Source organism: Chiloscyllium plagiosum, unplaced genomic scaffold, assembly GCF_037043375.1.
Source record: "Chiloscyllium plagiosum isolate Xiang-an unplaced genomic scaffold, Cpla_swu_hap1 HiC_scaffold_25, whole genome shotgun sequence".
Classification (NCBI taxonomy): domain Eukaryota; kingdom Metazoa; phylum Chordata; class Chondrichthyes; order Orectolobiformes; family Hemiscylliidae; genus Chiloscyllium; species Chiloscyllium plagiosum.
The window spans coordinates 31,149,931-31,294,109 of NW_028270163.1; the positions used below are offsets into that span (position 1 = coordinate 31,149,931).

General features: G+C 39.2%; 1 long non-coding RNA gene across 1 annotated transcript; it reads left to right on the forward strand.

Annotated features, from left to right (window-relative positions):
• The first annotated feature begins 24,549 nt into the window (after positions 1-24,549).
• Positions 24,550-117,220, forward strand: LOC148145312 (uncharacterized). Its single transcript, XR_015761457.1, has 3 exons — positions 24,550-24,582; positions 43,806-43,954; positions 117,159-117,220. It is a non-coding gene; the product is annotated as an uncharacterized LOC148145312 (long non-coding RNA).
• Positions 117,221-144,179: the final 26,959 nt, after the last annotated feature.

Below are 144,179 nucleotides of genomic sequence, written 5' to 3' on the forward strand. Positions count from 1 at the left end.
AATATAAAAAAGGCACAAAGAATAATACATATTCTTAATATCCTTGGCATCTCACAAATTGGCTTCGGTAGAAGCAATCAACTTACTCTTTGAGGTTGGTGTCAGTGTGAGAAGTACTTTGGAGTGAGAGAAAATATGATGTGTTTCGTGGAGATTTATTTGCTGAACATTGACGGAAAATCATGGGTGTGATTAAATTTTGAGTAAAACATTCAATTCATGTATGGCACAGGGACCACAGATACTGTGTCAATTAAAATGAGTAATTTAATTTTTGCCTTTGTTTGTAAAATGGGTACATGTCCCACAGTTATAATTTACAGGGAATAGAGAAGGCCAGTCTTTTAGAATCTTTAACTGCTCTACCAAAGACATATTTCTATTAGCTGGGGCATGAAGCCAATTGTGTTTGGCAAAATCACTCAATTTACACTTCAAGGCTGGTGACAAGTGAAGAGGTTTCAGTTTCGCAAATATGCCAGTCATGTGATGTGTAAGTGTGTGCACTCTAAATACCAGAAGCAACTCTACTGTTTGAGCATGGTATTCAGTTGGTTTATCAAGTTGGAACCAGTCCAAAAAAATAAATGAACTCTTTTTGCAAATTGTTAGGCAGAGCAGACAGTCACTACTTCCTCTGGGGAATATTATACAATTTGGTTCTTTTGCCTGAGGAAGCTTTGGTGAGAGATGCAGACTAGGTAAACTATAACAGCAGCATCTCTGTTGAGCCAAATCACTGCGCTGAAACTCTGCAATTGTCTTTTGTTCATGGTTTAAATAAAACAATGACCAGTTTGTGAAATCCAGGTCTGGGAACAACAATCTGATTCGAACTGTAGTGTCACAGGTTAATAAACTTTCCACCTCCTGTGACAATACATGATACTGGCTAGGAATATTCTAGAATTGAGTTAATGGAATAATACAGTTGAATATATGGGAATATTCTAGAATTGAGTTAATGGAATAATACAGCTGAATATATGGGGAACATAAGATCCCAGATTGCTATTGTGCATTGATAGTACAAGGGCAAAGAAGCAGGTTGAAAGAACAATTTCTCTGTTTTTCACTTGACCAGCAATGTACGATTAGTCAGAAAACTAACATTTTATGATTCATTCATAAGCCTCATGATCAATATATTCATTATTATTTTGATATTATGGTATTTTGCTTCAGTATAGCCAACATAGATCTTGACATTCTAACATCATGAAACCTTACTTAGCTTCATTTGACAAAGAAATGTACCATGGGATAGTGAACAAGGTGAAGTTAATAATCTAATGTTTTATACTTAAAGCTGCAAGGCTGAGAAATATCTGTTTAGTTTCAAATCCAGACTTTCAATGTTAAATAAAATATTCCCATGCTTGTTAGCTCTGAGCATGGAATCATGATCACAGCTATGCCCTTGCATTGTTGTGTTGAGGTATAGTAATTGACTAAATGTAACTTTTGTGTTACAGATAACTTTGTAACAATGTATTTAATTTGTAATTGTATAGTCCTAAGATTTTAACACAACCTTTATAACAACTTGTTAGAATTAGTGTGTTTTCTGATCTTCTATATTAACATAACAAATGAAAGCTGATTCCAAGTATTTCACACAGCAGAATCAAACCAGTGAAAAACAGTCGATGATAAGTAAGTGCCTGATTTAATGCGAACTTCATCAATGAAGGGAAGATTGAGACATGAACTCAAGACATCTATTACTTAGTCCAAATTACATAGGCTTCCCTGTTTCTTTAACAAAGAAGCAAAGAATATTTTAGCAAATCCCATTAACAAACTTAATGAAGATGATGGGCCTGTAGATAATTAACAACCTAAGAAACCAGTCAGGAGGTGACATTGGTCAAAATCTATCACTCTCAAGCCAATTAGAGGGAGAACATGATTATAATTTAAGTTTCCGAAGTTACTACATTGACTCTTATTGCCTTAATAGTTAAGATCTGAAATTAATAAATTAATATTGGGATTTGAGCATTAGATATTTAAAAATGTATAATATTTTCCAACCAGCTTTTCAGGAAGATCAAATGCTTGTGATCATAAGACCATAGATCATACAACCTCGAAGCAGTAGAAGGCTACTTAGCTCATCAAACCTGCTCTGTTATTGAATGAGACATGGTAGATCTGAATGCAGAATATACTACTATGTCAAACTCAAACTTAAGCTTTGAAAATTATATTTAAATTAGTCTCCAAATAATTTTCAATAATTTATGATAAGGCTGTACTTAGTTTAGCAACACTGAGTGAACATAGAGTTACAAATCACACAACACTAGGTCATAGTCCAACAACTTTATTTGGAAGCACTAGCTTTCAGAGCACTGCTCCTTCATAAGGCGGTTGTCAGGTGGATGAAGGAGCTGCGTTCTGAAAACTAGTGCTTCCAAATAAACCTGTTGGACTATAACCTGGCGTTGTGTGATTTTTAACTTTGTCTACCCCAGTCCAGCACCTGCACCTATAAATCATGAACATAGAGTCATAGAGATGGACAGCATAGAAACAGACCCTTCGGTCCTACTCGTCAATGCCGATCAATTATCCTAACCTAATCTAGTCCCATTTGCCAGCACTTGGCCTGTATTCCTCTAAACTCTTCCTATTCATATACCCACCTAGATGTCTTTTAAATGCTGTAATTGTACCAGCCTCCACCACTCCCTCTGGCAGCTCATTCCATACATGCACCACCCTTTGCGTGACAACGTTGCCTTTTAAAATTTTTCCCCTCTCACCCTAAGTGTATGTTCTCTAGTTCTGGACTTCCTCACCCCAGGGAAGAGACCTTGTCTATTTACCCTATCCATGCCCCTTATGATTTTATAAACCTCTGTAAGTTCACACCTCGGCCTCTGACACTCTAAGGAAAAAGCCCCAGCCTATTCAGGCACTCCCTATAGCTCAATTCCTCCAATCCTGGCAACATCCTTGTAAATCTTTTCTGTACTCTTTCAATTTTCACAAAATCCAATAGAAAGGAGACCAGAATTGCCCACAATATTCCAAAGTGGCCTAACCAATGTCCTGTACATCTGCAGCATGACTTCCCAACTCCTATACTCAGTGCTCTGACCAATAACAGAAAACAGACCATGAAAGAAAGCTCCATGCTTAAAGGAAATTTTAAAGTGAGAGACCTATTTTTGTACTTTTTATAGTTTTTAAAAATGTTTTTCTTTATGTTAATTGGATGTATCAGAATGTTGTTTGCAAAATGTTTGGATACCCAACGAAGATTGAAGAATTTATTTTGAATACATCAGAATGGAATGATGGACATGGTTGGGATAAATAGACAAGGTCTTTTCCCTGGAGTGGAGGAGTCCAGAATTGAGAGCATAGGTTTCGGGTGAGAGGCGAAAGATTTACAAGGGGCCCAAGGGACGACTTTTTCACACAGAGGATGGTGTGTGTATGGAATGAAGTGCCAGAGGAAGTGGTAGAGGCTGTACAATTACAAAAATTAAAAGGCATCTGGATGGGTATATGAATAGGAAGGCCCCATTTTTCAGTATCATCTGCATTTTGCATTTGTACCCTGATGTCTGTGTTCCTGAAGCCAGATGAAAAATGTGCCATTTTACTTGATTGTAACTCCATCCATCATGTGTCTGCCCATTCCACCCCAATCAAAGTCTATTGATATCTTTGCACTGTTAGCTATAATTCCAGGTTTCATGTCATTTGCAAATTTTGTTGTTGTGTCCCATATGCCAAGTCCAAATCATAAATATTATCAGAAACATCAGTGGTCTAAATACGTAACTCTCGAGTACACCATCGTATATCTCCCACCAGTCCAGCAAGCAACTATTCACTTCAACTTTTTTATATCTCTCTCAGCTAAATTTTTATTTGTTCTGTTATATCGGCTTCAATTTTGCTAAGAATCTTACTTGAGACTTCATCAAAAATATTTGAAGTTCTTATTTGCAACACTTAGCATATTACTCTCATTAAAACCCATAGATTTTCTTTAAAAAACTACAGCAAATTAATCAAACATGATTTGCCCCTACCAAATTTATGCTTGCTGTCCTTTATTTGTCTATGTGACTTTCTCCCAGACCTTTGTTTCTAAAAGTTTCTCTATCACTGAATGACTGCTCTGTATTTGCTAGGTTTAAAGCTCTCAACGTTTTTTGGACAAGAATGTAGCATTTGAAATCTTGGATATGCTTCCAGTAGTAAATGTACCATAATATCAAACAAAATCTTGTTCTATATTTGCATTATTTGTGTTGACTTAGATTGCAGACAGAGCTTGTGAGATTGATCTGGAAAATGTTTCCTTTAAACAAAATGATTACTTTCAAACTCTTTTGGCCAGATATTGAATGTACTATTTTCTTGTACTATTTTCAATGCAAAAACTATTCTAACTGGGCTCCCTTAGGGAAAGATTGTGTCCCTTGAAAGGGATGTCATTATTTAATTGTATATTATCTATGGACTGAGTTTAACATGATATACAGAGTTGAAGCCCTGGAGCTAGTTGAGCTGAATGTTAACGTGATAGCCATTGCCTGTTCAGAATTCAAGTGGAGTTACTTTGAAATAAATTGTGCTCAAGGTGACAAAGTATGAAGTTCAGGATATATTTAACATTAGTGGAGATGGCTTGAAGTTTATCCTTGTTTCAAAAAATATAATAATACCCTCGGGTTCTCAAATCCCCATGGGCTCTTTTTCAACCAGTGTTCCATTGGCAGGAGGCTCACTATGATACAAATAACGCCCTTGCCCACTGAGTGCATGCCCCTGTCAAAATATTTCATAAATGAAAAAGAAAAATTATAATTAGCTGTAGTGGTCCAGGGTGTTAAAACAATCAGAGCTTATTTTCTGTCACTCGGTGGTAAATAATAGATGAGGTAATTGGCTTTTGTAATTGTAGCAATTGGGAGCAAAGCTGTCATTTCAATTTTACCCATTCTGTCTCTATCTTTTGATCTTGGATCTGATGTGAAAGAAGTGTGATTGGGGTGATCACAGGCCTGTCAATCTTCCTTAAAGTACTATCAGTAATTCTGCAATCTTTGGGAGCCAACGGCTCGAATTGTGTGACCCCCCCAGTGGTTTAGACCTAAATAGTCTCCGCCAGCTTGGAGAGAAAAGTTTGAATAGCAGTGTCCCTTGACAGGGAGAAAGTGGATAAATATGGCCATTAGATCTTGGACAAAAACTCTACTGCATGTCACTGACTCAAATAGTCAAAACAATTCACCATCTGTCGCTTGCTATTAGGCTGAAGAAACAAAAACATTTCTGCCAGATATGAAATCTAATATTTCTAATAGATTAAAAGCATTATAAAGCACCACAATATGCAATAAAGCATTCATTGTTTGAAATCTTTGTACTCTCGGTGCAGTCTTACTAATCACTTAAAAAATTAATCAAGCCTGTAGTTGTCAACTATAAACAGTACATCAGAAATCAATATTTCCTTTTTTTTGTTGGTATTTCTTCAAGTAACCTACTAGATTTTGCTTAAAATCTCTGTATTTTTGTTCATGCAAAGCAGATGATGAAATACTGTAAATTGATCGATGTCTGGAGACAATAGATCTCTCCATCCGTAAACTAGTTGGCTAATTTCTGCAAACAAATTATGTTATCATACTCCAGGAAAATTTGGCTGATCATTGATTCAAGTCTTCAGTGTTAGAAGGCCAATAATGTCAGTATTTCAAAATCTCAAAAGTTGTCACTAAGTACTTGCCCCTTTTCTGAACTAATGAGATTGACTGCGTATTCCTTTCATGAGTAAACTTCAATATTATCCTCCTATGAGGCAGGATGTATGTAAATTGACAATGATATTAGAAAGTAATTCCTGGGTATGTAAATGCTGGGAGAGGCAGATAGCACTAGAATAGAGAACAGTAAGTTTATAAGTGGAGTCAGATTTAAAGGAGAATCTAATGAAATCTCAATCAGGGTTACCCTGCTTGGACTGTTTGTATTCATTCATGGACTACCATCAATTGCCCAAGCCTAGTTGCCCTTGATGAGCTGCCTTCTTCAACCATTGTAGGCCATTTGGTGTAGCCACACCCACAATGTCATTAAGGAGGCGTTTCCAGAATTTTGACCCAATGGCTCTGAAGAAATGGTAACATTTTCCAAGGCAGGATGGTGAGCAGCTCTAGGAGAAATTGTAGATGATGGTGTTCCCATATATCTATTGCCCTGGTCCTTCTAGATGGTAATGGGTTTGGAAAAGAGTAGATGTTTGGTCTAGTAAGACAATAGTGACTTTACCTGCAGTGGTTTTGGGTTTGGAAGGTACTGTCTAAGGATGCTTGACGAATATAGGTGAACATTTGGAATATAGTAAATCAGATTGTGGTGTTACAAACATGCATTGATTGTGGGATTATGATGTGTGGCAATAACAGGTGTAGCTCAAGGAAAGGCAGTTCTGTGTGTTAAATATTCCTGGTTACTATGTATTCAGAGAAGATAGGAGAGCAAAAATAATGTTGAAGGCATAACAGTTGTGGTTAAGGGGAGCAGTACTGCATAAACGTGATGTTTCAATGACAGAATAGATTTGGCTGAAGATAAGAAATAAAAAGTGTGCAATTACATTGCTTGGAGTATTCTATAGACCATAAACTACTGGCAAGGATATAGAGGAAGAAACCTTCAAGGGAAATTACAGTGTAGTGTAAACATCATAAAATAAGTTATAATGGGGACTTTAATTACCAGTACATCGTTTGGGATAATGGTAGTGAATAGAGCAGCAAGGAGCAGACATGTTAGATTGTATTCAAAAGAATTTCTTACTGGATATTATGTTACGTTCAACAGGAAAGAGACATTTCTCGACCTGATTCTGGGGAATGATGCGGGGACAGTAGGTCAAGTGACAGTGAAGAAGCATTTGAGGGACAGTCCCACAGTATCTTAAGGTTTAGCACTATGGTGAAAAATGCCATTGGTCAACCCAGAGTAAGAATAATCAGCTACTGGAAGGCTGCCTTTAATGAGAAAGAATAGAACAGGGCCAGTTAGACTGGAACCAAAGATTAATGGGAAAAAGCTGTAGCTGAGTAATAAGCTACATTCATAGGGGAAATGGTTCAGAAACTGTCAAGGTACATTCCCTCAAAAGGGAAAGGTAGGATAAGTGATTTCAGAATTCCTTGGATGTAAAACGTGATAGAGTTCAAAGGAAGAAGGAAATGTATTCTTATAATAGGCATCAAGTAGTTAATACCATTGTGAACCAAGCTGAGTATAAATGATTCAGACAGAGGAAAGGAAAAGGAACAAGGGAAGCAAAGAGAGATGACATAGAAAGGCTGGCAGCCAACCTGAAGGGAAATCCCATTGTCTCTTATAAGTGTGCAGAGAGTGAAAGTGTGGTAAAAGAGGGAATACGACCTATTAGGGATCAAAAGGAGATTTTACACAGAGGTGGTAAATATACACTTTGCATTATCTTTATTGGAGGAAAATCCTGTCCAGGCCATGTGATAGAGGAGGGATTTCAGTCACTGGAGAGGTTTAACATTGTTAAGGAGGCAGTACTGCATTATTCATTGGTACTTAAACTTGATAAAGCATCAGGACTGGATGAGATGAATCCCATGACATTGAAGGAACTGAGAGTGGAAAATATAGAGGCACATGCAATTACCTTTCTATTTTCCCTAGATTCCGGGTGATGCTGGATAGCTGGAGAATCGCAAGCATAGTGCTGTTGTTCAAAAGAAGTTGTAAAGAGAAAATGAACAAATACAGATCAGTTAGTTTGACATCCGTGGTAAGAAAATTTGTAGAAATAATTATTCAGCATAGAATTAAGAGAAGGAAATATATGGGTTAAGTCTGAATACTCAATATGTATTTGTGAAGGGAAAATTGTGTCTGACTAACTTGTTGGGTTATTCTCAAGAGATAAGATGGATGAGAGGGCAAGGCTATTGATGTGATGCACATGGATGTCCAAAAAACCTTCAATATGGTGCTACATAACAGACTTGTGAAGAAAGTGGTAGGTCATGGAAAAACAGGGACTTTGTCAAAGTGTATACAAAATTGGCTGAGGGACAGAAAACAGAAAGTAATGATCAACGAGAATATTCCAGGCTGGAGGAAGGATTATAGTGGAGATCCTCCGAGGTTGAAATTGGCAAACTAAATTTCTCTGATATATATTAATAATCTAGTTCTCGGTGTGCAGGGGACAAATTCAAAGCTCATGTATGACACAGAACTTGGGAGGATTGTCAACTGTGAGGAGTACTGTTTTGCACATCAAAAAGACATTGACAAGTTGGTGCAGTGGATGGCTAGGTGTCAGATGAAGTTCAGTAAGGAGAAGTGTGAGGTGATTCACTTCAGTCCAAACAACATGGCAGGACAGTATAAAATAAAATGCACTATTCTAAAAGATATGACGGTGTCAAGATATTATTTTATATGTCCATAAATCATTAAAGGTGGCAAGGTAAGCAGCGAGAGCTGTTAACAAAGCATATGATATTCTGGGCTTAATTAATAGGGGTTTAGATCAGAGTGGTGCTGGAAAAACAGAGCAGGTCAGGCAGCACCTGAGGAGCAGGAAAATCAATGTTTCAGGCAAAAACCCTTCCTCAGGATCCTGATTAAATGGAGTACAGAGTGCAAATGCAGGGAGATTATGCTGAACTTGTGTAGGACACTGGCTGGTACTACATGGAGTATTGTGTGCAGTTCTTGAGATTACAGTTTAAGAAGGATGTGAACAAATTGAAGAAATTGGAAAAAAAAATTCCTCATGTTCCAGGTATGAGAAACCTCTGTAATGAGGATAGATTGGAGAACTTGGGAATATTTCCCTTGGAAAGCAAAAGATTGAGTGGAGTTTTGAAAGAAGATTTCAAACTCATGAGGGGTCTTCGTAGAGTAGATTGGGAGAAACAATTTCTGTTCTTAAAAGGATTGAGAAATAGACAGCATACTTTTCAAATGTTTTACAAAAGAAGCAATTGCATGATGAGCATTTTCTTTACACTCAGTGAGTGGTCTGGGTTTGGGCTGCTCTGCCTGAAGTGTGGTGGAGGCAGGTTCAACTCAGGCATTCAAGAAGATACTGAATAATTATTTAAATAGAAACATTGTGCAGGATTAGGGGGAACAAGGCAAGACTTTGGCACTAAATCAAAATGCTATCAGCACACAAAATAGACTCATAGAGTCATAGAGATGTACAGCACGGAAACAGACCCTTTGGTTCAACTAGTCCATGCTGACCAGATATCCTAACCTAATCTAGTCCCATTTGCCAACACTTGACCCATATCTTTCTAAACTCTTCCTTTTCATATTCCCATCCAGATGCTTTTTAAATGCTGTAATCATACCAGCCTCCACCACTTCCTCTGGCAGCTCATTCCAAATACATACTACCCTCTGCATGAAAAAGTTGCCCCTTTGGTCCCTTTTAAATTTTTCCCCTCTCATCCTAAATCTATGCCCTCTAGTTTTGGATTCTCCACCCCAGGGAAAAGATCTTATCTATTTACCCTATCAGTGCCCCTCATGATCTTATAAACCTCTATAAGGTCTTTGAAAGTGGAATCGCCAGTAGATAGGATAGTGAAGAAGATGTTTGGTATGCTTTCTTTTATTGGTCAGAGAGCATTGAATATAGGAGTTGGGAGAGCATGCTACGGTTATGCAGAATGTTGGTTAGGCCACTTTTGGAATATTGTGCGCAGTTGTGGTCTCCCTCCTATCGGAAGGATGTTGTGAAACTTGAAAAGATTTACAAGGGTGTTGCCAGTGTTGGTGGATTTCAGCTATAAGCAGAGGCTGAACAGGCTGGAGCCATCTTCCCTGGAGCGTTGGAGGCTGAGGGGTGATCTTCTTCTGAACAACAACAATTCTGTGCTTCAGTGACAGCATGGTTTGATAATAGTTACCGGTTTGAAATAGAATTTGTAGCCTGTTGGTCCATTGTGTATAATAGGAGGAGAAAGTGAGGTCTGCAGATGCTGGAGATCAAAGTTGAAACTTTATTGCTGGAACAGCACAGCAGGTCAGGCAGCATCCAGGGAACAGGAGATTCGACGTTTCGGGCACAGGCCCTTCTTCAGGAATAATAAGCAATTTGAAATGGTCATAAGATTGAAAACTGCTACAAGGAGTTATTTACTTTTTGGTTATATTGAGTGATCTATTAGCAGCCTGATAGCCGATCACTGTTTTCTACTGTAATTTCCATTTCCTGTTTTATTATTAGCTGAGTTTGATTTGCACAGGAAATATTCACAGAAAGGCAGAGAGAGGGTTGGCTGAGGAAGATGGTCAAAAATACAATTAATATATTAATATGGAATTGTGTCTTCTGTTAAATATTGTGGCCTGGTTTAGAATAGGAATCTAAATAGGCTGTTTTTAATTGAAATAAATAGAACCTCCTTTTTATTCTGAAAAGTGATTTTCCTGTGGAATTGTAGCCATTTGTTAAATTAAACAGCCTACTTTCTCAATTAAGATTGGGTTTTAAATCTGTATTTGTTGCTTATCCTAAAAATAGATTTGGCACACTGATAGCATTATTCAGGTAGAAAAGGAGATTTTGTTTTAATTGAATAGTAAGCGATCTTTTAATGTGGTACATTCAAGGCTCTTGCATTTAGTTGTCACTTTAAAATGGGATCACCAGACACTCTGTCATACTTTTCAATCTCTCAACACTATAAGGGCATTGAGACTGTCCTGATGCACTTTTATGATCTGTACTGTTCAGAAAGTTTCACAAAGTCATGAAATTCAGATCTCTGAGGACATGAATTCCATTAGCACCCATGAAGGCATGAATTAATGCTGACAAATGCAGTAAGAATGTTTTTTTTGAGATTGACTGACTTTACATTTTACATTAGGGCTGAGAATGATATGATGTCTGTGTAATTGTAAATGTAGTGGACACTTTTCCCAAACAAATAACGTTAATAAAGAAATCCATAGCTTTCAAGAAGGCTACATATAGCGGCGCCTTATTATTTGTAAATACCATCTCCAATGACGGAATTCTAATGAGTGAATGTTGTTTATCGGATTCTAGCAAAAACTTTGTATGACCTGCTTAATGAATTCTGATATTTATTTCTCACTTGGTGAGTTTAAGCTTCTGTGCTCACCTTATGGAATTATTAGATAGAGAAAACTATTGTTTGAATTTCAGTACATATCATTACAAGGGTTACACTCTTGTATCAAGCAACCACAACAATTTTAATTTATATGGAAATATTTCATTTCTTTGCTGATATATTTTGAACCAATAAACTAAAGGGTCTGCAATAACATAAAGCTGAAGGCAATTCCACTCCTCAATAAAGTTGACCAAATCTATGACATTTGCTCTAGTTTCGATCCAATTGGAAAATCTGTTATTTGGAAAATAATGATAAAACAGATTACATACACATTTCTGATATAGCTGAGGATTACAAATAATGTAACTTTTAAACAAATCAGAAGAAGAAGCAGCATTGCAAGGAGTTGAAAGGTTACATTCTGATACTTGTAGGGCAGATATTGTTTTCTTTCTCACCTGACTAAAACAGTGACATTATGTTCAGCACATTTTCATTTTTAAGGAGACATTTCTAATTTGTCCAGCCTAGATATTCACTAGAATTGTGCAATTTCGATTATGTTTTAAAATGTTGTCAAGCCTCAATTGAAAAAATTGTAATGCTTCCTTTCCTAGCTATAGTTGGAATGAAACATGGCCCACAGAGCCAGTATATGAATATTGTTCTAGACAGATGAGTAGAAATAAAGGAATCATGGTTCACTGCAATAAGCAGGGTTAAGTTCTGGAACTTATCAATTATAACAAAAAAGAAGCTAACTGTTTTATTGGTAAAATGTCACACTTCGAGCACGCAGTGTTTGCAATAGCTGGGTAAGACCCCACACTAGATATGGAGCAGTTACCAAAAAAGAACGACAAGCAGATAAGAATGCAATGGATTAGCCCAGAGTGTTGAAACCAGAATAACGGAAGTTGCATTTATCAAAGAAAGAAAGGCGAGTCTTGATATCGTGCTTTTCATGACCACAGAATCATAATTTCTTTGAGGTGTCAACACTGTTTTAATGTAAGAAGCACAGCTGCCAATCTGCCCACAGCTAGCTCTCACAAACAACATTGTGGTGATAATAGCAAAGTAATCTACTTTTGTAATGATGGTTTGGGAACAAATATTGACTAGGAAATTGGAAGAAGTCTCGTATTGATCTTTGAACGTACATCTGAGAGTGTACAAAGGGCCTCATCTCAGCTAAGAAGAGCACTGTTGACACTGCAGTTCTCTGTAGGTGCCTTATCAAGGACCAGAAGAAGATCATTCAGCCCGTCAAGGCCATGCAAACGTTTGTGAGAGCGCTTCAGGGAACATCTCCATGTTACCTGCACCAATCAACCCCACCGCCCTATGGCTGAACATTTCAACTCCTCCACTGCCACTCCCTCACCACCCGACAGCTGGAGGAAGAATGTCTCATCTTCCACCCCGGAACCCTTCAGCCCCAAGGCATCAATGTGGACTTCACCAGTTTCCTCATTTCCCCTCCCTCCACCTTACCCTAGTTCTAAACTTCCAACTCAGCACCATCCTCATGACCTGTCCCACCTGTCAATCTACCTTCCCACCTATCAGCTCCACCCTCCTCTCCGACCTATCACCTTTACCCCTTCTTCCATCCACCTATTGCACTCCCAGCTACCTTCTCCCCAGCCCCACCCCATCACATTTATCTCTCCACCCTCGAGGCCTCCAGCCTCATTCCTGATGAAGGGCTTCTGCCCGAAATGTCTATTTTCCTGCTCCTTGGATGCTGCCTGGCCTGCTGTGCTTTTCCAATACCACTCTAATCTTGACTCTAATCTCCAGCATCTGCAATCCTCATTTTTGCCAAGGAGAACTATCCCAGATTACAATCAAATTTCCTCACTCCTGGAACGATTCAAGAGATTTCATCTGCACTTTCCTGAGGACCCTCACATCCTTCCTTAAATATATGGTCATAAATGGCAATACTTCAATTGTGGCATAAATAGAGCTTTATAAGCTTTATTGAGCAATTGTAACCCTCCTTTTGCACTCAATACATTTATGACATTCAAGATGCTAACTATTCTGTGGATGTGATCTGTCATCTTTAAATTGAGGTCTCTACATGTCAAAGCCAAAATCCCTTTCCTCTTTCACATTCTTTAGTAATGTTCCATTAAGTATATATTGCCTCCTCCAGATCTTTAGTCAAAATGAATAACTTCACATTTCTCAGTAATAAATTCCATTTGCCACTAATATGTCTACTCTGCCAATCCATCTCTGTTGTATTAAGAACAATTCCAATTTTCCTTAAACTTCCAAATTTGGTATTATCAGCAAATTTTAAATCTTTGCTCTGAATTCTGTCATGACCAAGTTGGAGCATCAACTGAGGAGTCTAGCATCAGTAGTTGGACTCCCTAGTTGGCTTGTGCCCAGGCCAGACAGCTTCACAAGGCTCTGCATTGACTATAAAGAACTTAATGAAGTCACCAGAGCTGATTCCTACTAAAGTCGAGAGTGTGGTGCTGGAAAAGCACAGCAGGTCCTGCTCCTCGGATGCTGTCTGACCTGCTGTGCTATTCCCGCTCCACACTCTCGACTCTGATCCCCAGCATCTGCAGTCCTCATTTTCTCCTCGATTCCTACCAAAGCTCTGCTGGAAGATTGCATAGGAAGAGTAGGTAAAGCAACCTATCTTATCAAGGTAGAGTTACTCAAGAATGACTGGCAGGTTCCCTTAACTTCCTTTCTGACGGAAATCTCTATCTTTGTAAATCTGGATGGGATATTCCAGTGTCGAGTCATACCATTTGGACTCCAAAATGCCCCAGCTGTCTTTCAAAGATTGTTGGACCAAATAGTGACTGGCTTATTGAATTTCACAGTGCACTTGGAAGACCTCCTAGTATACAGTGACATGTGTGAAACACACTTTTGGCAACTAAGCGAGGCTGTGCTTAAAGCTTTACCCAAACATTTAAAATGGTTATTGGTGGGAATACCATCAGGGCAGAAGATGTTCTCCTTTAGGAAGATGAATCTGGAATTGAGATATCAATTATATATTTTCCCCCCAAATTATCAAGCATTAGAAATGGTTCTCCACAGTAAGAAGGAAACTATCTGTTTATTACTGGCTCTCAAACACTTTGAGGAATATGTGCAGAATGGATATAGAGCGATCACAGTCATCACTATCATAAACCTTTTAAATATTGTGAAAAAGTTTGAGACCCACAATGTGAGTTTGGGGTTTGTTTCTTTAACCACACCATTGAAAAGTCACCTGCATTTCTGGTTAGTCAAATGTGATTGTAGATGCCCTGTCAAGAACATAAGGAGACCTGGTTGGAACTAATTGATATAATTATTTGAAATAAAGAAATGCATGAGTTTGTCTATTGTTTTATGCCTGGAAGTAGAGACTTTAGAATGTTACACTTCACAAGGTTTCAGAGAAACTTCAAAGGTGAAAATGCACAATGAACTGAATTTGTAACCTCCCAAGAATATGTCAAACTGTGAACATGATGGTAAAAACAGGCAGTAGTCTCATGAGAGACATATTTGCATTTCCGCTTTTCACCTCTCGTGAATCTGTATGTGTTAGTGGTCTGGCATTCAAGGATGTGGTCGAATGTGTTGAAAGGGCCACAGCTCCAGAACAGCTATTTAAACACACCTGAACTACAGATAAAGAAACAGGAGAAGACTCTGTCTCATTCTGAGTGTTGTAAATCAGCCATTGCAGAAAGGAATCGGGACAAAAGAGTTTCAATCAACCTACAAAGCTACGAATTTCAATACCGATTGTTCAGCTATCAACGTCAATGCTATCGTTAACATCCACTGTAATGGCTGTAATGTTAAACAATTTGCTTTTCACAAACAATTCAGTGACTACTCTGTTATATTTTTAAAAGTTTATCATTTTGGGCTCGCAACTTATTTCTATTATGTGTTGCATTGCTAATTCTTCTCACATTTTGTCACAAATAAACTTGCTCTTCTTAATTCAAGAAAGCCTGATTAAATTGGCTCCTTTTAAAATGTAAATTTATTTGGGTAGCCACAACGGAAGGGATCTTTTTAAAACCTAGAGGTCGATTGAATAATAAAGATGAGTTGTTCACCCCTTAAAAGTTTGAGACATTCCATCTGGAACTATTACAATTATTGAGTCATCGAGTCATAGAGATGTAGAGCGTGGAAACAGACTCTTCAGTCCAACCCATACATGCCGACCAGATATCCAAAACTAATCTAGTCCCATTTGCCAACACTTGGACCATACCCCTCTAAGCCCTTCCTATTCATACACCCATCCAGATGTCTTTTAAATGTGGTAATTGCACCAGCCTTCACCACTTCCTCTAGCAGCTCATTCCATACATGCAACACCCTCTGTGTGAAAAAGTTGTCCCTAGTTCCCTTTTATATCTTTCCCCTCTCATCTTAAACCTATGCCCTCTAGCTCTCGACTCCCCCACCCCAGGGAAAAGACCTTGTCTATTTATCCTATCCATGCCCTTCATGATTTAGACCCCCTAATAATCAGCGAGAAATTGAGAAACAAATTTGTAAGGAGATTTCAGTTATCTGTAAGAATCATATGCTGTTTATGGTAGGGGATTTTAACATTCTAAACATAGACTGGGACTGCCATAGTGTTAAAGGTTTAGATGGAGAGGAATTTGTTAAGTGTGTACAAGAAAGTTTTTTGATTCAGTATGTGGATAAATCTATTAGAGAAGGTGCAAACCTGACCTACTATTGGGAAATAAGGCAACAGAGGTGGGGGAGCACTTTGGGGCAGCGATCATAATCCTTTTAGTTTTAAAATAGTGATGTAAAAGGATAGATCAGATCTAAAAGTTAAAGTTCTAAATTAGAGGAAGGCTTAATTTTGATGGTATTAGGCAAGAACTTTCAAAGCTGATTGGAAGCAGATGTTTGCAGGTAAAGGGCTGGCTGGAAAATGGGAAGCCTTCAGGAATGAGATAATGAGAGTTCAGAGACAGAGTTAAGGTGAAAGGAAAGGCTGTAGGTGTAAGGATGCTGGGTGAAGAGAGAAATTGGGGTTTTGGTTAAGAAAAAGAAGGAAGTATATGACAGATATGGAAAGGAGAGATTGAATGAATCTTTAGAAGAGTATAAAGGCAGAAGTAATATACTTAAAACAGAAATCAGGAGGGAAAAAAGTTAGCTTTGGCAAATAGGTTTAAGGAGAATCCAAGGAGTTTTATAAATGCATTAAGGACAAAAGGGTAACTTGGGAGAAAATGGGGCCTCTCAAAGATCAGCAAGGAAGTCTAAGTGTGGAGCTGCAGGAGATGGGGGAGATACTAAACAGGTATTTTACATCAGTGTTTAGGACATGGAAAATATAGAATGTGGGGAAATAAATGGTGATTTTGCAAAATGTCCATATTACAGAGGAGGAGGTGCTGGATGTCTTGAAATGCATAAAAGTGGATAACTCCCCAGGACTTGATCAGATATGATTGAACACAAATTGCATAAATTCCCTTTTCCAAATATAGTTTAATCAGAGTTAAAAATCACACAACACCAGGTTATAGTCCAATTGGAAGCACACTAGCTTTCGGAGCGACACTCCTTCATCAGGTGATTGTGGAGGGCTCGATCGTAACACAGAATTTATAGCAAAAATTTGCAGTGTGATGTAACTGAAATTATACATTGAAGAATTGAGTGTCTGTTAACCCTTTAATCTGTTAGAATACTGTGATAGTTTCACTTCTTTCATGTGTAAATCACAAAACCCTTTTTTTAAAAGTTGAATTCTCGGGTTAGCTGTTAACAATGGTGATAGCTAGACAATATGTTGAAGGTGTTAGCCCCCTGTATTCTCTGTCTATGACCTGATGTTTAGATTGATTCCAATCTAAAAAGTGAGATAACAGAGTTTTACATAAATTCATGCAGTTTTTGAGCTCAGAGTTCTACATGAATCTATGTGGTTTTTGAGCAAAGTGCAATGTAACTCTGAAAGTACCAAAAGAAATCACCACACAAAATATATGTGTGCATGTGGGTCTTTGTCTGTCTGTGTGTGTGTCTGTCTGGGGTGGGGGTTGTGAGTGAGAATGTGTGTGTGTGTGTGTGTGTGTGTAGTGAGTGCAGAGTGTCTTAAGTCTGTGAGGGGGTGCATGTGTGGGAGTTTGTGTGTCTATAAGGGTGTGTGTGGGTGTCTGTGTGCACGTCTGTGTGTATCTGTGTCCGTTTGTATGTGAGAGTGTGTGTGTGTAGGAATATCTGTGTGTGTGTGTGTAGTGCAATGGTGATCACCTGTAATGTGACATGAACCCAAGGTCCCGGTTGAGGCCCTCCCTATGGGTACCAAACTTAGCTATCAGCCTCTGCTCGGCCACTTTCTTCTGCTGCCTGTCCCAAAGTCCACCTTGGAGGATGGTCACCCGAAGGTCCGAGGCTGAATGTCCTGGACCACTGAAGTGCTCCCCAACTGGGAGGGAACCCTCCTGCCTGTTGATTGTTGTGCGGTGCCCATTCATCCGTTGTCGTAGCCTTTGCTCGGTTTCCCCAATTTACCATGGGGGTTTAATCAGGATATATAAAGCTGCAAATGTAGATATGTAGGGATCGGTTCCTGCAAAAATAGATTGAAACAAATTTCAAAATGTTCTCAATGTATGCTTCTTCTTCATTTATTGTTTTTTTTATAGTTTCTGTTCGGGCCCATTCAGAATCTGTGTTTTTTTAAGTACCTTCCCTTTTGGTTCACCTTAAATTTAATTCTGTCAATTTTAAGAGTTATCGAACACGCTGATAACTAATAATCCAGAACTATATCTGCCTGTAGAGGGAATCAATACAGGTAAATCCCCTCTTCACATTTGCTGATATTGGCATTTCACAGTTGTGTGCCAAAGAGAGCTATAAGAAAGCAAATACAGCTGTCAGCCATGGCTCAGTGGGCAACATTCTCGCCTCAGAGTCAGGAGACTAGTTCACAAGTGGAAAGCACAACGAACATTAGTTATTAAAATTTGAGGCTCATGGAATAGAAGAGTCTGTGTCAGTTTGGATTTGAAAAAAATGGTTTAAGGACAAAAGATTGTGTTTCATGGTAATTTATTCTTTTTCAGACTGGAAGATAGTAGACAATATTTCGGCCAAAGTTTTAGTCAGGGACTGGCCATTCTGACGCACAAATATATATATCAAAATAAACCTGTAGTCTGAGCACTGACCCTGAAGAAACATCATTGTCTACTATCTTGCAGCAAATTACCATGAAACACAATCGTTTTGTCCTTAAACCATTTTTTTCAAATCCAACTGACACAGACTCTTCTATTCCATGAGCCTCAAATTTTAATAACTAATGTTCGTTGTGCTTTCCACTTGTGAACTAGTCTCCTGACTCTGAGGCGAGAATGTTACCCACTGAGCCATGGTTGACAGCTGTATTTGCTTTCTTATAGCTCTCTTTGGCACTCAACTGTGAAATGCCAATATCAGCAAATGTGAAGAGGGGATTTACCTGTATTGATTCCTTCTACAGGCAGATATAGTTCTGGATTATTAGGTATCAGCGGGTTCAATAACTCTTTAAAATCGACAGAATTAAATCTAAGGTGAACCAAAAAGGAAGGTACTTAAAAAAAAAACACAGAATCAGGACGGGCTTGAATAGAGACTCAAAAAAAAAACCAAAAAACAAATGAAGAAGAAGCATACATTGAGAATAGTTTGAAGTTTATTTCAATCTATTTTTGCAGGAACCGATCCCTACATTTCTGTATTTGCAACTTTATAGATCCTGATTAAACTGTATTTGGAAAAGGCAATTTTTGTAATTCGTGTTCAATGATATCCTTTGAGTTACATTCGAACCCTCTTTCTTTCTGAACTCCCATGTTGTGCTAATTTACCTGATCACTCTGTCATTTGGATGAATTTAGTTTGAGAGATTTTGATAAGATAAAGAGCAAAATACTGACAGGTAAATTAGTAACTGGGGGACTGAAAAGGATAAGATTCATTTTTCCTCACAGAAGTACATTAAGACATTAGGTTCTCAACCAGAAATAGTGGTGGAAGCAGAATCCATAGTAGCTTTTAAAAGAGAAATGAATGAGCAGTCAAAAATGAAGTAATTACGTGTATGAGAAAGGAGCAGAAGAATAAGGCGAGGCAAATAGCTTTTTCCAGACAGCTGGCATAGGTGTAATAGACCAAATGACCTCCTTTTGTGTTGCAAAATTCTATGGTTCTATGTAGGGAATGTGAATTTCGCTTAATCTATCGTGCTGTGTAAGGTGAGAAATGCAGCACTACAGCAGCTGCTTTTCTGCTACTGCCTACACAATGGATCAGAAGTGTCTCAGTGAAAATGCCTTGCTCAAGTTTATCTCAATTAAAATAATTTTGTGGGAAAGAGCTATCAGCCTTGGGTTGCTTTGTCTTATCACTTCTAAATTTTTGTGTGTTATGATCAGTGAATGGACTAGCTTTGACCAACAGGCCAATTAGTGCTTGGGTACTGCTTATCTACCCCATTTCCAAATTGTATTCTTGCAGCAGATATTTATATTTATAAAAAAGAAAACTTAAGTGAAACCTCTCAATGGTTTTTAAAGAACACGAAGAATTTTCATTGAGAATTGGCCCATCCATTTTGGTTTTTCCATAGTGCATGTATGATTTCCTCAAAGATGAACACTTATCTCCCCACAGCTCTGGTCTCCACAACTTCTTTTTAACCCTATATGACTCAAAAGGTGAATAATGCTTCTCTCCCCTCAATTCATAATGGGAATTTCGAATGACTAGTGTAGTTCAAATTGTAGGACTTTTAAGGACCAAGCGATAAAATGGTGTAAGATCAGTGAGATGGTCAGCATTTTTTAAAAAGCCAAGAATTAGGAATCCACTACCTAAAGAACATGATTTTGATCATGCACTGTTCACATGCTGCTAATTTGATTTGAATTCAGGATGTTTCTAATTATGCACAGGAATCACAGTTAGCAAAGATGAATAAGCAATGATTCTTAATGGTTTTGTACACATAAGAAAAAACTGGACTCAGAAAGGCAACAGGAAGAAAAACTTTCCCATTGGCTCAGATGTAATGGTCAACAGCACACACTTGATCAATTTTTCATTGCATTTACACTTCTCCACTTTCAGTGAGTTTGTGTACTTCAACTAGCTGTGATTAAAACTCCATTTTGACAGTGTAATTTACAGGGAAGTTGTTTTCTGTGTAAACAGCGCCAGCAGACATGCATCTCCTTAACTGATCAGATTGAAGAATTTTTAATGATGCACACAGGGTCTGAACTAGAAATTGTAAGAGAATGGTGAACCATGCATGGAAAGATATGCAAAGCGAAGGTAAAATGGGGAATTTAAAAAAATGAATGACACGGAAAGTAAGATGTATAAAGGCTTTTAAAAAGATTTCTGCAAATAATTCAAACTTCAAGTGCTGGAACTCCATGCTTGTAAATGAATTTCTCATTTCAGTATGTTTAACTGGCAGGAATTAAGACTTGTCATGTTGTTTTAATGATTTACACTCCAGAAATTTGAGCACAAAATCTAGGCTGACAATCAAGCACATTACTGAAAGACTTAAACATTGCCTGAAGTGCCATCATTCAGATGAAATGTTAAACCACAGCCTTGTTTATCCTCTCAGGGATAAAATGTTCCACGGCAGTATTTTGAAGAAGAGTGGTGGACTGCTCCCCTGATCACCTCGCCAATATTTATCTCACAATTTCTGCATGAAGTTGGAAGATGTGGCAGCTTGCTGTGCCAATTGACTGCATTACAAAAAGAAATGTTGTTTGTAAAGCACTTTGATACACCTGTAGGTTATGAAAGGTGTTATATTAATGGAAGTATTTCTTTCGGAGCAAAATGCTTGCACGACAATGTAGAAAACCCCTAGTTTTTTCTGTCACATTTAATGTGTTTCGATCCTGTAAGTATTGCAACTTAACACTTAACAGATTTAAATAGCAGATTCTTTGAAGTGTTACTGTCTGTCAAATCTACTGAAGGAACAGGGAATTTTGAATAGCAGATTCCTGATTTCCACTTTAATTGTGCATGTGTGGTCATTGAAGGTGCCAGTTATTCTTTAAAGACAATAAGCAGTGATAACTTCAGTGTTATTTTTACCAATGTCTCAGTACTTTATTCTATGATAATAGCCTTTATGAAATAGGGAGATTAAAGACTGCAAACAATATTACCAGACTAACCTCACTGTTGATTGAAATAACTTCATTTTTCCTGACTTGTAATACAATGCCTTTTAGTTCAATTTCAAAATTTTTGAGTACATCATCCTTATTGAGATAGGGTAATTGGAAAAACCTGTCATTTTCAGAAATTAAAAGGTTTCCTCTTTATGAAAAAGAGATGTTTTAGATTCAAAGTATCATGCATTTCAAAAGCCTTTGCCTGTCTAAAACTTAAAATATATTTAAAGTATGCAAAAGATGCAGAAACATATGACTTAAATTTACTGACCAGTTCTAATACTTACACCAGCAGATGGGTATCCAGCTGGTGAAATACCTTAAATTGGAAGCCAAATTTAAATCTAAAAATATATTTTCCGATTTTCTTTGACGATTCTTTGAAAAACCACAGAGATGCAGCAGCATTCTGGAAACATCGGAGCAAATAGCAGCAATATTTTTTGAAAGTAATGAGATCAAATGTATGACCATTGACTTCTCTGAGAAGAGAACTTTCTCAACTCTCCAGAGACTAAATAAAGATAAATAAAAGTCGGTAAATCCGAATTTGTTTATGCAGGAGCTCAGTTGGATAAAATCAGTATGTAAATCATACTGGATTAGAAATGTGTTTTGAAAATCATTATCAAGATAAATAATCTCAACATCAGCACAAATTACTCATTCTTCATGGAAATGTAAGCAGAATGCAAAAATGTTAATTTCCTCTTTGAACGTTTGGATAAAAAATGCTCTCAGAAGAAGTTCACCTCTTCAAAGATTAATGACTTTCCACTATTAAATCAGTACAGGTAACAGCAATACCTGCTAACAGGAATATCTGAAGTGTAGATTGTATTGGAAGAAGTACCATTTTTCTTTCACCCATCCTTCCACCACTCTCTCCAGTTTCAGCAATAGTCTGTATCATCTTCAATGTCATTCCACAATTTCTTCTTAGTTCCATCCTATTTCTTTTTACAGTTTTGCATGTCCTTTAAACTCCTTCACACTTTGTGCTGTTTTCTCTCATGTGGTGTACAATTAATTGAGAATGTCTTCATTTGGTATAATTTGATTTTGGTGAAATGAATTTAATCATCAATGAGATTCTTAGATTAGATTCCCCACAGTGTGGCAACAGGCCCTTTGGTCCAACAAGTCCACACCGGCCCTCCGAAGAGCAACCCACCCTGACTAATGCACCTAACACTACGGACAATTTAGCATGGCCAATTCACCTGACCTGCATATCTTTGGACTGTGGGAGGAAACCGGAGCACCTGGAGAAAACCCATGCAGATGTGGGGAGAATGTGCAAACTCCACACAGACAGTTGCATGAGGCGGGAATTGAACGCAGGCTCCTGGTGCTGTGAGGCAGTAGTGCTAACCACTAAGCCACCGTGCCACCCTTGATATTTTAATTTCAGAAAGTAAAAATAGGTACTGTTATGACTGTGACGGGAAGGATGTGTTGATAATCAAGACCCACTACCTCACTTGTCACATCATTAGAATTAAGGCAATCACAAAAATGGTTGATTGATTCCTTTGTGCACTACTATTCAGAGTGGAAAACTTGTTTACCAATCTTCTTTAACAAACTTAAATTTAATCCATTTATTGTAGACAAAACTTACTCTGTAAATAATTGTCAAAACTGCTTCACAACTAAGCTATAATAAAGCTAATTGTAAACAGATGGGGAAACACCCTTATTGACCAGTGGTCTGTGAAAGAAAGAATAAGGTTTGGTTAATTCTGTCAGAAACTGTGATTCTTGGAGACAGATCCAAACCCTGACAGCCATAGATGATGGAAAATCTTTCATACTGTGCTTTACTTTGTATAGAAATCCATTTAAACTGAGACCTTTGAATAGAGGTCATAGCTCATTTTTTTAAGAGTTGGCAAACATACTCCAAACACTGAGGTGTGAAACTTGAAAAAAAAATTGTTCCAAAGTTCAACCAGGAGAGAGAGAGCTGAAGCTTTCTCACTTACTTACTGCTGCTGTTCCTTTTTCCATCTGATAGTCCTGGAGTGTAACCAATTCAGGTAGATTTTAAGTGGGATATGTATTGTATCTGTTGCAAATAATACTTTCATGTTTCCAGTTACATTTTACTCCCTTGCACTTCCTTTTTTTCTGAGTTGCCGGTGTTGGACTGGGGTGTACAAAGTTAAAAATCACACAACACCAGGTTATAGTCCAACAGGTTTAATTGGAAGCACACTAGCTTTCGGAGCGACGCTCCTTCATCAGGTGATTGTGGGCACAATCACCTGATGAAGGAGCGTCGCTCCGAAAGCTAGTGTGCTTCCAATTAAACCTGTTGGACTATAACCTGGTGTTGTGTGATTTTTAACTTTTTCTGAATAGTGTGACATTTCTGCATTTGTGTTTTTTCATCTGGCTGCAACCAATTTCCTTTGCCACTCTTGTTTTGTCCTTCATTTGAATCACATTAAATTGGTAATGGTGAGACTCCTTTAGGAATTCCTACATTCGTCTGTGAGAACAACACTTGGGTTGCCTGGCTTACGTTAAGAACCAACATTAACAGAGCCATCTGGTTTGTGACTATCAATTCCCTAGCACTCACATTTACAGGTACAGATGAGACATGTGCATGGACAATTCAGATAATCTTCCCTGCATTACCCCTTCTTCCGAAAGCAAACTACATGTTACACCTTCTGCTGTAGCGTTTATGCCATCAATGTATCGTTTTTAGCTACCCTCCTGAGCACTTTGGCTGAGCCTCTTCACTTTGGGCCAATGTTTTGAAGGACACAATTTCTATCTACCCCCCATATCCATCTTAATTCAAATCTATTTCCACGTGTTCTTTGTACTTTCGACACTTTAACCAGTTTATGCATTAAAACACTTTACCCATGCACTCTTATTGGTGAGGCAAAGGGGCACAGAATTTGGTTTATTAATAAAATATTGTTCAAAACATGCAGTGAGCATTTCCAAAATACTGACAGTATTTACTCTTTATCACTTCTATCTATGTGTGAAGGATATTACCAGCAACGATCCATGTGTTTGAGCTGAGTTGTTAAATCTCCTTCCTCTATGACATCCGGCTGGCTCTCTTCCACGAAGATGGATCTCTTAAGTCAGGGTGGATCTTTTCCTGGGTCTTTGGGTTGTCAAGTGTTCTTCTGCCATGAGTCTAGCTGCGACTCTTCACTGATGGCTTCCAGGTGTGTGTTTTATCTTGCCTCCTCCTAGTCCTTCCAGAATGTTCTGTAGCCTTTGGCCAATTGGATAATAATTGAGGTTCAAGGTTTCCAGTGGGGTCACACCAAGACCCTTCAATGTTGCCATGCCAAAGAGGTGAAAGTGTGTGTCTTCGGGCACAGACTGAAAGTCAAGGTGCCAGGAAGTCTGATTGATACTTCTCCAATACACAATCCTCAGGTTGGTTGGAACTGGTTCCCCTGAATCTTTGAGACCTCTTTGGTCTTGGTTAATACTATTCTCTCCAGCTCATAAATGCTGGCTGCTGTTCAACTTAGAATCATAGGATCCCTACAGTGTGGACGCTGGCCATTCAGCCCATCGAGTCCACACCTACCCTCAGAAGAGCATCCCACCCAGGTCTAACTCCTACCCTATCTGTGTAACCCTGCATGTCTTAGGGCTAATCCACCTAGCCTGAAAATCCCTGGATACCAGAGACAACTTAACATGGCCAATTCACCCAACCTGCGCAGAGTCTGGCTGATTTTCTGTCGGCTATGATTTCTCCAGCTGTGTCAATTTAAAATGTCTGGTTTTGGGCCCATTGCTTGACCACACCTGGGTCAGAATTAATCCTGTAACCAACTTTTGACACATTTCACATTGTCTAGTGATGTCACTGCAGCACTCTGAGAGCTCAGGAAGGGGATTAAAGATGTGGACATCATGCTAAAGATCACAACTGGAATGCCACTGAGGTTTCAGTCAAGAACTGGAATTGCCAGCGGGTAGATATTTGGTGCCAGAAGAAAGCTCTCCATAGTTCTTCTCTTGGACTCCCACATATCATTTTCCCATGGCAGCCTCCATCTTTCCTCTTGTTTCCCTGGAAATATGCAGTACTTGGTGCAAATGGTAACAATCACACAACACCAGGTTATAGTCCAACAGGTTTATTTGGAAGCACTAGCTTTCAGCGTGCTGTCCCTTCATCAGGTAGCTGGGGAGCAGGACTATAAGACACAGAATTTATAGCAAAATATTACAGTGGCATGCAACTGAAATGATATATTGAACAAACCTAGATTGTTGTTTAATTCTTTTATCTTTTAGAATGGGTTGCAGGTTTCAGTTCATTAATATGTAAATCCCAGAACTTCCTTTAAGTCACATTCTCGAGATAACTTAAGGTTTTATTAAAAAAAAGGTGATATCTCAGCTCAGACAATGCATTAAAGGTGTGAGGTTAGAGGTTAGAATCTGTCTGTATTCCAACTTTGAGTTAGACTGGTTCTATTTCCAAAGTGGAATTTATAACATATTTCATGGATTGCTGCCTGCATTGACTGCCTGCAGATTGTGTGTTTTTTGAGCAAAATAGAATGTATCTGCAAATATAATTATACAAATGCAAATTCACCCCATAGACTTATGAGTGTGTGTGCATGCATGAGAGAGAGAGTGAGTATCTGCATGTGAGTGTGAGTGTATATGTGAGTGTGTGTGTGCATGCTTGGTAAAGTGTGTGTGAGAGGGTGTGTGCATAGATGTGAGTGTGGCGGGTATTTGTGTGTGTGTGTGTGTGTGTGTGTGTGTGTGTGTGTGTGTGTGTGTGTGTGTGTGTGTGTGTGTGTGTGTGTGTGTGTGTGTGTGTGTGTGTGTGTGTGTGTGTGTGTGTGTGTGTGTGTGTGTGTGTGTGTGTATGGATGTCGGTGTAGTGGGGTCACCTATAATGTGACATGAAATCAAAGCTCTGGTTGAGGCCGGGATGAATGGACATCACGCAACAACCTCCAGACAGGGGTGTTCGCTCCCAGTCAGGGAACACTTCAGCGGTCAGGGACATTCGGCCACGGATCTTCATGTGACCATCCTCCAAGGCAGACTTTAGGATATGCAACAATACAATGTAGTCAAGTAGAAGCTGATAGCCAAGTTTGGTATCCATGAGGATGGCCGCAACCAGGACCTTGGGTTCATGTCACATTACAGGTGACCCCACTGCACGACACACTCTCTCTCACACACAAACTCTTACATACTCACACAAATGCAGACCCTCACTCATACACACGCGCTCTCTCACACACACACATACAACCCCACACTCACACCCACACCCCTTCACAGGCCTATACTTCATCACACTCATGCATTACTTTACCAAGCATGCATACATGCAAGCACACATGCAAACACACACTCTCGTACATGCACTCACACTCACATGCAGATGCTCGCACTGTCTCTCTCTCTCTCTCTCATGTACACATGAATTTGCATTAGCAGAATTATATTTGCAGATACATTCTATTTTGCTCAAAAAGCACACAATCTGAAGGCAGTCAATGCAGGCAGCAATCCATGTAATATGTTATAAGTTCCACTTTGGAAATAGAACCAGTCTGACTCAAGATTGGAATACAGACAGACTCTAACCTCACACCTTTAATGCATTGTCTGAGCTGAGATATCACCTTTTTTCAATAAAACCTTAAGTTATCTCGAGAATGTGACTTAAAAGAAGTTCGGGGATTTACCTATTAATGAATCGCAATCTGCAGCCTATTCAAAAAGATGAAAGACTTAACAGCAATCTACATTTGTTCAATATATCATTTCAGATGCATGCCACTGTAATTTCTTTGCTCTAAATTCTGTGTCTTATGGTCCTGCTCCACAGCTAACTGATGAAGGGGCAGCCCTCTGAAAGCTTGTGCTTCCAAATAAACCTGTTGGATTATAGCCTGGTGTTGTGTGACTTTAACTTTGTCCACCCCAGTCCAACACCAGCTCCTCCACATCATTGGTGCAAATGGGAAGAGGACCCTCCTAGATTAGGGATTAGTTTCCCTATTGCCGTTTGCATCCAGTAATGAAGGAAAGAAACTGCAATCCTGCTGGGGGCAGGGTGAAGTGAAACCCTGATTGAGACGTTGAGGTGAAAGTTAGTTTCATCATGGCACAAGTTTTGATACTTCTCTATGATGAAAGTTATGATGATTTCCAGACCAATTTATTTGTTTGTGAATTTATGAGAAATACTTGAGTTCAATATTCCTTTCCCAAGAGTGGCAATGGGTTGAGATTCATTCCAGGGTAGCTCAAAAGTTGAAAGCAGAGTTGCCTAATGACTCCAATCAGTCTCACAAAGAGCAGGAGTCAAATGAAACTGCAAGGCACATACAAAGAAATGAGTTGTGGTGACTTGTGACATGGAGTTGCAACAACGCTGCACCTACTTTTTAACTGTGAAATGTGATTCTGAAACATTGCCTGACAATGGAAATCACAGATGGTTGCAGTGAATGTGTATTGTATTGTGTTGTGTCAGATTGCACCATATCTCATCAAACTCATTCATATTCATGTTGTTCCATGAACCAAATAAGTAATTGCGATAAAAAGAAACACCATGTGGGGGAGGTGGAGGGTATGGGTGTGGGTTAGCATTAGAATTAATCATGTTTCTAGTTTTTGAACATGTATAAGAGCTGTTTATACATTGAAGGTTAGTCTGTGAACCAGGTAATAACATTCATTGAATATGATCATTCAGGACCTGGTGCTGCACCATAGCAACAACAGATATCTGATTCTATCATTAGGGGCTGTTGGTTACTGTTCTACCTTGACAAAAATGCATACTTGAAGAAAATTAAGGATACATTACTAAAAAGCTTCTATGTTTCCAAACTATATGGATCGCAGCCTTATTGTTGGGAATTTATTTTTCTTGGATCATCACAATATTTTCTGCTTTCTGTGATTATTGAATACTCAAGTTATGTACATATTCACAATGTTACTCACTCAAACTGATAATGTATGAATGTTGATTTTCAGTTTCTACATTTATTACAAATGTATCATCCATTTTCCAAACAGGGAAGAAGAAATATGGCTAGGCTGGAATTCTGAAATTGGAAGTTAATTAGTAGCCAGAAATTCAGTTTTTAATGTTTCACTTCATTCCTGAAGAAGGGCCTGTGCCCGAAACGTCGAATCTCCTGTTCCCTGGATGCTGCCTGACCTGCTGTGCTGTTCCAGCAATAAAGTTTCAACTTTGATCTCCAGCATCTGCAGACCTCACTTTCTCCTCAAAGAGTGCAACACTTCAGTATCTTTCCCTTACAGATACTAATTTCCTCCTTGTACGTTTGACCTTTTTTTGCTGATTTGTTTGAGAGAATATTTTGAGATTGATATGAAGTACAAGAGGTTCCTTGTTTTGGGGCAGGATTGCTTATCTTTGCTGATAATTGTACTCAGCCATTCCAACTGAATATTCTCTTTATGCTTTGTTCCGTTTATTTCAAGGAACTTGCCAATTAAAATTAGTGTGGAGTGGATTGCCACAGGCAGAGAGTGTGACGAAATAAAATGGGAGAGGGAAACAGCACAAAAGCTTACCCACTTGAATGTGAAACATATATTTCAAGGGAAGTAGATCTTGAGAAATACAAATTAATTCACTGTTCTGGAGGCTGAATTAGTGTCTTGGTGCTCACTGAGGTATTGATACTTATTGGCTATGGAGCCTGTTAAATTCCATATCTCCCTTTGGATTTCTCTAGGATTTTTGTCATTTTTCATCATGACAGCTTGCTTGTGGTTTTTATGCACCATTGTCTCTGATTTGTGGAATAGTTCAGTTGGAGAAAGCCATCCAAACTTGTTGAGATTGCAACTGAAATTTGCTCCCATTGCAATTCAATTTTCCTGTTAAACTCCTCTATGCTTGGCCGAGCAGGGCAGCAGGAATTTCATAGAACCTCTCCAGACTGGCAGGCAGAGATATTGAGCCATTTTTTAGACAATCAAGTAGCCATCACTTTTGTTTTTTGATAAACTGAACTGATTGCTGACATTGTCAGGCTTGTTTCCTGAGTAGTTATATAGTAATACATTCCGAAAACTTAGAGTATTCCATTCCATAAGATAGATCTGTATTTCAAACAGCCATATCAAATTCCATCCCGAGTCATTGCAGGGTTTGATTTTTATTTTCTCTATCTGTTGTTTGTAACATTGCAACAATATTTTTATATAACTTAATTGAGCATGATTATCATATGTAAATGTTCAGTATTAGTTTCAGCAGGACCACGGTAGAGAAATTATTATTGTTGTATATTAAAGCAGAGGTCATGTCAACTTATTCTTGAAAGATGCCACGCAGTTAGTTTGAATTGTTTTCTTTTCCTTAGCTTTGGGTGGATATGTATCATTTTCCTCTTTTAAAAATCACTTTTTCTCTTTTAAAAGTTTCAATAACTGGCAGTGTTGCAATTGTTTGGATGACACTGAATGTACTATGTGTTGGCCACAGAAATATCTGATCGTTTCTCTGGGACAAGAATATAAGAACCAGCATATTGTCTCTATTGTTACAGTCTATTTGACTTGTATAAGTAATGTTTGTCATACATTTAGACAAAATTTGAAATCCTAGATATTTTCTGAGAGAATAACATCATAAAATTCCAACAAAGTTTCAAACAAACATTTTTTTTTGCAATACAAGAGTCAACAAAGCAAACACTAAACCTTTTCCATAATAAAAACAAAGAACAGTACTTGCTGGAAATGTAAATCAAAAGCAAAAATTGCTGGAGAAACACAACAGGCCTGGCAATATCTTAGAGAGAAAATTAAGGTTAGTTTCAAGTCAGTGAACCTCAATCAGAACAAATGTTATCTGTTGTATATTTTTAACATCCAGAATTAACTTGAGATAAACATGAATTAACAGGAAAAGTATTGTCAAATACAAACCACAAATGACATGTCAATTGGCAGACACAAACAAGACAGATCCCACAAATTTTCTCATCAGCCTACACAACTGTCATATGAAATTGGAGGAAAAATAAATCAATCAGCCCTTTAAACCTGCTCTGTAATCTTGCGAGTCATAAAGTTCTTCATACTCTGCTTTCCTTACAAGGAATTTCAGCTGATCTCCTTCTAGGAAGTAGTCAGATTGATTGTACTTCCAGATAGCCCCACCTGTTCACTGACATTGGTGACATTGTTCATATCAAAGCAAAAGCCTGTACATCACTTTTGTAGACCTCACCAAGGCATTCAACACCGTGACCAAAGTTGGATTTTAAAAACTCCTAGAAAAACTTGGAAGCTCAACCAGTTTCTGACCATAGTGAAACAGTTTCACGAAAATCTGTAAGGTCAAGTCAAACAGTTCAGCCACCTCTTGCATCTCATCCAAATTTCGAATAGAGGAAAAGCAAAGATCTGTGCTGGCCCTGATCTTATTCACCATCTTCTTCAGCATGATGCTGCAGCAGGCAACAAGGCCTTCAGGAAGGTGTTTATGTCTCCTGCTGAAGCTCAGGCATCCTCAGGCTCATGCAAAGACACAGGAAAAATTCACCCAGGAACTTGTTTCTACTGATGACTACACTCTGTCAGTCACAGTCAGCCAAAACTGCAACATAAGATAACACATTTTCCAAGGCCGCACACCTTTTGGGACTCAAAAACATTTTAGAAGAGAATGAAGTCCTGCATCACCGTGCACCCCAAGAAATATGTAGACCACGAAGCATTAGCGCTGAGGGAAGCCAAACTGGAAGCTGTCAAGCAATTTACCCAATTAGTGAGTGTCTTCTCCTTTGATACAAAAAGTACAATATGCTTTCTGTAACAAAAAAACACATTTGACAGACTCTAGGATTGAATATGGAGCCACCACAGCCAATGAGAATAGACCGCACTCAAAGCTATAGATCTCAATACCCTTCAGTATGGTGCTGAATCATGATCCTGTGCCACCACCATTTATACCTTCCAGAGCACTTCTATTGCGCTCCCTTCTGCAGCATCATCAAGATCCACTGACTCGACAAAATCACAAACATTGAAATCTGGGGAACAGCCACCATCATCAGCGTTGGATGTGTCACATTTCCTGGATGAATGACATTGTATTTAAAGGAGAACTGTTCTATTTAACATTTCAAGGGTTCACTGAAGACATCCCTCTCTTTGTACTAAATCTGTCATCACCAGTGAGAAGCACAGGCCATTGATTGTGATGCATGGAGGTCCCATATCGGGATGTTTGAGACTGAGCAAAGAGGCAGTGTGATAGAAATGGAGGGACAGCAGCATCTTCACCTGTGCCTATGCTCACTGGGAAGAATCTGATGGTCACAATAATCATGATTAGGAGCAGGTATAGGCTACTCTGTCATTTAATGTGACCATGGTTTATCCTCTATGTCAATGCCATATTCCCACATTCCCTTTACATTCCTTTAATGTGTAAACATGTAGCGGTCATTTTTCTTGAATATGCTCAGTGACCTGGCCTCCCCAGCCTCCTTAGGTATTGAATTTCATAGGTTAACCACATCCAAATGAAAAAGAATTTCCTCATCCCAGTCCCTAATGGCCTATCCCACATCCTGAGATGTAACTATTGCTTCTAGACTCCTGAACCAGAGGAAATATCTTCCCTGCATTTAGGCTGTCCAGCCCTGTTAGAATTTTAAATGTTTCAATGAGACCCCTCTCTCATTTTTCTAAACTCAAGTGAATACAGGTCCAGTGAAACCAATCTCTCTATGTACAACAGTCCTGCCATCTCTGGTATCAGTGTAGTAAACCTTTGGTGCACTCCTTCTCTGGCAAGTATGTCCTCTCTTCGACAGGGAGACAAAAACTGCACACAATACTCCAAATGCAATCTCATTGAGGCGCTGTATAACTACAGTAAGACATTGCTGTTTCTGAACTCAACTCTTTTAGTAATGAAGGCCAGTATACCATTTGCCTTCCAATTGCTTGCTGCACCTGCCTGTTTACTTTCATTGATTTGTTACAAGGCCACTTAGATTCTCTGTATGTGCACATTTTCCAGCATATCACTACTTAAATAAAACTCTGTCTTTCTGTTTTTCATTCCAAAATGTATAAATTCACATTTATCCATGTTATGCAGCCACTGGATTTGAAGAACAAGAACACTTCTGTCAGACTCCTATTTATTAACTTTACTTCTGCCTTAAACACATTATTGGAACAAAACTCATCTCCAAACTGCGAGACGAAGGACTCTGCTCTCCCTTCTGCAACTGGATCCTTGACTTCCTGGCCCTCAGACCGCAATCGGTAAGGATAGACAACAACACCTCTTCCACGCTAATCTTAAACACAGGTGGCCAACAGGTTGTATACTCAGTCCCTTACTACATTTTATGTAGGTTCTTGATTGTACGGTCAAATCCAGCTCTAACTCCATTTACAAGTTGCTGATGACACCATCGTTGTGCTTTGGATCTTAAACAATGACAAGATGGAGTGCAGGATTGAGATAGAGAGCTCAGTGGCATGACTGTAAATCTCTCTCAATCACAGCAAAACGAAGGAGCTGAACAATTAGATTAGATTCCCTACAGTGTGGAACTATTTATTGATTTCAGGAAGCAGAGTGGAGGACACACCCCTCTCTGTATCAATGGTCCTGAGGTGGAGGTGGCTGAGAGCTTCAAGTTCCGAGGTGTAAGGATCACCAACAATCTGTCCTGGACTATCCATATCGATGCTATAGTCAAGAAAGGACACCAATGTATCTGTTTCTTCAGGAGGTTAAGAAAATTTGGCATGTCTACAATGACTCTCACTAATATTTATAGATGCACCACAGAAAGCATCCTATCCAGATGAATCACTGTTTGGTACGGCAACTGCTCTGCCCAAGACGCAAGAGTTGTGCACACGGTCCAATCCACCACACAAACCAACCTTCCATCCATTGACTCCATCCAGACTTTCAGCTGACTTGGGGGATAAAAGCCAACAAAATCAAAGACCCATCCACCCCAGTTATATTCTCTTCCATTGCTTCCATTGGGCAGAAGACACAAAAGTTTGAAAACACATATCAACAGATCCCAGAACAGCTCCTTCCCTGCTGTTATCATATTTTTGAATGAACCACTCATATATTAGAGGTTACCTTTCCATGCACCTTCTCTGTAGCTGAAACATTATATTCCATATTTTATTCTATTACCCTGATGTGCTTACATAACATATTATTTGTCTGGATAACAATAATTTTCACAGTATGTGACAATAATACATCAAATCAAATCAAATCTTATGGGTGAAACCCTTCTAAAATCTTTGTATTCAAATAAATGCCAAGGGACACAGGTAGGTAAAGGTAAATCCAAATACAAACATCCAGTGTGGAAAATAATTAACAAACCATTTTGAGATAACTTTTTTCATATTAAAGGCCATTGCACAAATGCTTTTAATCTTTTGATTGGACTGTTGTTAAGATCATTTGTGCAATGTACAAATTCTTGGATATTTTAAAATCCCATGATGTATGAGAGATGTGAATAATTCAAGGGTCAAAAAAGAGCAAAGAGAACAGGATACCTCTTTTCTAAAGTGAGGCCAAGTGCCTAAATCTTTTTAAAATTGTCAGCCAGAAGCAAAAGGCTTTGAATCATGTAATTTTGTTATTTAAAATCAGTAAGTAGCAACACATCTTTAATATTGAATTTTTAACACTTCCCAAATAATTGATTGTCTATTTAACCTACCCATCACTAGTGTAAAGTTGGGGCAGCATGGTGGCTCAGTGATTAGCACGTTTGTCTCACAGCACCAGGGACCTGGGTTCAATTTCAGCCTTGGAGTTTGCACATTTTCCCTGTGTCTGCGTGGGTTTGCTCCAATTTCCTCCCAGTGTCCAAAGATGTGCAGGTTAGGTAAATTGTTCATCCTATTTTGCCCATAGTGTTCAGGGAGGTATAGGTTAGGTGCTTTAGTCAGGGGCAAATGTATAGTAATTGGGGAATTGGCCTGGGTGAGTTACTCTTCAGAGGGTCAGTGTGTACTTGCTGGGCTGAAGGGCCTGCTTCCACACTGTAGGGATTCTAATTCTAAAAAAGTTCATTTGGCAGAGTGTGAAAGATATTGAGAGGAGTTCAAAGATTTTTTTCTGAAGTCTAATTTTTGGATCAAGCCACAGATTCTTTGTCAGTGCTCAAAAGGGAATTTTTAGTGATAGTTGATGGGACCAAACATGTGAAGGAGTTAGTGAATCCAGAAAGAAGACATCATCTTCATCATGGGTCATTGCTGTAGTGAAATGGATTTCTGTTCACCATGCTGGCAAAGACCAACCCAGGCTGGTTTTGTAATGAAAGAGATAACTTAAATAATTTGGGTGAGCATTCTGTGTATTGTCAGGGTGAAAGGGAAAAGTAGCAAGATTGGCTACAGCAGTCTTACTGGAACGGCTGCAAATATATGCGAAGTTTTCCTTTTTTAATCGATTCAATTTGCATTGATTTCTGTTTCTTGAATTATTAAATGCCCTTCAGCCATCCTGGGTAATGTTTTACATAAGGAATGCAGAGTATTGAATGTTTTTTGCATGCAAATAATGTAAATTAGTTTGAAGGCATCAGAAGGACTATATCTATTATATTTGAAATATAAACTGGAAAATCAGAAATTTGGATTGCCATGTTGCAGCAAATGAACTCTTCTTTTTACAATGCAAAGTAAAAATGGAACGATGTAATGTTCGAAATCAGAAGTCACATGGCACCAAATTATAGTCTAATTGGTTTATTTGAAACCACACAAACTTTCGGAGTGCAGCCTAATGTCGTGTGACCTCTGACTTTGCCCACCCTAGTCTAACACTAGAACCTCCACATCATATGTAGCGTTCATTCACTGGTTGCACAAGAGGCATAGAAGACTGGGAGAAGCTGTTTTTGATACATTTGTTTCATCAGCTGCCACCAAATGTCTTTGAATTAAAAAAGGAACTCACCAGCAACAGCTCTGGTTTTGGCTTTAAGGAATACTTTGGCATGGAACTGAAAACAGTGTGGTGGCTCTCAAACCTTCAAACTCCTGAAAGTCAAGTCACATCTCTCTCATTTTTCATCTGAGTGGAAGAACAAACAACACTAAGAAACTGAAGAAAGAACTTCCGCTTCAAGAAAAACACCTAGGACTAACTTACCGGCTACCGAATTGAGGATTGCAGAAGGAAACAATAACATGATAGCATCTTCATCACTTAACAAAAAAACTATGAAAAAGTCACCTCATTCCTTTGTGTTTAGTCTCTTGATCCACGGACTTTAGTCATTTTTGTCAATATTTTCTATCCATGATATTCCTGCAAAAGGTTTTGTCTTATCTGTCTTGACCAACCTATGTGTGACTGAACTTCAATGTTAGCTAAAGGAGTTTAAGTCTGCATATTAGTAACTAATCATTTATATTAACTGTACTAAATTACAGTTTTTTTTACAGTAAGTGGGTTTCTTGTTTATTGATGAAACCGAGTATGAGTCCTTTTTGACTTATATAGTGGTCACAGTCAGACGTTATTCATCCTTGTAATTAAATTGGTAATTTTCAAATTTGTGACAACTTGTGAAATACTATGGCTTGATTTCCATCAGTTTTGCCATCAGGGTTGTGACAGCAGTACATTTATTCATGAATCATAGAATTCCCACAGTGTGGAAGTAGACCATTCAGTCCATCAAGTCCACACCAACCCTCTGAAAAGTGTCCCACTCAAATCCTCTTCCCTACTCTGCCTCCAAACCCTGCATTTTCCATGGCTAATTCACCTAGTCTGTGCATCCATGGACACGATGGGCAATTTAGCGTGGCTAATCCACCTAACCTGCATATCTTTGGACAGCGGGAGGAAACCAAAGAACATGAAGGAAACCCACACAGACATGGGGAGAATGTGCAAACTCCACACAGACAGTCACTCAAGGCTGGAATCAAAACTAGGTCTCTGGTGCTATGAGGTAGCAGTACTAACCACTGAGCCACCATGTAATATTCATAAATTTGGGTAAACATACATTTGGCATCTTCCCTAGTTCACTTGCACTTTTGTTTGCATTTTCCTAAAAATGGCAAGATGATCTTTAGCAGATTGATGTGACCTCAACAGTAAATTAACATCGAGAAGCCTGATATTGTTGTTCCTTTTGGGTTTACAAAGGTATAATGTAGGATGTAAATTTGATCACTTTGACATGTTTAGGAGCTCATTAAGAACATTGTGCAAAAGTAACTGAGGAAAGATCATTGTGAAATGTTGACTCTCCTCTCCACTCCTGCTACCTGACACACTAAATATTGCCAACATTTTCTGGTTTTATTATTGAAGTGGAGAATGGTTTATCTAACATTTAATGAAGTGGTGTTTGTTTATTTTGCCAGACTATGACCTTCTTAACAATTTCCAAATGATATTTTCGGACTTGTGTGAATTTTGTTGATAAAGCGGATAGTGCACGTCTGGGTTAGGGATATGGATATGTTGATGTCAATGGGATAGGAAGGTTAAAGGGGTGAGGGAACCTTTACACCAATTTGAGAAAGTGGGTTAATGTCTCTGGGAACAGAGGTGAGCCCTTTTAACCTGGCTATTTTGCCAGTGAGCCTCCCCTGTTTTCACTGCAGGTCGCAGACCTGCCCACAAGGATTTAAAAATCCCAGGTGGTGGTTCTGTGAGAATGGGGGCACATTTACAACATCAGGAAAATTCCCAACTCCTAATTCTTGAAGAACATTTGATTCAAGGTGTCCACAATCCTGGAAATGGCAGGAGATCCAGAGCAATTTGAAGATGAGGTTGAAGCGAGGACAAGGCTATCATAGAACTGTTTATGGTCTTGAATTACAGTCAATACACTAGTATAGATTTTCCAGGAATCTTAACATGATTATTAATTAATTATTTGAAGTCAGTTAATGAGGCCAATCAGAAAATCTAGGCAATTATGTCTAATATCTGTTATGATTTGATTGACAAGATGCTTTATTTAGCATTCTTGTAATTTTGGAATATTTTAACTCTTAAATTGGTTGAAATTTTGATTAATTTTCTTCAAAACTAAAAATGCTTATTTATGTAGCATACTACATTGCAATGTGCCATCTATAACAATATCTGGATTGGCTATTACATTAAGTAAATACATAGTTTAAATTAACTATTGTACTGTTTAAAGTTGTCTTATCTCATATTTCACATGAAGGGCTCCAGTCCAAGAAAGAGGTGAAAATGATGAAGCTCTGATCAGTGAACATGAGCAAAGCATTGAATTTGATTTTTCCGACATGTATGAACACTAATGATGGGACACCTAGCTAATCAAACAAAATTATGCATTATAACAGCCAAGGAATAATAGTGTTGAATTTCACTCTTGGCATAGGCAATTAAATAGTGAATGTGTATCAGCTTCCCTAACTATGTATTGCTCCCTCATTACGGTACTGTAGTGTCAGCCTAAATGAACCCACAGCATCTTGGAAGAGGTTGAGAGTGCAGGTTAGGGGAATCATGATAACATTCAACATTTGTTGAGAGGTGAATAAATCTCTGACTTACTTTATTAACACCTCAAGTTTATTGCTTTTGTTCATCAACATTAATCTATTCCAGAGACAGGAATGTGACTAGTTAGTCTCAGTATCGAAGCCTATGATAATATTTATAAGCAGGCAGTCTTTCTGAGCCATAAATTTATTTCATTATCTCAATCAAATATATAAAAATTATCTCTAAACAATTTCAGTGGCTGAGATACAGCTTACTAGCTTTCTCAAATTCTTGTCTGTGGTCAATACCTTGGGGTATCCATTGGTGATTGTTATAATGTGTACAAAAATGTGTACAAAAATGACGCACTTACATGGAGGAACATTAGCAAGGGTTTAACAAATGAGATGGTGAAGGAGAAAAATAGCAGGATTATTCAAATTATTTTGTGCCACATTAGGAAAGAAGAGCCACTGAAATAATGCATTTCCAATGGCCAAGTCACCCTGTCTCCATCCTGATTCCTTTATGTTTACAGCCTAAAGTTATGTACAATCAGCAGTTACAAATAGAATAAATAGGCTCTTGACTGTAAAAGTATTACAAGCAAATTATTGTGTGGCATTCAGGGGATGTTTTCAAACCAGAAGTTCTGAGAAAACTGAAGGAGAATGCAAAATAGTACACTGTAATTGAGATATTCTCTTATTTACAAATTCATGCAATGTGTAAACATGCCAATGTACTGTGCAAAATAATGCATGCTGTAATAATGGATAAGTGCACCAGCCTTGGTCACAAAGTTGGGCTCAGTAGCGCTTGTAATTTTCTACCAAAATGACATCCATGCTGTCCACACACATTTTGATCTAAATGCCATCTTTGTGAGGGCATTGGCACCGGCATTAGAAGTATGTGCAGGAAGATTGAAAATTATATATATTGTGGTCCCAAACAATGCATAATGTTGATTGAATCTAATACGTCAATTTTTATACAATAGGTTGGACTCCAAAATACCACTGCATTATTTATAAAGTGTCTATTCTTTTAAAAAAACGAATTGCTAAGGAGACAATGTGACTGCAGGTGTAAATTCAGAGGTTGGCTTGCTCCAGGGTTGAACCAATGGAATGTAACACCTACAACTGTCAAACAAACTTCAAATGGAAAGAAAATGATGTTAAACAAGAAGGCTGACTATCATGTCCCTACCTACTCACTCAGTATAGAAAAATTACAGATATTTTGTTTCTCCCCTTCCAAGAATGTATAAAAGAGGCACTCAAAGAGAGCTTGAATACTTATTATTCACTTGCCTGAACAGAGTATGTCTGATATGCTGTGAAATTCACAGCTGACGAACCCTCACTCCTGAGTCAACCAGTTCACAATGGTCTGTCTGTTACAGAGGAGACTGTACTGCAAGCACTGAATATGGTAGCTGCATTGAAAGGAGGCAGAGGCCTTGGATGGTGAAGGAGGGGTTAAGTGTTACATGGGAAGGTATTGTGAGAAGGGCAGGGAAGATGTGGGTGACTGAAGAGTGGACCAGAATATCACAGAGGAAATAGACCCTTTGAAATGGTGGGAGGAGAGTGGTAGATGTGGTTGGTAGTGGCATCATGCTGAAGAAGACAGAGCATGAAACATCAACTCTTTGTCTTTCCATGCAGATGCGACCTAACCTGCTTTGATTTTTAATGTTTTTATTGCAAATTTCAATCTTATGCATTTATTTTAATTTATCTTTCCACAATTGAGTATCTCTTCATGCTATGCATTACTTCCATTGGAAGAGGACAAGCAGTCATTCCACTATCAAACTTCTATTTATTGGTGCCCTATACCAGGACATATGTATGAGTGGCCAACAAGAGCTGCACAGTATTTTGATAATTGTACTGCTGATGAGGCATTTAGAGTTTCTCAATGCCATTTTCAATGAGGCATGTGAAAGCAAGAACTCAGCTTGAATTGAGGCTGCAAACAGTATGGTGCAACATAGTTGTTGCTACACTGCCAGTGTGTTTAATATAACATTTAGTCTTCATCAGTAATCCGGAGATATCCATTGTTTATGGTTGGCAAGATTTCAGAGAGAATACAATTTGTGGGTGGTAGACTCTATCACATTTTGAGTTGAGACCCTAGGTATCCTGCTGTTTCTGAAGACGAGGATGTTACTTTGATGCCAGCTGCAGCATGAACCGCTTTGGGAAGAATGGATGACACCCTTTCTCTAACGTTATTTTTCTAATACATTTGGGACATGATACATGTATATTTTTAGACTAATTTCAAACACATTTTAAAATTCTGACTTCCTCAATTCACAGGAATTTAATTATATTGTAATTTTCAAGTACTTACCCCATAGCTATTTATAATCAATTACACATGATAATGACATTGAAAAAAACACTGGTGCAGTAACATCTCATTGTAGCAGTGTTGTGATAGGGAATATTATTGAAGCCTTTACAACATAGACATGCCACTATCAGGAATTAAATGATCATTTAAAGAGCTAAAATAGGTGAACTTCTGAATTATGAGGATAGGATGGAACGTTTCCAAACATACATCAAGGAATTAGAACAGATAAAGCTTGTGGTAGTGGAAGCTATTCATTGTTTGTGATATGGGATTGGTTCCAGAAAACTAGAAATAATAAATATTATTCCAGTCATTACAGAGGTCAGGTGTGCAGCTTTGGGAATGATCTATATGCTAACTTGACATTATATAAATGGAGAAAGATGGGATTCTTGTGAAGTGGAATCAATTCAAGAAAATCTAGCAAAAATAGATGTATGGGGTGGGTTGATTTTTAATTGTCGTGCTCCTGCTTTCAAACCTGAAAAATAGGCAGCTGGCAATTGAAAATCCGGATGGGGTAGACTGTGGATGATTGATAGCCATGGCCCACCAGATATAATTTTCAGGTCAGCCTGTAAATGATCTATCAGCTTGATTGCCTGAAACAGGCAATTGACATCCTTTAAATATGATCGGTTCAATGAATGAGTTGCCGAAAGTTTCACTTATTTCTTTTGAGCCTGCAACTTCTGCATGCTGCTTTTTGATGTGCCCATGGCTATGTATTGTCATAGTTGAAGCAGAGAAATCGGTAGGTGTGTACATCACTTTAACTGTCACCATTAAAGAATATCTTTAAGGCTTCCAGTTACCCAGTGGGAATCTGTTCTTCTGAAGTTTCCAAAGGTTCTGGATGTTCTTCACAGCTGCTTTCTGACTGAATGCAAATGCCACGAGAGACAACTTCGGTACTCACCAGTATTTTAATTTTGAACAAAAAAATTGTTGATCCATTTGTATTCTGCATCTCTTTCGTTTTCTCTCTCTTTCTCTTTGAAGTCATAAACTTGTTCTGTGCCTCCTGCTCAGACTTCATTACTCTGGACATTGAGGTTCTGTTTATTGTGACATACTTGTTCCTCAGCAACATGCTCATGTGGATTTCTCCTCCACCAGTTCTGTTCCAATTTACACGCTTAGCATATCAATATATAAAATGAAGAAGACTGGCTCAGGTAAATATTGGTTCTTTAGAGCATGAGAAGTAGGATTTAATCATGGGATATGAGGAAATGGCTGAGGCATTGAACAAGTGTCAGTTTTCACAGTGGAGGACACAAATGACATGCCAGTCATTGATAAGGAGTTGAAGGTAGGTAAGAACCTGGAAACAATCATTATCATGAAAGATGTAGTGTTGAACAAGCTAATGGAGCTGAAGGTAGACAAGTCTCCTGACCCTAACAGAATGCATCTGAGGGTTCTAAAGGAGATAGCGGAAGAAATAGCAAGTGTAATTATTGTAATTTTCTAAAATTCACTGGATTCTGGGGCAGTCCCAGCAGATTGGAAAAAGCAAATTTGACAACACTGTTTAAAAAAGGAGGTAGACAAAAGATGGGGAATTATAGACAAAGTTAGCTTAACTTCTGTAGGGGGGAAAATGCTTGAATCTATTATCAAGGAAGAAATAGCAAGGCATCTGAATAGAAACTGTCCTGTTGGCAGACGCAGCATGGGTTCATGAAAGTCAGATCATGCTTAACTAATAAACTGGAATTCTATGAAGACATTACAAGCATAGTGGACAACGGGGACCCAGTAGATGTGGTGTATCTGGATTTCCAAAAGGCATTCGGCAAGGTGCCACACAAACGGCTGCTGCATAAGATAAATATGCATGGCATTATGGGCCTCATTAACATGGATAGTGAATTAGTTAACCATCAGGAAACAAAAAGTGGGGATAAATTAGTGCTTTTCTGATTTGCAATCAGTGACTAGTGGTGCGCCTCAGGGATCAGTCTTGGGACTGCAATTATTCACAATTTACACAGATGGTTTGGAGTTGGGGACCACATGTGGTGTGTCAAGGTTTAGGCATGACACTAAGATGAGTGGTAGAGCAAAGTGTGCAGAGGATTGTGAAAGTTTGCAAAGGGACATAGATAGTTTAAATGAGTGGGCAAAGGTCTGGCAGATGAGGTACAATATTAATTAACATGGAGGCATCTATTTTGGTTGGAATAACAGTAATAAGGATTATTGTTTGAATGGTAAAAAAAAGCAGCATGCTGCTGTGCAGAAGGACATGGGGGTTCCTGTGCATGAATCACAGAGGGTTGGTATGCAGGTGCAACAGGTAATTAAAAAGGCAAATGGAATTTTCTCCTTCATTGTTAAAGGGATTGAGTTTAAAAGCAGAGAGGTATGTTAATTTGCAGCTGGACAGAGCTGAGACCACACCTGGAGTACTGTGTTTTGATCTCCTTATTTGAGAAAGGATATGCTGGCACTAGAGGTGGTGAAGAGGAGGTTGACCAGGTTGATTCAGGAGTTGAGGGGGTTGGCTTATGAGGAGAGACTGAGTAGACTGGATTATATTCATTGGAATTTAGAAGAATTAGGGGGTATCTTATACAAGCATATAAAATTAACAAGAGGAGAGATAAGATAGTAGTAGAGAGGATGTTTCCACTGGCGGGTGAAACTAGGACAAGAGGGCATAACCTCAAGATTAGAGGGAGCAGATTTAGGACTGAATTGAGAAGGAACTTCTTCACCCAGAATGTTCTGAATCTGTGGAATTCCCTGCCCGCTGAAGTAGTTGATGCTTCATCATTGAATGTTTTTAAAGCTAAGATAGATAATTTTTTGAACAGTCAAGAAAGGGTTATGGAGAGACAGTGGGTTAGTGGAGTTGAGGCCACGAAAAGATCAGCCATGATTAGGGGCGGCACAGTGGCTTAGTGGTTAGCACTGCTACCTCACAGCACCAGGGTCCCAGGTTTGATTCCAGCATCTGCAGTCCTCACTTTGTCCTCCTTGATTCCAGCCTCAGGTGACTGTCTTTGTGGAGTTTGCACATTCTCCCTATGTCTGCGTGGGATTCCTCCGGGTGCTCCGGTTTCCTCCAACAGTCCAAAGATATGCAGGTCACGTGAACTGGCCTTGCTAAATTGTCCCATTGTGTTACGTCAATTAGTCAGAAGGGAATAGGTCTGGGTGGGTTACTCTTTGGTGTGGACTGGTTGGGCCGAAGGGCTCGTGACCAGACTGTAGGGAATCTAATCTAATCGTATTAATTGGCAGAGCAGGCTCAAGGGGCCAGATGGCCTACTCCTGCTTCTAGTTCTTATGTTGTTATATGGAAAATGCACTCTTTAGCAGGGGCTCTTAATTTCTGAATACTTATATGCATATTAGTTGTTTCAAACTGATAACAGTTCATTATTATATTAAAGTTGGCTGTTATTTTTGTTCCTGTTCGTACAATTGTTTACAAGTATGAAGTTTATCAGATTATGTTTTGGGATTGTCTCTTTAATGTAGGGTAAAATGGAGGAATGAAGACCTACCTGAAATTTTGCCCAGAGTGCTTTAGTTGCTATCGGTACAAGAAAGAGTCAAGTCAAGAGACTTTCTGTGAAGATCAAAGATGTCCATTCCTGTGGACAATGGCAATAACTTCCATGCTGACTGTAAGTATCATCTGTAAAAAGTGATAGGAAATGCTTTATTTTATGAACAGTTATAACTTAAACTGTCTATTTAATTCTATGCTGGAATGGAGTCGGGAGTCTAGTAAATAGCTAATGGAGAAAGTGAGGTCTGCAGATGCTGGAGATCAAAGTTGAAACTTTATTGCTGGAACAGCACAGCAGGTCAGGCAGCATCCAGGGAACAGGAGATTCGACGTTTCGGGCACAGGCCCTTCTTCAGGAATCATTCCTGAAGAAGGGCCTGTGCCCGAAACGTCGAATCTCCTGTTCCCTGGATGCTGCCTGACCTGCTGTGCTGTTCCAGCAATAAAGTTTCAACCTAAATAGCTAATGGGCATTTTGTTTTGTATACGTAGCCCATGTGATCCATATTGCCTTAGAGTTGTGCTTTATGAGTAGCAAAACTTTAGTATGTAGGTACAGCAGGTAATAAGGAGGAAAAATGGAATGTTGGCATTTATTGAAAAAGGAATGGAATGTAAGAGTAGGGAAGTGTTGTTACAATTGTATAAGACATTAGTGAAACTGCACCTGGAGCAAAATGTATAGTTTTGGTCCTGTTATTTGAGAAAAGATGTAATTTCTTTGGAGGCAGTTCAGAGAGAAGATTCATTGGATTAATTGCAGAGATGAAAGACTTGTTTAAGAAGAGAGTTTGAGCACTTTCGACGTGTATTTTCTGTGGTTTTTAAGGATAAGACGAGATCTAGTTGATGTATATAACATGTTAAAGCGGATTGACAAAGTAGACAGAGAGTGGATGATACTCTTTGTGCGCAATCAAGAATAAGAGGTCTTTATTTTAATCTGCCACCCTTTATCCTGAAACTGAGGTGAGGAGAAATTACTGCTCTCAAAGTGTCATGAATCTGTGAAATTCATTACCCCAGAGTACTGTGGACTCAGGGACATTGATTAAATTTAAGGAGGAGATAAACAAACCTTTAGTTAGTAATGGATTAAAGAGTCACGGGTGTGGAAAGGAAAGTGGAGTTGGGGTCGAGTTGAGATCCATCAGGATTGTTATAAATGGCAGAGCAGGCTAGAAGGTCTTCCTTCTGTTGCAGAAAATCATTTTATTCACAATATTGACCACCTTGTTTAAATGTTATAGTTAAAATCATTTAGGTTTGTGGCTAACAGCAAATTTTGTGATGAATAAGAATAATCTTACAGGAAATAGATGTGTAAAAAATAAACTTTTAGTGGTGGTTGATAGTTCATAAGGGGAGGTTATACATGTTAACGCTAAAATAATGGATGTAATTGTAGATTGAAAGTATGTACTTTTATTTGGTTTGGATTTGCAAAATAGATTTAACGGTAGTAGTTGGATTATTATGGCCATGTTGTTCATTATCCATAGAAAACAGAGGTAAGACATTTTTAACCAATCTATTTACGCACATCTGTAGCAGGTAGGACTTAAACTCTAAGGTAGGGACCCGATGGTAAGGGCACCACCACTATGGCTAGAGCTCTACTAGAAAACAACTGTTTGATTTCCTTTTCTTATCAACTTATTGAGAGATCTTATAAGAACTGACTGTAAACATTTCCACAGGTTTGTAATGAGAAAAAAGATTGGTGAAAACTAATGTGGGTCCTTGACAGACACAAGGAATTTATAATGGGGAACAAAGAAATGGGCTGATGAACTAAACTAATCCCTTGCCTCTATCTTTGCAAAAGGGGACACAGATAATGCAGAAGAAATTATGCTGGGGGTGGGGGGGGGAGGGGGGGAGCACAGTTTAATAAGGGAAAGAAAGTGAAGCAAATCTGCATTAGTAGAGATAGGATATTAGAAAAATTGATGGGATCGAAGGCTGATAAATCCCCAGCGGCTGATAACCTATACCCCATAGTACTTAAAGAAGTGAGCCTTGAAATTGTGGATGTATGAATGGCCATCTTCCAAGATTTGTTAGCCTCTGGACAATTCCTATAAATTGGAGGGAGCTAATGTAACCCTGCTATTTAAAAAGGTTGAGGTAAAAGTGGGATCTAGAGTCCAGTGAGTTTGACAGCATCAGGGAGATGCTAGATGCCATTATCAAGGATGTTTTTAGCAGAGCACTCAGAAAACAGTAGTACAATCAGACACAGCCACCATGGATTTACAAAAGAGAAACTACACTTGACAAACCTATTGAGACTTTTCAAAGATGTAACTAGTAGAATTGATTGGAGGAGCCAGTGGATGTGGTTTCTTTGAACTTTCAGAATGCTTTCGACAAAGTCCCACATGAAAGATTAATGTTAAAATTAATGCGCATGGGTTGGGATTAGTGTATTGAGATGGATAGAAAATTTGTTTGCAGACTGGAAACAATACGTTGGAATGACTGGGTCTTTTTCTGAATGGCAGGCAGTGACTAATGGCGTACTACAGACTTTGGTAATAGGGCATCAGCTATTTGTAATATATGTTAAGGATTTAGATAGGGGAACTAACTGTAATATCTCAAACTTTTAGATGGCATAAAGTTGGGTGAAATGGTGCGCTGTGAGGAGCATGCAGAAATATTGCAGTGTGATTTGGACAGGCTGAGAGAATTAGAAGGGATCTCATAGAAGTGCACAAAATTCGAACTGGACTGGACAGAGATGCAGGGAGAATGTTCCTGATAGTACAGCTCAATACACTAATCCTGTCCTCGCCCCAGATCCATCAATCTCTTTCGCCATGAGACCCATATCTTTGTGAAAACACGTTTTGACTTCAAAACTCTTCTGTGGTAAAAAGTTCCACAGGCTCAACACTCTCTGGATGGTGATTCCAGAATTATAGATCATAGTTTAAGGATAAGGGAGTAAACGTTTTAGAACTGAGATAAGGAGAAATTTCTTCATCCTGAGACAATTGAGCTTGATAATCAGCCATGATCCTAGTGAATGGTGGAGTAGGCTTGAGGTATCAAATGGCCTACTCCTGCTCCTATCTTCCATGTGTTTGTATTTCTGTATCTTGCTATCATGTAGCTTGATTCAAACTACCTTTCTCCTGGGCACAAACAACCAAACATTTCCATCTTTAACAATGCCAGGGTGTTTAAAAGTGAAATTATGATGATAAAATATCTTTTACCTCCTATGATATAAAAAGCCACCGTATTTTAATTATAACCACAACTATGTAAAGTTGCTAAAAGGATCATAAATGGAAAGAAAGCATTAACGTTAAATATTGATATTACTTCATTCCACATAGTTGTTTGGTGACTATTATGTCGTAAGGACCACAGTAAGCCTTTCTCTCCTCCATTTGCACCATGGCAGTATGGATGCCCATGTATGATACTGCTAGTTCAATCTAGAATTAAATATATTAACACGTTGAACCATATCACAGTATCTGGCTGCAGTTAATTTCTTTAAATAGAAACTATGGTAATCTTGAAGCATCTAATGTTGATAAGAAGTGTCACACTGATTAATCATATTCATCAGCATTGATACTTATCAGCTTGCATACTTAGGAGCAATAGTACACTAAAAAACAATTATTGATCAATTAGGCTCAAGGATTCAAATGGCTGCCTCCTATCTTCGATGTTTCTGTGCTATCATACATCTGTGGAGCTGAGTGGGACTTGAACCCCAGCCTCCTTGTCTTGAGGTAGGGATGTTACCACCACACCACAAGAGCTCCAGAAATCCAAGGTTAAAAGAATGGTTTACATTTGAGCACTATTGAAAAACCTGAATCAATTTGCAAGAGGAGAACTGCGAAATTTAAATCCTGATCTAAATTGATCGCTTGGCTGTACATGAAATTTGTTTAGAGTCAGGGGAAAATCCTACAGAAAGCAATAGTAAACAATAGAATTAACAAACATCTATATTTAAAGAACAGCGGTTTCTCCCTTACCTTGATTGCCACCTAAAATGGAAATTAGCCAAAATGGAATGGAGCTTTTCTTTAAAGAATAGTTCGGAAAAGAAGAGTGCAGGCTTGCAGGAGATAAAATAATGACACCTTAAGATCTTAGGAAATTGCAATAACTTTGTGCATTATATAAAATTGTAGCAGTGAATGGTCAATTTGTGTGGGTACCATGGTTATTTCTCAGTTGTGTCTTCCCCTAATTACTCTGCAGTCTGAATCACCGATTCTGTTACAAAATGAGGCACCCAGAAGAATGGTTTCTTCAGTTAAGTTTGAGTTCCATTTTAACAGAATTTGTTAATTTTGTGAATTCAACATAAAACATTTCTTCAATTTCAGTTTGTATCAACTGTCAGGAAATGAAATATCTTAGTTTCATGTAAAACTCTTTTTTTTTGTAAAAGTCAGAATTCCAACAGAATTGAGTGTTTTTAATCTCTTGTCTCTATTTTCTACATGGTTAATTATATGCTCAGTTTTGACTTTTCCTATCAGTAAGTCTATGGCTTTAATCCTGCACTGTTTGAAGCTGTGTTCATTCAAATCCTAAACTCTCAGCAAGGAAGATGTGGTGGATTGTTAAGGAAGATTGACATCAGTGACGGGTGCTCTACAAAAAGACCCCCTCTGTTCTGTCACTTTTCTCTTAGCTCTGCAAATGTAGAAAGATATTTTACAAACTGAAAGGTGCTATTAATCAATCCAGCTCAGGGGAGATTAAGACTGTCAAGTTCAAAGCATCAAATGCCTATCACCTGGATTTGATATAGTTGTATCTCTTTCAGAAAACAAGTATCTTTCACAGATGAGATATCCATCATTGTCAGAAAGCCCCAAAGTCTACAAATTTCCAGAATGATGTCCTCAGAATTGTTCTAAGATTTAATAATTCAGTAATAAATTACATATCTTTTGACACTTGATGTATGTATTTCTTTCTTTTTAATGGAATACTCAAGCCACAATACTTGCTTGAAATCAGATTATTCTAAAGTTTCTCAGATGCCTATACTTCTGAGAAGGCGTAAAGTTGGTGCAGTGCTTTCAGATGGGGACCCTGATTTTGGTGTTACCTCAATCCCATTGATATCAACATATTCAGTAGCCATAGGTCAGTGCACTGAATATTCCAACCTCTGTCAAAACTGATAAGTGGCAGAGGAGAGATACATGGTCCATTCCTTTAAAGGCGGAGTGATTCACTTTGCAGTTTGTCTAACAAACAACAGGCAGATTCTACTGTTTACCTACGACTAAAGCAGATATTCACCTCAATAATTTAAATCAAAAATTGGAAAAAAAACAGAAAATTGGAACAAGCCATTCATGTTTCTTTTTCTGTGATGTGATATCACTACATCTTACCAAACTCACTTCATTAACTACCTACCATAATGCTGCCTTATAGTCTGATTCTAGTCCCATTCTACTACTCACCATACCCAAAAAAATCTCACCATTGCTGGGACATCTGGAATAGATCAGCTTCCATGGAGCCAGTGCTATCTTTTACAGGAACATCTTATACCTGGAAGAGCATTGTTAGTCTGGAACTGCCTTGCACTGTTGCTGACATTTGCTTTAAGTATGGCAGAGAAGGGAAAATTGCCAGCCTGCTTTGTGGGGAGGGGCCTGGACGTCCTGGTGAAAGGGGTAGTGCAGAGGTGGGACAGCCTCGTCCCTATGGCCAGCAGTGGAGACCTGGTCTCAGATTGCAACCTGGATCAGTTGTAACAACACGGGGTAAACCTCTCTGCTAATTTAAACCAGCGACACAGAAAATATTCATCTCATGCTGTAATGTGTTAAAATTCAAAAGGCAAAAAATTACCCTGAAAAGTCACCGTTTAAAGTAAAAATGAATAATGTTTTTTAAAGTCTAACACAGAATAATTAACTAAAAACTATTTATAGCTTCTTTCTCTAAACCTATCTTTTACCTTTCCCTCTATAATACTGGTCTGATAAAAATTCCTGATTACGAATTACAAAAAAAAAACATATTTCAAAACCAGTCAGCTTTGCCAAGTTTCCATAGTAGATTTTCCTCTGTCTTCTTTTCTTCATCTTCGGGATTCTACTTCCCAGGTCTTTGCTAGATAAAGGTCCCTTTAAGAGAGCAGATCTTTCTGTAAGCAGTCTCTGAAGTTGTTGGTGCTAGCTGCTCTTTGCCGCTCTGGGTAACTACAAAATGTCTGATATTCATATCTCAAAACATCAGATCGTTTAATTGGTTTTAATATTGTCAAAATACTAAATTCAAACTTAATTGGAGTTTGATATCTTGGGGCATAATTTGAACTGGTTGGCTGAATTTGAAGAGTTTACTAACCGATCCCACTCCTCAAGGACTTCTTCATTTTTTAATCTATTTTGATGCACATCAAAATCCACATCATCTGGATTTGAATCCTCACTCTGTGGGGGCAGTAACTAACACCTGTTCCTCCAGTTATTTCTCTCTTGTATAATATGGTTTCAACATCTTCATCTGACATACCCGATTCCTTTCTTTTTCTATCCGGCATCTTTACTCGATAGTTCACCTGACTCAACTTTTTCTAAATTTGATAGGGACCACTAAACTGGCTTTGAAGGGATCTCCTATCACTGGCAACAGTGCTGACACGTCATCCCCTCGGGAAAATTTCTGAATCTCAGAGCTTTTATCTGCCACCTGTTTCATTCTATACTGTGCCCTCTTTCAGTGCCTTCTAGCTAACTCACCTACTTGATTTAATCTCTGCCTCACCTTCGACACACAATCTAAGTGTGTGATTTCTGACTTTGGTCCTGTCAACTTTTTTTTAATTAATTTGCAAAGGCCTCTCACTTCATGCCTGAATATTAACTGGAAGGGAGTGAACTGAGTAGATTTATTTGGGGCATCTCTAATGGTAAACAATTTGAATGGAATACCTATATCCCAATCCTGACATAATGCTCTCAATGTGGTCTTCAAGGTCTGATGCCACCTTCCTAATGCTCACTGGCATTCAGGATGATATGTACTGGATTTAAAGTGCTATATACCTAAGCTTCCATAACCTCCTTAAACAGCCGAGCAGTAAAATTTGATCCTTGATCCGACTGAATCTCTCTGGGTAGCCCAACCGTGTGAAGAAAGCTACTAACTCCTCTTCTATATTTTTACCTTGATACTCCGTAATGGAATTGCCTCCGGAAATCTGGGAGACACATCCATTATGGTTAACAAGTACTGGTTCCCACTTTTAGTTCTCAGGACGGGACCTACACAATCAATTATAACCCGTGTGAAAGGTTCTTCAAAAGTGCTGGTTTTATTACCGCCTGTGGCTTACCTACCATTTGGCATGTATGACACGTACAGCTAAAGTTAACCACATCTTTATGCATTCCAGGCCAATATAAATGTTCTTGTACCTTAGCCTGAGTCTTTTGTACCATGAGGTGACCTCCTAAAGATAGTTAATGTGCTGCTCCTGTCTGTATGCTACCACAACTCAATCTGGTGCACTTCGGCCCATTTCTCCTCTGCACTAACCTGCCGTGGTCTAGATTTCCACCTTAGGATTCTATCTTTCAGATAAAGTAAAAAAATCACACAACACCAGGTTATTGTCCAACAGGTTTAATTGGAAGCACTAGCCTTTGGAGCACTGCTCCTTCATTAGGTAGTCTCCGAAAGCTAGTTCTTCCAAATAAACCTGTTGGACTATAACCTGGTGTTATGTGATTTTTAACTTTGTACCACCCCAGTCCAACACCGGCATCTCCAAATCATGATCTTTCAGATAATAACCATCAGGAATATTCTCTGCCTCCTTTCAGGAGTATGCATCCACATATATATTTTCTCTCGTCTTGTCTAGCTGTTGCAAGTCTCTTAGCCTTTTAGGACTAAACACTTCTTTCTGACATTCTGCCTGTTCAGGTTTTTCCTCACCATTATGTCAAACAAGGCATCTGCTAACTGAACCTCAACTCCTTCATCTTTCTCTTTACTTTTTGCTTTGTGCTGTGACTTATGATAGTGGGATCTGGTTAGCCCACGGTCTGGGAAACTACCAGAAAATTCCTGTTTTAACTCCTTGATTTCTTGACCTTCCTTGGACACTCCACAACTAGGAGTCCCAGCTTGGATCCTGCCAAATTATTCCCAAGAACAAACTGAATTTCTGGAACTGATACTCTGTCAATCTCTCCCATTGTAACTTCCCCAGGCTTGAAATGGCGCTCCAACCTGATCTTACATCGGGGAACGCTAAATTTCTGTCCATCTATCCCAAAGATTTCCACAATCTCGGGTAACAGAGCAGTAAGAGTGCATATTTACTGATCCCTTCCTATCAGTGACTGTTTAGATCCTGTACCTCTCAAAATTATAACTTCCTGTCCTTCTCCCCCTGTTCTTTCTGAGTAAACTTTACCCACAGAGGCGAATTCTTTGCAGAGATCAGATACTAACTCCATAGGCTGCCTAGGCTATGCACTCTCCTGCAGCTCCTTGACTCTTCTTGGGGTTTCCTTTACTACTACAAAGTTAAAAATCACACAACACCAGATTATAGTTCAACAGATTTATTTGGAAACATTAGCTTTCAGAGCACTGCTCCTTCATCAGGTGACTATGGAGTATAAGATCATAAGACACAGAATTTATAGCAAAAGTTCAAAGTGTGATGTAACTGAAATTATATATAGAAAAATATCTGGATTGATTGTCAAGTCTCTCATCTTTTAGAATGAACATGTTGGTTTCAGTTCTTTCATATGTAAATCGCAGAACTTTTTAAAAGTTACATTTTCAAGTGAACTTTAACAGTTGGTGTCATGTCGGCCCAGATAATGCATTGAAGGTGTGAGGTGCCCTGTGTGAGACTGTCTGTGCCACAATGTTCAGACTGATTCTAAACTAAAAAAAGGATTTACAGAAACTTACATGGATTCATGCAGTTTTGTGCAAAATAAAATGTAATTCTGCAAGTACAAATTCACCCAACAAACTTATACATGTGTGTGTGTGTGTGTGTGAGGGGGTTTTGAGTGTCTGAGAGAGAGTGTGTGTGTGTGTGAGGGAGGGGGTTATGAGTGTCTGAGAGAGAGTGTCTGTATGTGTATGAGTGTCAATGTAAAGGGGTATATGTGAGAAGGTGTGTGTGAGTGTGGGAGTGCATGTGTGAGTATATGAGAGAGGGTCAGCATGATTGTGTGTGTCTGTAGGAGTGTCTGTGTGTCTGTGTCTGGGTGAGTGTATTCATCTGTCAGTGTGTGTGTGTCTGTCTGTGTCTGTGTGTGTGTAGTGCAGTGGGGTCATCTGTAGTGTAACATGAACCCAAGGTCCTAGTTGAGGCCATCCCCATGGGTACTGAACTTGCTATCAGCCTCTGTCAGACACAAGCTGCAACTGACAGTGTCCTCTTCGTTGTCCAGTACTTCCCAGGAGCCAAAAAATTACGCCATGTTCTTTGAGCCTGCAACACATTATCAATGAGGATGAGCACCTCACCAAGACCTTCCCGACGCCTCCACTTCTTGCCTTTAAACAACCACCAACCTCAAACAGATCATTGTTCATAGCAAATGGCCCGCCTTCCAGGACAACACCATACAACCTTGTCACGGTAGACGCTGCAAGGTGTGTTGACACAGATACCACGATTACGCGTAGGGACATCTCCCAGCATGTACGAGGCAGGTACTCATGCAACTCAGCCAACATTGTCTATCTCATATGCTGCAGGCAAGGATGCCCTGAAGCATGGCACATTGGTGAGACTATGTAGAGGCTATGGCAACAGACGAATGGACACTGCACAACAATCAAAAGACAGGAGCATTCCCTCCTAATAGGAGAACACTTCAGCAGTCTGGGACATTCGACGTCAGACCTTTGGGTGATAGTCCTCCTAGGTGGACTTCAGGACAGGCAACAACGCAAAGTGGCCGAGCAGAGGCTGATAGCCAAGTTCAGCACACTCATTCAGACACACACTCATGCAGACCTTCTCGCACTCACAAGTTCTCTCTCATACGCTCACACATGCACTCCCACACTCACACATGCATACACACCCTCTCAGAGTCTTATACTCCTTTACACTCACACTCACACACATACACACACTCTCTCACAGACACTCATAACAACTCCCCCTCCCCACCCACCCCACCCATATGTGCACACGTATAAGTTTGTGGGGTGAATTTATACTTGCACAATTACATCTTATTTTGCTCAAAAACTGCATGAATCCATGTAAGATTCTGTAAATCTGTCTTTTAGATTAGAATCAGTCTGAACATCGTGGCACAGACAGTCTCACACAGGGCACCTCACTATTCAATGCATTACCTGGGCTGACATGACATCAATTAGAGTCATAGAGATGTACAATATAGAAAAAGACCCTTCGGTCTAAACCGTCCATGTCGACAAGATATCCCAACCTAATCTAGTCCCACCTGCTGGCACCCGGCCAATATCCCTCCAAACCCTTCCTATTCATATACCCATCCAGATGCCTTTTAAATGTTGCAATTGTACTAGCCTCCACCACATCCTCTGGCAGCTCATTCCACACGTACCACCCTCTGCATTAAAACGGTGCCCTTAGGTCCCTTTTATATTTTTCAACTCTCACCCTAAACTTATGCCCTCTAGTTCTGGACTCCCCCACCCCAGGGAAAAGACTTGGTCTATTTATCCTATCCATGCCCCTCATAATTTTGTAAACCTCTACAAGGTCACTCCTCAGCCTCCGATGCTCCAGGGAAAAAAGCCCCAGCCTGTTCAGCCTCTCCCTGTAGCTCAGATCCTCCAACCCTGGCAACATCCTTGTAAATCTTTTCTGAACCCTTTCAAGTTTCACAACATCTTTCCGATAGGAAGGAGACCAGAATTACATGCAATATTCCAACAGTGGCCTAACCAATGTCCTGTACAGCTGCAACATGACCTCCCAACTCCTATACTCAATACTCTGACCAATAAAGGAAAGCATACCAAACACCTTCTTCACTATCCTATCTACCTGCAACTCCACTTTCAAGGAGCTATGAACCTGCACTCCAAGGTCTCTTTGTTCAGCAATGCTCTCTAGGACCTTACCATTAAGTGTATAAGTCCTGCTAAGATTTGCTTTCCCAAAACAGCACCTCGCATGTACCTGAATTAAACTCCATCTGCCACTTCTCAGCCCATTGGCCCATCTGATCAGGATCCTGTTGTAATCTGAGGTAACCTTCTTTGCTGTCCACTACACCTCCAATTTTGGTGTCATCTGCAAACTTACTAACTGTCCCTCTAATGCTTGCATCCAAATCATTTATGTAAATGACAAAAATTAAGGACCCAGCACCGATCCTTGTGGCACTCCATTGGTCACAGGCCTCCAGTCTGAAAAACAAACCTCCACCACCACCCTCTGTCTTCTACCTTTGAGCCAGTTCTGTATCCAAATGGCTAGTTCTCCCTGTATTCCATGAGATCTAACCTTGCTAATCAGTCTCCCATGGGGAACCTTGTCGAACGCCATACTGAAGTTCATATAAATCACATCTACAGCTCTGCCCTCATCAATCCTCTTTGTTACTTCTTCAAAAACCTCAATCAAGTTTGTGAGACATGTTTTCCCATGCACAAACCCTGTTAAAGTTCACTTGAGAATGCAACTTTTAAAAAGTCCCATGATTTACATATGAAAGAACTGAAACCAATATGTTCATTCTAAAAGATGAGGGACTTAACAAACAATCCAGGTCTTTTACAAGATATAATTTCAGTTACATCACACTGTCAACTTTTGCTATAAATTCTGTGTCTTATGGTCTTATATTCCACAACCACCTGATGAAGGAGCAGCGTTCCGAAAGCTAGTGCTTCCAAATAAACCTGTTGAACTATAGCCTGGTGTTGTGTGATTTTTAACTTTGTTTCGTAATGTAGGATCTCCCCTTGTCCCAATTTCTGTCCCTCACATGATTCTGGCCAGAAGCTTGTCTTATGCGCCAACATGTATTCATCTGTTAATTCTGCTGCCCTTCTCACTTCCTGAACTTTCTGTTCCTCCATGTGAATTCTTACCATCTCTGCAAGTGAGTTTTTAAACTCTTCCAGAAAAATAACCTCTCTTAGAACCTCAAAAGTCTTATCTATCTTCAAAGCACAAACTCATCTATCAAAATGACAATGTTTAGCTATTTTGAACTCAACATAAGTCTGACCTGGTTCCTTCTTTATGTTTCTGAACTGCTGTCTATACACTTCTGGTGCCAATTCATAAGCACTTAAAATAGCCTTTTTAACCTCTTCATAATCTCTTGACCCCTGATCTGATAGCAGGGCAAATACCTCATTTGCTTTGCCTACCAATTTAGTCTGAACTAGCATTATCCATAAATCCTCAGATCACTCCATCTGCCTAGCCAATTTTTCAAATGAAATAAAGAATGCTTCAACATCTTTCTCAACAAAATGTGTCAGAGTTATGACATATTTGTATATATCACTACCTTCTCTTTTAATCTCCATCCTGTTCATGTGACTTTGCTGAGTAAGTCACAACTTCTCAAGTTTAAATCTCTCTTTTTGCTCAGCTAAGAATCTTCTCTTTCTTTTCCTCCCTCTCTTTCTTCTCTCTCCCTTTCTTCTCTTTCTTTCTCTCTTGCTTTTGTCTATCTTTGCTCAGCTAAGAACCTTCTCTCTCTATTTCCTCTCTCTCTCTCTTTGTTTATCTTCTAATTCCATTTTCTTCAATTGTAATTAAAGTTTTACTACCTCTCCTGCACTTGTCTGTTTCTCTGATGCACCTAAGTGTTTGAGTAACTCCCTTATAATTCTAACTTTACTCTTGTCTTTGGTTAAACCCAAATCTAACTTCTTTGCTAATTCTAAAAATATGGCCTTTTTTCTTTCCTTCTAAATCTTCCTGGCAAATTTGAGAATCATCTTCAAATCCCAGAACCTCTTTAGAAATTTTAAGAGCCATTTCTCTCACTTTTAATTTAACCAACTACAAGTCAATGAAATTAAACAAATTATTTCAACTACTTTTTATTTAAAAATCCAGGACACTAACCTGCCAGTGGAGGCTCCTCTCATGTATCTCTCCACCCTGCAGGCACTCTGCCTCTATTCCTGATGAAGGGCTTTTGCCTGAAACGTTGATTTTCCTGCTCCTCAGATACTGCCTGATCTGCTGTGCTTTTCCAGCACCACTCTAATCTAGAATCTTCCCCTCTATAATACTGGTCCGATAAGAACTCCCGATTATGATTTACAAAAAAAAATCACTTTTCAAAACCAGTCAGCTTTGCCGAGTGACCTCTGTAGCTTTTCCTCTGTCTTAGTTTCTTCTTCTTAAGGATTCTGCTTCCCAGGTCTTTGCTAGATAAAGGTCCCTTTAAGAGAGCAGATCTTTCTGTAAGCAGTCTCTGAAGTTATAGGTGCTAGCTGCTCTATGCCGCTCTGGGTAACTGTACAAAATGTCTGATATTTATACCCCAAAACATCAGATCGTTTCATTGGTTTTAATATTGTCAAAATACTAAATTCAAACTTGATTGGAGTTTGATATCTTGGGGCATAATTTGAACTGATTGCCGAATTTGAATTTTCTTTTTGTATCCAGGCAAAGCAGTTCTTAGCTAGTTGTTTCAATCAAAGGTTACATTGTTACCTTGTTCCGAACTCTCTGTGCTTCTCTAAGTCCTTGCTAGCTTTTCAACTCTCTGAATGGTAGTGTACTCCTACATCTTCATAACACAGTGCAGTCTCAGCCATCAAGAAGAAATCATAAAACTATAAGAAACAGGTCAATAACCTTCTCCACTCTGCCAGCCTGTCACCTTCTTCTCTCCTATAGTTTACATTCTCTAACAAGTTGCTCCTGATGTTGAGGTAGACATCATTGATCTTCTCATGTGGTTCTGCTAGATTTATCACAATATCCCATATCACTCGGGCCACTATAAAATGCAGCCATGTGTAAGTATTTTAAATTTACTCAGCTGAGTCAACTGAATGTGTTCTGTTCAGGCAAATTTGGATTGCCAGCAACTAAATCTGATGTAAATAACAATAAATGCAATATATTGCCCCTTCTGTATCTTTAGTAGAAACTTAGAAATATAACTATGTCATTGTATATCAAATAGATTATTCAGAAATGATCAGTCTGAAAATGTAGATTCAGTATACATGATCACCAATTTAAACTGGAGGAGGATACTGCAAGAAATGAGAAACCTACATAATGTTCGTGTAACCAAACACATGGTTTTGATATAAAGGTCTTTCTTATAATCAGGTTTTGGATATGTGTGCAGAAGGTTCTTGTGAGATGATGCTGGGAACCATAGTTGTGCGTTTTTAACAAACACACTTACTCTGTAGTGTTTATCAGAACTAAAGCAGCATCGTTGTAGGGAATAGCACTCCATGCACATTAAATTTGGCCTTACTGTAATGCTTCAACTACAACTACATAAGTACTGTCCACAGACCAGTGGAATTCTATTGATTCTTTCTATATTTGGATCCAGTATCAACCTAAATGACACAACAAGCAACTTGCAATTTTATAGCATCTTTAATTCCAGAAAACGCACCTTCACAAAGTAACTAAATGACAAACAAACACAATTAGGATCCCAGTTGATGGTAATACTGGACAAATCAAATCCCCAAATTAAGGCTGACTTGGTAGATCTTGAAAAATATTCATCATAGCTCAAGTCATTAGTTATATATATTACAGATTAGATCCAAGTTTAAAATCTTGAAACATTCACAGCACAAGTTAACATTGTGCTTTATTCAATAGCAATAAGCAATCTTCAGGAGAGACCATGATCTCTCAGTATAATTCAGTTGGCTGCTAAACCTAATCTGATTCACAGTCATTCTTTCTCCTACCAGTCATTTGTCCTTGACCTATAATTGTTAATACCACTTACAAGGCACAACTGAATTTTAAGGGTATTTAGAAGTTAACATGCTTAGATTTCCAAGATAAAAAAGAAAAACAGATTGAAAAGTATTGTTTAAGCAACTGTAGACTCAAAAACTGCTGTCAGAGATTTAATGCAAGCATCCTCAAATTAAAGATTTACAAAATTTATTTTAACCTGCCTAACCCTAACACCATTTACACAGTGTAAATAATTTAACAACTACTTTAATACATGAGTAATTTGACATGAGTTATGCTTACTCTTGCTTGGATGAAACTTAATTAATTAAGGCAAAGCAAGATGCTTTGTAAAGGAAATTTTAGGAATTTTATGAAAGGAAAGATATGCTTTACAAACGTGTGACTATTATATTTATAGCTCCAGCTAGTTGTATATTCTGTTGAATGATATTGTGCAGAATTCACCCTCTTAGACCCCTGGTCCCAGTCTCAAACCCACTTGTGGAGATCGTCACGTGTGGTATGTTGTCTCTGGATTTAGCGAGTTTTTGAGAGGATTTGTAGCTCAGGTTTGAGGTTCTGGATGTAGGTTTGCTTGCTGACCTGGAAGGTTCATTTTCAGATGTTTCATCACCATACTAGGTAACATCTTCAGTGAGCCACTGAAGCGATGGTGGCCTGGTCCACTTTTTATTTATGTGTTTAGGTTTTCTTGGGATGATGATGTCAGTTCCTCTGGTGATGTCATTGCTGGTTCTTTTTCTCAGCGGGTAGTAAATGGGATCCAAATCAATGTGTTTTTGATTGCGTTCTAGTTGGAATGCAGTGCTTTCTGGGAATTCTCAAACGTGTTTCTGTTTGGCTTGTCCTAGGATGGATGTGTTGACCCAGTCCAAGTGGTTTCCTTCTCATCTGTATGTAATAATACTAATGAGAGGATCATGTCGTTTTGTGGCTAATTAATGTTCATGCATCCTGGTGGCTAGTTTTCTGCCTGTTTGTCCAATGTAGTGTTTGTTACAGTTCTTGCAAGGTATTTTGTAAATGATATTAGTTTTGCTTGTTGTCTGGATAGGGTTTTTCAAGTTCATTAGCTACTATTTTCGTGTGCTAGTAGATTTGTGGGCTACCATAATGCCAAGAGGTCTGAATAGTCTGGCAGTCATTTCCAAGATGTCTTTGATATAAGGGAGAGTGGCTAGGGTTTCCAGATGTGTTTTGTCTGCTTGTATGAGCTTGTTACTGAGAAATCAGAGGACTGTTTTCATAGGATACCCATTCTTTTTTTAATACACTGTACAGGTGATTTTCCTCTACTCTTTGTAGTTCCTCTGTGCTGCAGTATGTGGTGGTTTCATTGAAATAATGTTCTAATGCAGCTTTGTTTGTATATTTTGGGATGATTGCTTCTGTAGTTCAGTATTTGGTGCGTATATGTTGTTTTCCTGTAAACGCTGGTTTGAAATTCCCCATTGGCTGTTCACTCTACTGTGACATCTAGGAATGGCAGTTTGTTGTTGTCTTCCTCCTCTTCAGTAAAGTTTATGCCAGAAAAGGTCTTCTTGATGGTCTTGAACATTTCCTCTAATTTGTTTCATTTAGTGATGACAAAAGTGTCATCCATGTAGTGGGCCCAAAGTTTGGGTTGGATGGTTGGCAGAGTTGTTTGTTCGGGTCTCTGTATTACTGCCTCTGCTAAGAACCCTGATATCGGCGATCCCATGGGTGTTCCGTTGGTTTGTCTGTAGGTTTTGTTGTTGAAGATGAAGTGGATGGTAAGGCATCGGTCCTCTAGCTTGACGATGTTGCTCCCCTACGACAAAGACATTTTGGAAATGACTGCCAGACTACTCAGACCTCTTGGCATCATGGTAGCCCACAAACCCATCAATACATTAAAACAGCAGTTAATGAACTTGAAAAACCCTACACAGACAACAAGCAAAACTAATGTCATTTACAAAATACCTTGCAAGAACTATAACAATCACTACATTGGACAAACAGGCAGAAAACTAGCCACCAGGATACATGAACATCAACTAGCCACACAAAGACATGACCCACTGTCAGTAGTATCCTCACATACGGATGAGGAAGGACACCACTTCAACCTGGACAACAAATTCATCCTAGGACAAACCAAACAGAGACACACATAAGAATTCCAAGAAGCATGGCATTCCAACTGGAATGCATTTAACAACAAACACATTGTTTTGGATCCCATTTACCACCTGCTGAGAAAAGGAACAGGAAATGACATCACCACAGGTACTGACCTCACGACATGAAATGATGTTAGCAACCCAAGGAAACCTAAACACATAAATAAAAAGTGGACCATACCACCAGTGCTTCATCCAGAGGTTCATTGATGATATTACCTAGTATGGTGATGAAATGTCTGAAAATGAACCTTCCAGCTCAGCGAGCAAACCTACATGCAGTGTCTGGATTTCTTCTGATTTGGTTGGTGGTGCAGCATGATATTCAACCCCAATATTACCATCAAATGTTTCCTGAATTCATGATTGACTCTAGCTTTTGATAAGTAAATTTGGTTGACTTTTATTTGCACCTTCTCTCTGGGGATCATTTCATCTTTGTATCTCAGGAATGAAAATTAGATTTAATTTTGATAAATCCAAGTTGTATTAATTTTTTTTGGAACCCAAGCTGCAGCATTAAAATGCATAAGTGAACTGTATGTGAATTGGAGCTGTGCCATAAGTTTTCTTCAACACATTGGCACATGTTGGATGTCTAGCTTGTTTGGACTGATTTATTAAGGTGGGAATCTAAATATTAATGAGGTGAATTTTGGCATTCATAAGGCATTTATCAATCAATGATGACTCTTAATTGGCATCTCCCTGCTGCCAAGTGAGAAACTTGGTGTATCACTTGGGTAAAGCAAAAAAAAATGGATCAAGGTGCTGTCTGTTGAGATGGCCGTCATTGCACTTGTCTCCTGATTCTGTCACGTGTCTCAGACCTGTTTCTGGTTCAGCCCACTGACAGGAAAACATTAACATTGTTTCACACTCTTTCATAGTCTGATGCAGAACAACTCTCTAATCATTAGGTCAGACTCTGCAAAGCTGTTGTATACAGTTACAAAAAACTTATCAAGGATTCCCTTAATTGAGCAATTTCAACGGCACTTCATTATTACAGAAAATAATTTTAACTTAGATATTTAATATTAAATGGAAACTCAATCCCTCTAATCTGATCATTGATTCCTTAATTAAAATTGGACTCCACCAAGATTCAAAACTGTTACATTTAGCTGTTTCAAGACTTGGCTTTACTGAGTACAGAGACATAGAATGACTGCTTCAGCCCCAATTTAATATTAAACTGATTTATTTGATCTTATTTGTTACTAGAATGAATAGTCTAGTTGACTAGCACATTAACAGGATCTTGTGATCAGTATGGGTAGACTTGAGATAGGGTCTTCTAAATACCATTCAATATCTTCAGGAGAAGCACTGTCTTCTGATGTCCTCGTCAACATTCCCACTACTACCAAGATTTTTTAAAATATATATTATTGGGAATACCAGCAATAAAGTTACTTTGCAACAATGAATTTGTGGTCATGATTCAAAATGTAATTCTAAAGAGGACATACCTCTTTCTCCCTGTTCTATATTAACATCAGTTTCCCATCATTCATTACTGAAATACTCCTTACACGTATAGTTTTTATGATCTGCCGCCAAAGTCTGCTGTCCTCGCAAATGAATGTCACCTCTGGTAACACTTACTTAGATTCTACAGCACAAGAAACATTGGACCCATTGCAAATATGTCTGCTTGCTGAAAGAGCTATCAATTAGTCTCACTTTCCTGCGCTTTACCCATTGCCCTGTATCTTTTCCTTTTTTAAGTATAAATCTAGTTTCAGTTTCAAAGCTATGACCATTGTACTTTGAGGCAATATATTTCCGCACAACGTTTTGGTTGCCAACTCTCTAACTAGTAAACACTGTTCTTACCAATCTGCTCAATCAACACCAGTCTTAAATTTGTATTGCTCCATTTGTATGTATATCTACATTTCATCTACTCTATTACTGTGATTGAAATACACATGGTGATGGACTGGACTAATGATGATCTTGCATTGTCCATCTGTCAGGTACGTTCAACCATACAGCAAGTTCATGGGCTTGTAGTGCTGTCACTCCTCACTCTCTGTATGATCACAGAGGAGCTATTATCCAGATAATTGCCAACTAGAAAAGAAAATAAGGGAAACACAATTCTCATTGATTTGCAGACAGCAGGAGGTTTTTCACTTTGGAACATTCTTTGTTCCATTCTTAATGGTAGACCTGTTATTCTTTAATTTGAGAGTAGGAGAAAGTGAGGACTGCAGCTGCTGGAGATCAGGGTTGAGGGTGTGGTGCTGGAAAGACACAGCAGGTCAGGCAGCATCTGAGAAGCAGGAATATTGATATTTCGGGCATTCCTGATGAAGGGGTAATGCCCAAAACATTGGTTCTCCTGCTCCTCGGATGCTGTCTGACCTGCTGTGTCTTTCCAGCACCACACACTCGGCTTTAATTTGAGAGTGACATAATCACTGTGAGCACTATGCCTTTAATTTGATGTTTCTTAATGTTTTCTGCAATTTTCCTGTACCCCAGCCTGTTACAGACAGTTTTATTCTTGCGTGATAGGAAATAATTTATACAGGCAGGAAGATTGAGAGAAGAACTTAGAAATTATGAGGAGAAATATCAATTTTCTTCAGTGGAACAATATTTTAGTGGGTTCGGAAGGAGGAGAATATTTAGTGAAGGAATGAGGCCAGTGACTCTTAAAGTTTTACAATCACTTTGAAAAGTAGTAGGAAAATAATTGTTTTTAATGTTTTGCAGATAAGCATTGAAATAATGTAATTTGTGACCATTCAGATCAACAGAATGTAATCAAATTCCTTGTAGATGATGTTATTATGACAAAGATGATACACTGCAATTTTGTTGTCATCATACGCACTGATCAAAGCAGCAATAAATCTTCTTTGTGCATTTTTTAACGAGATAGTGAATTAACCACAATCACAGTATAGCTATTGTATATTGTTGGTAAAGTATAATTCATACTTTGAATTATAGAAATGACACAGTGGTTTGTGTTTAATGTAAAGGACCTTGTCATTCTTTGAATTAAGTCAGGCAAGGCTTCTTGTGTCCTGGGCAACTTTCATCACCTCTTTGGTGAGACCTTGCTGTAAATTAGTTGACTGTTGTGTTTGCCTACAAAAGAAAGTCAAATAATATAACTTAATGACTGTGAACTATTTTGAGATATTATATACTATGGAAAAGATGCTGTATAAATATGAGTCTTTTCTTTCAATCCTGATAGCTTAACCTTTTTACAATTGAGATGAGTCTTGTAGATGATTCTGTACCCTATCTGTATATTATTTGTTAATTGGTGATCATATAAATTGAAATTTGGACAGAGCAATATCTGACAAAGCTGTAGAAAAAATGTCTTCAATATTTAATTTTATTGAGTTGATTGTATATTCCACATTCTATTAGTTGTTTTACACTGAGAAGGAAGTTCTATCTTGAAACAGACATTAGGCCACATATATCTGTCAGGTTAAACTCAGTATTCATATCTTTTTTTGTTCATAGTCCTGACAATCAGAAATAATATAGCACAGAATTTTGGTCAGGTTTGTTATTTGCTGAGAAGACCTACTTTGTTAAAAGGTGAGTGAGTGAAAGAAGAGAGTTCCACTCTCCTGCAGGAAATAAAGACACCAGCTTGTTTATCATGTACTTACTAGGCTGTAATTAGCCATAAACGATACCCTAATGGGTTTCATTAGAGATGACTGCTGTGGTCCCTTAGCTGTGTTACTACAATGAGATCCCAATGAAAAACATTTACCACTTGCTGTGACGCAGATAGTCACACAGAGTGCACATTCAAATAAATGTCTGCCCAGGAAATTTCTCTAACCTGCCACAATGAGAGCTGATATGCCTGTGCTTATTCTTTGAAAACAAATGCAGATGTTAGGTAATTTTATATAAGAGAAGCAGACACTGTCACGCGAGGTTAAGATACTGTGAGTACTAAAATGTGAAGTAAAACACAAAATGCTGTGAACTTTTGGCAGACAGATGACAACCATATCCATGCTCAGTGTTTTCAGAATTTTCTGTTTTTTGACAGAGACAATGTTACTTTGGATATCACATTATTGTGGAAGGAAAGTGCATTTTCATATTTTGATTTAAACATCAAAACTTGTACATGTGGAGATCTTATGATACAGTAGTAGAGTCCTTGCCTCTGAGCCAGAAGCTAATGTCTACAAGGGCTTGATGGTTAAATGATATGTTCATAATGTGTCCAACAAGATTGAGTGTCACCTTGTAATTCATTCTAACGTACTCCAATGGTAGCCAGTCCTGGTCAGCTATGGGATGGCAAGACAACTGGAACATCAACTGTCACTGATCATAACGCCAGGCTGCAACATATATATATAAAAGTGCTTATTGCCATCGCTACTCAGTCTCCTTAGTGTAGTTACTTTTCTTAGTTGCTAGGCATTTGGTGAAATTGATATCGATAACATTGATTCCACTCAGTTTGAATGGGATAGATTTGGGACCTATCTCCTTGTCCTACGCGTGGTGAAAGACATAGCATTGTAGATGAGACCTGCCTTTGGGAGAGAGCTGGAGGAGTTTATTCATCGATCAATGTTAACATATTTTTCATATTGACATTTCAATCAAATGCAGGATGTTGAAGTTTTGAACTTTAATTGATTAGTTGAAAATTCTGCACTGGCTCAGTGAGGAAATTTAGCAATAGGAAGTTTAGGAACGGGGCCGACTTCTTCACTGTTATGGTTCTGTTCGCCAAGCTGGGAATTTGTGTTGCAGACGTTTTGTCCCCTGTCTCAGTGCTTGGGAGCCTCCTGTGAAGCGCCTCTGTGATCTTTCCTCCAGCATTTGTAGTGCTTTGAATCTGCCGCTTCCCGTTGTCAGTTCCAGCTGTCTGTTGCAGTGGCTGGTATATTGGGTCCAGATCGATATGCTTATTGATTGAATCTGTGGATGAGTGCCATGCCTCTATGAATTCCCTGGCTGTTCTCTGTTTGGCTTGTCCTATAATAGTAGTGTTGTCCCAGTAGAATTCATGTTGCTTATCATCTGTGTGTGTGGCTACTAGGGATAGCTGGTCGTGTCGTTTCGTGGCTAGTTGGTGTTCATGGATGCGGATCGTTAGCTGTCTTTCTGTTTGTCCTATGTAGTGTTTTGTACAGTCCTTGCATGGGATTTTGTACATTACATTGGTTTTGCTCATGCTGAGTATCGGGTCCTTCGTTCTGGTGAGTTGTTGTCTGAGAGTGGCTATTGGTTTGTGTGCTGTTATGAGTCCTAGTGGTCGCAGTAGTCTGGCTGTCAGTTTGGAAATGCTCTTGATGTATGGTAGTGTGGCTAGTCCTTTGGGTTGCAGCATGTCCTTGTTCCATTGTCTTTCCCTTAGGCATCTGTTGATGAAATTGCGGGGGTATCTGTTTTTGGTGAATACATTATATAGATGTTCTTCTTCCTCAAAAAGAGGACTAAGGGAAAGACAACGGAACGAACTCATTCAGCCAGACTACTGCAACTCGATCCCCTGACCTGTCCGGACTTGTCCGACCTGCCCAGCTCCTTTTCCACCTATCCACTCCACCCTCTCCTCCCTGACCTATCACCTTCATCTCCTTCCCCACTGACCTATTGTACTCTATGCCACTCTCTCCCCACCCCCACCCTCCTCTAGCTTATCTCTCCACGCTTCAGGCTCTCTGCCTTTATTCCTGATGAAGGGCTTTTGCCCGAAACGTCGATTTTGCCTGTCTTCGGATGCTGCCTGAATTGCTGTGCTCTTCCAGCACCACTGATCCAGAATCTGGTTTCCAGCATCTGCAGTCATTGTTTTTACCAGCCAGACTACTGCGACCACTAGGACTCATAACAGCACACAAACCAACAGCCACTCTCAGACAACAACTCACCAGAATGAAGGACCCGACACCCAGCATGAGCAAAACCAATGTAATGTACAAAATCCCATGCAAGGACTGTACAAAACATTACATAGGACAAACAGGAAGACAGCTAACGGTCCGCATCCATGAACACCAACTAGCCACGAAACGACACGACCAGCTATCCTTAGTAGCCACACACGCAGATGACAAGCAACATGAATTTGACTGGGACAACACTACTATTATAGGACAAGCCAAACAGAGAACAGCCAGGGAATTCATAGAGGCATGGCACTCATCCACAGATTCAACCAATAAGCACATCGATCTGGACCCAATATACCGACCACTGCAATGGACAGCTGGAACTGACAACCGGTAGCGTCAGATTCAAAGCACTACAAATGCTGGAGGAAAGATCACAGAGGCGCTTCACAGGAGGCTCCCAAGCACTGAGGATATCACCTAGACAGGGGACGAAACGTCTGCAACACAAATTCCCAGCTTGGTGAACAGAACCACAACAATGAGCACCCGAGCTACAAATCTTCTCACAAACTTTGAACTAATTCTTCACTGAGCACCACTGATCCAATCACATTTCATGTAAATTAGGTTTGCTGAAGAATAAACAGTATTTGCAGTATTGCAATTATTCCATGTACAGTCCCAGAAACACACTGAAATTGACTATAATATCTAGACTTGCAGTTTTCTACACAGTATGAAACTTTGAAAGAATTTGTAAATTAACTTGTATGTATACAGAATGACACATTTGCGGCATGCAATTATCTCCGTACTAGAGAATTTCTCCATTGTATTATTACAATTCATACTTGCTGATCACAAACATTGGTAAGTATATAAATTGTTATATAATTACTGAGAACTTTATTTAAGAGACTGTCAATGAAAAAGCTGTCAGATTGTGAAGTCTAATTGGGCATAGATGGATTTGGTGGAATGAATCTCAACACACCAGAATCTTTTATTAATAACTGAGACTCAGCAATAAAAATTTAGAAAACATTGTATTTTACCAAATAATAAGATCTGGACTCCTTTAGGCAGATTTAATTTTATGTTATCCGTGAGCATGTAGTTTTGCCTGCATTATGCCCAGGTGGAAAATGAGTAAAGATCTATTACATTGGCTCTCGACACACATTGCATGTACTGCATTTTTCCGGCAGCAGACATTATGGGAACAATAAAATGTGCAAATGACTGATCATGCACACAATATCCAGACTGAATGATGCCTCCTGATGTTCCTGTCTCTGTACAATGGGCTTCCAGGGTTTCATAAAGCAGGTCATTTCAAGTTAAATTATTGATCCTTTATAGAGTTTTTCAGCTAATTTCTGTACCAAATTTCATGCTTTTTATCTTTCTGCCACTAATTACTTGGTTGGCAGAGTTTTTGTGGCAACTTCATTTCAGCTTTTTCTTTTGTGTCCACTTGAATTCATGCCACTAATGTATTTCCCAATGGGAAATTCCCCAATGTTATTCATCTGAAGGAAGAAGTGAAAGTTGCAAAATGGAGATGAGGTTGGACCTATGTCTACTAACCAGCATCCATCTCCAAAAAGAGATCTACATACTTCATTTGACAGAGTACTCAAAGAGGTGACTCCAATTCCCAGAATAAACTGCAACAGCCAACCATATTGAATAAGTCTGACTTGAATGGTTGACTGACTCTTATTAGGTAGTTTGTGGCAGTATCCCAATCACAAAATATCACTTGCATATTGGGCCACCTTAAAGGAAGAATGTGGACTCATTGGACCATGTACAGAAGTGGTTTACAAGAATGGTTCCAGGAATGAGGAACTTATGAACAGAGACTGAAGAACTTGGGATTGTTCTCCTTGGAGAGAAGAAAGCTCAGAGGAGATCTGATTGAGGTTTTCAAAATCTTGAGTATCTGGATAGAGTAGATGGAGTGAAACTGTTCCTGCTACGAAGGAAGCAAGGGTGAAGTGAAGAAAAATGTGTTATTGAATGAGTAATTAGGGTATGGAATATGGAGGTATGGAAACCTGGAGGTATGGTGAAGGCAGGGTTATTTGAGGTATTCAAGAAGGCATTGGTTGCGTATTTAGATAAAAACAATGTGCAGGGGTACAGTGAGAAAGCAAGAGATTGGCACCAGTTCCAGCTGGTGCAGACATGATAGGCCAAATGTCTTCCTTCTGCACTGTAACAGTTGTGTGATTCTATGATCTAGTCAATGAAAGAAGGTATATTAGGATAGTCAGCATCTAGTATGATAATAATCACATCCACAATTAATGGCATATCTACATGAGCACAAAAAGGGGTCTTTATAAAATCCTCATTTTCAACCCCACTAGCCTCCGCATCCAAGTATCATGACCCTCTATTTCCACCACGTCCAGTGGAATACTTCCATAAGACCCACATTCCCCTTCCTAGCCCTGTCAGCATACTGTAGGGACTGTTTACTCTTAGAAACCTTGTTTCATTCCTATGCCTCCCAACACCTTCTCGCACCCCCACGACACCTTCCCATGCAATTGTAGATGGTGTGACACTTGCCCATTTACCTCCTCCCTCCTCATTCTCCAAGGCTCCTGACATACATTTTACTTCGATTACTACAGTGTGGAAACAGGCCCTTCAGCCCAACAAGTCCACACCGACCCGCTGAAGCGCACCCATCCAGACCCATTCCCCTATATTTACTCCTGCACCTAACACTACGGGCAATTTAGCATGGCCAATTCACCTAACCTGCACATTTTTGGACTGTGGGAGGAAGCCGGAGCACCAGGAGGAAATCCACGCAGACACGGGGAGAATGTGCAAACTCCACACAGACAGTCGCCTGAGGTGGGAATTGAACCCGGGTCTCTGGCACTGTGAGGCAGCAGTGCTAACCACTGTGCCATCGTGCCACCCACATTCTAGGCAACTCAATGATGTACCTGCACTTTATTCAATCTAGTCCACTGTATTTACTGCTCACGTGGTCTCCATTTCATAAAGGAGACAAACCATAGACTGGGTGACCATTTTGCAGAACACTGCCGCTCCATTCATAAAAATGAACCCAAGCTTCTGGTTGCCTGCCATTTCAGCACGTTACTGTGTTTCCATGCCAACATTTCTGTCTCGGACCTGCCACAGTGCTTCAGCGAAGCTCAATGCAAGCTGGAGGAATAACACCTCACCTTCCGCCAGATCAAAAGGATTGATGATCAATGCTAAGAGCATTTCATAAATCTTCACATGAACATTATCATTCTTCAAAACACTGTTACCTGCAAATGTACTCTCAGTACATGGCTCTTCAAAGTAGATGTGTGGTAGACATTGTCTACATGGACTTTAGTGACACCTTTGACAAGGTATCACTTAGTAGGTAGTTGAGTAAACTTAAATCTCATGGGATCCAGGGAGAGCTAGCCAATTGGATATAAAATTGGCTTATGGTCGAGTACAAAGAGTGCTGGTGGGGGTATGTTTTTCAGTCTGGAGTGTACTACAGAGATCAGTGCTGTTATGGCTACTATACTGTTATTTATCATTATATAAACAATTTGGATGAGAATTTAGAAGGTATGATTAGTAAGTTTGTGGATGATACGTAGATTGGTCACATAGTGGATAGTGAAGAAGGTTATCTGGGAGTACAGCGAGATCTTGATCTACTGGGCCAGTGGGCTGAGGAATGGCAGAAGGAGTTTAATTTAGATAAATACAAGGTGTTGCATTTCGGTGGGTCAAACCAGGGCAGGCTTAGACAATCAATGGTATGGCCATAAGGAGTGTTATAGAACAAAGAGATTAGGAGCACAGGTTCATAGCTCCTTGAAAGTGGAGTCATAGGTAGACAGGGGTTGTGAAGAAGACTTTTGGCATGCTTGCATTCATCAATCAGAGCATTGAGTATAACAGTTAGGACATCTCGTTGCAGCTGGACAAGATGTTGGTGAGGCCACATTTGGAGTACTGCATGCAGTTCTGGTCACTCTGTTAGAGAATGGATGTTATTAAACTAGAAAGAGCATGAAAAAAATTTACTAGGATGCTACCTGAACTGGAAGGTTTGGGTTACAAGGAGAGGCTGGATAGACTGAGACTATTTTCTCTGGAGCATAGAAGACTGAGGGGTGGCCTTACAGAGGTTTTTTAAAATCATGAGAAGCATAGATAAAGTAGATAGCCAGCAGCTTTTCCCCAGGTTAGGGGAGCCTAAAACTAGAAGGCTTCTGTTTAAGGTGAGAGGGGAGAGAGACAAAAGTGTGCAGAGGGGTAGTTTCTTCACACAGAGGTTGGTAAGTGTCTGAATCGGGATGCCAGAAGTAGTGGTGGAAGTGAGTACAATTTCATCATTTAAAAAATTTTTCACCAGATACATTGAAGGGACAGGTGTGGAGTATATGGACCAAATGCAGGTAAATGGAACTAGTTTAATTGTGAAAACTGGGGATGGGGCAAAATTGAGATGAACGACCTGTTTCTACGCTGTAGACCTCTATGACTTTATGACTGTATGACACCACAAACAACATTCATAAGCATTGAATTCAATTCTGACATTGACATTTGTGATAAAGTTCGCAAGTTAAATGAGGCTAAATCTAATGAAACAAGTTGTAAGAAGAAAACAACCAGCTGGTTGTGGGTGCAATCTTGATTGGATGGTTTAGTTCTTGTGCAGTAAGACAGGGCAAGTAATCCATCAATCAATGTGATGGAAAACAGATTGTAAATGCATCTAGAGCAAATTAATTTGTAAACAGAGAGAGAGATGTGCTCTGATCAGTGGCTTCCTTCTGAAGAATGACACCTTTCACTTGATGATTTGCAATTGTAATGATGTGATTGTAGACAAAGTGATACTACTCTTGCTTTCATGACTTGCTCGCAGCTGTAGTTCTATGAATCTATTTTTTTCAAAGTATGCATAAATCTTTTGATTTTTCCATTAGTACTTGGCCAACGTGGTGTGATTTTTCAAGAAGGGAAACTTGAGTAGCTTGTAAATTTACTGAACTATTTGCCATTGAATGGGAAACAATGATCTATTTTGTCTATTTGAGGGACTCCAAATGCAGTGCAAATCTAGTGAAACTTTAAGACAACTGTTTGTTGAAGTAAATGTAACTACTTCCACAAGGAGGAATCTGCTACACACATAAATGACAACAAAACGGTGTTCACCATTATCCAAACCTGCCTAACTTCTATCCATGGACCTATAGCTAATTTGGGCATCTTGAGAGTCTGACAAAGATTTGACTTTACAGTTACCTTGATAGGACAAATCCTGATTAAGGGTGTGAAATAGACTATTAATGAGGCTTTGGTTGAGTTGTTGTCATTGTGCTGAAGTGTCAGTGCTTCAAAAGCGTCTTCCAATTCTTCACCTCCATAATGGAGAAGGAAGGCCTTTTCCCCTTATGTTCTGTGAATGTTAAACCTGTCATTGCACCTTCAAAACTTCACCGTCACTTTTGCCAACATGGGAATATAGCTGATAGGTTGTGCATATCAAGAATCTGGATCTGATTTTTTTTCTGTAGAATCATAGAATGCCTACAGTGTGGAAACAGACCAAAGAAAAATATTCAAGATTATTTCTTTTTGATTGCATGAGTATTACATGTCATTTCTCCACACTTTTTTGTCAAAACTTTGCCAAAGGTTGCAAATGCATTAAATTGTAAAAGATAAATTTTATTTTTTTCCCTGTGGCCATATCTATGTTTTCTTATTATGAAGCTTTCTTTTGAACTTTATTTACACAATGCATCAATTTGGCTGTAACTTGCACTCTACCCTAAATAATATCTACATATTAGAAAATCTACCATATTGCATTGGAGTGATTAGAACATATCTGCACCATTCTGTTTTACACAATATATACTTTAGATAGATCTGTTCCAAATCAATCTCTTTATTAATTTGATATCTTAGCCTTGACAGTCATTTTTATAAATTTAAAAAAATATATCTTTTTGCTTGAAATCTGAAAGATGAATGCCAACATCAGTTTGTCCCAACTGAGCCTCCACAACATTAATAATGAATAATATATGAAGTTGCAAAGCTTCGGAAAATGTGCATTTGAAGCTCCCACCACATTTTTAAAAATCAATCTGCTTAAAATATGTGGAAAAAGATAAATCTTAGCGATGGACAAAATTGTAGCAGGGAGTGAAACACTGAAATATTTATTCGCTTATATTCAAGCACAAGCCTATAAGAATGAAAAATTGTGAAATTGAAGCTATGAGGCTCAGAGAAAATGGGGAAAATGTTTGTAGGAATAAGAATAGTATAATCTGCATTTATACCAGTAAACACTGTGCCCGTCCTGTTTAAACTTTCTGTCTATCTCAGTCAATTTGACTGAGGTTCCACTGGAATTCTTATTTCCTTGCACGTGCAACTTTACTTATGTTTTCCCACCACTGTCTTTCTACTTGCCAGAATGAAACTATCTTGTACACAATCAGCTCATCAACAAGGAGACAAGTATATTAACGCAATCACTGTTGCTTTGTGAGATCACATCAACAGCTGCTACTCAAATTGCTACCATGCTGCTTTTATAAAGAAGTAAAATATTTCTGTTTATTTCAAATATGTCTTGAAATTGCTAAGAACGGTCAAAATAAACAGCGCACTTTTAAATTGCTAAAACGTGCATGGAAGGCAATTATTTTATTTGGTATAGAAGCAAGTCGCCACAATTATAGACTAGTTCCAGATGGAAGGTCTGGAACTGTTTCTGTGGCAAGTCAATCACTCAGTGAAAGAGACTGGAATACTGCACACTGGACACACAGCAAGTGTCAATGTTGGATTCTGTGTTTTCCTATATTTTTGACTGTATCCGTGTGGTATATATGGATATTGGTGTAAGTTATGCTGGTAAATAATTTTGGAAGAATAAGAAAAAATTTACATTTCAAGACTTCAAGATTTCAAAGGCCATTATAACCAATGAAGTACTTTTCAAATGTCTTGTCATGTCAACATATGGTAGTCAATCAGCTTGCATTAAGGTCCCACAGGTAGCAATTAAGTAAATAAACAGATATTCTGTCCTTGTGCTGTAAATTGATGAATAAATATTGTACAAAACACCAGGAAGATCCCCCTTCCCTTACTGGTGTTATGGAATAATTTACATTGACTGGAGAATCGAGAGTGTGTTGCTGGGAAAGCACAACAGGTGAGGCAGCATCCGAGGAGCAGGAAAATCAACATTTCGGGCATAAGCCCTTCATCAGGGTTCCTGATGAAGGGCTTATGCCCGAAATGTTGATTCTCTTGCTCCTCGAATGCTGCCTCACCAGCTGTGCTTTCCCAGCAACACACTCTCGACTCTGATCTCCAGCATCCAACATCCTCACTTTCTCTTAGTTGATTTATTGGAGAAAGGCAAATGGATTATCCAGAAGATAGCATTTTTGACAGTGCCACACTCCTGCAGTACCACACTGAATACTCAACTGAGATTTCTTCATTTATTTCTTACTTTCTTCTGCTTTTATCTTTCCTTTGAAGCAAAATACATTGTGACTTGCAAGAGAAAGCATTTGTTGAACGTTGCAAGTCAGGTTTCTGCAACCTTATTTTGAAAATACAACTTGTAATCCTCACTGATGTTCTTCATGTTCATGATTATTTTACAAATTTGCGTTGTTTCCTCGCCCTGTTTCATTTCAAAGAATCAGAGTTACGCAACACAAAAGCTACTGAAGTGTTTACCAATTTCTTTTTAATAGCTATAATCTCTCTTGATTCTCTTTTCAGGCCGTGAGTCCAGTTCTGAAAACTTCTACAAAATCTCCCTAAAACAATTATCTGCTCAAAGAAGAACAACACTAGGTTGTTTAAATTTTTCCTATTGCTGCACTCCTTCATGATTGGCATTATTCCAGGACACCTCATTTGCATTTTTCAGACCTCGCCATCTACCCAAACATGTGTTGCTCAGAATTGACCGAAGTTCTCCAGCTGAGGCTGACCAATGATTTAGAAAGTTTTAGCACAACTTTCTTGCTTTATCTTTCTGTGTATCTGTTAATAATGCAATGGATCTTGTATATCATTCAAACAATTTTCTCAACTTCACACAATCTTCATTAATAACAACTTATATAGCATTTCTAACACAATCTCAAGAGCTTCACAGGAGCATTATAAACACATTATGGCATCAATATTACAACTCTAATGGGAGAGTGCACTGGTAATTAAGCTCCACTACTCGATAAACTGTACCAAGAGTGTAAATGTTTTACTCAATCAGTAATTGGCAGTGAGTTTCTCTTTATTACTGTTTTCCAGATCAAAAGAAATGTCCACTACTCTTGTTTAAAAGCCTTGAAATAGCTTGTATATTCTGTGCACCATTTATTCCTACAATAAGAGGTAAAACTGGTTATGAACTCATGCTACAATGTGGAATTAAATAATATTGCCTTAATCCCAAATGCACATATTTGCATGCCAGACAAAAGAAATAAAATTGTGCAGAGATGATATGGGTTTAGAAAATTAGAAAATCCACCCAGTGCGCCAAAGGTACAAAATCAAAGGATTAAACATGGGAAGACTTCTCATGGTCCAATTGATTTCCTGACATTGAATCGTAATGCTGACAGTCATAGATTAATGGGAATCCTTAGATCAGACCTCAGTTTTGATGCGAAGCAATTAGCAGTAACTGTACAGCATTCTGAGTTTGAGAAGGTGCGATTTGAAAACCTGAATAAAAATGTTAAAACCAAGATGCTTCTTGATTTGAAATCAATAACCGGGTTAATGGGACTTGGTGAGAATGAAGACGGGTAGCAGAAGTTTGTATGATATCACGTTTATTGAGGGTAGAGCGTGGAAGATTGAGCAGGGGTGCATTTGAATAGTCAATGCTTAGAGATAGCAAAAGCATTGATGCAATTTTCAGCAACAAATGAGTTGAGACAGGGTAAAAACAGGTATGGTTTTAGAGGTGCAAATAGGCGTTCTTAGATATCAAAGAAATATGTGGTCTGAAATTCATACCAGCTCAATATGACACCAAAATTATGAACAGACTTATGTAAGACTCACTCTTTTGTCAGGGAAAGGGATATAGTCAGTCAATAACAACCAGAAACCTGACAACATCCAGGATAAAGTACCACATCCACCAGCATTCACTTGCTCACCACCCATGTCCGTACCACTTCCACGTACCATTTACAAGATGTGCTGCATAAATTCACCATTACTCCTTAAACACAGTCATTACCATCTTGAGAAACAAGGGCAATAGACAGATGGGAATTCCACCAGCACCAAGTTCCCCTCAAAGCATCAAACCAGCGACTTGGAAATGGTTAGTTGGCCGCTTGTGGCAGACAGGGAAGGGCTCCGTATCTCTATAAACTAAGGAGTGGATCACCATCAGCGTGGCAAGTTCAGTGTAATCAGTCTTAGGAGTTATGGTAAGTTTGTTGGGGAACTGCACAAAGATTATTCAGGAGCCAAGTTACTTCTCAGTTGGAACTGTCTCTTTAAGTTGGTTGGGGATGGGCCACAATCAGTTCTGAGGGCTCAGTTCAGTGAACGTCAAGGAAGGTGAATAGGGGTCACTTTTGTGGTAGGGAAGCTGTGGAACTCAATTACAGGGATTTGAAGCAGCATGCTGAGATGCTGAGGGGATAATAATTGTGAAGGGAGGCTACTAAACCCATAGGTGGGCATACAATACAGCATGGGAGAGGAAGGCATAATGCAGGAGGGAGAGGCTGTCACTAGCAGCAAGCACCATCCTGGCTTCAATGGGAACAGTGCACCACAACGTCTGGTATAACAACATGGTCTACCTGGGTTGACGGATTAAAGTGGGAGTAAGAAAGTTAATTAAACAGGCTCTGTGGCAGTATTGGGAAGAACAAAGCTGATGGAGTGGACAAGGAGGACAACAAAGAATGGAACATGAGGACTTGGGCTGGGGTGGGAGGGAGGAAGAGAGTTACTTAGAATAAAAGGCTGAGCCTATGCCTCACGCTGTGAGGTGCAAATGCTGTTTTCCTTCCATCCTCATCAAATATGTAATGGAAACAAAAATAGCAGCCACTGCAACTGGAGTGGGTGGAGTAAGTTTCTCATTCTGTGGGAATGGGCTCCATTCTTGTTTAATGTGAGGACCCAAATGGATGCCATACAGATGAAAAACATCTGTGATTACAAAATGTGGATGTGCGCTTTACATATTGACCTACTGTCTTACCAGCTAATCTTGGGCCAAGCATGCTCGATAACCTCATGCAGCATTACAAATCAGTCAATAAATGGTGTTTGTGGAGTTGGTAAATTCCCACCAAGTCAGCTTACTCAGTGCCTGTGACAAATGTGCCTGCTGCTGTGTCTGCTTGTGTATTTGGATGAAATTCTTATTGGCTGACAACCTGGGGTTCTCTCCTGTCTGGAATGCAGATAGTGCTTGGTCTCTGGCAGTCCTCCACATCTCAGCAACGTGGGTTGTTTCTTTCTTGAACATCTGTGGAGACGAGTCATCAGTGTGTTCACCAGGTTGTTCTCTGAAAGTCATTAGCATCCTTGTAGGGTTGCTGTGGACTAATCTGCTCACTGATGCTCAGTTTGAGTTCCAATAGGGCCACTCAGTTCCTGACCTCATTAGATCCTTGCCCAAACAAGGGAAAAAAGCTGAATGCAAGAAGTGAGGTGAGAGTCACTGCCCTTGACGTCCAAAAATGGGATTCAGCAGGTCCTGAGAAAATTGACGTCAATAGAAATTGAAGGGAAACTCCACTAGTCCATGTCAAATCCTGCAAAAAAAAAACAATCATGGTTGTTTTGAGCAATCATCTCAGTCCCAGGCTATTGCTGCAGAAGTTTCTCTATTAGTATCTTAGGCCTAACTATTTCAGCTGCTTCATCAAATTCCCTCAACAGTAGGTCAGAAATTCAGATCCATGTACAACTCCTCAGATTCTGAAGTAGACCATGACAATATACAATCAGACTTGGGCTGGCAAATCACCAGTAACATTTGTCCTGCACATATGTCAGATAATCTCCAACAAACAAATCTAATTATTATCTTTTGACATTCAAAGGCATTGCCATTGCTGATCTCCCCACTATCCCAACTCCCAAGTTGGCATTGGAGTAGGACACTTCAGCTGGACATGGTCTGCTTTGTTTGTCTGTTTTTTTCCTTTTTTCTCCTTTTATCTTTCTCCTTCTCTCTTTTTTCTTCTTGGTGATATCCTGAACTCCCAACCTCATCGCAGACTCAGACTCTTAGCCTCAGAGCAGACCTGGCGAGGCATCCTCTTGGCCTGGCGTGGCGATCTCCCTGCCCAGCAGGCGGTCTCTCAGTGGCACATGGCGCCTCTCCACCTGGTATGACTGTCTCTCAGCCTGGTGTGGCGGTCTTCTGGTTAGGAGTGGTGGTCCCCAAGCCCAGGATGGCAATCTCCCAGCCTGCTGCAGCAGTCTCTTGCTGATCCAGTGTGGCTGTCTCTAGGCAGTATGTGGTGGTCTCTTGGCCCGGCATAATGGTGTTTTGGTGGCCTGTGGTGGTGTTTCGGCATGGCATGGCCTTAGCATGGACTTCCAGCCTCAAGATGATTCCAGAGTGGTCTCCCAGTCTCAGGAGTTTTGAGATGAAGCTCAATAGTGTCTGGAGTCACAGTCTGGTCTGAATTGGAGGCGAGGTGCCAACGTGGACTGTAGGGAGGATTATTGTTCTAAACTTGTGATTTCTCTATTTTCTAACTTATTCCTAGGATCTGTAATGCTGGACTTCTTATTTTTTTACTTTCTTTTCCCCAAAGAACTTATACTGTAGAATCTATACATAGGTACCTTATGCCAAGGATGACACTGCAAGTTATGACTTATAATATCTCACTGCACTTATTTGAGTACATGTGACAATAAAGCTAATTCAATTCAAAACGAACATCCTGGGTATTGTCATTAACCAAAACGTGGCCTGGAACAGCCACATACTTTAGCTGCAAAGGAAGAGAAAAGGTTGGAAACTCCAAGGGGAATAACTAACCTTCCACCTTGCCAAAGCCTGCCCACCATCCAAAAGGCACAAGTCAGGAGCATGATCTTCCTGGATGAGCGAAGCTCCAATAACACTCAAGAAACTTATGCAGTTCAGAACAGAGCAGCCTGTTTGCTAGGTTCTCTGCCCACCAATTTAAAAATTCACACCCTCTGCCTTTGAGGTTCAATGGCCACAGAATGGATGCACTTCTGAAAGTCACCAACGGGTCCTTCGAGAGTAACTTTCAAGCCCAGTACACCTGGAAACACAAAGGCAGCTGGTGCATAGTGCCACCTTCTCATGAAATCACGTATTATTTTGACTTGGAATAATATTCCCACCCCCCCCAGTTACTTCACCAATATGGCATCAAAATCCAGGCACTCCCTTCCAATAGGATCATGGGGGCACCTGCACCTGACAGTTCTAGAAGGCGGCTCGCCGTCACCTTCTCAAGGGGCAGTAACATGTGGGCAACAAGTATTGTCTTTGCCAATAATGCAGTCATTCCATGAAAGAATAAAAATAAAATTGCTACCAGATATGAAAGGTGCATCATTATAATGCATGATAACGAAGTTGCAAAAGAAAGGGAAATTAAATCGCAAGTTATGACATGCATCTCAAAGTTATCAGTGCCAAGAATGCTAAGGTCTGATGGTGTTCTGATACTCTTTCTTTGAAATACTGGGAAGGAAGAAGGTGGGTATGGCAGAAACCAGACTTGAAATCCCGACTGTATTCAACTCATGGAGTAATGGCTGGATATGTGACATGAAGGAGACCTGTCAGAGTGAGTACCTGGACCCACGACTACCAAGGAAAGACAGTGAAACAATTCAGTAAAGTATGTAAGGCTGAATCTTGTATAGTTCGCTAAGTATCAGTTTTGGTGAGTTTTATGCAAGGCTTCTCACTGTCAGGTCTAGAGGGTTTTCTTGCTTTATCAATAAACTTGCCTCATTAATGATCAACACCACCCCTATGATTGCCCTGTTGTCTGAGTGGCCATACCACAAAAAGGTTGGGCAAGGCAGGTGTGCTGTGAGCATCCAGTTCCATTTAAATTGAGTGAGCACTAAGTGAACAAATGAGCAACCATGACATACAGCCTGGTCTAATCTTTGAGCTGGGAGCATGTCCCAGTGTACAAAGCATCTTTGAGACAGCATAGCAATAATAGTTTCTGGTGTGCCCCAAAGTTCAGCTTTTAAGTGCCAGAACATACTGTAAGTGGATCATAAATGTGCCATGATAATGTGGGGAGGCTGTCAGATGCCAATGATAATCAATGGAGGGAGCTAACAGCCACTGCCCGTGGAACGTGCCCTGAGATGATGGTGAAGAGTGTATAAAATGGAGGACTGGAGAAGCAAGCAGCAAGTTGAAGTCGCCAGGTACCTGCTCTGACTTTCGTTTAGAGATTTTCAACGTAAGGAGACTAGTTTCCTTACGGTGGGTGTTCAGTAGAAAGCTGCATTTTCCTGAGGTATAGTTTGCAGTTGATGAGGCTGCTAACAAGCAATAATCCCCTGTAATAGATTCCTCACCACTCAATAGTGAGAATCTTGCATCTGATATCCAGAACGCTGAAAATGCAGAGTTGTTCTCAACATCAAGAAAAGTCTTGCCCAACTTATCGCATAATTCTCCCCACTTTTTTGAGACAGGCCAGATTCAATTCAGCCCATAAGTTAACCTATTTGTTCCAACTAATAGTATATAAAATAAAGATCATAATATATAACAGAAAATTATATTCTGAAGTAACTGTCATGAATGTACTTGAGAAAGATATACGGTCATAAAGAATGCAGTAGTTTTTCTGATAGTCTGAGGTTGCATATCTACATAATTAGAACTTACATTTAATTACCGTGCTTGTTTGAAGATAATAGAACCTATAATGCATGGTGACTGTCTGACCAAACTCTCTAACCTGCATTTGATGAGCTTCTTGTATGCTGTTGACGAAATGCGATCGTTAATTGTTGTAATTACTGATACTTGTAAAATAAAAGAAAAATTCAGATTTTTTTCTAACTGCCATTTTCTTATTTTCAAAATGTTTAGAAAATGACCCAGAAATTATAAATGGAACTTAACAAGTAGACTGGATCCAGGGACACAAATGATTAAGTAGCAGTTCTGCTGTGCAATTACAGCAAAAAAAAACAATTCAAAATACTTGAAACATAATGATTTCCACCTTTTCTCACTGTTGGTTCTGAACAAAAATAAATGATCATCTCTTTATCAAGTATATGGAAGCTTTCGATCCTCACAGCAAAATTGAAGGCTACAGATTGGAAACATTGGGAGCAGAATACTTAGGGATCCAATATGGTTTGTAATGGATCTTTACACAAGTATACAAGTAGTTACAAAAGGTTACATTTTTTGTTTCTTTTTGTACAAATTATAATATAAAGAATTGGGCAATGTTAAGAAATGGTCATTTGAACTGTGGAACAAAATGTTGCTTCTAATTAAGTAAAAATGTTTCTGAGACATACAAAGCCAAAGCTCTGTTAATTCCTCAGATATAGGCTGCATTGTACTTTTTTATTGATGTGAATCATATTAAAAGGAGGTGCGGCAGGTCATTCCATAATTTACCAATAGTATGGATATAGAGAAGCTAATCAATTACTTGAGGTTTCTCTTTGTGTCTCTGTATTCATCCAGACTCAGCTTCCCATTTTTTTCTCTCATTACTCCTCTTTGACAGATGTAGAATGATTTCTGTACGAAAAATGTACTAAATAAACGCAAATCATTTTTGCTGGTTGAGCAGCTAAAATAGGAAACAAGAGGTACTTTGTGAAGATGTACAATGGAAAGATTTTGTGTTGGCATAATCCTGGGTAAAACCTTCCTAAAAAAAATTTACACCAATCTGAATAGATCTCCTTCATTACATTTAGTCTAAATCAGAATTAAATCTTTTAAATATTCCTAGAAATCTGTCCATCTTTAAATCCCATCCATATTGCTGATCCATGTAGAGCTGTGTCAAATGCCTCTGCCTCAAAAGTATTAAGGTGGCTTTATAGGGAAGGTCAGACAACACATGGTTCATTTTGTTTTAGAATCTAATTTTGTGGTTGTTCAGGAGATTAATATAATGAGAAGTAAATGAATCACTTTCCCTATGTTGTCACAAAGCTTTATGTATTCCAGTCAAAAGCAGACAATAAGCCGGGCACACAGTAAGGTTCTGTCTCCTCTGACTTAAATAGATGGTCAGTCTGAGCCTAAATATTTTTGGTGGCACAGTATTTAGCATTGTTGCTTCACAATGCAAGGGACCTGAGTTTGATTACTCTCTCAGGCATTTGACTGTGGAGTTTACATGTTCACCCCGTGTCTGTGTGGGGTTCCTCTGAGTGATTTGAATTCCTCCCATAGCCCAAAGATGTGCAGATTAGGTGGATTGGCCATGGGAAATTGCCCATAGTGTCCAGGGTTGTGCAGGCTAGGTGTACCGGCCATGGGAAATGAGGGGTTATGGGTATAGGGTGGGAGGGTGAGTCTTCTATGATTTATGTTTTAATGGTGCATATGTGTGATAAGTATTTACAATTTTTTGCTAAAAAATCACATGTTACACAGCTTACATTTAGAGATTTGATATGGATCAAATAGTTTTCTATAATGTAAAAAGAAAAGGTGTGCTCTATAATTATATGGATTTTTATTTCAAATTACAAGTTGAAGCAGCCTAATTGTTCAATTTGTATTTGTTAATTTTTACAGCAGTCATTGGGGCATCTTTGAAAGCAGTTTCCAGCCACGAGTAAATGCATTATTTACTTTTACCAGTCATACTCTGGATTAAATCTATTCAAAACCTTTTTTTAATTCTGCAGAAAAGAGAGATACACATTTCATGAATTTTGGCCTGTGTCAGACTTTGGTTGTAGAGCTTGGAGAAAACATTATCCACTTACCAGAAGATGGTTTTAAACTAGAAATTATATTTAAATAAAATGTCCAAAGAAGAACGTTCACAAAACCACTTTAAGCCACTGTACAGTCTTGACCTGGAACATTCCATTTCAAACAATAAATAAACAAGCAAACTTTGTGGCATATGCTTTACTTGCTGTTATAAAATGTTATTTATAATTGGAACACTTTAAGTTTGGTGCCTGGTTGAAAACAGATTCAACAACATAATAGATGCTTGACACCATCCAGGCAAAGGACTCTGCTTGTTTTGGCACCCCAACAATTCACTCCCTCCACCACCAAAAAACAGTGACAGCAGTTTGTACCTTCAGTAAGAGATACGACATCAACTCACCCAGACTCCTTAATGGCATTTTCCAAACTGGTAACCTCTGCTACCTGATAAGACCAGCAATGCATGGGGACCATCATCACTTGCAAGTTCTTCTGCAAGCCATACATCATCCAAATTGGAAATATATCTCCATTCCTTCACAGTTGATGGGTTAATACCCTGGAACTTCTCTCCTCACAATACCACGGGGATCCCTACATCATGGACTGCAGCAGTTCAAGAAATCAACTCCCTACCATATAGTTGAGGCAATCTGGGGATAGACAACAACAAGGATTCCCACAACCCATGAAAGAATAAATTTAAAAATTGGTTTTGTGTAATCAGATTGTTTTCTTAAGTAAAAGTGGGAAATAAGAATATCTATTTTAAACGTACGATTTAGTTTTTATAATGTGTTCCACTCAATTTTAAAGTTTGATATGGTGGTATAACTCTGGAGAGATTGCATGCTTCACCAATGACGGTGTTGCAGTAATGCTAAAATGAAGAGACAGAATAGGGTTTAACAGCCTCCATTAGTGACTTTTTTTTCGTATTCTGGAGCTCCCTTGTGACATACACATACAGCACAGCTTCTTTTTCACATGTTGCTAAAGAGCTTCTTCAAAAGTCTTTTCACAACCTTTAAGATAAAGCAAGATGCAACAAAATGATGACTGAACAAAATCACAATTTCTCAAAAAATTGTAGCAACCCATGCTACAATACTTAAAAATGCCATCTCTAAGATGTGCAAGCAATAAAGGTTTAATTATTGGAAATGGAACTTCTAATGTAATACTAAATTGTTGGATTGGTCAGGCAGATGGTATATGCCTGAAGTTATTTTACAGACAGTTACAAACCAACACCTGTAAACAATATTCAGTAAAGTCAGCTCGGGGTCACACTTTCGTTTGTAGCTCTGAGTAGTTGGATATGATACTTGTTGAAAATTATTTATTGTTAGACGAGAGGAAGCGATTTGGTTTTGGACAAAATCATGACCTGACCTCCCAGTTCTACTAATGTTTTGCATCAGTGACTGCATACTTAGCATTATTGCACAAAAGACTGAGTTCCAACCATATGTCTGAACCAGAGCCTCCTGTCCAAACTGGATATGTCTCTGGCTCCATCAGGTTGAGCAGCAGATAGTAGCTGAAATCTGTATTGGAAACTGGTAAGAACAAGAGTTTGTATATGAGTATGTGGTTGTGTGCGTCCAACTGTCCTCTCTGCTATCATCTCTCTGCTCTTACTGGGAGGTGGCATTGGCATGAATTGAAAGAATCTGGAGTACAGAATCTGATCACGTGAATAAGAATGTAGAAAAGCAGCAGCTGGAGAAGGAAATATTCCCCCAATCGCTTCTATTTCAAAGAGGACAACTTCCACCTCCAAACTATTTAACCAAACTGACTGCAGCTAAAAAATGAGCTAATCAAACTCATATTAAGGCATTCACTGTTTTGAGAGGGGTAGCACCCTCTAGGTAGTGAACAGAACCATTTTACCTTTAAATACTATCCTTGAGGAGAAAATGATTCAATGTACTTAAAGATGGTCAAGAAAAGAAGGACATGAAGCCATAGAAGGGCATATCCGAGTTGGATTAACACAAAATTAATCAATTAGGTGGGCTTTATAAAAAGTCCTAAAGGAATAGTTGGAGAGGCAGAGAAGTTTAGGCATTGAAGTCCAGAATGTGTGGGCTAGGCAACTTGTAATTCTCATGGAGGACAGCAAGGGGAGTGATGATGTGACAGTGGATCTTGGTGTAGGATAGGATATCAGCACAAAGTGTTTGGATGAAATAAAACTTCTGGAAACTGGAAGACTGGTCAAGAGAACCAAGATGTTGGTACAGTTGAGTCCGGTAGTAACAGAACGAGTATCAGAAAAATTAAGGTTGCCGTGGTCGTGAATGATACTCCAGAAATGGAAGCGGAGAGTCCTCGCTATAGAAAGGATATGAAGTCAGCAGCTTAGTTTGGTGTTTAGTTGGACCAAATTGTGAACAGATGGATTCAACCTGAGATAGTGTTTGCAAATGAAGATGGCATCCGTAGTGAAGATGTGGAGTTTATGAAGAACAATGGTTTTGACCTTTCCAAGTTTCCACTGCAGAAAGTTGTAACTCCTCCAGGATCGGATGTTGGATTCTTGGGAAAATCTTGAGATAACACGATGGAATGTGAAGAGGAAATATTGATAAGGATACTTTGCTGAGATTGCCTTGGTTAGGAGTGAACCAAAAGAGGCAGTCCCTATAAAGGTAGTGTGATGGAGGGGGATGATGTGTTCAATCTCATTATATACTGTACTAATGTTAGGAGACTAAGAAAAGATTGTCACCACTGTTAAAGCCACAAGACTATTCTCACTGAATTTCACCATGATCTATGAATGGTCCAGCTGATAACTGGCACAGTGCTTAGAAGAAATTATGACTTAAAACGTTCTGCTGGCCAACAATAAAATTATATTATTAGGAATGCTAGAGAAGATATCAGCTTCGAGGATGTGACCTGCTCAATTTGATAAAGGTCATCTGACAAATGTTGGCAGAGGGAATAAAAGCATTGTTTTCAAACTCAGTATTTAAAAGTGAGCTGAGAATCAGAAAGCAAATTGTTTTCTCACGGGAGCTGTATGTTCTTAAATACATCTGTTGTATATGATTTGTAAGCACATGGAAGTGCACAAGAAAGCTTCTCTTCTTCGGGTTAGTCCACATCGACTGATTATAATGAAGAGTTATACTGGGAAGCAATATTGTAGTAGCTTTGTCAATTAATGTTTGTTATAAAAAATATCCAGCTGTTCTGTGCCAAAACGACACTGATATTTTCAGACCACAACAATAGGCTATAAATATGCACCTCCAAATTAATATATAAAAATTTGGTAATCTCAGCAGGAAGGTACTTTGTTAATCCAATTTTATTTGACAGCATTTAGCATTAAAATGTTGTGGATTTTAAATATTATAAATGTTTTGTGATTACTATTTGATGATAATATATGAAAAGGAAATTCAGTAATTGAATAAATTGCAAACATGTCCATGATCTAATATTCATTATTGTCCCTCATTTGAATTCAGAAATTGAGAGTTCTCCTTAAAACAAGGTAGTTTGCTGAGTGAAATCATGCTGTTCTGTTTGAGACTGAAACAGAATTTGCTGCCCACGGGATTAATTTCACATTCGGTTTGTGTGTCAGCAAGTTCAAACAGTACCAGCCCAGAGAGAAGGAAATGTGTTTCACAGTTGGTAATTAGAGAGACATAATGAGAGCTGAATCCCTCAGATAACAGCATTGATACTGTTCAAATTCATCAAACACTGCAGCAATTCCCAGTAGGGACTCCCTTGGAAGGTTAGAAATAAACTGGAAGAAAACTGCACTTTTTTGAATGCTTAGCTAGGCGATGGTACCAACACCAGTTCAGTGCAAAGCCACTGAGTAAATTGAAGGTAATCTGATGGTTTATGAGCTAATAAATACAAGCTTCCAGTCTGTCAGTGAGCTTAGTTAAGATTTCTGTTTGTGATTGCAAGAAGGATGGAAAATTAACTGCAGCCATATTTGTGTCTAATGGCGGTATGCATTTTGAGTTGGTTCTATCATTGCTACATCAACTATGTCACTTGCATGATGATTGTGTATCTGACTGGCCAAACTCTGACCAGAAGTAGATAGAGTAGCCAAGGGCCACAAATAGTACTTAACCTTGATTTAAATGGAACTTATTCACTCTATTAAAATTTAATATCTGGTTGAGTGCTTAATTTTCTTTATGATTATTAGGACTTAATGCTACCAATTAAATATTTATCAAGTAACAATTTATTTGTTTTTAATTGTAGTAACACTGATCCTTAGAACATATTGACCCAACAGACTGCTTCTGCTTTGAAAGACTCAAGTCAGTCCCGATTTTCAACTTACCTATCCAGCGGTTAAAATTAACCAGGGAATTTAACCATTAATATCAGTCACCCTTAATTTTAACTTGTCTAAAGACATCTTTGAATACACAGATACAGTCCAATGAAACGCCATTAGGATGAAAATTTAACTTCAGTGAAAACAACTGAACTACTGTCCTTTTCTGCCAGGTACATTCAAGTATAAAGAAATTATTCAAAGTAAGCTCCTCTGCATTGTTTAACGTACCCCATTCCCCATGCCATCTCTCTCACTGCCTTTCTGCACCTCAAAGTTTCATGGAATGACAGTCATCAGAAATACCTAACAGCTGATGCCTGGCCAAGAGCATGCTAACTTTCAATTGAGTGAGGCACCATGGATGCACTGGACTTATTCCGATACAAGCAGTTTGAAATCCAATAGAAACCCTCTGGCAGTGAAAATCCACTTGCATTTCTCAGTCTGTCTTCTCCCAATTCAATAATCTGTCTGAAGCCAACAGAGACCTCGTAAGAAGCACAGAGAGAATCTGCACGGTCAGCAACTAATCATTACATCAGGAATAATATTAAGAAATCTTCAGTTTATGCTGCATTTTAAATATTGTTATTTTCTATCATTTGAAGATGATAATTAAGTTTGTAACTACTGTAAATCTAGGATGTCATTGACACTGTTCATTTATGAATTTGCTGTTTAATAAATCTTCTTTTGTGCCTTCCAGCCTATACTGTATTCATCATATTGTCTTCCAAAGCCGAGAAAGGTCATGTTAGTGCACACGATATAAGTAAGAACTGAGAAACGGTGACAATGGTTTCCTTTAAGGCATAGGCTGACCATAAATTACTTAGATATTTGTGTTCAAGTGTTCACCCAGCTAGTGAGTCAAAAATTTATTTGAGAAAAGTGTGCAAAGAGAAAAAAAGAACCCTCCTACTTGGGAGGATGTGATCTAGTGCCATTTGTAGCCTGTAAGAGAATTCCAAAATGAAAGTTATATAATTTTGAGGCACACAAATTTTGCAGAATGTATGAAAGTTTTCTTCTTCTCAAAGCAAAATATACTTTGCTGTAAAATTCAACCTTCAGTTGTACTAGTATTAAACATGATCCTTATATTCAGAGGACATGAAAATATACATGAAGATGGGCCATATATAATATTGTGCTACAGATGAGTTCACTGATCAAGGATTCCTTCAATCAAAGAACTTCCATGGCACAAAAAGAGGCCACTCAGATCATTGCTTCAATGCAGGCTCTTTGAATAAGCATTCATTCCAGTATCCTGTGAGTTTATCTTTCAGATAATTAGCCACTGACCTTTGAAAGGCAATTATGAATTCTGCTTTCAACAGTGTTTTTGCTGGACATTTCATGTTATAATAATCTGAATTCTCTACCTTTATTCTCTTATGTTCTCTAGTTATTGATTTATTATCTAGAAATAGATTATTTTGTATTTATCTTATCAGAATCCATCTTGTATCTTAATGTGTATCACCTACTGAAGTATAAGTGCAGAGTAGCAAAAGTTAAATGACGGTAAGTTCAGTTATCTTTTGTATAATGGTTCTTTCTTTCATTTTGCATCCAGTGTTCTCACTGGGTTTTCAGCTCCCAGGGGCAGTGTAAATTGTTGGCATGATGGAAAATGCACACTGTTCAATATCTCTTCATTTTCAGATCGATTGCTTCTCGTCATTACTCGCACTTAGATAATGGCTATAATGAATAGTAAAACAAGGGCTTCAATCAGAGGGGGTGGGTTATTGTGAATTGACTATTCAAAAATATTCAATTTCTTTAAATCACATTTCCCTTTGACTCTGCACTTCTCTTCTGCATGGTATGGTTAAATATCAAAATGTAGCTATTTGTAGTTGAACGACACACGAATTAGAAATATTGAGAAGCTTTAGGATTTTCTTTTGAAAGGATGTTGTGAAACTTGAAAGGATTCAGAAAAGATTTACAAGGATATTGCCAGGGTTGGAGAGTTTGAGTTATAGGGAGAAGATGGATAGGCTGGGACTATTTTCCCTGGAGCATCAAAGACTGAGGGGTGACCTTATCGGGATTTATAAAATCATGAGGGGCATGGATAGGGTGAATAGACAAGGTCTTTTCCCTGTGATGGGGGAATCCAAACTAGAGGCCAGAGGTTAAGGTGAGAGGGGAAAGCTTTAAAAGGTTCCAAAGAGCAACATCTTCATGCAGAGGGTGGTTCGAAACTGGAATGAGTTGCCAGAGGAGGTGGTTGGAGGCTGGTACAGTTATAACATTTATAAATAGGAAAGATTGAGAGGGATGTGGGTCAAATGCTGGCAGATGAGATTAGATTTATTGAGGATATCTGGTCAACATTGACAAGTTGGACTGAAGTGTCTGTTCCCATGCTGTAGAGCTTAAGATGAAGCTTTTTAAGTGGTGCTCCAGGTAAAATCATTTAGCAAACTGGCAATAGAATTTGGTGTGCTGCTGGTGTCTCTGCCTGTTTATTCCCAGGTTTATCATAGAAGGACTATTAAAACCAGTGACTATAGCTTGTGGAAATATGTTGTAGTGAAATATTTGTCACTGGTTTCAATAGTCCTTCTATGATAAACCTGGGAATAAACAGGCAAAGACACCAGCAGCACACCAAATTCACATAGGCCCCTAATTCTATTCCCAGTTTGCTGAGTGATCTTACCTGGAGCATCACTTAAAGTGTTTCATCTGATCATCTTGCCTCCGGGTTTAGGAAGAAGATAAAACTAGTTTTTCTACAGCTGATTACTATCGCTTGGTTTCCCCTGAAGTAATTGGATAAGCCAAGGTTGAGCAAGGGACCAACTGGGTCTAGTGTTTTACTCTGCAGGGTGAATCATGAGCTTCAATCCAGGAAACAAACTAATGTGAGGGCAGTGGGTAGCTCCTCTGTAAGGAATTCTGGATTAGTGGTGCTGGAAGAGCACAGCAATTCAGGCAGCATCCGAGGACAGGCAAAATCGACGTTTCGGGCAAAAGCCTTCATGCCAGACACATCTCACAAGGACCTAACAATCATCCAGAAACATCTTTCCTTGAGGACCAGTGTGTCCGAAGCGAAAGCCAACATCCCTCAGCAGCTGTGAATGGTTTATTTTCACTGATTTCTACTCGTGCAATCTGTAGATTACCCAATTTGTCGTCCTTAAACCAACTATCTTCACTAATTCATTTTTCCCAAAGGCATCTTTTTGATTGGAGGCAACTAAAATGTTTTTAATTCGTATGTTAGTGTTGCTTCGATTGCGTGATTCAGAGGTTTAAATGTTTGATTGTCACCATTTAAGCATTCCATTTTGTTGCCAACAAGTGCCAGAGAAACCCAATTATCAGCAGATTAACATGAAGTGTGTGTCAGATAGTGTGAATGGATTGTGAAGAGCAATCTTATTCTCTTTGGTTTTCAGCATAATCCCAGCAGATCAATATAGCACTATGCTCTAGCTTGCTGAAGGGTAAGACTGGGATAAAAAGGGTGCTGCATAATGCTGGCACATTCTCAGAACTCCAGTTTATTTTAATTCTTAGAAATTTCCAGGCAATTCAGAGTTTTGGTCAGGCAGTCAAGAATTATCATTGAGTTTATTAACATATGAACGCCTTTTCTCATACTTCAATACAATCTAACCATGATCTGATATGGGTGGGCCTCGGTTGTGATCTTCTGTCATTGGTCGCAGTACTTTTAGCACTGGTCTCATGTAATAATTACTGAAACTAACGTGTTTTAGATGTACCTCTTTTGCATGCATGAGAATAATTGATTTCTAGTTCTTTTGTAACATTCGTTTACATATCTAACTTTTGAAGAATATAATTCCATCACATGCAAAAATGAGTGAGTGTGACATGCACCAAATATTTTTGTCAGCATGAATTTTAAAGCTGCTCTATTCCATGCATGATTTAATTTTTTGAAGTTCCAATTTTTGAAACATTGTATATATTTAAGAATTTACAGTCAGTATTCAGGATCTTATGTTTGGAGACTGAGTTCATTGTTTGACAGAGTAGGAATCTGTATTCCTTTGTCTTATTTGTCTGTAATCAGTTAAATCTTGCATGAATAACTTAAAGCTTTTATGTCGTCTGTTGTCTAGCTTTCAACAAAGAGGGTAAGCAACTTAAATATTGAATACATTAACTAGTTTTTTGCTGTACATTTTATTTAAATGCATTTTTAGGAAGGTACTTGATAAGATTATAATATAAGCAGATCTTATTTCCTGCATAGTTCCTGAACAGATATTCATTCAAAAGATCACATCTGATTCAATCTGTCACAACCTTGTTTTCTGATTCCTAAATGTCCAGTTCTATAAGCAGGATCAGATATCACCAGTGTTACTGTCATCTGTTTTCTTGCTGAGAAGTAATTGTCCATGGACAGGTACAGATGAATGTTGGATCGATGACACCGTAACATAAATCCTCCCACTTCTACTTTGTATGCGGATTGGAAGAGAAAAGCTGGAATTTGTGAATGTTGACCTTCTGCTGCACAAGCCAAGGAGTTAACGTCAAATGTTGTGGCAAATATATTCGGTGTCATTTAAGATTTCACAATCCATTGCTTGTACCTACACAAATTCTATGATGATTCCTATAGAAAATAAATGGAAAATCTGTGATGTTCACATTATTCACTTACTGGATATCAAGCTTCTTACAGTACGTTCAATTCAGGATACCAAACATATCATGTCTTCATGTGTGTATTTATACTTATTCATAATGCATTATCTCCTTTTCACTCATGAGGTGCATTAAGGATCCTAGTCCATATCACAATAAATTAGGAGAAAGTGAGGACTGCAGATGCTGGAGGTCAGAGCTTAAAAATGTATTGCTGGAAAAGCGCAGCAGGTCAGGCAGCATAAAAGGAACAGCATAATCGACGTTTCGGGCATAAGCCCTTCTTCAGGAATGGGTAGGATGTGCCAAGCAGGCTAAGATAAAAGGTAGGGAGGAGGGACTTGGGGGAGGGGTGTTGGGAATACGATAGATGGAAGGAGGTTAAGGTGAGGGTGATAGGCCGGAGAGGGGTGGGGGTGGAGAGGTCGGGAAGAAGATTGCAGGTCAAGAAGGTGGTGCTGACTCTGAGGGTTGGGACTGAGAAAAGGTGGGGGGAGGGGAAATGAGAAATCTGGAGAAATCTGCATGTTACAATAAATGGCTCACTTACTTAATATGTGACCAAAACAGGGGCCATTCCATGCATTAGTATAGATTCCAACTTCAAATGCTCACGACTATTTTATGTTATAAAGTTGCACTTAAATTTACATAATTAAACTGTAGCATAAAGCAAAAGGTCTAAAGGTACATTCCTAATATGCAACTGCTGCAGTCTAGTGAAATAGTGGGGGTAGAGGGAATGAGGGGAAGGGAGAGCAGTGGAAAGGAGTGGGTGTGCCACATAGAGGGTTGGGAACAAAGAGATTAATAATCAGTGGCTGATTCTGTTAAGTCTCACCTCAAGTCATGTTTATACATTGGAAACTTCTGTTGGAACTGGGTGTAGGACATTCACTGAATGCTCCCTCTGTATATGGTGTGAGTTTAGGTGGAAGAGAATGTCTACTGGTTTGCATGCTGGAATGAGATCCAGGCAGGGGGTCCATGATGGTCTTAAATATTGATCCACTGTTCAATTACAAATACATTATATTTGTCAAAATGTACTTTGTCAGGAACAGCTGCCCACTTTGCATTTAAATGTATTCACAAGTTTCCTCTTCAAGATTCCTGAGGCCTTCTCAAGCAACCCTAATGCTGTCAAGAGTGTGCATGCTTTCCCAGACAAATGATTCTGAAGAAGTATTTGAAAGAGAATCAGGGCAAGTCTATTGGCAGTTGGAAATTTAGTTCCACTTCTCTTATTGGCAATGTGGAGTTTGTGGCTTGTGTGTTAAATGGACAAGGGAAGGAAATAATAAATTGCCCAAAGAGTGTTAATCCTACTTGACTCCAACAAAAAAAATCTATATTTTCTTCAAGAACATTATCAAAGCCTGGTACCTTCACAGTTCAAGAAGGAGAAGCACAGAAGGCGCATGGGAATAGCACCATTTGTATGTTTTCTCCATCAGCCATTCATTATTCTGATGTGGCCATATTTCTCCATTGCTACATCATTACAGGTTCAGAACTCTAGAAGTCCCTATATGTACAGCTGTCCCAAACAGACCCTGGTCAGATTCCCAAGTTATTACAGTTCCATAAGGATATTCCAAATTGTTATGCTCCCAGGTGAGGACAGATGAACTCGCTCCCTTTCTTTGCATACTTGTTTCCTCAGTTAGTTTACAAAGGATTCCTTCCTTTGTGGATACCTTTCTTCCAGGCCAAATGACTTTATGTTTTAAAAGGAGCCAATTTATCAGCTTTTCTTGATTTGTGAGTTTATTAGTTATTAAGCATGTTATAAAAAATAATCACACACACACACAAAAGAGATCAAAGTCAAAGGATCCATGAATCAGCCTTTTAGTGGTTTGTGAAGAGTCGGTAATGGAACATTGACAGTAGAGTTCTAGATTCTGGAGTGTGCAGGTTGGTCCTTTTTCCTTTTGACTGGCTCCTGACGCTCGGAGCAAGAATTTCTCTTGCCTGCAACATGAGGCTAACTAATGATCGGTTAATCACCAGTGACGTTTACTGTGCTCTAACACTTAAACCAAGGCCAGTACACATCAATACATCAGTTCAGTAACACACACAAATAAAGTTGAACTGACAAATGAACTGACTTTTAACCTTTGTTCTTGTGTATTCTTGAAAGAGGAAAACATATGTCTATTTTCCAAACTCATATCTTTTCTCCCATCATGTTCACAGTCTGAGATAACTCCCAGTAGATTACAGTTCAGTTTGAAATGTATTTCTCACCTTATAACTCAATTCCTTTGAAGCTTCCTTGAAACCTCATTAGGTCCAACATTCCAGGATCTCTGTCTCCAAGTAGTCATTGAAGTTATATCTGCAGTCATTTATTTAGCTGTACCAGTCCAAGTCTGTTTGAAATATTTTAAATGTCCATAGATGACCTGGGGCTATGATCCATGGTCATGACAGCATTGTGTTGATTGCCTTCATGTCAGGTGCTACATTGGTTCAAGATGAAAGCCCACTGTCGCCTTTTCAAAGACAACTATATTTGACTAATTAATGCTAGCTTTGTCAGCAATGCCATCATCCAAAAATGAATTTCAAGAAATTAGTTGATTAAATATTTGAATCACAGTTAAGCAGAAGATTTATTTTATTGACTGAAGGGATATGAGTGTTGCTGACTGGGCCAGAACTAATTGCCCATCTCTAGTTGCCTTTGAGAAAGTGATGGTGAGCTGTGTTCTTGATCCACTGCTGATGTTTAATAGGTCATCCTTATTGCAGGAAAGTTTGGCCCATACCTCAACACCAATTTACCTGTAATTACTGGAATACTTGAACTACAGATCTGACAATAACCAACTCCCTGTACTGTAATCAGATGAGTCCCTTGACTGACTATAATTGTACTCTCTGACTGATCCTTCAACTCATTAAGGACTCTTCCTCTTTAAATTTCACATCTCCATTTACTTAATACAAATGAAGTGTGTTTGCCATGTTGACAACTTTAATCTTAATGCAATACAACATCATAGAGTGACATGCCCAACCTGTCTGACTGATAGATTGACTGTTCAGTGATCCCCAATATCGCAAGATGCTGACCTCTCCCTTTACACTGAAAGAAAAGCTAAATTGTGAAAACTTGCAGCCTGTAGTGCAATTGTGTAGTGCATTACTCTCCTCAGTGCATCTGAGGAAAGTAGTAAAGCAGACAGACGCGAATTGTGCTGTCAAGTTAGTAAGTGCTAATAAAGCAAGCTAAGAGCCATGAGTCTGTGAAAGCAAATCCTGGGCAGATGCATGAAATGTGTACTATCTGTGCTCACAAAGTGGACTGGCAGAAGCTTGCAAGTTGTCGGTGTTTGTCAGCTCCAAAGTAGTGTTGAAGGCCTGAAATGGTGACAGAGTTGATCCATGTGCAGGCACAATGATGTGGTTAGGCTGGTGGTTTGCTGATGTAGAGTTGAGTGGATGGTCAAGGAGGATGATGTCCATGGAGAATGCAGTGTCATTGTGTAAAAGAAATAGTTGCATGATGACCAGGATAGGCATTCAATCAGGGATATTTGCTTAGGTACTGCTCTGTTTGGAGCTCGCACCATTAATTTCTTGGTGGAGAACAGGATTAGTGGGATGTAAATGGGGTGAGCTGGGGCTTTAATGAGATGCGAGTATGTGCAGTCCCTGAGTTGTGAACAGGTTCTGTTCTGGAATCTGTTTGCAAAGTGATTTGTATGCAAGTCAGAGCACAATGCAGGGCAATGGAAAGTAACCACTTACAAGTTGAGTAAATGTTCATATTTGAGATTTAAAATATAAAACCATGTATGGGATTGTGTTCATAAGTATGAGTGTTTGTATGCTGGATGTTTGTAAATGAGGTTTCTATATACATGGAAAAGGCTGCTCCGCACTCAGGCTCGGTATGCTGAAATTGTCACTGAAGGCTTGAGGTGAAAATGAGGATAATTTTTCTTGACACTGAGAATCTGATATTTTCCTTCTCACTCTATTTTGCCAACAGAATTCTCGCCACACAAGAGAATTGAATTGAATTGAATTGAATTTATTGTCACATGTAACGAAGCACAGTAAAAAGTTTTGTCTTGTGAGCAATGAAGGCAGATCACAGAATTAAGTAGCATAGATAAGTAAATAATAGGTAAAAAGCAGCAAAAACAAAAACACAAGTACAGGCAAATGTTAAGAGCTTGTGAGTCCATTCAGTATTCTAACAACAGTAGGGTAGAAACTGTTGCGAAACTGGCTGGTACATGTATTTATACTTCTGTATCTTCTCCCCAATGGTAGAGGTTGTAGAAAAACATTGCCAGGGTAGGATGGATCTTTAAGAATGCTTATGGCCTTTCCTTGACAATGGGTCTGGCAGATAGATTCTATAGATGGGAGGGTGGCCTTTGTGAATGTCCGGGCCGAGTTCACCACTCTCTGTAACTGTCTCCGATCTTGAATGGGAGAAGGGAAACTATGCATCACATGTACATTTGTCTGGGTATTAGTACTTACTGGTGTACCTGGAGAAAACTATCTTCACAGAAGGAAAGAAAAGTCTACCAATTTATTGCAATTCTGGCTATCTCAGTTCTGAAGTCTTTTTAAATATGTTACATTCAATTCTGGATATCTTTTACAGAATCTGAAACTTAAATTGATGCTTCCCAATAGGATATATATTAAATCTATCACAAAATAAAATTTAGGCTCTCTAATTCTGTGTAATCATATGAGTTTTGGCAGTCTCTGTTTCAGATCTAGGATTTATTTTGGCAGTGATCTATTTCAAGATATTTTTTACCTCCAGCAGCGCAAGTATATAGATCAGCTCTAAATGTCTGATTGTGAATGTATGAAACTCATCTAAAAATGATAAGCAGAGTAGATAATTGGAAATTGAATATTATACTTGCAGATTTGCATTAAATAACAGCAGCTACTGGAACAATCCTTCACAAAAGGAAAGTTGCGCTAAAACCAGTGGGAAACTTGAGTTTCATTCCAATCAAAAATCTATTGACTAATATCAAAGGAGACTTGAACTCTATTGGCACAAGTTTTTTTTATTACATTACTTGCACTATTCTTCATTAGGTTATCCAGAATGTTTCCTGTTCTTAATAGAATTATTTTGTGTTCAATCCTTTGCTCAGTTAGCAGCAAAAACTGAAATTGTTGGAAAAGCTCAGCAGGCCTGGCAACATCTGTGGAGAGAAAAGGTTTCAAGTCCAGTGACTCTTCATCAGGACTGATTGTAGCTTGAGAAAGGTATTTATGTTGTGGGGTGGGGGGGGGAGGGGGAAAGGAGTAAATGATAGGTAGAGATGGAGTCCAGAGAGTTATCATAGAGTTATAGAGATGTACAGCACAGAAACAGACCCTTCAGCCCAACTCGTCCATGCTGACCAGATATCCCAACCCAATCTAGTCCCACCTGCTAGCACCTGGCCCATATCCCTCCAAACCCCTTCTATTCATATACCCATCCAGATGCCTTTTAAATGTTGCAATTGTACTAGCCTCCACCACTTCCTCTGGCAGCTCATTCCATACATGTGCCACCCACTGAGTGAAACGTTGTCTCTTAGGTCTCTTTTATATCTTTCCCCTCTCACCCTAAACCTATTGGGCAGATGAAGGAATGGGTAAAGGTCAGCCTGGGTGAATCAGTAGCTGCTAATGGGGACTATTGGTAGCTGATAATGGACTGTTTGTGGTAGCAGGCTATGTGATGACAAGGCCTCATGTGTGGGGGTTGGGTATGGGCATGGGAGAGATGCTCAGGCCCTAAAATTATTGAACTCGATACTAAGTCCTGAAAGCTGTAGAGTTCTCAAGTGGAAAATGAAGTGCTGAGCTTCAATGGAGCACTGCAGCAAGCCTGAGACAGAAGAACACAGTGGTATGTTGAAATGACAAGAAATCGGAAGCTCAGGATTATTTTTGCAGATAGAACGTCAATATTCTGTAAAGCAGTCATCCTGTCTGCTCTTTGTCTCCACAGTGTAGAGAAGATTACATTGTGGGCAGTGAATACAGTAGACTAGATTGAGTAAAGTGCAAGTAAAGCACTGATTCACCTGGAAGGTGTAGCTGGCGCCTTGGAAAGCGAGGGTGGTGGAAGCAAATGGGTAAGTGTTACACCTTCTGTTGTTGCCTTTTCTGGTCCACTCTTCCTGCACTCCCAATACCCCCACGGCACCTTCCCATGCAACAGAAGCTCCCTCGTGGGGAGGCAAATGCCAACAAAAGGAAACTCGATTCCTGATGTCCCTAATGAATTTTGTACCTGCTTGTGACCCAACATAACTAATGCTGGCATTAGAGCAATGTTCTCTATTGCTAGATAGCCTCAGCAATGGTGAAGTGAATGCTATAAGCTGAAGCAGGTATTGATGAAAATGTCTGACCATCAGAAGTCAACCATTTTACTCTTTCTTTCCCTCATCTATGCTGTATGCTGCTCACTGCAGCAGATCAGATATTATTGACTCCTCAAATCGGTGGGCAATGGAATTGCCTTTGGGGCTACTTCTTTACGTATGTTATTTGGAGGTAGATGAGGTGGAGGTGGACTTCAGGAAAACATGATGATCAGTTAACATCAGAGGTAGACACTCAGTATGCAATAAAGTTTTACATTCTTTTAGAAAGTTGCGGTGGACATAATTGCAATGCATAACCAAAAATAAAAAGAGAACTTAACATCACCGATGTCGCAACCTGTGCGACTACACAGCAGCACTTCTAATGAATGTGACTATATTATCCAAAATATCTCTTGTATCAGGCATTGATGTTGATTCAAAGAAAATTGAAATGAGGCTGCAAAATGAGGAGTTTGGGAAGCTCTCTAATTCTAGGTAGACACAATCTGAGGGCAGACGCTTGGTTTTCCTGAATATTATGCCATTTGTTGTGCTCTTGAAAGCTCCAGGCTGAAGACAGCAGCATCATTGCTGTCCAGTCTGCCCTTATGCAGAGGAATTCTAGTTCAAAGTCTTGTGCTGGTAATGGAACCATTGCAGTGACTCATCTGGGCCACTTGGTTGCAGGTCTGGTGCCAATTGAAAATCTGTTCCATAACAGAGGGGGACAATATGTCTGGTATGCTTGATGTCATGTCATGGCTGAGGTAATGACGCTCACCAGGCCGCTCACGCTCAGTCAATAGCTGTTCCAGATGCATCATCTCCCTATTCCTGTGTAGCCTGTTTCTAACTACCGCCATTTGTTAAGACATTGCAAACAAAAACATCAAAGTACTCCAACCGCCACTTGGCCAGTGCTTGTAAAGTCTATGCGTCACATGGAAAACCATCAATTGGAGACGCCTGCCCTAGAAGATGGATTCACTGCCTATTTCATCACTGTTAATGTAGAGTCATAGATTCATAGAGATGTACAGCATGGAAACAGACACTTCAGTCCAACCCGTCCATGCTGACCAGATATCCCAACCCAATCTAGTCCCACATTCCAGCACCCAGCCCATAAAACTCCAAATCCTTCCTATTCATATACTCATCCAAATGCCTTTTAAATGTTGCAATTGTACCAGCCTCCACCATTTCCTCTGGCAGCTCATTCCATACACGTACCACCCACTGTGTGAAAACGTTGCCTCTTAGGTACCTTTTATATCTTTCCCCTCTCACCCTAAATCTATGCCCTCTAGTTCTGGACTCCCCTACCCCAGGGAAAAACTTTGTCTATTTATCCTATCCATGCCACTCATACTTTTGTAAACCTCTATAAGGTCACCCCTCAGCCTCCGATCCTCCAGGGAAAGCAGCCCTAGCCTGTTCAGCCTCTCCCTGTAGCTCAAATCCTCCAACCAAGGCAACATCCTTGTAAATCTTTTCTGACCCCTTTCAAGTTTCACAACATCTTTCCGATAGGAAGGAGACCAGAATTGCATGCAATATTCCAACAGTGGCCTCACCAATGTCGTGTACAGCTGCAACATGACCTCCCAACTGCTGTACTCAATACTCTGACCAATAAGGAAAAGCATACCAAACACCTTCTTCACTATCCTATCTACCTGAGACTCCACGTTCAAGGATATATGAACCTGCACTCCAAGGTCTCTTTGTTCAGCAACACTCCATAGGACCTTACCATTAAGTGTATAAGTCTTGCTAAGATTTGCTTTCCCAAAATGCAGCATCTCGCATTTATCTGAATTAAACTCCATCTGCCACTTCTCAGCCCATTGGCCCATCTGATCAAGATCCTGTTGTAATCTGAGGTAACCCTCTTCGTTGTCCTCTACACCTCCAATTTTGGTGTCATCTGCAAACTTACTAACTATACCTCTTATGCTCACATCCAAATCATTTATATGAATGACAAAAAGTAAAGCACCCAACACCGATCCTTGTGGCACTCCACTGGTCACAGGCCTCCAGTCTGAAAAACAACCCTCCACCACCATCCTCTGTCTTCTACCTTTGAGCCACTTCTGTATCCAAATGGTTATTTCGTGAGATCTAACCTTACTAACCAGTCTCCCATGAGGAACCTTGTCAAATGCCTTACTGAAGTCCATATAGATCACATCTATTCCTCTGCCCTCATCAATCCTCTTTGTTATTTTTTCAAAAAACCTCAATCAAGTTGTGAGACATGATTTCCCATGCACAAAGTCATGTTGACTATCTCTAATCAGTCCTTGCTTTTCCAAATACATGTGCATCCTGCCTCTCAGGATTCCCTCTGACAACTGCCCACCACCGACGTCAGGCTCACTGGTCTATAGTTCCCTGGCTTGTCCTTACCACACTTCTTAAACAGTGGCACAACGTTAGCCAACCTCCAGTCTTCCGACACCTCACCTGTGACTATTGATGATACAAATATCTCAGCAAGAGGCCCAGCAATCACTTCTCTAGCTTAGTATCTCCCCCATTTTCTGCGGCTCCACACAAAGGCTGCCTTGTTGATCCTTGAGGGTCCCTATTCTCTCCCTTGTTACCCTTTTGTCCTTAATGTATTTGTAAAAACTCTTTGAATTTTCCTTAATTGTATTTGCCAAAGCTATCTCATGTCCCCTTTTTTCCCTCCTAAGTATATTCCTACTGCCTTTATACTCTTCTAAGGATTCAGTTGATCTATCCTGTCTATACCTGACATATGCTTCCTTCTTTTTCTTAACCAAACCCTCAATTTCTTTAGTCATCCAGCATACCTTATACCTACCAGCCTTTCCTTTCACCCTGACAGGAATATACTTTCTCTGGATTCTCGTTATCTTATTTCTGAAGGCTTCCAATTTTCTAGCCGTTCCTTTACCTGCGAAAATCTGCCCCCAATCAGCTTTCGAAAGTTCTTGCCTAATACCGTCAAAATTGGCCTTTCTCCAATTTAGAAGTTCAACTTTTAGATCTGCTGTATCCTTTTCCATCACTATTTTAAATCTAATAGAATATAGTCGCTGGCCCCAAAGTGCTCCCCCACTGACACTTCAGTCACCTGCCCTGCTTTACTTCCCAAGAGTAGGTCAAGTTTTGCAGCTTCTCTAGTAGGTACATCCACATACTGAATCAGAAAATGTTCTTGTACACAAAGTTTGGGAGAAGATTTGTAGCTCGGGTGCTCGTTGTTGTAGTTCTGTTCGCCGAGCTGGGAATTTGTGTTGCAGACGTTTCGTCCCCTGTCTAGGTGACATCCTCAGTGCTTGGGACCCTCCTGTGAAGCGCTTCTGTGATGTTTCCTCCGGCATTTATAGTGATTTGTACCTGCCGCTTCCGGTTGTCAGTTCCAGCTGTCCGCTGCAGTAGCCGGTATATTGGGTCCAGGTCGATGTGCTTATTGATTGAATCTGTAGATGAGTGCCAAGTCTCTAGGAATTCCCTGGCTGTTCTCTGTTTGGCTTGTCCTATAATAGTAGTGTTGTCCCAGTCAAACGCATGTTGCTTGTCATCTGAGTGTGTGGCTACTCGGGATATCTGGTCATGTTGTTTCGTGGCTAGTTGGTGTTCATGGATGAGGACCGTTAGCTGTCTTCCTTTTTGTCCTATGTCGTGTTTTGTGCAGTCCTTGCATGGGATTTTGTACACTACATTGGTTTTGCTCATGCTGGGTATCGGGTCCTTCGTCCTGGTGAGTTGTTGTCTGAGAGTGGCTGTTGGTTTGTGTGCTGTTATGAATCTTAGTGGTCCTACAGGAAAGCTACACACACAGACCAAGTCCTAAACTACAAAAGCAACCACCCCAGCACACACAAAAGAAGTTGCATCAAGACACTGTTTAAAAGGGCCACAACACACTGCAGTACACCAGAACTGCAAAAAGAAGAAGAAGAACACCTATACAATGTATTAGCCAAAAACGGATACCCCCGCAATTTCATCAACAGATGCCTAAGGGAAAGACAATGGAATGAGGACATGCCACAACCCAAAGGACTAGCCACACTACCATACATCAAAAACATTTCTGAACTGACAGTCAGACTACTGCGACCACTAGGACTCATAACAGCACACAGACCAACAGCCACTGTCAGACAACAACTCATCAGGACGAAGGACCCGATACCCAGCATGAGCAAAACCAATGTAGTGTACAAAATCCCATGCAAGGACTGCACAAAACACTACATAGGACAAACAGGAGGACAGCTAACGGTCCGCATCCATGAACACCAACTAGCCACAAAACGGCATGACCAGCTATCCTTAGTAGCCACACACTCAGATGACAAGCAACATGAGTTCGACTGGGACAACACTACTATTATAGGACAAGCCAAACAGAGAACAGCCAGGGAATTCCTAGAGACATGGCACTCATCCACAGATTCAATCAATAAGCACATCGACCTGGACCCAATATACCGGCCACTGCAGCGGACAGCTGGAACTGACAACCGGAAGCGGCAGGTACAAATCACTATAAATGCCGGAGGAAACATCACAGAAGCGCTTCACAGGAGGGTCCCAAGCACTGAGGATGTCACTTAGACAGGGGACGAAACATCTGCAACACAAATTCCCAGTTCTTGTACACACTTAACAAATTCCTCTCCATCTAGACCCTTAACACTATGGCAGTCCCAGTCTATGTTTGGAAAGTTAAAATCCCCTACCATAACTACCCTATTATTCTTACAGATAGCTGAGATCTCCTTACAAGTTTGTTTCTCAATTTCCCTCTGACTATTAGGGGGTCTATAGTACAATCCCTATAATGTGATCATCTCTTTCTTATTTCTCAGTTCCACCCAAATAACGTCCCTGGAATATCCTCCCTCAGCACAGCTGTAATGCTATCCCTTATCAAAAAAGCCACTCCCCGTCGTCTCTTGCTTCCCTTTCTATCCTTCCTGTAGCATTTCTATCCTGGAATATTAAACTGCCAGTCCTGCCCATCCCTGAGCCATGTTTCTGTAATTGTTATGATATCCCAGTCCCATGTTTCTAACCATGACCTGAGTCAATCTGCCTTCCCTGTTAGGCCCCTTGCATTGAAATAAATGCAGTTTAATTTAATAGTCCTTCCTTGTCCTGCCTGCCTTGACTGTTTGTCTCGCTTCTGTTCTCAACTGTATCAGTCTCAGATTGATCTCTTTCCTAACTATCTATCTCCCCCCCCACCCCCCCACCTTACTAGTTTAAATCCTCCGGAGCAGCTCCAACAAAGCTCCCTGCCAGTATATTATTCCCTTTCCAATTTAAATGCAATCCATCCTTCTTGTATAGGTCACTTCTACCCCAAAAGAGATTCCAATGATCTAAAAATGTGAATCCTTCCCCATACACCAGCTCCTCAGCCATGCATTCATCTGCTCTATCCTCTTATTGAGCCAGTCTCAATACCAGAAACTTGGCTGTTCATGCTACATTCCCCAGTGAATTGATCACCCCCTACATTTTCCAAAATAGCACACTTGTTTGAAATGGGTAAAGCCACAGAAGGCTCTTGCACTAGCTGCCTACCTCTCTTACCTTTCCTGGAATTAACCCATCTATGTGACTGTATCTGAGATTTTCCCCCCTTCCTATAACTGCCATCCATCACATACTGTTGCTGTTGCAAATTCCTCATTGCTTCTAACTATCTCTCCAACTGATCCATTCGATCTGATAGGATTCATAACCAACAGCATTTATTGCAGATATAATCTGCAGTAACCCTTAAACTCTTTTTAAGCTCCCACATCTTACAAGAAGCGCATCACACTCTACTAAAGGCCATTTTTGCTCCTTCACAATCTACAGACCCAGAAAATAACATCATCCTATTCCTCTACAAATCACTGCCCCAGGTTAAATTAATAATTATGGCTTATATTTTAAGTTTAATCAAGAGGCATAGCTCAAAAAACATATAATCAAGAATGAACCCACTCTACTCACTACTGCAAACTTTCTGTAGGCCACACTTAAAAGCAATTCACTTATCTCTTTCTGTGCTGTGAACTTCACCCAAACAGTTCCTCCAAGATCAGTTGTGAATTTCACTGTTTGTTAATTTTCCCAGATGCACTCCGATGTCCAGCGTTACATGAATTCAAACAGCAAAGGCTGTAAGTGTGCAGGTACACTATCGTGTCAGTTTCTTACTCTCTCTCTCCTGCACTAAAAATTGCCATTTAATGGTCTCCTCTTTACTGACCATAACATGTGCATCTGTCCTTCCTCAAATATTACTCAATATAACTTTAGAGCAATCACTTGTAAGTCTAGCTGCTCTGTATATTGCAGTTGGTGTTGCATTAATTATCATTTCCACCTCTATTCTGAACTTTTCCCTCCTTTTCCCTTGAGAGAAATGATGCTGTTTCCTTCCAGTTACTACAAAACCTGCAAAAGTTTTTTTTTGCAGTGCCCTCCTTTTGCTTTCATGACAAATTCCAAGGAGAAGATTGACATTCCACCAGGAACTTGCTGTTAACATGCAAAATGCATGATTTCACAAAATAAGATGGAGTCGGTCACAGTGATCACAAGTGGCAGGAAACCAACCATTATTGAAAGTGTTAACTCCAGACCATTGTATAATTTAGATATGAATTGTTCACAGTTTAATTGAAAAATGTAGCTTTTTAATTATATCTTTTAAAAATAATGAGATTCTTTAGCACTGAAAGAGTTGATAATGAAGAGAGTTGATCTGGAAAATGCCAAATTGGAATTGTTATGATAGTGGTAAAAATGGACTATCAACTTTCAACTTTCAACAGGAAGGCAGATTACTACCTAAATGGAGTCAAGTTAGGTAAAGGGGCAGTACAACGAGATCTAGGTGTTCTTGTACATCAGTCAATGAAAGCAAGCATGCAGGTACAGCAGGCAGTGAAGAAAGCTAATAGCATGCTGGCCTTCATAACAAGAGGAATTGAGTATAGAAGCAAAGAGGTCCTTCTGCAGCTGTACAGGTCCCTGGTAAAACCGCTCCTGGAATATTGTGCTCAGTTTTGGTCTCCAAATGTGACAAAAGACATTCTGGCTATTGAGGGAGTGCAGCATAGGTTCACGAGGTCAATTCCCGGAATGGTGGGACTATCTTATGCTGAAAGATTGTAGCGACTGGGCTTGTATATGCTTGAGTTTAGAAGGCTGAGAGGGGATCTGATTGAGACGTATAAGATTATTAAAGGATTGGACACTTTGGAGGCAGGAAACATGTTTCCGCTGATGGGTGAGTCCCGAACCAGAGGACACCCTTTAAAAATAAGGGGTCGGCCACTTAGAACAGAGTTGAGGAGAAACTCCTTTACCCAGAGAGTGGTGGGTGAATGGAATGCTCTGCCCCAGAAGGCTGTGGAGGCCAAGTCTCTGGATACTTTCAATAAAGAGTTGGATAGAGCTCTTAAGGAGAGTGGAATCAAGGGTTATGGGGATAAGGCAGGAACAGGATACTGATTGAGATGATCAACCATGATCATAATGAAGGGTGGTGCTGGCTTGAAGGGCAGAATGGCCTACTCCTGCACCTATTGTTTATTGTCTATTGTCTATAACTTTCATTATCTAATTTCAATACCAGGGACATTTCATGGGTAAAAATATTTTTGAAAAAGGATGGCGACAAAACTAATTAAGTTGAGCTACATTCGTGAAAAAAATCAACAAACAAGAATTCATCTGATGCACTGAAACTTAAATCTGTTTCTTTGGTTGACTTATACCATTCTGGAAGTTTCACATACTGGATGAATGCTGCCTACAGATCATCCAACTTAAAAAAAATGAAGCTAGATTTGGGAATATATAAGTGGATGGTATTTCAGATACCAGAGAGTCTCTTGGGTAAAGAGAGAAGGAAAATTGACTGGTAGCAATAGAAGGAAGACCCCCCTCATTCTGTTTCTTTCAGCCCCTCAGAAACAGTATTTAAATAAAAATCCTCTTTCTTTCCCTCAAGGCAAGCTTGCAATTGGCACCTTAATTTTGATTCATACTATCTTTTGATTGAAGTGGAACATATTGTAGATTAAAAACAATTTAAAAATTTTTCTTGTGGCTAACCAAGAAGTGTTAAAAAGAGAATTGATTCAGTCCTCCTGAGAAGATTGTAACTATGTTTAATTAGTATGTTCTAGCTTGTTTGCAGAGAAATCAAACCCCCGATCATTTTTGTTTTGTTATTTAGGAAATACAGAGGATATATACAGCCACATCTATCTGTATTCTGAAGTAACATAAAAGGTAGAACTGGTCAACAAATCAATAGATGTGAGAGTTGTAACTTTAAAAGATTCAGACTATTGGTTATTAGAAGAAAGTGTTCTTTTGTTCAAAGTTCCTAGCAAAATGGTGGAGTATAGGTTTATAACAGGAAGAAAAATTAAGTGGCTTGTTTTACCTGGTCCTAAAATGAAACAAGCATTTGAACCCCAATGTTATCAGACAAATTGCTAAACAAGTTTGTCTGATCAATAGAACATAAAAGGGATCGTGGTATTAGTCAAAGCAGAGGAGATTGTTCATCTAAAATTCATCCCTCAAATCAACACAAGAATATTCTCATTGACTCATCTTTCATTTTATATGGAGATTTTTATGAGAGCTTCCTATCACAAAATTGCTAGCTACATTTGATGACACAACAATGACAACAATTCAAAAGTAATGCATTAGCTATGAGATGCTTAGAGATGACCTAGGGATATGAGAGATGCTAGGAAAAAGTGAGGACTCCAGATGCTGGAGGTCAGAGTCGAGAGTGTGGTGCTGAAAAAGCACAGCAGGTCAGGCAGCATCCGAGGAGCAGGAGAATTGACGTTTCATGCATAAGCCTTTCATCAGGATTCCTGATAAAGGGCTTATGTCCGAAACGTCGATTCTCCTGCTCCTTGGATGCTGCCTGACCATATGCTACAGATCTGATGCTACAGATTCCCAATGGAAGCTGTGAGTTCGAGCCCCTCATGATGGTATGTTGTGGTAGGATTAACACTGAAACACAGTATTAAGAAGTCTGGAGTTTAATAGCCAGTTATTAATGATCTCAATGGGGTTGGCATTAGAGTTGTTACAATGGAAAAACTCAGTCTGGGTATCTCATCATCATTATTTAGTGATTCCAGATATGTTTATGGCAATCCAATAACCTATATTGAAGAAGAATGAAGAATAACCAGTTAGGTATGATGTGGAAAGCTGGTAGCACCTGTAGAGACATGGTGGCGCAATGTTACAGTTCACTGAGGGAACTTGAGATACAGTGGCAACATACACTCTACATGCATGTTGTAGTCTGGAACAATGAATAGTGAAGATACAGGCTCCTATTGTTTTTCCATTATCGGGCTGACCAGGAACCTCTCCTGCTCTTACTGCCTGCCAATGATGTGTGTTGGAAGTTGATACTACTGTTGTAGAATAGTTCCCCAATATAAAACCAACAGCTCAGGCAAGAGGGTGGGAAATAAGAACAAAACATCTGTGTTGATAAGAATTGAAAACACATTGCAGCATAGGAGCAAATTACAGGTAAAATAGATTTGCAGAGCATTGTAAAATCTAACCTCTCTGGTGATGGTAGGATGCTGTAGAATATCATTACACTGTTTCTCAATACTTTCTTAAAATTGTTACATGCTGACTCCTTTGAAGTTAATTGGGGATAATAATTTAATGTTTTGTTTAAGAATATATTTTGTGATAGTCATTTCTTCTATTTTTAACATGTTACAGTATAGCAAGAACAATATAATATATAACACGATTATGCGTAGGCTGCATGTGCAAGCAGACAGCAATAGAGGGAAAGGGAATTCAGTGACCCATCCATTAACGTTTTATCGTGTGACACAGCAAACGTGGTAAGAGCCCTCATGCTCACTCAGCATCCATTAGGTATGCAGCAAGGGATAATAGCATGCATCACAGGTTAAAGATAAAGGCGACTACATAGGGCATTCAAACTACTTCATGCATTTACAATTTGTTTTTATTCTTTTCTGGCACGTGGGCGTCACTGGCTGGGACAGCATTTATTGCCCATCCCTAATTGCCTTCGAGAAGATGGTGAGCAGCCTTCATGAACTGCAACAGTTCATTTTGATGTATGTACACCCACAGTGCTATGAGGAAGATAGTGCAAGGATTTTTACCCAGTGACAGTGAAATTATTTTTTTTGGCAATATTGTTCCAAGTCAGAATTATGTGCATTTTGGAAGGGAATTTACAGGTAATGGTGTTTCCATTCATTTTATGGAATGAGCCTCTAGAGGAAGTGGTGGAGGCTGGTACAATTACAACATTTAAAGGTCACCTGGATGGGTGTATGAATAAGAAGGGTTTAGAGGGATATGTAAGGTCAGGCAGCATCCGAGGAGCAGGAAAATTGAAGTTTCGTTTATCAAACGCTCTTCAGCTTTTGCCTGAAACATCGATTTTCCTGCTCCTCAGATGCTGCCTGGTCTGCTGTGCTTTTCCAGAACCACTCTAATCTTGACTCTGATCTCCAGCATTGGCAGTACCCACTTCTGCTTAGAAGGATATGTGCCAGGGGCTAGCATATGGGACTAGGTTAATTTTGGATATCTGGTCGGCATGAACATGTTGGACTGAAGGGTCTGTTTTCGTGCTGCACATCTTTATGACTCTATGACTCCATTTGCATCTTTGTCCTTCTAATTTTTAGAGTTTGCAGAATTGGAAAGTGCTGGTGTAAGAGGCTTTATGAGTTGCTATAGTGAATCTTGCAGATGGCATTTGCTGTTTGTAAGGTAAGGTGGTGTAAGGTATGAATGTATAAGGTTTTGCGAGGGGCAGTCATCAAGCATGTGTTTTGTCATGGTTGTTGCAAGTTTCAGATCAGCCATAAATAGCAGAACACACTTGAGGGGCCAAATGGCCTCTTCTTGTTTATATTTTGTGTGGTCTTCTGGTCTTCTAAACTATGTGGAGCTGCACTCAGCAGGATGATGGAGAGTATCCCATCACATTCCTGACCTGTGTAAGCTAGATGGTGGTTTAACTTTGGGAATTGGAAGGTTCTTGGGAATATTGGAAATCCTTTCTTCACATCAAGGTCCTGACTTTCTTTTTTAATTTGTTCCCTTGTTTACCAACGTTCTTGTCATTCCCATGTCATGTAAGGGAGTGAGAAATTCCAACCTTTTAGGTGGAATCTTATAGGATGAGAGTGATGTGGGCTATAGTAGAATCAGGGGAGAAGCCTGGCAAGGTCCATTTTGATGTTGTGAGCATCTCGCTCCATCTTTTATGCTTTTGGTATGTGATATAGTGAATTTCTCATGAGGCCACGGTGAGAAATTATGGGGAATTATTGCTTGTTAAAGATCCATCATGTCTCATTAATATTTAGCTTTCTATTTTACTAAATGTGACAAACAAAGTAGACATTGAGAAAACCGGAGAGGGGAATTGCAGCAGTTACCTGGCTGATTTAGCTCATTGCTTGCTCCAAAAGGCCTCTATGTTGAATTATGGGCACTAACACCTTAGGGCACACTCCATGGGCATTGGATCACATCTTTGGGCATTGGCATCAGATATGTGCCAGCCTCTAAAAAACTTCAAGCACATTTCCAATCCACTTGCAAGACCCTTCTGTACTTCAATGGTCTACCTCAGGCTGCACTGGCAACTCTCATTGTAATGCTGCAGCAAAGACACTGTGCATTCAGGATCACATACATGGCTCATAGACTGGACCAGGTTGCAGCTCAGGGGTCTTCACTTGCTGACATAGCATTCACTCACTCTGACCTTACTCGGATGCTCAAAGTGTACATGCCCTACCATTCATTACCTTGCTCTGCCTCTTTGTACTTTGTCTCTTCGGCTGGAGATACTGGGCTCATATTACTTTTGCCTTGCTTTGTCGTTTAGCACAGAGACAAAGGCAAGAAGCTTGTCATGGTTAGCAGCAGGCCTCAGTCAGGTTAAGGAACTTAGTTTTTGGTTAGGGGACCCTGCACTTTAAGTCAAAGACACCCTCCAAAACCAGTTCAGGGGCTTGGACACAGTCAGTTAGTCACTCAGACCAGTCAGAGTACAAATGCTCTCCACATGAAGGGTGAGGAGCTGATTGTTGGGCAGCCCACCATCTATCGTGGGTCTTTCTGCCCTGTTGGGGCTGCTTTCCACCTGGAATGAGAAGAAAAGAAGGGATTACGGGAGGTGAAAGTGAGTGGATATGTCTTGCATGAGTGAGTAGAGAGCATGGGGTGCATGCAGGATTAGTGGTGTTGGATGGGTATCGGCAAGTGGGAAAGATGTTGCAAGTAAACGTAAGAGTGGTAGAACATGAATCGAGGTGGATATAGTGGCAGAGTGAGTGTGAGGCATCAAAAAGAAGATTGTTTAACTCACGTTGACCGAGTACCCTGTTGATGAGGGCGGTGTGCTTCCAGTGTCCATGGATCATGCCCTGAGATGGTGTGTGGTGACCAACTTGGAAACTTTTCATAACCTTTGGCGTGCTGAAGTTGCCAGCTCCCCATTCTGTCACCCATGGTGAGAATTCATGGCGTCTGAAAAGCTTCATATTAATGAGGTGAGACTTGCAGTTAATATGGTTGTTAACGAACGATAATCCCTTGTGCTGTTCAGTAAGATCGCTCTTTAACTTCCCAAACTTAGTTAAAAGATGGGCCTTGTTGGATTTCTCACATGATTCTAATATGTTCCTTACCATAGCCCGTGTTCTTCAAGCCCATGTAAGTTTCCTTGTTTTCTTTTTGTTTTTGCTCTTTTACACATTTACTTGGTCAAGAGATATAATGTAACCCAGCACTCTACGCTATTCCTTTGTCTGAAGCTGATAACATGACTGGTCTCAGCACGAGATGTCCCACTGCATATTCTCTCTCTGTGTCTCTTCCTCTCACTCCTCACTGTATTTCCTTCTCTGCATATTCTCGTTCTCGCTCCTTATGATGAGTAACTGAAGAATGCTCTTTATCTAGTCCAAGCCATTGACTGTGTATTATACAACATCCTACAGTCAGTACCTGCAGAGAGTGAATAATTTGCATTGCTGAAAACAGGAATAATGGTTGATTTTCTCCACCTTATTCCAGATTGTGTAGCTCATTTTATTGCAGTAACTTGTGGATTAAAATCATTTAATTTCATAAAAGCAAGAGTTGAATCTGAGAGTTTTTGGTCTACACAATTTGATTAGACGTTGCCTTTAAAGAGATCTTGCATTCATATGATGCCTTTCATATCTTTAGGACATCACAAAATGTTTACAAGCATAATGTTTACTCCCAGAGTGCTGATCCTATGGATTTTTAAACAAATATGTTTTATAGCTGGTGTTAACTGTATATAATTAATGTCAACTTTAACATTATTGATGTCATATTTTTGATAATGCTATCTTGATAGCAGAAGGTTTGGAGGAACTAACGTTGCTGAGAGTTGTGAGATTTATTGGTGCTGGTACAGATGATTGGTCTTCCTGTTACTGTTAACACTGATCATCTATCTGTGTCTAGGGTTTGTGTACAGTTGTGTTCCGCTGGCAGTCTCATTTTTCCATCAACTGTCGCACAGAGTGGGTCGTTTTTTTCTTGTATATTTCTAGTTCATTCTTGTTTTCATTGGAGACTTTTTATACATTCTGATTTTCCGAAAAATTAGTAAACTCCCGTGTTTACCTTATTATATCTTACACTACCCCGTGCTCTTTTGCATTGTTATAAAAAATGTCTGATTTATGTTTTTTATATGTATATTAATATCATTTATTTTTACCTTTAGATGGTTGAATTTTGAATAGGTAGCATATGAGTTGCTCAACGTAACTGAGGGGATTAATGATTAACTTGTAATATGTCTGTGGTTATGGTGACCTCTTTTAAAACACGTTAATGGAGTGATAGCTTTCAGAACTAATGGATGTTTGTGTATGTTTGGAGAATTTATGACCGAGTAAGGACTGGGGCTCCTATCAGAAACTTCTGGATTTGTTCTTTTTAAATTTAGGGGCAACACGCATAACCTGGAAAAAGAAGTGTTTTATTTTAGTTTCAATTTGGATCAATTCTATAGATGTCCTTGGCTGAAGATGAATATATGAACCTTTGTTCCAGAGAAAGGGAGATTTGTTAAAATAGATTACCTTAGAGTATCATAAAAAGTCCAGACCAAAAGTGTTGGAATGAATCTTGAAGAGGTTATTTGAAGCTGAGAACATTTAAAATCAAGTGTTTAAAAGCTTCAGGAAGAGGTTATTTGATTTTCTAGACTGAGTTGAAGTCACAGTTTAAATACATTTATCAAGGTATTAGAGAAAGGGATTCTTCTTTGGTCTGAGGACTGTAAAAGGGGTGATTTTGGGTACTGTACAAGGTTTTTGTTTTTGGATATGTAGAGGTGTGGCTCGGGATAAATGACTGTACATAAAGGACTGTATATTTCAAAATCTCTAACTTTTGTTATGTGTAAATTGTTTGACTTTCTTCTATCTTCATTTCTTTTGTGAAACAAGCTTCTGTTTTATTTTGAAAACCAAATCTGCAACATTGTATGCCTATGTTTCAGGGAGAGATCGCCTTGTTGGCACCAAAACAAAACACTGATTTATTAAACTAGATTTCAATCTGCGATCTGGCTTGTCCACTAGTAACATCAACTGGGGTTATAGCAAAATCCCGAGGTGAAGCATTGTCAAACGCTATGCAATATCATCACACCTTGTGTGGTGGCACTCCTTACTTATTTGCTCATAAATTTTTAATTCTTTTACCAAAGATTGCATGTACTATTCATCTTTTAACCATTATTATTGTACTCAATATCATAGACAGTCTTAATAATTGTCCATTTTTATTGCTTACTTTTTAAAATCCCTGTCTACATTCAATATTTTTTCCTTGTCACATAAAGGGCTCCGCATACTGCAATTCCTTTGTACTACTTTGTACACAGCCTGCACATTTCTTCAGGATTAGTGTTCTCAGTATTTTGTGTCAAATATGTTTAAGACAAGCAATTTGGCCTTACATGATATCATGACAATCACATGGAGTCCTGCATTTGCCAGGAATACGGTGGAATTTGCAAACTAAGTGTTTCAATGTTGCAGAAAAAAAGTTTTAGCTGCAGTTAAAATTTCAATTTTTCAACAAAACAAAGGAGCATCAAAATACCCTAAACATTTTGTATTGTTCCACTTGCATGTGGTGCCCATGGTCTTAACAATTTGAGTTTCTTCATCTTGTTGCACTAGTGTCAGCTCTGGTGCAGAAAATAATCCTGTGAGCATGATATATGTAGTCATTTCTGCACACCCCCCCACCCCCCACCACCGCCCCCCACCACCACCCACCCACAAAAATAAGTGGCTAAGTATCAGTTTTGGGAAGTTTCATGTAGGGTTTCCCTCTGTGAGCTTTAGTATCTCACACAATTCTCTGCTGCTTACCTCATTATGTATACACATTATGTATACACCTCATTATGTATACACCTCTGTTTCTATGGTTCTATTCTCATGTTATGATGGACTGACGAATGTCAGTAACAATCATAATACATTTGTGAGTTGAGGGTTGTGAGATCCCACACTCATCCCCAATAGATCTTAGAAGCAGCATTAGAAGCACTAATCATTTAGTGGAGCTGTCTTGTGGATAGTCATTGAGTTAGGACGGTCAGCAGCTCCCCCATCTCCCTTCAGTTCACAGCTCCTACTTTTGTACTCTGCTTCTATGTTTAAAACCCTGGTCATGTGTTAAAAATCACACAACACTAGGTTATAGTCCAACAGGTTTAATTGGAAGCACTAGCTTTCGGAGCGACGCTCCTTCATCAGCTGATAGTTGGGTCATGTGTGTATAGTTTTGATAGCCTTATCAAATTGTTCTACACTTTCAAATATGTGTGATGAAAGGTCAGTGACTTACAATATTAACTTTGTTTCTCTGTCGATAGATATTCTCTGACCTTCTAAATATTTCCAGCTTTTTCATGTTGTTCTGTTTTCCAGCAGTCACCATATTTTGCTTTTGATTTGTGGATGTGAACCATTGGGACTCTTTCAATATTCTTCTAAAATTGCACCATTTAGTTTACCTCTCCTTATTCTTCCTTACAAAAGGCATCACTTGCATCTCATTGCTACTGTTTTCCCCATTGAATGGTACTGCAGCCATTTATCATTCCAATACAATGTGTGTGTCAGAGATAGATCTTTCTATTCTTCCCAACCATTCATCAACATGAGGATCATCATTTCATAACATTTTGTATTTCCTTCTAGTTGCTTGAACACTCTTTGAAAGCCGATTTACTGATATCTCTGTGCCCACCTATTCATCTATTTAGCTCTCAGGTTCAGTCTATTTATGGGCACTCACTGATTCACCAGTACATGTTCAATCATGACAGTACTTGTGTGCTCTGATAATAACATCTAAAAAATTTGCTGATTGGTTATGAGATTGTGCACCAAATTTGAGGTTTCCTGTAATATTTAGTACACTCAACATCTGTATTCTGAACAACTGAGGAGGGAAAGGGAATGAACTAGTCAAGCACCAGTCTGACTTAATTTATGTATCTATACTTCACATTGTCAGTATGAAAAGGCAGATGAGAGACATAGAAAAATGACCATAATGCATTCTTCAATGCAATTCTAGATTAGGTTACACCCATATTCAGTGACTGAGAACCCCATATCAACATTTCTCATTCAAGCAAATTTTCAGGTCAAACAGTTAGAGTAATTCTTTTCCTGATTCTTTCACCCGTTGTTGTCATGCCACAACTAGTAATCCTAAGGTCTAACATTAAACTAGTGGATGTGATAATGTCAGAAAGTCTTTTGTTTTTCATGGTAATGTGTGTGGGTAGTGTGAATGTTGCATTATCCACCAGCAAATGTGTCTCCTGTTAAGTGTGTGATTAAATTAGAGTTTTCTGGATTTCTGGGTGCCCACTGTCTTATGATAAGGTTCAAGGAACCTTGTTTCCATTGTGGAAGTGCTGAAATACAATTATTCAATTGATGTTTGATCTGTTTGACTTCCTGCTGCCTGCAGTCACATTGATGAAAATTGGAAAAATATTATATTCTCACGTGGGCATAAGTTGAATATATTTCTCAACAAAGAATATGTTTTAAGTGCTAGACAGTTTGCCCAGCATCATGTTCTGAGGACATGAAGGTGATAAATAAAGACACTGTTGCCATGTACAATATACTTGTTTTTTTCTATGTTATTCACAGGTACAGTTACCACGAGAAAAAGAACAGTATTCAACAGAGATGTTACTAAAATACCAGTAGAGAAAGCTGAATCTATCTATATTTAATGACAGATCTTTTTTCACTATTCAATTGCTTCCCTAATATATATCAAATGCCTCCTTTAGAAGTGCAAAGTTGATTATTTTCCCAACTTAAATAACACTTAAATAATCTTAATTTTAATTCACTCAGAAGCTTTATTTAAAAATGGTTTAGATAAGTGATTTGTATTTACTGTAATATTTTACAGGTAGAATTGTAAAGAACACAACTATTAAAAGTCATAGTATAGTGTAGAGATTTTTCCCAACTTGTTCTTTAAAAGTTCAAAAATATCGTTTATTCATAACAATATCTTTGTATACATACATAGTCACTAAAAAGGTTTGGTTCCGTACAGTAGCATACAATTAAACAAAACAAATATTGGAGTTTGACAAACAAACCAAAGACTTTTCATATCTGTACAATATTATATTTACATATATTTGAGGCTTGTGGTAGTGGTGGTGTTGGGGGATGGTGCAGGGGGTTCTGATGACTGAATGGACATCCATTTAACTTTGTCAGGCAGCCCTTAGACAGTGGTCTTTGCCCAATGTGTCATGGCGGCAGATGTCCCAAGCTTTAATGCATCCGTCAGCCTTGGGATGTTCCAGCTTACAACACTCCATCGAGATCAACTCCTTGCTCTGGCAAACCAACAAGTTTTGAGCAGATCAAAAAGCGTCTTTCACCAAGTTGACAGTCCTACAGCCACATTCGATGTTTGTTTTCGATATTTGCTGTGATATTCCATCAATGACTTGCATGAGATACCTCAGAACCACCGTTACAAGATGGATACAACTATTCAACATTTGCAACATTTAAACTGTGTCCAGTGGGCAGGCATTTGAATGGGTTGTGATTCTGATCTACTGCATTTAAATCGACTGAGACAAATTCTTCTAAATTTGAACACTCAACAATCACAGCATAAAATTATTTGACTTCTGCATTTACTCAAAATTATTTTGAGTAATAATTATGAATTTATTCAAATTCTCATTCTCAAATGACACCAAATAAAATATGCTGAATTGGAAGCTGAAACACAGAAGAATACAAAACATACAAATTACATTATTAAATTCCTTTCGGGTGATGTTTCAGATTATTTATATTCATTATAAATGAGACCTTCACTGTGAATTTACCTAATCTATGTTTGCTTGATGGACTCCCAAGTGACTGACACTCAAGAGATTGACTTTCCTCCTGTTCTCATCAAACATGGCCAATTTCCCATCACCAAGCATAGTGCTTATTTCGCAGGGAATTAGCCTTATGCTCTTGATAAAATCAGGTGCTCTGAGTTTACAATTTGTGTCTTCTATTTGTAATATAAACATATTTTACATTTGCACAACTGAATAGCAATTAATTCATCATATAATTCCTTGACTACTCTGTAGTATTAACAGTACCGTAAGTAAATGTTTTGTGTAACTCATGTTAGAATATTAAATACTGATTTTCAGATAAGACTGTACCATATTTGTCAATTCGTATTGTTCCCTTAATATTCAGCATCAAGAAATTTAAAGAGATGCATCATCTTTTTATCATTCTCAAAAAGCACAAAATGTGGTGCACATGTAAAATTGCTAAATTTAATTAGAACAATTTTCCATATTTCAGCTTTACCAGAGACAGATGTTCCGGTTAGTTGCTGGATCATGCAGATTCAAAATGGACAAGAGAGGCAATCAAAAAACTAATCAAGCAAGTATTAACGGTTTGTTTTTGCCTTCAGTTGTGTTTAAAGACTGACAAAGACAACCTCTTTGCGTACATCCCTGAAAACTGATGGAGATTTGGGAGGAGATAGCATCACTTTCCACATATCTTTTGGAACTGGATTTGTGACAAATTACTGGAGGATAGACCCCTTTCAAAAAAAGGGGAGAAGTACAAGTTCAAACTTATAAGCCAATTACTATTATCTAGTCTCATGTTAGTAGTTTCTGGGGCACATTGGTAACATCTTTACTTCTATGTCAGCTCTGGTCTTGAGTCCTATGCTCAGACTTGACAACAAACTTGAAAGTCCTTCCAATACATCTGATGGCAGGTATGAGAGTGGGAGAATCTCCCAGTCAGCCCTCCCACAAAAGGCGAAGGCAAAGCACTGCAGTATGTTTCTTATTTGATGGTCAACTCTTAAGGAGGTCTGTGATTCTTTCCCCAGAAACAAGTGTGGAAGGAAAGACAAATAGACAGATAATTTCTTGAAGTTACAGAAAGATTTGTTACTCTGAACACAGTGGGCTAGAATCAGAATTAATTTGAGATCCCATTTAGAGACTAGAATTCAAATATTGGGATTCGGGTCTTTTTCTCGCCTGGGTGTTTTTGTGATGCTTGTAAAGGTACATTTGTGATGTCTCCTGCAAACCAATAATAGAGTATCAGAGCAACACCATGACTTTTAATCAGGAGATGAATCGGCAAGGATTTTCTGCTCCCATGCAAGTAAGCTTCTTTTGAAAGGTATCCAATTGATTTAAGACTTGGTTACATATTCCCAATGGATGGGATTGAATATTTCAAATTTTAATAGGAGTCACAATAGCTCTCAATTCCATTGAAGCCTACAGAAGACAGAAAATTTAGGATTCAGGAGGTAGCCAGGGAACATCCCCAGACAAAGTTCTTTGAATTGGGAATAGCATATGGCAAATCTGCCATCGTCCCACCTCCTCATCATCTTCCAACTTGGAAAATAAAATGATGGAATGCCAGTGGCTGAAACCTGGTTGCATGAGGTACTGCCCATTTTCTGTCAAGTCATCTGGAGAGCCACTTGAATTCTTCTTTGATTTTAACTGGATGTTCAGGGATTTGAAGTTCACATTACAGAATGTATCAGCCAATCAAAATTTAGAGAGTGCATTCAAGCTAACTTAAATAAATACTTCTCAGCAAGTTTCAAACTGTATGGGGGGGTACCCTGTCTTGCATGCTGGAACTTCTTCTATTTTCTATTTGTGTAAATTATTTTAATATAGTCGCAATATTTTTGTTTCCTAATATTGCCATGTTTGGAAAATGGCAAATAACACAGAAAAATAAAAATGATGCAAAAAGAGCAATTGCAAGTCAGAGACAGATTAGTGAGGAGAAAGTGAGGTCTGCAGATTCTGGAGATCAGAGCTGAAAATGTGTTGCTGGAAAAGCGCAGCAGGTCAGGCAGCATCCAGGGAACAGGAGAATCGACGTTTCGGGCATAAGCCCGAAACGTCGATTCTCCTGTTCCCTGGATGCTGCCTGACCTGCTGCGCTTTTCCAGCAACACATTTTCAGCAGAGACAGATTAGTGATTGGCAGGTAGATGGGAGAGTTTTTAGCTGCATTTGATGAAGGTGTGCATGGCCCATTGTAGGAAAGATATTAGAAATATGGCTAGAGTACAGCAAAGGTTATATCAGGAATGAGAGAATGGGTGTCACAGGTTGTAAGTTTGTTTGCTGAGCCGGAAGATTGATTCTCTGACGTTTCATCACCATGCTAGGTAACAACATCAGTGAGCCTTTGTTAAAGCACCGGTGTTCTGTCCCATATGCTATTTATCTATCTTGGTCTGTTATGTGGGTGATATCACTTCCGGTTCTTTTTCTGAGAGGTTGGTAAATGGAGTCCAAATCAAAGTGTTTGTTAGTGGAGTTCCGATTTGAATATCAGGCCTCTAGGAATTTCTGTGCATGTCTTTATTTAGCCTGTCCCAGGATGGATGCATTGTCCCAGTCGAACTGGTGTCCCTCTTCGTCTGTGTGTATGGATATTAGTGATAGCTGGTCATTTCTTTTGGTGGCTAGTTTCCTGCCATCTGTCCAATGTAATGTTTGTTGCAGTCCTTGCAGGATATTTTGTTTATGGTGTTTGTTCTGCTGGTTGTTGGTACAGGGTCCTTTAAGTTCATCAGAAGTTGTTTCAGTGTGGTGGTAGATTTGTGGGCTACCATGAAGCCTCAGGGCTGGAGTTGTGTGGTCGTCATCTCTGAGAAGTCTTTAATGTATGGGCATTGTGGGTAGAGTTTTGGGCGTGTTGTGTCTTCTTGTTTAAGTCGGTTGTGTCGGAATTGGTGGACTGTTGTACCCATTGTTTCTGAATATGTTGTACAGGTGTTTTTCCTCGGCTTCTTTAGTTCTAGGGTGCTGCAGTGTGTTGTGGCTGATTGGTTAGCACTGCTGCACCAGGGACCCGGGTTCAATTCCCATCTCGGGCAACTGTCTGTGTGGAGTTTGCACATTCTCCCCGTGTCTGCGTGTGTTTCCTCTGTGTACTCTGGTTTCCTCCCACAGTCCAAAGATGTGCAGGTTAGGTGACTTGGTCATGCTAAATTGCCCATAGTGTTAGGTGCATTAGTCAGGGTAAATGTAGGGGAATGGGTCTGGGTGGGTTGCTCTTCGGAGGGTCGGTGTGGACTTGTTGGGCCGAAGGGCCTGTTTCCACACTGTAGGGAATCAAATTTAAATAATGTCCTGATGCAGCTCTATTTGTGGAAGAGAACAACAACAGACTTCCCTTCCTAGACATCATGTTAGAACGCAAAGCAAATGGAGAGCGAGAGACCAGCATTTACCGGAAAGCCACACACACTGATCAGATATTCAACTACAGAAGCAATCATGTCAATACCCACACCCTTAAATGAGGTAAGCTTTCTACAGGTGATTGTCTGAGGCAGCTCAATTTGATTTTATGCTACCAGTGCATCAAACTTTTAAAATGTTTGCATTCCGAATGCACAGTGAAATCTGTGCCCTCTGAAGCTGAGTGATCAGAACTAATGCCACGAGAACATTTCAGTTCTCAGATTCACTGAAAGCATAGCATCAAACCTTGAAGGTAGGATGCAAATATAAGGATATTATTGTTTTCCTTCAAACATCTCACTTTACTATATCAAGAAAGTAACAGAATTAATCTATTCCTCAGTAATTGAACAAGTCTAGTATAACATTTAAAAAATTCAGCAACTAACAGCCAAACTGTGTTTGTCTTAATTAGTTATTGCCAAAGAGATGACAGACATTTAAAAAAATCATCCAGGACAGGTAAGCCCCGTTGGTTTCTCTCTTTATGCAAAGCTCCAAGAATTCACAATTAATGACAGAAATGAAGCATCAAAAAAAGAGGATGGCCCTTTCGAGAAAAGCAGAGTAAACGTGACAAGTTGTTTATCAAACTGGAAGGCAATATGTAATTATGTCCTACAGTGTTTATACATGGACCACAGGCCTTTCAATGCGTATCAGTGCCCTGGACATGGAAATTGTGAATTCAGGGCAAAATGTCAAAGTTTGCCGATTGCAAAGCCTGGAAATGTATTTAACAATTAGGATGTTGTTTGCAGACTTCAGTGGGGCATAAACATGTGAATGTATGAAATGGAAAGCAGATGAAATTTAATGCAGAGTATTATGAAGTGATGTATCTTAGAAGAGGAAACAAGGAAGAGAAAGATAAATTAAACAATGGAATTTTAATGAGGATGCATAAATAAAGAGATCACAGGACTTAGGCAAAGCTCTGAAAGTAGCAGGACAAACTGATAATACACAAGTGGTCATTGGCATTATAAATAGACGTATAGGGCAAAATTAATTTTTTTCAATTAGGTTCTTGGCCATCAGCTAGAGAGTCTGCAAGAAGGCAGTGTTGTCTCTTTCAGGCAAGGCCCACTACATTAAATGCCATTTCACTGGGCAGCAGCAGCTGTTTCATAAAATTAAATCTTTCCATCATGAACTTGATTGGATTCGAGGCAGGAAGTTAGTGGGGTCCCCATCCATCACCCTTGCACCAAATTAAATGAATTAATGTACCACCTGCTACCAAAGATGCCATGGGAATGGCATTTAAGTCTACCTATAGAGTGCAAAATCAAGGAACTGTGGTTTAACCCACTGCTGAGTGTTGTGACATGGGGTAAACTCTCCTGCTTAATTTAAAACCAGCAACACAGAAAAGAGTTATCCCATGCAGTAATCTGTGAAAAGTTGAGTGGCAAAGAACTATTTAAAGTCAAACTTAACAACTTTATTTTTTAAAGTATAACAGAGAATAATTAACTAACAACTATGTACAAGTTCTTACTCTCACCTATCTCTTACCTTCCCTTCTATAATACTAGTCTGATATAGCTCCCAATTAAGATTCACAAAACAACACTTCTTATCTCAAAACCAGGCAACTTTTGGTTCTTTAATTTGAATCGTCTTGTGTCTTCTTTGCTACTTCCTAGAGATTCTGCTTCACAGGTTATTCATTGAGAAAGGTACTTTTAAGAGAGCTATTTTTCAGGCCTCTTTTTACATGCTGGGGCTTGGCAGTTCTTCTCCCAACTGTTCATTTTTTTCTCCAGTCATATACCCCAGAGCATCAGATTGTGTCATTGGCTTTTAAGATTGTCAATATACTCAATTCAAAATTGATTGGAAATTGGTATTTTTTGCGGGAATAATTTAAACTGATTGGTTTAATTTGAATCTGTTTTTTGTCATTTCCAAGCAACCAGCTACTCCAATAGCTGGAGCACATGTTACATTGTGTCTTATTGAGAACACTTGATGCTGTCACTGCTAGCTTTTAATTCTCTTAAAAGGTTTAGTTCACCCACATCTTCATAACACCACACCCCCCCCCTTAAGAAAAAATGAACCATCATAATGAAAAGATGGCTTCATTTATTTTCTCTACTTTTAAAACATTACCCTAACATACAGCCAACTTTAATATAAGTTTACCTTAACGTCTTCCCATATACCTGTATGTATATAACATTATATAAAGATAAATCTCAACAAAACTCTATCGTTAAATCTGTGATAACGCATCTGCGATTGCATTCTTCCGATTAGCAGCATGCATGATTTTTAAATTAAACCTGTAACAAAAGACTCCAATGAAACAGTCTCATATTCTTGTCTTTAAAACATTCTAAGAAGGTAAGCGGATTGTGGTCAGTGTACACAACCACCTCCGACACGTTGTTTGTGACATACACATTAAAATGTTGTAAGGCCAGTACCAAACTCAATAGTTTCCTTTTTGATTGTGGAGTATTTCCTCTGGTGGATGTTGATCTTCTTTGAAAAGTTACCAACTGGCAGTTCAACCCCATCCTCGTCTTCCTGCAGGAGTACAGCTCCAACTCCTATGTCACTAGTATCGATGGTGACTTGAAAATATTTTGAATAGTTTGATGTAGCTAAAACTGGCTTGATGGTTAATATTGCTTTCAAATGGTGGAATGCCTCCTGGCATTGTTCTGTCCACTGAGACTTTGTGTTTTTCTTCAGCAAATTGGTTAGTAGTGCCACTATACTGCTGAAGTTTGGAACAAATGTCCGATAGAATGAGCTGAATCCTAAGAATTGAAGCACCTCTTTCTTCATGGATGGTTGTGGAAATTCCTCGATGGCCTTTGTCTTTGCATACCGTGGGGTCAATCTTTCACGACCAATGTTATATCCCAAGAACATCACCTCTGCTTTCACAAATTCCATTTTATTTAAGTTTATCACCAGTTTTGCTTCTCATAACCATTCAAAAAGCTCTGCCATCTGAACCATGTGATCTTTCCAGGACTTACTAAAGATCACTACATCATCCAAATAGACTGCACAGTTTGTTAACCCTCTGTTCATGAGTCTTTGGAATGTGGTAGGTGCATTCTTCATTCCTAAAGGCATCACTTTAAACTGATATAGCCCATTTGGGATTACAAATGCATAAATTTCTTTTGCCAATGCTGATAAAGGTACCTGCCAGTAACCATGTATTAAGTGCAATTTGGTGATGTAACTGGCTTGTATGACTTTCTCATACAGTCCTTCAATCTAGGAATTGGATATGAGTCCAATTGTGTAATGGCGTTGACCTTCTGATAATTCACGCAAAATTATTGAGTCCCATCTGGTTGGGAACTGAGATGATCGGCGAACTTCACTCACTCTGGCTTGGTTCAATGATACCCTCATCGAGCATGGCCTCCACCTCCATCTGAACCTGTCTGGCTTTGAAAGGATTAAGCCAATAGGGTGTTGTCTTATTGGAGCAGCATTCCTTATGTCTACTTCATGTACAATAGCATTAGTTCTCCCCATCTGATTCTTATATATGCCCTTGTTCTGCAGTAACAAATCTTTCAACTGCATTCTATGCTCCTGAGACAGGTGGCTTACTAACCTACCCCAGTCCTCAAGGACCTCTTCATTTTTTAATCTATTTTGAGGTACCTCAAAATCCATATCCATATCCAAGTCTGTACTTGCTTCTTCACTCTGTGGGGCAATAACTTACATCTGTTTCTCCAGTTCTTTCTCTTTAGTGTAATACAGTTTTAACATGTTCACATGACGTACTTGATTCCTTTTTTTTCTATCTGGCATCTTTACTAAATAGTTTACCTGACTCATTTTTTTCTCAATTTGATAGGGACCACTAAACCAGGCTTTGAAGGGATCCCCTATCACTGGTAACAGTACTAACATGTCATCTCTTTGGGAAAACTTCTGAGTCTCAGAGCTTTTATCTGCCACCTGCTTCATTCTATACTGTGCCCTCTTTAGGTGCTGTTTAGCTCACTCATCTGCTCGGTTTAATCTCTTCCTCACCTCTGACACATAATCTAAGTGTGAGATTTCCAACTTTGGTCCTGTCAATTGTTCTTTAATTAATTTGAAAAGGCTCTCACTTCATGACCGAATATTAACTTGAAAGGAGTGAACTGAGTAGATTCATTTGGGGCAACTTTAATGGCAAACAATATGAATGGGATACCTTTATCCCAATCATTCGGGTAATCCTGACAGTATGCTGTCAACATGGTCTCCAAGGTCTGATGGAACCTTTCTAAAGCTCCCTGGGATTCAGGATGATACATACTGGATTTAAATCGCTGTATATGTAAGTTATCCAGAACCTCCTTAAACAGCCAAGCAGTAAAATTTGACCCTTGGTCCGACTGAATCTCTCTGGGTATCCCACACTGTGTGAAGAAAGCTACTAACTCCTCTACTATTCTTTTTGCTTTGATACTCTGTAATGGAATTGCCTCCGGAAACCCGGTAGACACATCCATTAAAGGAGGTGGGACGTCATGTTGAGGCTGTAAAGATCATTGGTTAGGCCACAGTTGGAATATTGTGAGCAATTCTGGTCTCCTTCCTATCGGAAAGATGTTGTGAAACTTGAAAAGGTTCAGAAAAGATTTACAAGGACGTTGCCAGGGTTGGAGGATTTGAGCTATAGGGAGAGGCTGAACAGGCTAGGGCTGTTTTCCCTGGAGCGTTGGAGGCTGAGGGGTGACCTTATAGAGGTTTACAAAATTATGAGGGGCATGGATAGGATAAATAGGAAAAGTCTTTTCCCTGGGGTGGGGGAGTCCAGAACTAGAGGGCATAGGTTTAGGGTGAGAAGGGAAAGATATAAAAGAAACCTAAGGGGCAACTTTTTCACGCAGAGGGTGATACGTGTATGGAATGAGCTGCCGGAGGAAGTGGCGGCGGCTGGTACAATTGCAACATTTAACAGGCATTTGGCTGGGTATATCAATAGGAAGGGTTTGGTGGGATATGGGCTGGGTGCTGGCAGGTGGAACTAGATTGGGTTGGGATATCTGGTCAGCATGGACGGGTTGGACCGAAGGGTCTGTTTCCATGCTGTACATCTCTATGACTCTATGACTCTATGACTCTAACTTCTATCCCTCACAGGATGAAATTCTGGCCGGAAGCTTGTCTTATGCACCAATATGCACTCATCTGCTAATCCTGCTGTCCTTCTCACTTCCTGAACTTTCTGTTCCTCCATGTGAATTCTTGCCAACTCTGGAATTGAGTTTTTAACTCATCCAGCAGAATAATCTCTCTTAGAGCCTCAAATGTCCCATTCTTTTTCAAAGCGCACACCCATCGATCAAAATGACTATGTTTAATTCTTTCAAACTCAACGTAAGTCTGACCTGCTCTCTCCTTTTGTTTCTGAACCACTGTCTATGTGCTTCTGGTACCAATTCATAAGTACTTAAAATAGCCTGTTTAACCTCTTCATAATCTCTTGACACCACATCTGATAACAGAGCAAATACCTCACTAGCTCTCCCTACCAGTTTAGTCTGAACTAGCATTACCCATAAATCCTTGGGCCACCCCATTTGCCTCGCCAATTTTTCAAATGAAATAAAGAAAGCTTCAACATCTTTCTCATCAAAATGTGGCAGAGTTTTGACATATTTATATATATCACTACCTTCTCTTTTAATCTCCGTCCTGTTAACTTGACTTTGCTGACTATGTTGCAACTTCTCAAGTTCAAATTCTCTTTCTTTTTGTCCCTTCCTTTCTTCTCTCTCTCTTTGCTCAGCTAAAAACCTTCTCTCTTCTCTCTCTCTTTCTCTTCCTTCTCTCTCTCTTTCCCTTTCTCTCTCCCTCTCTCTTACCCCTCTCTCTCTGTTTATCTTCTAATTGCATTTTCCTCAATTGTAATTTAAAATTTTCTACCTCTACTGCACTTGTCTGTTTCTCTGACACACCTAAGTGCTTGAGTAACCCATTTACAATTTCAGCTTTATTTTTGTCCTTGGTTAAACCCAAATCTAACTTAAATGCTAATTCTAAAAGTATGGCCTTTTTCTTTCCTTCTAAAATTTCTTGGCAAATTTAAGAATCATCTTCAAATCCCAAAACCTCTTCTGCAATTTTAAGAGCCATTTCTCTCACTTTTAGTTTAATCACCCACAAGTCATTGAAATTAAACAAATTGTCTCACCTACATTTTATTTATAAATCTAGGACACTTATCTGCAAGTGTTTAAATTTGTTGGGATTTTCAACCCCCAAATCTATTCAAATCGGTCCAAGCCAGTTCAGATGCTGGACAAACTCCCAAACTGTTACGACACGGGGTAAACGCTCCTGCTTAAATTAAAACCAGCAACACAGAAAAGATTTATCCTGTGCAGTAATCTGTAAATATTTGAGTGGCCAAGAACTAAAGTAAAAATTAACAACTTTATTTCTTTAAGTATTACAGAGAATAATTAACTAACAACTATGTACAAGTCCTTACTCTAACCTATCTTTTACCTTCCCTTCTATAATACTAGTCTGATATAGCTCCCAATTAAGCTTTACAAAACAACACTTCTTATCTTGAAACCAGGCAGCTTTCGGATCTTCCTGTGTCTTCTTTCCTTCTTTTTAGAGATTCTGCTTCACAAGTTACTGATCAAAAAAGGTACTTTTAAGAGAGCTATTTTTCAGGCATCTTTTACGTGCTGGGGCTTGGCAGTTCTCCTCCCAATTGTTCAATTCTTCCCTGGTCTTCTACCCCAGAGCCTTAGATTGTGTCATTGGCTTTTAAGACTGTCAATATACTCAATTCGAACTTGATTAGAAATTGGTATTTTTGGGGGAATAATTTAAACTGATTGGCCTAATTTGAATCTGCTTTTTGTCACTTCCAGGCAACCAGCTACTTCAGTAGCTGGAGCACATGTTACATTGTCTCTTATTGAGAACACTTGGTGCTGTCACTGCTAGCTTTTAACTCTCTTAAAAGGTATAGTTTACCCACATCTTCATAACATTAAGTTTTAACTGGATTACTGTTTAGGAAGGATGTCAGGGCATTAGAGAAGATGCAAAGGAGGTTTATTTGAATGATTCCCAGGATGAGGGACTTCACCCTTTGTGAAGAAACCAAACAAGTTGGGATTGTTCATCCTATGGCAGAGAAGGCCGAAGGAGAGTTTGAGAAAACATTTCAAGATTATGAGAGATTATGAGGAGAAATAATTTCCATTCACAAATGGGCCTCATACCTAGACAATGCAAATTTAAAATAATTGGCAAAATTTCCAGCAAGAAGAAAAAGGAGTAATGTTTTTATTCAATAATTTATTATAATCTGCTAAGTGCTGCCAGAAACAATTGGCGAGAACTATAGAAAGTTCAAGAGAACCATCTAAAAGGTATAAAAATATGGGTTCAGTGGTTACTTTCAAAAGTGAATTGAATGCATACTTGAAAAATAGAAATAGGTAGGACCATAGGGAAAGAACAATGGACTTGGATGAATTGAGTAACATTGTCAAAGACACGATGAGCTAAATGACCACCTCCTGTGCTGTCTGACTTGACTTATGGACATGACAAATTGGGACATTAACGACTAGAAATTCAGCTCTGTATCATCACTGGGATGAGCACTTTTGAAGACTAAAGCTGCACTACGGATGGTGGAAAGCTGCAGATTTTCTTTGAGAGATCTTTACAGCATAATCTTAGCACCCTCAGGGTCCCACCTTTGAACTGCATCACATTGGCATTGATATCAGTTGTTATCGACTAGCTGGCTGATGGGGAACCAGTAATGGAGTTGTAGTAGTGGGAGCACAAATGTCATCAGCCTGAGCGGAGAGCTGGTTCCCTCCCATTTGTTGGATGGCAGAATGCTGGACTAATGTCATAGCCAGTCTGTACCTTTACACAGTGCAAGGTACAGCTATGGTGAAAGCAGTGTGAGCTTGCTTGGCTAGAGGTATGGATCCCATGATCTCCTGGGCTGCTATTGTGGAACTCAGCTATTGTGTGACTTCGACTTGAGCTATATTAAGTGCTCATGGAGTTCACTGTAACTTCACAGCAGAAAGTATGGGTACCAAGCTCTGCATAATACCCGTGCCTAATGGAATCCTGACTCCTCCATGCTTCTTGAAATTTAGAAGAGGTCAAATGACAGGATCACCAGAGCATTAAGTATCATGGTAGGGAACATTCTCTGTTGTATAAGGTAAGAAAAATGAAAGAGCTAATATAGTCACAAAATCATAAATTTATACAACATGGATATAAAACCTTTGGTCCAACTTGTCCGTGCCGACCAGACTTCTGAATCTGATCTAGTCCTGTTTACCAATACTTTGCCCATATCCCTCCAAACTCTTTTTATTCATATATCTGTTGTCTGGTTCCTCTGAACAAGTTGCAGACAACTCTGACCAGAATGTTATGAATGAATTTGCCCAGGTGTCCCACAATACCGAAGCAGTCAAATCAATACAAACACAAGGCAGTACCAAAGGAAAACATTCTCAATTTATTAGAAATAAAATCACCATAATCTTTAATACTAAACATACTATCCCTAAACCAATTTGGCTCCTTAAGCTGCAATACTTATCAAGTCTCTTGTAAATTTACACAGTTGCTTTCTCTGTGGCTCTGTCTCTGGGTCTGAGAAGTTGCTTTCTTCCTCTCTGTCTGGATGGTTCAGCTGGTCTCTGCCTCTTCCCATGCTGGTCTCCTTGGAAGACCTCAGATGATTCCAGAGATTCTGAGTGCAGTTCCAAGAGAGGAGTCTGCAGGTGAAACCCATATTTTTATACCTTTTAGATGGTTCTCTTGAACTTTCTATAGTTCTCGCCAATCAGGGACATAGATTTAATAGTTTGAAACAAGAGTCAATAATTTAGATGACATGCTACTGTCAGTTTCTTTATGTAGCAGGACCCAGTGCCTTTCTATTTGGGCTGTCCTTTGTTTAGTGGGTAAGTTGTTGGGGTGTCTGTGCAGAATAAATGTTGCCTTTTACATTATGCTCCTATCACTAGCACCAGGCTGCTGTGTTTCCACTGTGCCTCGTATGTGGTTTTTGTGATTTCAGAATTTCACTTGGCCAATGTACCCAGCATCCCTTACTGTTTGGTCAAGTTGGCAATCTACCTGTATTCTAGCAGCCAGGAGGTTGCTACATATCCATCCAGGTGTATTTTAAATGTTGTAATTATATTCACCTTCACAATATTCTCTGGCAGCTCGTTCCATACACACACCTCCTCTGCATAAAAAAGCTACCCTTCAGGTCCTTTTTAAATTTTTCCCTTCGCACTTTAAACATATAGTTTTGGACACTGCATTGTCGATGATACAAATATAACAGCAAGAGACCCAGCAATCTCTTCCCTAGTGGTTCCACAAAATTCTGAGAAACTGATAAGGTCCTGGAGATTTATCTACCTTTATGCATTTTAAGACCTTCAGCACCTCCTCTTCTGTCATATGAACTCTTTTCAAGACATTAATATTTATTTCCCCAAGCACTCTAGCTTTCATGCCTTCCTCCACAGTACATGTTGATGTGAAATATTCATTTAGTGTCTCACCCATCTCCTGTGGTTCCACACATAGATGGCCATATTGATCTTTAAATGGCTCTATACTCTCCCTAGTTACTCTTTTGCCCTCAATATACTTCAAGAATCTCTCTGGATTCTCCTTAATTTTATTTGCCAAAGCTGTCGCATGTTCCCTTTTTGCCCTCCTGATTTCCCTCTTAAGTATACTTATATTGCCCTTGAAATTCTCAAGAGATTCACTCCATCCCAGCTGTCTCGACCTAACATATGCCTCCTTCTTTTTCTTGACCAGAATCTCAACGTATCTAGTCAGCTAATATTCCTTACACTTACCCCATCAGGAACATACTATCTCTGAAGTCTCATTATCTCATTTTTAAAGGCCTTTCCACTTCCCAACCATTCCTTTACCTGTGAATATCTGTCCCCAATCAACCTTTGAAAGTTCCTGTCTAATACTGTCAAAATTGGCCTGATTCCAATTTAGAACATTAACTTTTTAATCAGTTCTTTTCTTTTTCATAACTACCCTAAAACTAGTAGAATTATGAATACTTGCCCCAATGTCCTCTCACATTGACATCTCTATAACTTGCCCTGTCTTATTTCCCAAAAAAAGGTCAAGTATATTTCCATCTCTGGTAGGTGCATCCACATATTGAATAAGAACATTTTCCGGTACACACTTAACAAATTCCTCCCCATCCAAGCCCCTTAACACTATGACAGCCCAAGTCTATGTTTGGAAAGTTAAAATCCGCTACCCTATTATTCTTACAGATATCTGAGATCTCCTTATATATTTGCTTCTCATTTTCCCACTGACTATTAGGGGCTTATAATACAATCCCAACAAAGTGATCATTCCCTTCTTCTTTCTCAGTTTCAGCCATATAACTTAATTGGATGATCTCCCTGGAATATTCTTCCTAAGTACAGCAGTAATGTTATCTCAAATCAAAACGCCACTCCTCACCGTCTCTTGCCCCTCCATTCTATCTTTCCTGTAGCATCTACACACCAGAACAATAATCTGCCTGTTCTGTCCATCCCTGAGCCATGTTTCTGTAGTAGCTATGATATCCCAGTCCCATGTTGCCAATCATGGCCTACGCTCATCTGCCTTACCTGTCAGGCCTCTTGCATTGAAGCAAATGCTGATTAATTTATCGGTCTTACCTCTTTCTCTGCTAAGCTCTTGTCTGCCTTGACACCAGTTTTACTTGTTCTGTGTATCTACTGTACCAACCTCAGGCTTTTCTCTTTTTTTGCTTTGGTTCCTCCTATTGCACCCCCCCTCCCACTTTTCCTCCCTTACTAGTTTAAAATCTTCTGAGTAACACTGGCAAATCTGCCTGCAAGAATATTGATCCCCTTTAAATTTAGGTTGAACCCATCCCTCTTATACAAGTCAGTTCTATTGCTGAAGAGATCACAATAATCCAAAAATGTGAGTCTTTGCCATCCTGTACCTCCATCATGCAATCATCCGTTCTGTCCTCCTATTCCTACTCTCACTAACACATAGCACTGGTAGTAAGTCTCGATATTACTACTCTTAAGGATCTACATTTTTCTGAACTAAGATGAAGCGGCACTCAAAGCAAATCAAAATACTGTGAATGCTGGAAATTTGAAACAAACACCGAGAATGCTGGAGAGTCTCAGCAGGTGTGATTCCATCTGTGGAGACAGAAACTGAGTTAACATTTCAACTAATCTTCACAACTATGATTCAAATCAGATTCAGAATGTTTCTCTCTCCATTGATGCTGGCAGGCCTGCTGAGTTTCTCCAGCAATTTTCTGTGTTTGGTTTGAAGTTTCACTTAATTTGATACATTAAAGAGCCACTGACTGGAGCACTGTGCAGTTTGAGGAAAATCTGGACAGTTGTAGTCAGAGATGGTCGTGTCTTCTGGTCCATATGTTACCCCAATACCATGCAATATGCACATAGATACTTGTTGTTGAATTCAGCTGGGATTTATTCATGCTTGACCTTCACCAGAAAATATGAAAAATCCCACTAGCATTGTGGCAGATTGTGATTCATATGTATGTTCAATAGGAAATTGGATAAATACTTGCGGGGATAAAGTAAAGCATGTATGAGGGTGGTGGGAGCACTGGATTATTCTTACAAAGAACAGTTGAGACTTGATGGTTGAAAGGGCCTCATTTTAAGATGCACTATTCTATTGTATTGGACCCAAAATGTCTTGCAAAGGCTGTTATGGACCAGGCCAGACCCCCTTAAAACATTTCAAGAAGGTCGCCCAGACCCTAACTTTGCTAGTTGTTTTAAGCAGGTGTGTAGTGGATATTCCAGGAGTGATGCAGCTGGTCAAACCACTTAGTTTTAAATAAAACAGAATTAATTTACAAGATTACTGAATGAAAGACAACCAAAAGAGAACAGAATACCAAATAACTTAACCTATCTGAAAACCGAACAGACTATTAACATAATGATGCTGTTCCCAATACATACAACAATCCCATAAAAACCGCTTGGCACAAAAGGTGAAATCAAACACATGGTATTACAGGAGCGACGTCAGAGAGAGAGGACCAGCATGGACCTGCTTCTGCGGGTCCAGCAGCTTCTAAACTAACTGCCAGCTTTCGGTGAATAGCCAGACTGCTAAAAACCAAATCAAACCAGAGAGAAACTGAGCTGGGAGAATTGTCCACTCCCCTTTCATTTTACAAGTTTTTTTTTAAAACTTGAAAGTCTTTTACCTGAGGTAGTATATGTTAACTATAATCAAATTGGCCCTAAAACCCATCCAAGCCCAGACTTTTCAGAACCTGTGTTTTTATGACCTCCTGAAAAAAAAGCATAACCTTGTTAAAGGAGCAGCATCATCACAAGACATTCAACAGAAGCTGTAATTTTTTTAAAGGGATGGAAGATGAGATAGAAGTTGGAAATAGGAGAAGCAGCAAGGCCTATGATTTCCAATCCAGGCCTCCTGTGGAGTTGTTGGTTGGGCTCCCCTTATCTGTAGCCATGGCTGCAGTTCACTTGTACCTAGCAACTCACCAAAGGAGATTCTGACTTGTAAAATCTTCAAAGGTTTCTGCAATGCATTACAACAAGGTCCAGATGAAGGTTCTCATTTCATCATCACCATCCCAGATCTGTGTGTCACCATAGTCTTACCAGACAATAGGGCTGCTCTCCCATGAGAGACAGACGAGTGGTGGTGATTTAACCTGAGGGCCACCATGTTTCAGGCAAGGGGAAGAGGTTGAGAAGGACAGTCCTTCATAGTAACCTTATCCATTGATGGGAATTGAACCCACACTGTTAATATCACAGCCCAACCATCCACCCAACTAAGCTAGACTGACCCAGAGAAAGGGGAGAGATTGGTTCCCCTTCTGTTCTCATCCTCTGCTGGTCACTCTGTGTTTAACTCAAAACTAAGGATTACTTCCTTCATGGAATCCTCATTCAGGGTTTCGGCATTGTATATCTTCTTTTGAAGTGTTTCTCCAAAATAGACATTCTTCGAGCCAGATGACATTTCAACATCTCTCTCTTAGGCTGAATGTAATCCACGCAAGAGTTTTCCAGACAATCTATATGGCTTGTATGTCCTTTTTATTTCAAAGAAAACAAACCAAGCCATCTTATTTAAATATATGAAATCTCCATAAGTAATTCAGAACCAAAGGCTGGTCGTGAACAGTAACTGAGCTGGTGACTATGACTATTAGGTCACATGATGGCTTTCCTTCATCAGTGCTGTGGCATTGCTCTCTCCCTTTGTCTTGCGACTGTAGAGGCTGAGCAGCAGGCAATCTTGGGTCTAAAAGTATAAAATCAGAAGAGGAAGTTAGAGGAAAGCATTGGGGGCGGGGTGGATGTAAAGCAAGAATCCACGGTAACTTCCATATCACAGTTAAGAAGGAGCATGCTTGGATGTTCTTGTCGATGTTGGATATCATAGGCTCTGTCACTCCTGACAACATAACGCAAAGCATTGTTTACCCTACAAGGCTCAAGCCTGTTACCTACCAGTTTGACTTTGCTCCCTTCTATTTTGCATTATCCTATCTGCCAAGAGAGGACAGAGAGTGATTATGTGGCACTCCATTTGAGAAGTGTCTATCATTGTTATGGACATATGGCAGCAGCAACAGGTGGGGGGTGTGGTGGTGAGAGGAGAGGAGGGGAGGGCCTACAGGCTGGCACCTTTGCAAGCTCTGTGAGGTTGATGAGGAATATGGAAATATTAGACATACGTTCTGAGTGCAAGGGACTGCTGTTGGGTGATTTATGTGTGCGGCACAATGAGCAGTGTGGAAGGTTGATAGAGCGATGGTTAGGAGATGTCATGCAGTCACTGATCTGAGCACTTGTGTGAGATTGCCAAATTTCTTGCAGCATTGTTGACAGGTTTTGTTGCCAGATTGTGGGCATTAGTCTGAATGACCATTTTGTCCCACTCCCTATGTAGGATGTTACCTGAAGGTGTCCTTGATTCTGCAGAAGTGAAGTGTACCCTCCTTTTTACCTGCATCACCAAGCTCTCATGTGGTGTACATTTGAAGATTGGAGCCCTCTTTTCTCTAACGTTCCATTTGTGCAGTTCCTTCTTGCAGCCTGTGTATGTTCAGGTATTCAGATGTGACTTCCTTGTAGAGGTCTACATCCCCTTGAAGCAGAATGGGCTACATTTACGAGGAATAGGCTACAATCAGCACAAGCAACTGGGCATTCTGCTGAGCATTGAGGAAGCCAATAATGTGGAACTCACTTGGCCCTAAGTTATATTGATTTTAAACAAGGAGATAGCAGGAATTTTGCATATTGCCTTCCACCATGGAATCGTTGTGTGTAGCTGGCTGGCATAGTGGTTAGCGCTGCTGCCTTATGCTGCCAAGGATGTAGGCTCAATGCCAACCTTATGTAATTGTCTGTGTGGAGTTTACATGTTCTCTCCCTGTTTCTGTTGATTGCTCTGGTTTCCTCCCATGGTCCAAAAGATATGCAAGTTCATTGGCCATCATAAATTGGCATCCAGTGTGCAGGTTAGGAGGTGTAGCCATGATAAATGGGGAGGAGTGTGTGGTTCTGGGTGGGATGAGCTATGGAGAGTCAGTGCAAACTCAATAGGTCAAATTGTTTCTATATGCAATTTAGAGATTTTATAGGATCAAAAATCATGACTCCTGTTCTTGAAAACTGATCTTAACGAGTTCTTACTTCTCAGTAGAATGTTCAATATGTACAAAAGTTAAAAATCACACAACACCAGGCTATAGTCCAACAGGTTTAATTGGAAGCACTAGCTTCCAATTAAACCTGTTGGACTATTACCTGGTGTTGTGTGAGATTTAACTTGGTACACCCCAGTTCAACACTGGCATTTCCAAATCATGACATATTGCCAATGCTTTGTACTTAGCATTGACATTAACATATTATTGCTTTGTTTCTCAAATACAATTAAGATGCTTTTCTTCACTGCAAAACAGACGACACTGTTGTGGTCAGCAGAATTCTCCTTATGAGTATACAAGGAAGGAAAATTTTTAACTGAATTTCCTCAGACTAGTTTTTATCCCACTTACTGGGCACATGTTAGAGCTGGAATGGTGAAAACAGACCATTATGAGAATATTGGGATTTGATGTTGCACAACTTTAACTGTTGAATTGTATATTTGCTCCCCTCCTCAGAAAGTTATTCATTGGGAAACATACATTGAAAGTTATCTTTAAATGCTGGAAAAATTGTGCATGGAACATAACGATGAATGTGAAGTGCGGTTTTAAAAAAAAATCTCAATTCATCAAGAAGCGTTACTCCTTTTAAATGCATGTTTTAAATCTTCAATCATTTGTGCTCAACACGTTTTATGCTTCTGCCACTAGTTAGTGTTTTGTTTTTCAAAATGAAGCTTAGAATAACAAATTTACAGTAATTGGTTTAATTATTTTAATTAAACACGTTTTTCTATCACAGCATTGTCCCTTGGGAATGAAACTGGCATTTGACTATTTTTCTGGAAATTTCTTGCCAGTGTTTTGAGGCAACACTGGCATTTTATTTTTGTGATTGATGTAGAAAATCTATCCCTGAAAAGTATTAAGATATGCTTCAGGATACATATCTGCACGACTTTGAGTTTGGAAGCAAAGTCTATTCAGTAGAAATGGTAGTTAAAATAAAACAGACAAATAATGGTTGAAATGGAGTACGACCTCAGTTGTGCAATGGGAATCTGACAATAACAGATTGCTCACCTTGGCGACGTAAAACTGACCTTGACCAGTTTCCTGCTATTGAAAAGAATGTCTCATCAACTCATAATGGAATTGCGAATTGACAAAGTGATCTTAAAGAACTTCATAGACAGCATCAGGTCCACCCTATCTGTCCCAGCTGGCGTAAATTATTTAGACCTAATCAATCCAATGGGGGAAAATGTAAATAAATTGGGAGTATGACAGTGAGGAGCATAAAAACAATTACTCAGTCTATGGCTGCATATTTCTAAACTGTCTAAATATTCAAATTTGCAAAAACTATTACTCAACTTTGTTTTCAAATGAAGGGTGTTCTAAAATATTTAATAACTTGATGCTGAATTGTAAACAAATAAATCCCCATTGCAGTCATCTATTTCAGATTAATTTCATCCTTTCACTAACAAATGTGCCGTAATTCATGCATGCTGTAATGATTTAGAATATGAACTGTCACTAAATTAATGCAATAAGACTTTTCTAAAAAAATCAGATAATTCAGAGTTAAGTTAAGAAAATTGAAAAGACCCCAAATTTCAATGATGCCATTTAATTTGTTCAAGAAAGCCTGTGAAATAGGGTTCTCTCGGATCTTTAATCTGGCTGTGAGTTGCTGACTTTTAGTCTCAAATAGATGATCTATGATCAATGTGTTCTTAATATTGATCTTCAGGATTTCAGCATTGTTGGCTCAGGGGATGGTGTTTACTGCCCATCTCTGGTGTCCCTTGTGAAGAGAGTGCTGTGCTTTCTCAGTGAACTTCAGTAATCAGTGTGGTGAAGGTGTTGCTGCAGTGCTATTAGGCAGGGAGAGCCAAAATATTCACCTAGCACCAATGAGGGAACATCAGTGCATGTCCATATCAGGATAGTCTGTGGTTTGGAGGGGCACTTGGAGATGATGGTAGTCCCCTGAACCTTGTTCTCATCTTTTTAGATTCTGGAGGCATTGTCTTTTCTAGTTGCTGTTGAAGAAGTGTGAGTGGATTTTTTGCAGTGCATCCAATAAGTATTAGACACTGCAGGGTTGGCATGCAGGAGGCAGTGGTCAATCAAGTGAACTGCTTTATTCTGAATGCTGAGTTTCTTGAGTGCTGTTAGAATTATACTTATCCATCAATAGTTATAAAGTAGAAAAGACTGTTGAGGTGAATGAATTTCATTCAGAAGATAGGATTATCAAATACTTACTTGAATTTTAGTTAGAAGGTACCATTTTCAATACCTTTCACACCTTTTTCATATTTGGTTTTAATGTTTATAACACATCAACACCAACTCCTAATGAATTAATAGTGTGTGACTGAATAGCTTTTATACTGCATACAAGGATAGACAATTTGGAAATAGAAAGCACTAACTCAGTACAGTGATGGTACTTTAGATAGCATTTGTGTTGGCTTCAACACAATGATTATTGTATACAAGTACAAGGTAAGAATACTGCAACAGGAAATGAAACGCTGATTAATGGACCAGAACTGTCGGGGAAGGTGGCACATACAGTATCTAGCAGCCTGAGTGGGGCAATGAAGCGAGGATGCCAGTGACCAGTGGCCCAGTCTGGAGTGTGGTAGCAGCCAGCAGTCAGACCACGTGGAGGCCCCTTGTGCTGGTCTGCTGCGGATAGCCCTTGGAGGGAGACTGTGATGTTTGTCTTCTTAACTTGACTTCTTGTTTTTCTGCCCTGTGGTTGTACTCTGTATAGCTGTATTGTAACCTTTGATTTCTTAATTTCTCTACTTTGTAACTAAGCATTGTACCAAGGTACTCTATACCTAATATGGCGCTGTAAGTGGTGACTTATAAACTTTTCGCTGCGTTCATTTGAGTACATGGGAGCTAATAAAGCTAGTTCAATTCAATAGTGAGCAAACATCTTGGAATACCTGCATCTTACTTACACAGCATAACACATTTGGACCATACTGGAAAAGTGGAGTTGGATGTTATTGGAGTCATTTGGACAAGTGGAAACCTCAGCCTTTGATGTTTTTGGTAGTCTTGGGAAATTCTAACGTTTTGTGTGGATTTATACTGCCTTCATTACATCAAAAGCAGTTTATATTTATAAACTTCCTTAAAGTAATGAAACATTCCAATGCACTTCAGAGGAACATTATAAGATAAAGCACAGCACTGTGCCACAAAAGGTGATAGTTAAAAATCACACAACACCAGGTAATAGTCCAAAAGGTTTATTTAAAGTATAAGCTTTTGGAGCACTTCTCCATCGTCAGATAGCTAGTGGGGCAGGATCTTAGGACACAGAATTTATAGTAAAAAGTATAAGTGTCATACAACTGATGCGAGGTTTTAAACCAACCTGGATTGCTGTTAAGTCTTTAATCTCTTAGAATGGACATGCAGGTTTAGAGTGATTAATATGTAAATCCTAAAACTTCTTTCAAGTCACAGTCCCGAGATCACTTAAGGTTTTATAAAAAAAATGGCATCTTAGCTCAGACAATGCATTAAAGGTGTAATATTAGAGTCTGTCTGTATCCCAACCTTGAGTCAGACTGGTTCTATTTCCAAAGTAAGGGAATTTATAAAATGTCATATGAACTGACTGCCTGAAGGTTGTGTGCATTTTTGAATAAAATAGAATGTATCTGCAAAAACAATCTGCAAATGCAAATTCACCCCATAGACTGATACGTGTGTGTGCGCACGTGCCATTTTTAACTTTGTCCATCCCAGTCCAACACTGCCATTTCCACATCATGAAAGGAGATATTGGTCTTGATGGCTAAATGCTTGGTTAAAGATTTAAGCAGTGACTTAAGAAGGAAAGGGAGGTGGAGAGTTGTAGGGAGGGAATTCCAGAACTTATATTTGGATAGTTCTTGTCAATAGGACAAGAGCTATAATCAGGAATGTTTAAACAGCCAGAATTTAATGAACATGGATATCTCAGAATTTTGAGGGGCTGCAGGGATTAAGGGAGATAGGGAGATGCAAAACTACAATGTGATTTGTAAATATTGGTAGGAATTTTTACATCAAACCATTGCTTCATCAGAATCCAACATGATTCAATGATCATAGGGTGATAGGTAACTGGAACATGGTATGAGTTAGGACATTGAGAGCAGACTTTTGTTTGCCATCAAGTTTCTGAGTAGTAAAATGCCGGAGACCAGACACGTTTGAATAATCAATTATGATAGGCTTTAATTCCATGCTTACACCTGTAGCTTTCTGTCATTAAATTAAAGAAGCTCAAACTACCTCCAATGAGCCCTATCCAAAGAACTAAGTTAATAGCAGATTATTCCATGTGTTCAGTATAATGGGGCTATTGTAAAAGATAGCTTGTGGGTAGAACAAATGATTTGTTTTCACTCAAAATTGCTGTTACTACCTGTGACAAATGAATCAAGTGGGTAATTTTTCCATTAATGGAAAAGGAATCAAAGGATGTGTACAAATAGGTTCATTTCAGAGAAATGGTGGGAAGATGGGGGGGATGGGGGTAGGTTAAATATTCTGCTGCACTGCTCCTGGCACATGTCAGAAAACTGCAACTAACAGCCCATGATTTCCATCTATTAAATTCAACAGATGGAAAATCAAGGACTGAAAGTGCACAATTTTGTGAAATGTGTTTCCCTCACCCAAGTGAACAACATAGTGTAGTTTCTATACATTGATTGCCATAAATATAGATTTGGTGAGTGGGCGCCTAATGGGAACTTAGTCAGAAACTTAGTGCCTTGTGTCTTGTCCACTCGAGGACACCTTACACACTCAAACCTACTGAAATAAGTGCATGTCGTTTAATATGTGCAATTTGTCAGTGTGTGAGTTTGTAGCCAATCATAGAGCTTCTATTCCCTCTGTGTACGATGAATGTGTGTCCATCAGAGCGAGAGTGATACTCATGAATCCATTTGTCAAATTAACAAGGATTCACAAACCATAACCTCACACAATGGAAACCAAATCTGTATGGACGCACAACTCAATTTGTAAAAGCTATTAATCATGTTATGAAATCCTAGTTTTTCATTTCTGATTGGAATTCATGAATGTCAAATAGTTCATATTGAATTTCTAGTCAATTCACATTGTGTTAGGAGTCTCAGAATCTATTCAATCACAGTGAAAGCCACGTTTAAACTTCTAAAGCACCAGCAATCCTATCTTTTGTTAAGAAGTATGCAATATGTAATATGAAATGTTGGTATATTAAATAAATATAAAATTCTAAAGTGTTTTGATTTGAATTAATCTCTGCCAATCATTTGTAGTTTTAATTGGCCTCCAGAACATTACTCTTTAAGAATGATTAGTAAAGTTATTATGTGCCTTAAAATAACAACAGCTTTGTACTTTATAACTCTGTTGTGGTAAGAAAAAAATATTTTGAGATGTTTGGCTATCTGCAAAAGCCTTATTTCAAAAACAATGGTATCACTGAATTCCTAAAGTATTGGCAACCTTTGAACATTCCTGAAGAACGGCTTATGCCTGAAACGTCGATTCTCCTGTTCCTTGGATGCTGCCTGACCTGCTGCGCTTTTCCAGCAACACATTTTCAACCTTTGAACATTTACCAGCATCATGATCAAAGAGAATAAACACTGATCAGCTATGAATATGTTAAGCTTTTAATTACAAAATGTTGACTACAGATGAGAGTTCAGTGCTGTCTGGAGAAAAACATTCTGGAATGTCAAGGAAGGTGTCAAGAAAGTTTAAAAGGGATGGACTTAAAAGGGAGAACTGCATAATAAATTAAACTGTAATTTATTGGGAGTTATCACCACCTGTGAAAATAATGGGAGAATAGACAGCAGCCTAGGTGAGAGACAGTATTTGTATCTTTTCTTCTCGAGAACACACAAGGTTAGGGGTTAAAAGTCAGTTCAGCCCAGGTCTCTGTGTGCGCCAGGAGAAGCAGGTTTGCTGGCGAGCTAAGGTCCTCATGTGTACTGCTTGGATTCAAGTGGAGGTGTGCTATGAAGGTCACTGTTAAAACACCATCTCCTACTCACCCTTACATTGCAGACAAAATAACTTTTACTTTGACTATTGGAAGCCAGTTAGCTGGCAAGCCAGTGAAAAGGAAAAATAATAGGAGAACTCTCTTGCTCTGAGTGCTGCCAGCCAATAATGGCAAAAGGAAAGAGGAATAAAACATTTCAACTAATCAGCAAAGTCAAAAATCCTGAAATTGACTGTTCAACTATCAATATTCCATATCAATACTCTTCACTTTTTTAACTTCTTTGTTTTTCTTTGACTCACTTCTCATGTCTAATCTCTGTGTGCATGATTTTTGTGTTATCATTTCATGTCACACAAAGAACATTATTATATTATTATAATAATAACTTGCCTTATAATTTTTGCTATCTCATGAAAGCCTGGTTAAATTGGCTCCATTTAATACATTAATTAATTTGATCTGGGAGAAAGATCAGATGAGGTGGTCATTTCTATATTAACCCCATTGAGGCCAACGGAGGAGCCAGGTGAGTAAAGAAGGAACAGAACCAGAAATTCCTGGAAAAACTCAGCAGGCCTGACAGCATCTGTTGGCTGAAAACAGAGTTAACATTTCAGGTCCAGTGACCCTTTGTTCTCAACTAGGAATGTAATGATTCGAGGTGTCCTGTCTAAAACTGTAGTGAATTGGGAAACCTTGCCTAGAGTCTGGTTGTAATGTCAACAACTCCTGCTATGAAAGCCAACTGTCTGGTCAAATTCCAGTGGGAGAATTCTACAAGATGTAAATTTGGACACTATTGACTTTAATTATTACAGAGTGAGCTGGAGTTATTGGGTTTACCTTTTTGACAGAGAAGTGCTGAAGGATTTAGAGTGAATTCATGGCAGTTCTCTGAGTGCTGAGGGCTAAGAAATCAATGGACAACATCAATTACCAGGAGAGGTTATCATAGTGAAGGCATCAAATGCATCCATATAATTTATGGTTGAGGCAATTTTCTGAATCACACAGCTTTACATGTTTCCAATAAATTGGTGCCATTTCCACCAAATTTCACAGGAAATATGGATTTCAGTACCACTTTTTGATGCAAACATCAAAATTCAAATCAATACACACCTCCCTTTGTTAGCTGTTGGTGCTTATAGAGCAATGTAATCTTCAAATTAATGAGTTCATCAAGTCTTACAACAATTAAAAATGCAGTTAACAAAGTGAGAAATAGCTTTCACTCTGTTGGAGAATATAATGAATCACTAAGAAGAAGCCATAACAGAACATAAGCTGAAAATCTTCAGTACTGGTAACAAAAATAGATTACAGTATATGGATCATTTCAATAAATTATTATTGTAATATATACTTTAAAAAAACTCTGCGTAATACTATATCTTTATAAAGTATTATTTATTGCTCTTTCATCATTTTGTCTCTGAGGTTTGTCGTTTATATTCACAATCTACTTCAGATTTGAATGCAAATATCTAGACTGCCACTAACTTGCCTTATAATAATATACAATAGTCCATGTCTATTTGGCATCATGCTGTGCTTTGGCTAAATCATGTAACAGTATTTGAACAGCTAGACCATAAATTCTTATCTCGGAGGGAATATTCTTTGAGATTATCAAGTAAATTGAAACTATGCTACTTGTCAATTCAGTGCAACAATGCTAATTCTGTGCAAAGGAAATAACTCAAGAATGTCCCATCAACATGGGGAAGACGCTTGTTCAGTCATACCCCACAGAGAAACCTGGTGGGTGACATCAGAAGTTTGACTTGTAAATATTTGGGAGCAATTTATGGGTGTTTGGAGCCTCACCAACAACAACTTTAATTTTGTGCCGTGCCCTTAATGTTGTGAAATATTTTGATGGCAAACAAAGATTATTTGATTTAGACAGCAGGACCTTATTGAAATTTTTTTGTTCTGTTTTTCTGCAACAGGGTCAGTGGAAGCAATTCCCTAATTGACGGTCAGGAAGTCACAGCTGCTGGGGAGCTTCAAAAATGAAGTCCAGCACAGTGGCTCAGTGGTTAGCACTGCTGCCTCACAGCACCTGGGTCCCAGGTTCAGTTCCAGCCTCAGGTGACTGCCTGTGTGGAGTTTGTACATTCTCCCCATGTCTGTATGGGATTCCTCTGGGTGCTCCGGTTTCATCTGACAGTCCAAAGATGTGCAGGTGAGGTGAATTGGCCATGTTAAATTGCCCATAGTGTTAAGTGCATTAGTCAGAGGGAAATGGGTCTGGATGGGTTACTCTTCGGAGGGTCGGTGTGGAGTTGTTGTACCCAAGGTCCTGTTTCCACACTGTAGGGAATCTAATCTAATCAGTCGAGACATGGGAAGGTCAACCATTAAGGCAGGTGAGATAGGGAGAAGAAGACTTGCTTTTGGGGCGTTGGAGTCTAAAGGGATTAAGGGAATCAAGGATGACTGGAAAAGCTATAACCTCTGAAGCTGGAAGCACCCACATCCCTTTCATTACCAGGTTCTCGTGGTAATGACTGGAAAATCTTTGCTGTAGCAATAAATTATTAAGTGGGCTCCCAATTGCACTCAAAGGACCCAGTTTACATATATTAATGGATGTCCCCATTCCCAGGCACAACACTCAAATGTTGTGACATCTCTCATAAAAGAGGTGTTAGGGATCACATTCAATATATTTAAATTTTTAAATACCTCCACTCCTGGCCTCTTTCCGGTTACCTGGAAAGTTAATATTGAGATGATGCCATTTCAAAGATCTGATGTCCTTGGTCATTTGTCATCTTTTAAGCCATTCTGATATATAGTCCTACAAAAAAAAATCAGGATTCCTCATGCTTAAGGATAAGATTGCCATTGCAATATTTGTACAAACTCAATGTAGCATCATCTGCTTCTTGGAGGTACAAGAAGTTTACAAAATATAGAGTTCTGTGGCTGGAAAGAAGCCAGTTTCGATTGATAACAAATTACCTGCTCTCCCCATGAGCTATCCGTTACAATAGCCTCATTATGCCAAACAAAAGAAATAATCTACCTTCAGCAGCAAGCTATCAACATTCTGTCAAGATGAATGAAATCTTTTAGGTAAGATTAGGTGATGGTATAAGCAATTCAACAAGCTTGGTCCAAGTCCTAAAATTATTTGAGATCATGATTAATGGAGTACAAGACCCATTCTGGTAACCATCTGTTATTTAGAATCAACACTTATGAACTTACTGTTGACTTTGCAATCTTCACCTTGGTAACTATAGCTTCTTCATATATCTCCTGTAGATCTAATTGTT